General features: G+C 32.4%; 6 protein-coding genes and 1 long non-coding RNA gene across 18 annotated transcripts in view; 3 read left to right on the top strand and 4 right to left on the bottom strand.

Moving 5' to 3' along the window:
• Window positions 1-28,693: 28,693 nt before the first annotated feature.
• LOC139488609 (serine/threonine-protein phosphatase 2A catalytic subunit beta isoform) lies at window positions 28,694-68,217 on the bottom strand. Of its 3 annotated transcripts, none has more exons than XR_011656047.1 (8): window positions 67,760-68,193; window positions 65,709-65,918; window positions 64,853-65,026; window positions 64,066-64,155; window positions 63,319-63,480; window positions 62,778-62,896; window positions 61,263-62,102; window positions 28,694-28,840 (listed from the first exon to the last, which is right to left on the bottom strand). XR_011656047.1 is itself a non-coding variant. In XM_071274334.1 (7 exons), the coding sequence occupies exons 1-7, from the start codon at window positions 67,868-67,870 to the stop codon at window positions 62,030-62,032; spliced, it is 939 nt and encodes a 312-aa protein (XP_071130435.1). In that variant the 5' UTR covers window positions 67,871-68,217; the 3' UTR covers window positions 60,476-62,029. The 3 variants fall into 3 exon arrangements, 1 of the variants encoding a protein (XP_071130435.1); XR_011656046.1 differs by lacking the exon at window positions 28,694-28,840 and adding an exon at window positions 60,476-61,062 and having other exon boundaries at window positions 61,132-62,102; window positions 67,760-68,206; XM_071274334.1 differs by lacking the exon at window positions 28,694-28,840 and having other exon boundaries at window positions 60,476-62,102; window positions 67,760-68,217.
• Window positions 68,218-68,222: 5 nt separating this feature from the next.
• LOC139488608 (small ribosomal subunit protein RACK1) lies at window positions 68,223-77,394 on the top strand. Its single transcript, XM_071274333.1, has 7 exons — window positions 68,223-68,450; window positions 71,447-71,618; window positions 72,096-72,243; window positions 72,834-72,929; window positions 73,180-73,290; window positions 75,993-76,133; window positions 77,156-77,394. Exons 1-7 carry the CDS (start codon window positions 68,342-68,344, stop codon window positions 77,330-77,332), a joined length of 954 nt encoding a protein of 317 aa, XP_071130434.1. The 5' UTR covers window positions 68,223-68,341; the 3' UTR covers window positions 77,333-77,394.
• Window positions 77,395-85,610: 8,216 nt separating this feature from the next.
• LOC139488607 (uncharacterized) lies at window positions 85,611-92,286 on the bottom strand. Its single transcript, XM_071274332.1, has 5 exons — window positions 91,932-92,286; window positions 90,980-91,022; window positions 89,406-89,459; window positions 88,621-88,856; window positions 85,611-86,856 (listed from the first exon to the last, which is right to left on the bottom strand). Exons 1-5 carry the CDS (start codon window positions 91,989-91,991, stop codon window positions 86,827-86,829), a joined length of 423 nt encoding a protein of 140 aa, XP_071130433.1. The 5' UTR covers window positions 91,992-92,286; the 3' UTR covers window positions 85,611-86,826.
• LOC139488605 (kelch-like protein 24) lies at window positions 92,033-96,017 on the top strand. The gene is made up of 2 exons (XM_071274331.1): window positions 92,033-92,101; window positions 93,826-96,017. Exon 2 carries the CDS (start codon window positions 93,836-93,838, stop codon window positions 95,591-95,593), a length of 1,758 nt encoding a protein of 585 aa, XP_071130432.1. The 5' UTR covers window positions 92,033-92,101; window positions 93,826-93,835; the 3' UTR covers window positions 95,594-96,017.
• A 1,892-nt stretch (window positions 96,018-97,909) lies between these two features.
• On the bottom strand, window positions 97,910-101,555 carry LOC139490368 (kelch-like protein 24). The gene is made up of 2 exons (XM_071277178.1): window positions 101,468-101,555; window positions 97,910-100,822 (listed from the first exon to the last, which is right to left on the bottom strand). Exon 2 carries the CDS (start codon window positions 100,820-100,822, stop codon window positions 98,792-98,794), a length of 2,031 nt encoding a protein of 676 aa, XP_071133279.1. The 5' UTR covers window positions 101,468-101,555; the 3' UTR covers window positions 97,910-98,791.
• Window positions 101,556-106,909: 5,354 nt separating this feature from the next.
• Window positions 106,910-107,112, top strand: LOC139489798 (uncharacterized). The gene is made up of 2 exons (XR_011656240.1): window positions 106,910-107,016; window positions 107,061-107,112. It is a non-coding gene; the product is annotated as an uncharacterized lncRNA (long non-coding RNA).
• A 1,163-nt stretch (window positions 107,113-108,275) lies between these two features.
• Window positions 108,276-144,179, bottom strand: part of LOC139489786 (uncharacterized) — a 54,085-nt gene continuing 18,181 nt past the window's right edge. For 2 of the 10 annotated variants that reach the window (XM_071276618.1, XM_071276619.1), the window contains exons 6-22: window positions 141,481-141,547; window positions 140,283-140,326; window positions 139,295-139,361; window positions 138,007-138,184; window positions 134,921-136,053; window positions 133,881-133,956; window positions 132,683-132,834; window positions 130,606-130,659; window positions 129,061-129,114; window positions 126,002-126,454; window positions 120,609-120,641; window positions 119,034-119,081; window positions 118,436-118,483; window positions 117,300-117,332; window positions 116,681-116,728; window positions 115,781-115,828; window positions 108,276-112,621 (exon numbers count right to left, since the gene is read on the bottom strand). In XM_071276618.1, coding sequence (XP_071132719.1) covers window positions 108,414-112,621; window positions 115,781-115,828; window positions 116,681-116,728; window positions 117,300-117,332; window positions 118,436-118,483; window positions 119,034-119,081; window positions 120,609-120,641; window positions 126,002-126,454; window positions 129,061-129,114; window positions 130,606-130,659; window positions 132,683-132,834; window positions 133,881-133,956; window positions 134,921-136,053; window positions 138,007-138,184; window positions 139,295-139,361; window positions 140,283-140,326; window positions 141,481-141,547 — 6,744 coding nt within the window. In that variant the 3' untranslated portion in view covers window positions 108,276-108,413. The remainder of the gene's footprint in view (window positions 112,622-115,780; window positions 115,829-116,680; window positions 116,729-117,299; window positions 117,333-118,435; window positions 118,484-119,033; window positions 119,082-120,608; window positions 120,642-126,001; window positions 126,455-129,060; window positions 129,115-130,605; window positions 130,660-132,682; window positions 132,835-133,880; window positions 133,957-134,920; window positions 136,054-138,006; window positions 138,185-139,294; window positions 139,362-140,282; window positions 140,327-141,480; window positions 141,548-144,179) is intronic. The other 8 variants (XM_071276623.1, XM_071276620.1, XM_071276621.1 and 5 more) reach the window with 8 other exon arrangements.

The following is a 144,179-nucleotide window of genomic DNA, read 5'->3' as shown; positions in this document are numbered from 1 at the left end:
GGTCGGGTTGTTGTCGCTTTGCCACATCCCCCATTTCCATTCTCAATTTCAGTAATACTTCTTAGCAGTCAGGTCTTTAGCTATAGTCATTTAATTTGTACATGGCTTGTATTTATAAATAGTTAACTTAATGTTCTAGTCATTTTTTATTAAACAAAAAGGATATGATAAAGCTGCCTTGTAAATATATTATCTATTTGTTCTTCTTATTATAATTTCAGTTAAGGACGTCCATAGTTTGTAAGTCCTTGGTTGCTGGTACCATAAATATGTCAAATAAAGCTTCCTTTTTTAACTTAACTTCTTTTAATTTTATGTCTTAACACCTCTCTGAAGATAGTTCCAGGGCTAAATCAATTAATTGCATTGTCCATATTCAAGCACTAAACTGACCTTATTCAAACATTTTCTTGTCATTTGAGATAACATTAATATGGCGAAGCGTCAAAAATTGGTAATCGGATGCTGCGTATCACTTAATCGCCCATGGGATGAAATGCAGAATTAACATTAAGTGACCAATGTCCTAATAGGATACGAATTGTTTAACTTAGTCTCTCGGTTTCTTATACAATCAATATTTACTGAATTTCACAACAGGTTTTCATGGACTGTTGTTTGAAGAGAAAGTGTCAAGCGTCTATCTTAAACAAATCCAGAAGATTACTTTAATACTCGATGTTTCTGTTTATTTTGTCCACACAAGTAAAAACGTACCACAATGTTCTGACGCCATTTTTGCTTTTGCATACTTGATAAAAGAGAGACGAAAGATACTAGAGGGACAGTCAAAATCTATATAGTAAAGCACCGAACTGACCTTAATTAATCATTTTCTTGTCATTTTAAGATAAAGATAATATGATGAAGCTTCAAATATTTGTAATCGGAAGCTGCATATCTCGTAATCGTCCATGGGTCGAAATGAAGAATTAGTATCAAGTGACCAGCGTCCTGTTAGGATACGAATTGTTGAACTTAGTCTCTCGGTTTCTTATACAGTCAATAGAGCATTTACTGAATGTCGCAAAAGGTGTGCATGCATCCCACACACGTACAAACGTACCACAATGTTCTGAAGCCATTATTACTTTTACAAACTTGATAACAGTCACGATTTGTATTTCAACTTCCTAGCATAAATCCTTTTGAAGTTTTGTTGTTTGCTGGAAAATATGAAATATCTTACATATTTATAATATAGCTCCAAGGAGAAACGTCTGAAATTTTAAACCGCCAACATACACTACTTTTTACTTCCATTTGAATTTATCACAATGTTTATGTAATCAGAAAATCGTGTTTGACCTTTAATAATCAACTGCCGTTGAGGGTAGCAAAACTTATGATGCAACTTTTCAATAAGGCATATAGAAACAGGAAAGAAATTGTTTTAAATGATTGAATAACATTTGATATGTTGTGACTAGTTCCTTTGGTGTCTGTTTACATAACAAAAGTCTTATATCCACAATAAAACCTTTGGCTCAAGTTCCTGTGTCCTGCAGCATTATGGTTGCAACGAATTAGACAATAATTTCAGATTGACAAAACGCCTAAGCATTATGAGAATAGATTTTATGGTTTTCGAGAGCCTCATCCCATAATGACTTCTTATTATGAATGATAAAAATAGGTGGTTAAATGAGGAGATATTTTTTTACCAAGTAGAGTTCTGACTGAATATTTCAAATCCTGGCTTTCCAATTCAGGTAACACTTCATATAAATACAAATAATTTGCAACACACATAATAACACCCCCGCTTTTTAGTATTCAATCTGATATAAATGGCTTCTGAAAACCAACAAAGACTATAGAATCATTACATATGCTTCATTCTAGATAGGAATCAGTAAGAGCAATGCTATCTTACTTGCCGAGTTCACATTCAATCAAATCTGCATGGAGCTGTAGGCTAATAGCATAAGTATGTACAATTTTAATATTTGTAAATTAGTTGATCAACGAACCTTGATGCCGTTCAATACCACAGAACACAAAAAGCATTGACAAATGTTAGGTGAGGGTAAGGTCTATGGTGGCTCAAAACAGGACAACAAGTGGATTTATACGTATGTCCCAAAAACTTATAGTAACTGCGATTATGTCCTCATAAACATAAGAACTAAATTAAAACTTTCAGAAAAGAGTCACCAAATTTAACCAAAAAAATGTCGTTTTAAATGAAAAAGATATACAAAACACTGATAAAGGTAAAAAGGAAAAAATTAGTCTGCAATATTTTCGAAATTTTCAAAGTTAAGTTTCAATAAAAGATATCTACGTTGCAACATAGGAAAGTCACTTTGATCATCGACACCATATACGTATTGAATTAAAAAGAACTTTAAACTAGAGGCTCTAAAGAGCCTGTGTCGCTCACCTTGGTATATGTGAATATTAAACAAAGGAAGCAGATGGATTCATGACAAAATTGTGTTTTCGTGATGGTGATGTGTTTGTACATCTTACTTTACTGAACATTCTTGCTGCTTACAATTATCTCTATCTATAATGATCTTGGCCCAGTAGTTTCATTGGAAAATGTTAGTAAAAATTTACAAATTTTATGAAAATTGTTAAAAATTGACTATAAAGGACAATAACTCCTTAGGGGGTCAACTGACCATTTTGGTCATGTAAAACTTATTTTTAGGTCTTACTTTGCTGTACATTATTGCTGTTTACAGTTTATCTCTATCTATAATAATATTCAAGATAATAACAAAAAACGTCAAAATTTCCTTAAAATTACCAATTTAGGGGCAGCAACCCAACAACCGGTTGTCGGATCCATCTGAACATTTCAGGGCAGATAGATCTTGACATGATAAACAATTTCACTCCGTCAGATTTGCTCTAAATGCTTTGAGTTTTGAGTTATAAGCCAAAAACTGCATTTTACCCCTATGTTCTATATTTAGCCGTGGCGGCCTTCTTGGTTGGATGGCCGGGTCACCGGACACATTTTTTAAACTACATATCCCAAAGATGATTGTGGCCAAGTTTGGATTAATTTAGCTTAGTAGTTTCAGAGGAGAAGATTTTTGTAAAAGATTACTAAGATTTACGAAAAATGGTTAAAAATTGACTATAAAGGGCAATAACTCCTTAAGGGGTCAACTGACCATTTCGGTCATGTTGACTTATTTGTAAATCTTACTTTGCTGAACATTATTGCTGTTTACAGTTTATCTCTATCTATAATAATATTCAAGATAATAACCAAAAACAGCAAAATTTCCATAAAATTACCAATTCAGGGGCAGCAACCCATCAGCGGGTTGTCCGATTCATCTGAAAATTTCTGGGCAGATAGATCTTGACCTGATAAACAATTTTACCCCTGTCAGATTTGCTCTAAATGCTTTGGTTTTTGAGTTATAAGCCAAAAACTGCATTTTACCCCTATGTTCTATTTTTAGCCATGGCGGCCATCTTGGTTGGTTGGACGAGTCACCGGACACATTTTTTAAACTAGATACCCCAATGATGATTGTGGCCAAGTTTGATTAAATTTGGCCTAGTAGTTTCAGAGGAGAAGATTTTTGTAAAAGTTAACGACGACGGACGCAGGACGACGGACGCCGGACGCAAAGTGATGGGAAAAGCTCACTTGGCCCTTCGGGCCAGGTGAGCTAAAAAAAATACATGTGCTTTTCAACACGTGTTATTGTTTTGAATTTTTTTTAAAGTATCGTTAATAAAATGAATGCTTTATCCTAAAATATTCAAATCTTCAAAAGGGAAATAATTCAACCATCACCACAGATTTGCAGATTGATAGTAATTGAAATAAACGGTTGAATGGAGAAAAGGGAACGTCTCGATACATATTAAGACGATTATTTCAATTAGGCTCTGGTAATAGTTCTGTCAAAGGTTCAATTTACATTGCAAAAAGAAAGATGTATATATAAATGACATGTTGATGTTCTTTTGTTTAACATCTTTTTCTATATCAAACGGAATTGCAGAAAATACTTTACTCTAGTATTCGAAAAACAAATGTGTTTGCACTTATTTACAATTGTCTTGAACTGAAACCAGACTCTTAAACGTGAGAATGCTTACATATATATAAGGAGAAAATACTTTTTCATTGGAACATTTTATTTGCATCAAAATTTTCTATATATCAGTCTCTAACTTACAGCAGCTCCATCATTCCAATTGTCATTGCACTTTTGTCTGAAAATACGCCCACAATCTGTCATTATACGCTGGTAGATGAAGTGTATTTGATATACATTTGTTGTGTAATACAAGCAGAGCGATGAAAATGTCACACTATCGTTTAAGGGTATACAGGAACTGACTGGTACTAAAGAAGGATCTTTACAATTTGCTGATGACCTTTTAATATAATCTGAAAGTAAAGAAGGCCTACAAAATAGTATGAACAACTTAATAAAATATTGTGAAAAGTTTCAATTGACTTTAAATATTAATAAATGTAAAACAATCAGTCTTGCAATATGAAATATTAGTTTTGATATTGTTTGTGTCAGTTTCACTGTTTGGTAAATTGGCCATAGCTCACAAGCAAAGGAGGAATATTGACAATTATACCAGATCTTACAAAACCTTTATCCGCCATAATGGAACCCTTGTCTCCGGTAAACAAACCAGACCACTCAATTTTGTTAATTCCACATATGACATAAACAGCCATTTCCATGTATGACAAATTTTGTAACTGGAATTACATGTAGATCTACGGCAAAGACGGCAGTCTCTTGTTTTTATTTGAGTGCAGTCTGTTATGCCTTTGTTGATGGATACAACAAATTGAAAGTAGGAAACATTTTATCGTCTATATGTTGTTTGTCAGGTCATTAGTTGATGCCTCCTAGAACAAATAACAATAAATTGGCCCAAGTTCCATTCCTCATTTTATTATTTCATACCTCTATTTTGAGTTAAAGCTTCCTATTGACAAGCAATAAACCTCCATTGTTTACCGATGTATGTAACATACAGCATCCCATCAACCAGCAGCAGTAAACCAGTGTACAAATTCAGCCTCCCAGTGACCGGCGGTAGTCCTTTTGTTGAGTGCAAGACCATTCAAAACTGCTAATTGCATTTTCAAAACAAAATGATTTTAATAATTACAGTTTGAAAAATGATTAACTATTTTGAGTATTATTTTAGTTAATATGTAGCTTCTTCTGTATAGTATCTAAGAAGTATTGTGTTAACGAGAAAGAACATTATGTAACTTTTATCATGATACTGAACGGAAATATGAGACTATGTCTGTTTCAATAAAAACACAATAAACACGGCAAAGCTGATTCTAGTAAAGCCCTTCATCAACACCAAATTCTTAAATTTTGATTAGAAAAAAAGGTTTACCTAGTGTGTAATGTAATGATTAACCATTATTTTGAGATATTAAAAACAATGATTGACTTTTGATGTGGTTGCTACTTATGGCTTATGGATTATGAATGGAGTTTTTTTTTCAAAAAGAGCGGGATAAGGAAAAAGATATCACAGAAAAGTTCAAAGCAAAATCCGAGGAAAATTCAAAACGAAAATTTTCTTCTCAAATGACAAAATCAAAAGCTAAACAAAGCAAAAGAATGGATAACACCTGTCATATTCATGAATTGGTACAGGCATTTACTTATGCAGAAAAAAAGTGGATTAAACCGGGTTTCGGGTTTCTAAGCTAGTATAACCTGTCATTTATGTGACAGTAGCATAAAATTCCATTATATTGAAAACGCTGTGTGAACAAAACAAACAGACACACATGAAATTGGTACGAATAGAGAGGTCTGCGTTCTACGTAAAATGTCAATCAATCGACATAAAATCGATTAATGAAAATCTTTAGTAACGTCATTCTGAATAAATAAATAATCTGTCTCAATAAACAGTCCGAATGAAGAAATACAAGTAATATATATCATTTTTATCACGAAACATCTGTTTATATCTCCGGTTGTATCCTAGATGAAACATCGTCATCTGTATTTGACTTATCTATTCTGTAAGTCAATATAAAATCGTTATTTTATGAGAAGCGACACATCAATGTCAGACTATGTCTAGCTTCGATCAAATGTATATTTAAATGAAATATTATACGTTTTGACTTCAAATTAGCTACAATACAAATATTCATGCAACCTGTCAGTCACCGACAATTTATGAGCTCAAAACATTCATTTATTGGTCAGTTATTTAAAGTGCTTCTGCACTTAGTAAGCTACGTCTGGCATAGGCAACAACTAGAAGATGTCCGCAAAGTGTTGAAAAAAAGAGTGTGGACACAGTAATACAGTGGACACAGTTAGTATATACGGTTAATGGTTAAATCTTTTAAAGAGATGAAAATGAGGAACATAATGCTAAATATCCTATTTGGATATCGTGGGCAGTACGTCGGCTTAACATGCGACAAAAAAATTGAGACACGGATCGATGACCGTCTCTGAATTAGGCTACTAGTATTTTCAAAAAACAATTGGCGTTTTGTTTGTGGAAAAAGATTGTTTCAAAGACAAATAAAGTACAAAGCATTTATACATTTATACGTAATATCACATATATTGCTCACTTTGTTTGATTTCAGAGGATTTGCGGCTCAATGAAATCGGTATCTTCCTTTATTATAGATGCTATCAATGTGTTCAGATACAATACCGCTCCTGTACCAGCATTACTGGCGTTAATATGCACAGTTAACGTTAATGTACTATAACCAGAAAATGTCAAAATAGGAGGGGACGTACAATTTCTCAATTACCTTATCCGTGTATTTCTATTGAGATGCGATCCAAAACTAATTGGTTGCAGATATCTAATCCCTCTGTTGAAGATCTCACATATCCAACTTTGAATTTAAGAGGAACCTGTTCCGTTTTCAAATAAAAATCATATAATCTAAATAATTCAGAATTCTTTCATAATGTATTTCAACCATAAACAGTTCAATGCGTATTTGGTAGGTGAGGCACGTGCATTCAAATAACCCTTGTGTCCAAAATCGATTGCTCTTTTATGTTTGTCAATTTGTTCAGCCCACATTTCAAATGGATATCGCGGGGTTTGGTTTAGAATACATCACCCTTTTCCTGATAGAGAGATATCATCTATTCTATGTAACTTCCTTTCAGTTATCTATGAAAGTTCCTCTGTTGTCTTCCAGAAATGTTGAAGAAATTAATCCGTCGGCTTTTTTGCACTAATACTACGTTACTGGAGAAAGGCCTAAATGACTTTCTTATCTAATCGAATATTGATGGTGGTATGTTTCTTGTCTGGTCATCCCAAAGGATGACTGTGGGATAGAAGTATGGTCACTTTTCTTCTTTTTTTCGCTAATCCGACATTCTACATTTGTCCAGGGAAACACATGGCATATTTAAATTCAGTTATAGAAACCACAAAAAAAACTGAATGCTATTGTCATTAATCAAGGATCTGTTCATAAAGCTATATACTTAAGTTAAAACTGACATTACTAAGGGGTGATATAAACACTTAGTATGATATTATCTTATTATTTGCCCAATTTATGTAGAAAAGAAGTTCGTAAAATCCTTTGACAATAATGACAAGGCTAATGATTCTTGAGTCGATCCTTGATAGCATTATTCTGGTAACGATTAATTAGTAGAAACAGTTGATTATGAGTTGTCAGTTTCTAGTAGCTTTTTGTATAAGTACACCTCATTTATATTGTCTAAAGCTCTCACTTTAATACGAATTTGCGAGAACGCAATCCTTTAAATGCACATTAAATATCATTTTTTTTCTATTAATTACGGTATCAGTTTATTTACTATGAGCATTAATAGTAAGATGAATATAAATAATTTCCTATACTTGGGTCGATTTGCCCCGATAAGACCATGTAAAACAATTCAAACGAGAAAACTAACGGCCTTATTTATGTAAAAAAATGTAAATGTAAGGTCGTTTACCCCAACTCTCATTTTTTTCTTCTTCAAAAATGGCCATTAAACATGCCATACATGTTTTCTAAAATTAATAACTAGTTGTGACTGGAAGATACGAATACTACCCTCTTCTTAGAAGGTTTCAAACATACCCATTCTAAATGGCATAATTTCTTGGAACGATAGATATCTTAAATGAAACCTCTGTTTGTCAGCAACTCACAGTTATACACATAGAAAAAATAAAAACTCCGGTTTCAGTTTGGCTTTTTAATTGCGGGCTTTGGTTTTTTTTTTTTTTTTTTTTTTGGGGGGGGGGGGGGGGGGTTCGTATCTTCACAAAATGATGAAAAGTATACTATAAATGAGCAATACTATATACATCGATATAAATGGTATGTTTGTGTCTATCTAATATACAAAGATATGTTTTGTATACTAAATATATAAAATAGAGTCAAATGGAATCGATGATATGCGAGTCAAAAAACAAGGATAATTACAACTGTTGAAAACTGTTATCCAACGAATAATAATGTATTCACAGTAATACTGCTAAATTCAATCATTGTCGTATGAAGTTTTAGTTGTAGTAAGAAAACCAGGACGAGTTCAAAGGGAAATATTTTAAAAGCAGATAAACTGTACGCCTTATAATCGACAAGACTTTATCAGATGACAATACGAACACTAAAAATCAAGATTTAAGGCATAGGTACTTAAATTAAGCCACAGACCTGCGATGTTGTGTTTCTAAGGCGCGATGACAGCAATTGTACGATGGAACAATCATACATATCACTATACATTTTTTTAAGTCATTTGAAAAATAAGCATCCTCTTCATTAATTTCAAATAAAATTAAGAAACAAATTTTCAAGAAAATAAGACTAAAATGTATACGATAATTTGTTGTCATCTATTATAGTTATGGAACTAGATAGAAGGTAATTGAATTGTACAAAATGGTTAATCGGTTGTTTGAAAGCGATTTATTTTAAACATCAAATTAGATTTTAGTTACTCGAATTCTTAATGCTGATTTTCACAAAAGTGATTCATATTTATTAAGAAATATTGATGAACTCAATTAGCTGTTTTTATATACGTTGGTTTACATTTCAATGGATATTTCTGACTGTAATTAGCCTATTTACTAATGTTGGCTCATTAATCGTTATTTATTTTCTTTGTAAAAAGAACTAGATTATATATATATTTATATGGAAACTTCAGCTCAATTTACTATGATAACAAAAATACCAGATGATATGATTAAATTTTAAAGACTTTATTGACAACGTTTCTGGTTCTTGAGTTTCTTTCCCGTTCAGGTTTAGAACATGTACATAGAACGATATTGAATACGTTTGCCAGATATCAACCAAACAACCCTATATAACATAACTGGTATCTTAAGGTTAACATATCGTTTAAAATGATAGGTTCATAATATATACCAGGATAAAAATTATGTACGGAAGACGCACGATTGGTCTACAAAATAGTTGCAGAGCATTGATGTGTATGTCATTGTAAAGCTCATATAAAAAAAATTGCTTTCAATAGAAATTTTTCAAATGATTTAACACGAATAGATTAACTAGTAATGTGTCTGACTCCGACCTTTCACATTAACATATTTCCTTACTTATATTTATCAAAGCAACACTCTAAATCTTTAACACCAAATATGCTTTCTTTGGCACGTTAGTTCCACTTAGCAGTAAAATTTGCAGCAAAACAATATCTACATAAGAGTCTACATGGTCGAAATCGTCAGTTGACTTCTTATTACTTGAACGATAAGCAGGAAGGAAAATAAACTAGAAGGATAACCAGGAAGGAAAAGACTATAACAATAAGCAGGAGGTAAAAAGGGACAAACACATATTATAGTCAAAAGGAAACTTAAAAATAATAAACAGCAAGCGACAAAGACTAACACAGTTTACCATATATGAAAAATACTGGAATAAAAACACTAGCACATCATTACCAACACGTGATAGAAACGAACACATTCAAGGAGGAAAGAGAGTAGACGTGTGAAAGTAGGAAAAATACTATCGCACAATTACCATAAAAGGAAAACGATAAGAAAATCCTTGGCCTTATTTGGCACAGCTGCTTCAGAGAATTTGTTGTTTTTCAATGTCGATTACGTATTTATTCGGCTTTTAAGTTTTCAGATTTGAGCGCCACTTATCAGCCTTAACCAACGTTATTGTTTGGTATCCTTTTGTTTTGTTACCTTGACATTAAGATACCAAAACCGGAATGTTTTATTGTCGTGAGAATGTGTAACTTTTATCAAATAAAAGTGTTCATGGATAAATTAATATAAAAAAAAAGATAAAATGCAAACAACTTTTTTGTCCCCGTGGGTATCACCAGCCCAGTATACGTAGTCAGTGCTTCGGTGTTGACATGAACATCAATTATATGGTCATTTTTATTAATTTACTGTTTTCAAAAGTATGGATTGTTCGAAATACTACTATCACATGTATAGATTACCTTAGCTGTATTTGGCACATTCGAATTTTGGGTCCTCAACGCTCTCAAACTTTATACTTATTTTACTTTTTAACTATTTTGAATTGATCGTCACAGATGAGTCTTATGAAGACGAAACGCGAGTCTGGCGTATCAAACTATTAGCCTGGTACCTTTGATAACTGATTAATTCAAAACAGAAATATGTTCGCACAGATTACTTTAGTAGCTTCTGGCGATGTCCTAATGATGAAAATATGCAAGTTGAAGGTTTTGTTTTCTTTGGGTTTATTTTAATAAAAATGTAAAGCTTGAAAATAAAGAAGCTTTAATTGCCGGGAAGGAAGTCGTAATTTTATTTATGACGCAGTTGAATATCATTGAACGAACATCAAACAATTTCTTGTTTTGGTTCTTGTTTTTATCAAAATGATCTATTTGCGAGATAATTTGAACAGTTGCGTAATTCAAGTACAAAAAGCAAAAACAAATCTAGCTTTATTTTAATAGCTGAAGAAACTGAACGTTTATCTGCAATTTATGTATTGTCTCGTGCAATTATGTTGCATTCGGAGTCGTTTATTTATTGTTTGATTATACTTCATTGTTTAGATGAGAGTGACAAAGATTAATAAAGCTCATCTAGCCAGATGGGTCAATGCAAGCTCTTGCTAATATTAGGCTCTGCAGTTTTTGCAACTGTTCATCAAATTCTCTAAAATTGTAAGATCTAGTTACAGGACTAAATATCACGGAAGTTAATTTACAAAACGATTGCTTAGAATTTCTTGATTCGAGGCAAATCTCATATTTTTGCCTTTTAAACCTTTTTTTAATGGAGAATTTGGCGTAATACATTTAGATCCTGGTATCTATGATGTGTCTGCAAAAACTGACAAAATAGCCGCATTCTGCAAGTATTCTTGATATTCCCAAATGCCTCACACAATAAGATTATTTTTTTTCTATAAGATAAATAAAACAAAGATGTTCAGGTGAAATAAACACCATTTCGGGTAAGGCCTTGACTCATATCTTATTTTGTCAATTTCAACATGATAGTGACATTTCTGCCCAAAAGTGTCTAGATCATATTATCCTCAAAATTGGCCAATAGCAGTATCAAAATGTTTTGGAGATTGGATATGTTTATTGTGTTTGGAATGTAATTCAGGAACATGCCGCAAAGGCTCCCATAGAACCGTATTGTATTTCGTGTGTTCGCATGTGAAAAAAGATTGGAAATAGCACTCTAATAATTAAATGCATCCGTAGTGCTCTCTGGATTTACCTTTCACTTTGATCAGTCAAAGCTAATTACTCCAATTTCTAGTATATAGATTTTTATTACTAAAAATATACGTTGTTGATACCAAGTCAGGAAAAAGTAAAATCACGAAAATACTGAACTCAGAGGAATATCAAATCGGAAAATCCCTAATACCCGATATAATCATAAATATACAGATAATAGCTATTGTTATCTTATAGTTCGTTTCTGTGTGTGTTGCATTTTAGTGTTTCTGTTGTGTCGTTGTTCTCCTCTTATATTTGATGTGTTTCCCTCAGTTTTAGTTTGTAATCCGGATTTGTTTTTTCTCAATCGATTTATGAATTTCGAACAGTGGTATACTAGTGATTACCTTTTTTATTGATGTATAATAGTAAAAGGGCTACCGACTAAGTTTTTACGAGATACACTGTCAAAGTAGTTGTCGAAGTGGACAAAATACAACAAAACGTCGAAATAAGCGTATCGTCATCGCGTTATCTTATTAAAACGGTTATGTTCGACGTTTATCACGTCCAACTAGATGACAAATTGGTTAATACAAAGTCAGTGAATTTAGATTATTGTTAAGCAATGAAGTGGAATTTAATTAATCAAAATATTACATGTATGATTTTGTAAGAAAAAATGTATGTTCTATCAATTGGAGGTTAGATTAATTTAAGACAAAGTAAGAACAATTTTCGCTATTCTACACGCTATCTATATATATGTTCACCTTTTTTTAGAGAATTTAATTGGTAATATTTTATACAATAAACGAATAAATGAATCATTTTTTTCGATTTTCAGTTACAGTTCAACGAGCCAACTTTGTATTCAGTCGCTCCATGTATGCCTAACTTGAAGAGCCATATGATGATTTCTGCACAATATTTGATTCTTTAGACTGGTTGTCAAATCAGAATCTACTCAAAATGGTATTTAAGAATTGAATGCTCTTTTTTGTAAATTTATTGGGGTGTAAAAGCGTTGACCGAAGTACATTTTGTATGAAGCGCGCAAGCGCTTCATACTAAAAATGTGCTTCGGTCAACGCTTTTACAACCCTATAAAGTTACAAAAGAAAGCATTCAATACTTATAATTACATTTTTGCCTATAGGATCATGAAAACACTTTTATCAAGTTTTTATTTCATTTACCTGTGCACTTTATTGTGGGACCTCGTGTCATCATGAATGAAAAGTTGCATTGTGTAATGCAATTGTTGAAGGAATATCACGAGATTGATAGTTAGCCAATCAGAATAACGTATTATAATGAAACATTCATCTAATGTAATTATTAGAGCTTTGTTCTCATAGAGGAAAATCTTCTAATGCTGTTGACCTTTACCCGTCCGTCTATTTATTCATACCTTAGAATGGGTGAATGGATATAAGGGCCATTTCACAAAAGGTCACTCATCAACAAAAGGGTCCATGCTACTCCTAGGTCCGGTGAAGTTTTGTTCCGAATTCAAGACATGTACTTCCACATGGAGGCCCCGTAGAAGTCTTGATAGTGCAGAGGCTATATACTACAAAGAAAATAGCTATAAATGTTGCGTAGACTTTGTTAACCTCTATTATTATGCATGCATTTGCCATGTGAATGCACAAAAACATAGGACACAAAAGGTAATATTAATTATCGAACGACTTTACATTTATCTCTAGATCTAAACTCGGAAAACATGTTGCCAGTGAGCCGAGAAACCGAGACATCGTATGGGTCAATATATTTGTGATGATAAACGTAAAATGAAGTGTCGATTTCATTCCTTCTTTCTAAGAGCTCTCTCGGTGGCATTTTGGTATAAGGGGGCACACCCTATTAATAAAATTTGTAAAGTGTGATCTGTTAACGTCATCAAATGATATCTTACTTGATTAGAATGGGAAAGTGGAAATCAACACGTGTATATGCTGTTTTATGTTGTTTTATTCTCTAGCTAGTCACCACTTCGGTGTTATCATGTATATCTATTGAATAGTCATTTTTATAAATTAACTGTTTGCGTATAGAAGTATGCATTATTCTAAATAATAAGGATGGTTCATAGCCGTAATGGGCACAACCTCTGGAACTTTTGGTCCTGAATGCTCTTTATCTTTGTACTTGTTTTGGGTATCGAACTTTTTTTATCTGAGCGTCACTGGTTAGTCTTGTGTGGACGATAGTTATCAAAGGTACCAGGATTATAATTTAGTACGCCAGACGCGCGTTTCGTCTACATAAGACTCATCAGTGACGCTCATATCAAAATATTTATTAAGCCAAACAAGTAAAAAGTTGAAGAGCATTGAGGATCCAAAATTCCAAAAAGTTGTGCCAAATACGGCTAAGGTAGTCTATGCCTGGGATAAGAAAATCCTTAGTTTTCGAAAAATTCAAAGTTTTGTTAACAGGAAATTTGTAAAAATGACCACATTATTGATATTCATGTCAACACCGAAGTGTTGACTACTGGGCTGGTGATACCCTCGGGGACGAAACGTCCACCAGCAGTGGCATCGACCCAGTGGTGTAAATAGTTATCAAAGGTACCAGGATTATAATTTAGTACGCCAGACGCGCGTTTCGTCTACATAAGACTCATCAGTGACGCTCATATCAAAATATTTATTAAGCCAAACAAGTAAAAAGTTGAAGAGCATTGAGGATCCAAAATTCCAAAAAGTTGTGCCAAATACGGCTAAGGTAGTCTATGCCTGGGATAAGAAAATCCTTAGTTTTCGAAAAATTCAAAGTTTTGTTAACAGGAAATTTGTTAAAAAATACCACATTATTGATATTCATGTCAACACCGAAGTGTTGGCTACTGGGCTGGTGATACCCTCGGGGACGAAACGTCCACCAGCAGTGGCATCGAAACGCGCGTCCGGTGTATTAAATTTTTAACATGGTATCTTTTGTTAGCTACTATTCGTGTGTGTCTCTGTCCTATATGTTCTCCCATTAATTTATATTGTAGTCCTATCATGTAATGTTGTCATTTTAATGTTATATTAAACATTGCCATAAAAGCGGAAGGTTTGCCTAGCCACAAAACCAGGTTCAAGCCACCATTTTTTTCTTCTAAAAATGTCCTGTACCAAGTCAGGAAAATGGCTATTGTTAGATGAAAGTTCGTTTCTGTGTGTGTTACATTTTAATGTTGTGTTTCTGTAGTGTCGTAGTTCTTCTCTTATATTTGATATGTTTCCCTCAGTTTTAGTTTGTAGCACAGATTTGTTTTCTCCTCAATCGATTTATAAATTTCGAACAGCGGTATACTACTGTTGCCTTTATTTATCATATAGATATTGGTAAGACGTCGTCCATCCATTCAATTTCCAAAAATGATATGAAGTTGATCTTCAACTTCGGTAGTATCCTTCTGATCGAGTTCATTAATATATTTTAGATATAAACACTCGTTCGTATTTTGTTTGTTGGATGGTAGAACACCAAATATACATTTGGACGTAAAATGTAAGTACCTTGAAAGATATATATTTTTTTGTCTTTGCGAAAGTTCTGTAAGAATTCTGTTTCAAATGAGGAAAAAACAGCCAAAAGTGGTTCATAGTACGCATAAGATACCGACTTATCATTTCACCAAACTTAACAAATACTAGTAAGTAAAAACTACGGATATTGTTATTACCAATTTTTTAAATTAAGTAATGTCTCTCCCTATACTTAACTGATTTTCTTGTCCGGGTTTGTCTTATGTTTGATCTGTTTTGTTTTATCCCGATATAAGTTACAGGTGTGTTAGATGACAATTACTATATTGCTCCGAACAGAGCTACTTGATGATTTTAATTTTCTATTACGACGAAATACCCACAACATTATAATTTTTTTGGCATCCGTAAGGTATAACAGTTTCCAAATCTTGAAGCCAGTAATCTTCTCTTTCTTGTGTAAGCTATATGGTGTACTCAATATTGCATGCTTTATTGAATGGTAGATTTTTACTTGTAGAAGATATTAAAATTGAGACAAACATTTCTACAGATAGAATTTTATTAGTCACAATATAACAAAACGCCTGCAAAATGACTTTCCAAATTGTGACGACCGTTGAGTATAGAAGTACGGTCTGGATGATGAACGTCTTCTGTTTCTAACCATACGTCATCATTTTCAGTTAACTGTGTAAGGATTGACTCAGTTGTTTTCAAATAGTCACTGTGGTCATGATGAGATATTTGTCCAATGTCTACGCCATTGCGAAGCAATCGAATTATGATTGCGGAACGTGGAGTCGAAGTTATAGTGTATGTAAGAAAATAAATCCCTGTCTTTGGTGCAACGAAATTTCCTTGAAATGCGCTGTATGCATTTCCAGCATTTAATATGACTTCGTCAAAACTTAACTTTACTCCGCTTTGCACATGTGATAACTCGTGGTTTAAAGACGTCATAAATGCAATGGTCGGACAGTAAGATACTGAAATATATGTTCATCATCAATTTTGCATGATTTGTCTAAATTATAGTACATTTATAACAAATCTACTTACAGGGGCACTGACTATGAGATAGACTATGATTTCGTTTGGTTCAATCATTAGTAATAGTGCAATAATGAAAAATAATTCGTTTCTAACAGCCAATTTGGTACAGTTTTGTCAAACTAGGCAAATAATCTTCGATTGTGAATTATTCACTTGCAAGTAAATAATTCGACAATATTAAATCTGTTTTTATGTAATTTTCAATTTAACCGATAAGCTAGAGATTGGTTACACATGCATTAGTCGTGTTCAGCCATTAAATAAACTCATCATAGATACCAGGACTAAATTTTGTATATACGCCAGACGCGCGTTTCGTCTACAAAAGACTCATCAGTGACGCTCGAATCCAAAAAAAATTAAAAGGCAAAAGAAAGTACGAAGTTGAAGAGCATTGAGGACCAACATTCCTAAAAGTTTTGCCAAATCCAGCTAAGATAATCTATGCCTGAGGTAGAAAGTTTTAGTATTTCAAAAAATCTAAATTTTGTAAACAGTTAATTTATAAATATAACCATATCAATGATAATTCATTTCAGCACAAAAAGTGCTGACTTCTGGGCTGGTGATACCCTCGGGGAAATAAATCTCCGCCAGCAGTGGCATAAGAAGACATTGAAATTAAAACAAATGTTAACCATTGTGTTGACTGATTCGATCCACAAAAAAATCATTCTTTTACAGGTAAATGTTGCACTTTGTAAATACAGCTGCTTTTAAAACCACGCCTCTTTTGGGGAGATCTAGAATATTCATAGACAATTAATTTTGTTTTCATACTGGTTCCCAGTTCTGATCTGTATGTTGCATCTCATAGAGACATAACTTGGGAATGTTACCAGTGAAGATACATGTGCATATTGTTTATATTGAAGTCTGTGGTAACCCTTCATTCACTAGTGTTTGTTTAAAATCTGAGAGGTTCAGGGCATATAAACGTTGAAAATATGCCGCACAGCCCTATAGGTTGCACTTTGTAAATACAGCTGTTTCTCAAAACACGCCTCTTTTGGGGAGTAATTGAATATTCATAGAAAATTCATTTTGTTTACATACTGGTTCCCAGTTATGCTCTCTGTGTTCCATATCGCAGAGACAGAACTTGGGAATGTTACCAGTAAATAAACACGTGCATATGGTTTACATTGAAATCTGTGGTAACCTTTCATTCGAGGTAGGGGTAGTTAAGAAAATTAGTGTAAGTTTAAACTCTGAGAAGTTCAGGGCATATAAACGTTGAAAATATGCCGCACAGCCCTATATTTTGACCTTTGAAAAAAATTGTGTTGCATATGAACTTTCAATTCTAGGATAAGATTTTTTTCAAAACTTCATAGTAAAAGTGGTACAGTTTTAGCCGTAAAAGGAGTTCCTATGGGAAATTGCATTGTCAATATTTACAGAAATGCAACCTATATAGGATGAAAAAGGGGAACATTCAGAATTTAACCAAATTTGCTTTATTTCACAGATTTCAAAGAAATTAACTCAAATAAGAAGTTTTATAAATATTTAATGAAGATTGATAGAATCCTGGGCCTTAAATATGATGACTCAGCATAAATTCACAGTTTACAGTATGCATAGTTTACTTAAAGTTCTGGATACAAAATTAAATCATAATATTTGCATATTTGTAAGTTAAATTGTTAAGAAGTGCTTATATTTACTCTTCGCAGTCATTGAAACTCATAGATCCTTCCTGAATATTATTTATGGGGTATTTGTGTCCTTTCGATAACCCAAAAGTAAGCTGCAACACCTAAATCTGCTTTTTTGTCACCACGGCATAATAAATACAAGCTAGAAAAACAAAAATATCTCAAGAAAACTTACAATAGTGTGTTCTATCCTGAATATGTACTAAATATTCCAAATTGCTAGAAACGGCAGAATTATTTAGGAAATTTGAGGCCCTAGGGACAAGAAACATAGAAAATTGCCTACCCCCTGGGTCATAAAACAAATAATTTAACTTGTAAATGCTATGATTTTATGATTTAAAGTTCTTGATATAGAAAACAATAACTATGCTTGGAAGTTATGCAAAAATCAAATGTTAGCAGTCATCTCTACAACATTTTAAGTGAATTTATATCTCAGACTGGTATCTGCATACATACAACTATTGCAAATATGGCTTTGTTTGAACACTTCTAGTATATATAGTAGCTAAATTGTGTCAGATATATGGTTAAAGATTATACTGTTGTGACAAGAATTCTAAATTGACCATTTGAGGCAGAAAATGTGTTCTTTAATTGACAAATAGGCATACAGTAAGATGTGAACTGGAGATAGAGGCTGGATTGGATACTTTATATAATCTTGAATATTGTAATGATTGACTGCTAAACATTACATTTATGATATTCTGATATGCTTTCAATATGTTATCAAAACAGTTTTTAACAGGTTCTAGGCATTTTTTATCAGAAAATATGCAAATAGGGTAAGCTGGCAATAATTAAAGTCTTGTTTTCAAATTCTTTAAAAAATTGAAACAGGGAGGGGTATAAAATGTATAGTAAAGAAAAACTTAGAGTTTACACAGTGATTTCTTTAAGACTATAATTCTGATAAATGAGTATTAATGTGAGAAAAACTGATTTTAGCGAGTTTTCTATTTTGATAAATGTCTGTATAGGTTGCACTTTGTAAATACAGCTGTTTCTCAAAACACGCCTTTTTTGGGGAGTAATTGAATATTCATTGAAAATTCATTTTGTTTACATACTGGTTCCCAGTTATGCTCTCTGTGTTCCATATCGCAGAGACAGAACTTGGGAATGTTACCAGTAAATAAACACGTGCATATTGTTTACATTGAAATCTGTGGTAACCTTTCATTCGAGGTAGGGGTAGTTAAGAAAATTAGTGTAAGTTTAAACTCTGAGAAGTTCAGGGCATATAAACGTTGAAAATATGCCGCACAGCCCTATATTTTGTCCTTTGAAAAAAATTGTGTTGCATATGAACTTTCAATTCTAGGATAAGATTTTTTTCAAAACTTCATAGTAAAAGTGGTACAGTTTTAGCCGTAAAAGGAGTTCCTATGGGAAATTGCATTGTCAATATTTACAGAAATGCAACCTATATTTTGACCTGTGAAAAAAAATGTAGTGAATATGAACTTTCAATTCTTGGATGAGATTATTTTCAAAACTTCATAGTAAAAGTGGTACAGTTTAAGCCGTAAAAGGAGTTCCTATGGGAAATTGCATTGTCAATATTTACAGAGATGCAACCTAAAAACGTTAATTAACTTATTTTTTCAACTTATTACATGAAATCAAACAGACTTATGAATATCCAATTATACGAGGTCGCAATCTATTTCTTTGTATGTTTATGTTTATATCGGGTTATAAGACTGTCGAAAGTATTCGGAGGTCATCTCGATAGGTCATTAGATGGTATCTGGACTTAAACACACACTAAGTTTTGATATACATTTGTGTATCTTATCGAATACATGCTTTGTAATTGTCTATTTTAGACTTCTTGTAATTTGGATATTCGTGTTAGTATGTTATAAATCAGATATGAGAATTTTAGGTCAAATCGTTGAATATGCATTTTACAGCTAGTGCCCCTTTTATTGATAAAGTCATATTCAAAATTGACAAAACTATCGTGTCAGACTTGAAGATATATACTTTTTAATAAACATTAAGACATGTTTTTAAGATAATGGAAACGTCTTAATCATACTTCTTTAAAACTTATCTGCTAGCGATAAAATATAATGTTTGTAGCCATGATCGTTCATTGAGCAAATGCTCTTAAATCTCATACATACTCTATTGATTTTTCATGTCAGAATTTCAATAATGGTTGTTTGCCTTTTTATGTTTCTTCGTTACATATGTGACATGGCTCTGTACTTATACATCCCGTAATTATGTTATTGTAAATTTGTGTATTGTTGTCTTTAATTTTTACTTATATGCTTGGTCTGTATGCCATTTTGTGCATCTTTGTTATATTATATGTTATTCAGGTCTCAGACAGGGTATATACTGTGACATTCCCGGCTTAGAGTTTATATCCCCTGAGCCGAAGGCGAAGGGGATATAAGCCCTAAGCCGGGAATGTCACAGTATATACCCTTTCTGAGACCTGAATTACACATATATTACGGATTACCCCTGACTTAATGTTATTTTCCAGTGCAGGTATTTGTTGACAACACATATATATTGAAAAACCCAACCTGATATGTTCGGCATACGTGAAGGATTTTCTAATTTGCTGTGAACATATTTTTATCGTGTATGTAATAATTTATAATAACACTTTTAACATTAAATTTAAGTATTAAAAGTGTAAAATGCGTGATTTTGTATCAAAAACGTATTATTGACTGAAGCACGTCATTATTTTCCCTCTGTGAGCCTCTGACAGTCTGATAGCTTTTGACTACGTCACATAATAACCGGTGTTATGATGACGTTATTGAGGTTCCAATTGGGGATAAAAACGTCGTATATACCCCGGCAGTTTCCTGAATATATACTGACATCTCTGTGTTGTTATCCAATCACAAACCTCGACACATTTGTAATCCGTAATATATTTCTATGCTGTTTTTTAGTGATTATGATTTTAGCTTTTGATTTGCTATTTGATAAGAGACTTTCCGATTTGAATTTTCCTCGGAGTTCTGTTTTTTTGTGATTTTATCTTTTATGTTATCAATATTAAAATTTGCATTTTTCCGTCTCATTTACTTATACCTTAATGTATTGTGAGAGTACAAGTAAATGTTACCTTTGGCTTATTCCACTTTGAGTAATCTATCTGAAAACATTTGAATTATGCCCTCAGATCAGTTGTATCTGTCTTATTCGCACTGCATGGTCCTGATGCAGACAAACTAACTCAACTGCTCATCTGCATTGAAAATGTTCAGTGGGAAATCAATACAACCAGAGTCTACGTATACTATGACTATGTATATTTAACTTGACGTTTTTATAATTTGCTTCAAAAAAATTGGTTTGTTTTTCTTAATATAACATTTTCGCTACACGATTAAAATGAAATATCATCGATTTAATATTTTCTGTAAATAAACTATAATAAATCGTAAACATCATGTAGCTGGAATGTTTCTTCCCTGACTAGCTATTCATATAAAAATGAGAAGATGTGATATGATTGCCAATGATACAATTCTCTATCAGAGACCACATGACGTAGAAGTTAACAAATATAGAACACCGTTCGGCCTTCAACAATGAGCAATACCTATACCGCATAGTCAGCTATAAAAGGTCCCGAAATTAAAAATGTTTAACAATGAAAACGATAATTTTCAAAAGATACCAGGTATATAATGCATATTGACATATCGGGTCATTATTTTTTTTCAACTTCGTAAATGATATTTCCTTCACTTTATTATTATTATAGCGCCACTGAGTCTTAAATAGTTGAAACAAAAGTGTGTTGAATAGCATTAAAAACCTAATATTTGTGGTGAGATTTAACATTGTCGGACCTACAGCTGGGTATCCTCAGGCCATTTGTCATTTATTTTACGTTGGTATGACATTTCACTGACATGATCAGTTTTGCTAGATTTACTGTCAATAAAACGTTAAAATCTTTAGAAAAACAGCAGAATTTTGACATAATTTTAACTCTTATACGTGTTACAATTTTCCCGATTCGGGCCTAACATGCAAATGATTCCTTCGTTTCACGTAACCTGTGAAGATGATAACCAGACGTTACAATTGATACCTTTAGAGTTACATTTAATAACGTCACCCATTGCATGAAGCAAATTTTATGGGATACGTCAATCGGTTTTTGGCAGACATTTAAGGCATATACATTCAAAATCCCTTGTATATGATGCATTGTTTCATTGAAACCAATTGATTGAAATCATTAAAAAGTAACTAATGATTGTGTCGTAAACAAAACTTTAAACAACAAAATGATAATAAATTTTCACAATTTACAAATGCTGCAGGCTCATTTGTTTTTTCTCGTTATAAGTTTTATCTTAGAAGTTAAAATAGTTATCAAAGGTACCAGGAATATAATTTAGTACGCCAGACCCGCGTTTTGTTTACATAACAGTCAGTGACGCTCATATTAAAATATTTATAAAGCCAAAGTACAAAGTTGAAGAGCATTGAGGATACAAAATTCCAAAAAGTTATGCCAAATACGAAAAACAGTTAGTCATTTAAAAAAACTGAAAGTCTACAAAGTAGTTCTACCTTAGAGTTCAGTGTATTTACGGATGTCTCCAATTTGTTTATTTTAGTCTGCATAGATAAAACTAGACTGTCATACACAGACACTTTTGTCTCCAAATTGTGTATAGTCTGGTCCATCCGTTGAAGAAGGTGATCCACACTGGTGCCGTTCATATTATTAGTAAGCAAACGTTTGTCGTTTGCATCTATTTTCCTACAAAAGAAATTAAAAACTACTCCAAATATCACATATTTGAGGGATGCTTTAGAAAGCATTTTAAATTCAAGATTGAAACAATTTCTTTTTTTTTTTGGAATAGAAAATTGTCATGTGTTTGAGATAAGTCATGATAAAACTGACCGCATTTATATAGATAATATTCACATGTCAATTACGTGTTTATATGTCGAATTATGAACTTGTTTGCCTATTCGTCATAATCCTATTTTGCATGGATGTTTCTCTTCGACTTCCGAGTTCTGAATATCCTCATTGTATCTTCCGCCTTATTTTAACATTCACTTTGTATATAGTTTCTGTTATATACGGAGAACTTAATTAGAAATAATTGTCCGTCAGAAACACAAAGACCAAAGAGACAAGTCAAAGAAAAACTGCCGACATAATTTGGAAAAAGCGAAAACACAAACAAATCTACAAAAAAAGCACAACAAATAAAGCTAAAATATGAAACAACAAGAACCCCACGTAAAACTCCATGTTTTCATATGCTCATAAAGGGTGAGGCTGTAGATATAGTTAACTAAGTTTTTGGAGTTTACGGGATAAAGAATTGCATAATGTATGGTTTATCTACATGAACATGTATCTATTTTAAATTTCGAGACAGAAAATAACCATTTGAAGTCTGGGTAGACATCATCCATGTTTTTGATTTCACTCGGAGGTTAAACGTCACTATTCAGTTCGAAAAAGATTGTCGAAATCGTGATTTAGAGGCTCCGTTCATGTCAACTAAGAGATGATTGCGTTCATAAGAAATTCTCAATATAATTATGCTTTAAATTTTTTTATTACACTTTAGTTTAAACATATTTATTTATTGTGGATTGGGAAACAAGTTTAGAAACTTATATCAATCCCTTTCCACTTTGCGAATGCGAGTACTGCCTTGTAGCGGCATTATCCCACTCTTTTTCGAAATCTACAAGGATGTCTTTAACGTGCAAGAGATTCGGCCATTTATCGTCCCCTTCCGACGGACTATCATCGTTTCCTTAAGGCCATACTCGCAAATGGTGTCAAGGAAGAGCCAAAAATTTAGTTCCTGAAATTTTCATCCCGAACGGTAATCGAACCAGGAACCTTCGTGTTAGTAGTCCGATGCACTAACCACTACACCACGGCTCTCTATTATTTCACTTTATCGGCATCCCAATGGGAACAAACTGTGCTCCTCTACTTGCCGACTTGTTTCTTTATTATTATGAGGCTGACTTCATGCAGGAACTTCTTAGGAAGAAAGATAAGAAGTTAGCAATATCCTTTAACTCTACTTTCCGCTATATAGATGACGTTTTTTCACAAAACAATTCAAAATTTGGTGACTATGTGGAACGCATCTATCCCATCGAATTGGAGATAACGGATACAGATACAGTTAAGTCGGCTTCATATCTTGACTTACATCTAGAAATTGACAATGAGGGTCGGTTGAAAACAAAACTTTACGACAAAAGAGATGATTTCTGCTTTCCAATTGTGAACTTTCCATTTCTAAGTAGCAACATTCCAGCAGCACCTGCATACGGGGTATATATCTCCCAATTGATACGATATTCCCGTGCTTGCATTTCCTATCATGATTTTCTTGATAGAGGGTTACTGCTCACAAGGAAGCTATTAAACCAAGAGTTCCAAATGGTGAAGTTGAAATCATCCCTTCGTAAATTTTACGGACGCCATCACGAGTTGGTTGACCGTTATGGAATAACCGTTTCACAAATGATATCGGATCTGTTCTTTACGTCGTAACTACAATCCCCTTCCCTTTCATGAATGTGACCTACCGAATTAGACTATTTACCGGATTTGTAATCACATCAGCAACACGACGGGTGCCACATGTGGAGCAGGATCTGCTTACCCTTCCGGAGCACCTGAGATCATCCCTAGTTTTTGGTGGGGTTCGTGTTGTTTATTCTTTAGTTTTCTATGTTGTGTCATGTGTACTATTGTTTTTCTGTTTGTCTTTTTCATTTTTAGCCATGGCGTTGTCAGTTTGTTTTACATTTATGAGTTTGACTGTCCCTTTGGTATCTTTCGTCCCTCTTTTATCATTAATGTATCAGTTAAGGCTGCAGAAATCACTAGAAATACTTTCCAACGTTTTCCAATCATTCAAAAACTAGAAAATTAAAGAACAATAGAAACGTCTTCCTCTGTCTCACTTTAGACTTATACCTCGGATTTTATATTAACCCCTTACCAGAATCTATGACAAACATACGATTGTTACTTTGAAATTATAAAGGAGTAGGTCCGGTAAGGACCGATTTTGGCCTCAAATTTCAGGTTTATCTTACGAAAGATTTTGACCACTTTTTAAACACGTAAGTGTCTATTTAATTTGAATCAATTAGTTTATGTGAAAGATTTTAACTGATTTAGTCATTAAAAACGACCCGATTCAAGCTCAAATATGAAAAATCTACCAAATATGCCGAAAAATGTCACTTTTCAGATGGTTTTTGTCAAAAATGAAAGTGGCCGCATCCGTGACCATCCTCAACCTTTATATATGTTATGTATTATCATAAAATACAACTTACATTTCAATATCAAGGATGAACACGAATGCGGCCACTTTCGTTTCACACGAAAACCGTCTAAAATTTAACTAAAATGCTAGAATTGTGAAGATTTCAGTAATTTATCATGACTTAATGGTGCTAGTACCCGATATATGTGCATTGTATTGTCAAAAACAGCCCATATTTATGTAGCAGAAGCATTCTACTGTCCAATAAATAACTAAAAGTTTACATTTTAACAATTTTGTAAAACTGCTATATTTTGGGGCCAAAAAGGGGCCTTACTGGACCTACTCCTTTCCTAAATTAGCAGAAATATATTAACTTCACTTGCATATACATTTTTTTCTATTTTAATTGGTATTCAACATCATGCAATTGTTACTCAAACTTAATAACACGTCAACAGTGTCTGAGCAGAAAGTTAATGAACATGGTTTTATAGAATAACGTCTGGGTCTTTTTCTGAATAAAAGTTCCCCCGAAGATTATAAGATATCACTTTTAAATATTCCGTATCAACTTGTGCAAATAATACATACTGGTCTTGAACTGTATTAAGCTTTTTTTGGCACAACGTTTTGGAATTTTGGGCCATCAATGCTCTTTAACTTTATACTTGTTTGGCCTTTTTGACTACTAGTATTTTGATGTGAGCATCACTGATGAGTCTTATGTAGATGAAACACGCGTCTCGCGTATTAAATTATAAACCTGGTACCTTTGATAGCTATAAGCATGTCGGAATGTATTATTGTATTGTTTATTTGTGTATTTCTCTGTCCTAAATGTTCTTGCAATTATTTGTACTGTAGTCCTGTAAACAACTGATAAAAGCGCGCGAGGTTTTGCTAGCCTAACAACCAGGTTCAACCTACCATTTTTTTTCTTAAAATGTCCTGTACCAAGTCAGGAAAATTGCAGTCGATATCTTATAGTTCGTTTCTGTGTGTTACATTGTAGTTTTTTTTTGTTTTTTTTTTAACTCTAGTGTTTCTGTTGTTTCGTTGTTTTCTTTTACAGTTGATGTGTCCTCGGTTTTGGTTTGTAACCTGGATTTGTTTTCTATCAATCTATTTATAACTTTCTAACAGCGGTATACTACTGTTGCCTTTATTTATCATCTCAATTTAGTGACGGATTTATCGGGGACAGAAGCAGAATGTGCCCCCCTTCCAGGACACAAAACATTTTCTAACATAAATTTATTGCTACTGAATCTGCTTATATACATTTTATCTCAAGCGGAATTTAATCACAGCTTGATTTGACTTCTCATAACGGCTTGTAATTGATCCCATCTTCAAAATGTGTGATTTATGACAACTTATCGATTGGTGTGTAAATACTGACGTCTGTATGTAAAATCTCTTTGCATAACCAATGTAACCTACATGTACATTTTGATTGGAATAGTACGAAAACTTCTTTTGGTTTTTAATTTCTAATTAGAGATAAAAACTTATTAGTAGGTTAAATAATCTGACCAGGAAAGTAACTACCAACTATTTGTTTTTAAAAGAATAGGTACAAATAGATGTTTGTTGTCAAAACTGTTGATTTCAATATATGAAATATATCTTCATAACAAAAGACTCGCTTTTCCTTTTTTTTAACGTTTCTTTTTTCTAGAAACTGTCTTTAATGTGACTTTCTTCAACAACAAAATAATTTTTTTTCAATATCATACAATATTACACTAACTGAATATTGTATATCTTTTTCTCTTATTTTGAAAGGAAACCAACTATTTGATCTTTTTTTACCAATGCGTTTTCAATTTATTTTTGACTTGTGAGTTTGAATGTTCCTATGGTATCTTTCACCTCTCTGTTGCAAAAGGTACAAAAAATGTTGACGGGATACAACATTTTCCGACCAAACTCTTAAACATATTGCGGTTAATTGCTGTTGCTTGAATTGATTATGAAAATTCGGATATTTGTTGTTAATATTTTATTACCGACCATGAACATTTTGCATGGATTTTGCATGGATATTCAGAACGAGGGCAGTATATATTTTGTTATGTTCTGCCAGATAAAAGGTGAGAAATTGAAAAGTGTCAGTCCGTGGTACCTACGGATTCTTTAAAGAGCTCTGGTAAATGTTTTTGAATAATTGTGGGATCTACGGAAGTGTATTTTTTTCAAATATTTCATCCTAGGAGTCTTTGTGAGTCGTTGTATAATAAAATATGATATTTACAAATTGAATTTTTATTAACTACAAAATAACAGAAATCCTGCAAAGTGACTTTCCAAATGATAAGGACCACTCTGTATTCCAGTTGAATCTAGATTCTTTGCGTCATCAGTTTGTAACCATACATCATCATTTTTATTAAGATGTACGAGGACTGACTCTGTTGTTTTAAAAAAAGAGTTGTGGTCAGGGTTAATTAAATGGCCAATGTCCAACCCATTACGGAGCAATCGGATATAAATCCAAGAATGTGCAGTTCCGGTTATGGTGTAGGTGAAAAAATACGTCCCGGTTCTTGGTGCAACGAAATTTCCATGGAATGAGTTGAATGCGTTTCCAGAATTAAGTATGACATTGTCAAATTTTAGTTGAACACCACTTTGAATATGCGTTAAGGTTTTTCTAAGTGTCGCATGAATGCAATAGCTGGACAATCCGATGCTGAAAATAATTGAGAAAACATTTTTAAAACTGTTTTAACTTATTTTGGTTTTTTTATCATTTTTCTCAAAAGTATGAAAAAATACGTCTTGTCTCGTACATTTTATATCACATACATAAGATTCATCTTGACACACACTTCGTGGAAAATCTTCGTCATTATATCACAAAATTTAGTACAGATAAAGTAGTGCAACTAGAAAATGTTTTAAAGTCGGTAGAACCTAGGTGCATAACAATTATGTGCAACTTGAAATTTAGGAAATATAAAAGGTTTTTTGGATTTTTATATGCTTTTTTCGTTTTACCGAAGATTCAAAAATAAAATAAGTTAGGTAAACTTTTTGAGATATTCCAGTCAAGTAATTATTGTATTGCGTTATAAGAAATGCAGTTAAGTGAGTTCGGCCAGAAAGGCCTTTAAGCAAATTTATTTTGATATTAACTTGAAAGTTAATCTGTCAATGCTTCTATTACACTAAAAGGGCTATACTTAAAGGAACCAATTACATATTACATGTGAAATTATTACTTTGTATTGATAGGACCTGTTTTAAGATAACTTTGAAAGAAACGAACTAACTGTTTAAAATGCGGCGGAATGTACCAAGAAGACATCCAAAAGTCTTTATTCGTAGATATAATCACTACGGCATGGAAAAAAACCAAAGGCGACAAAAAACTGACAAATAGGTTCACCAAACACTAAATCCTAAATAACAAATGAACAATATAAACCCAACAACAAAACTAGTTGATATTAGTGAGTTATGTTGATGTTACATGTTAAGGGGGTAGACCTTGGTTCAGGGAGATAACTCTTTAAATCAATTAAGCGTTTGTAAAAGTCAAGTTCATCAATGTAATTTAAGCATTTACCTGAAACAGATTGAAAATAATCTATGTAACCTAGAAGCTTAGAATATATTTTTGAAAATGGTTGACACAAACGTATTGATGATTTTAAGAGTTATTTCCCTTAACCTAGGTCTACCTCCTTAACCTTTTTAATGAAAGGAAGTATTCTACTTTTATTCGATATTCAAACCAATCAGATTATAGTTTGGCTGGGTTTTTTTTTTCGAATAACTTTTCGATCATAGTTAATGTGTTACTATGAATATATAATGATGGACTAAATCTTAACTAGAGATATCCACGGGCAAATACACTCAAACTTTTCATATAGTTCTCTATATTACATTGATCAAAATACAAATGTTACTACTTGTGAAACAGTAATAATGATTTCAATCAAATTGCTAAGATTACGTTATTAAAGTCTTATCTTGTAAATAACATTTTAGTTATAGACTACACATTTAAGTGAGCATAAAGATTTGTTTACCTGATAGGCTTTTAACAATAGATTCCAATTGGCTCAGTTTTGACTGCATAGTTAAAACAACATTGTCATAGGTTGATACTTGTATTTTTAGACTCTGTATAGTCTGGTCCATTTGTCGAAAAATCCACACCAGTAGAGTTCAAACTATTTATTATGAAACGCTTATCTTCTGCATAAACAGAACCACATAAGCAATTAAAAACTAATGCAAACAATAAAAAAAGCATTTTGCTGTAAGAGTCCCGCAATTTCGCAAATAGGACTTTTTGCCGTGATAATTTGATATAAAACTGTAAGGATTGCTGGTACGTGTATGCTAGATATCTAAATTTAGTAGTCATCCAGTTGAGATAAGCGAAGTTTACTTTGTAAGCATAATGCACCTTAGAGATAACCTATTTTGAACATTGTTTCTGTTACAAAGGAAATATGAAACTACGAAAATGACGATTATCAGAGAAGTTTACCGATAAAGAACGTTGATGATTTTTTATCAGCCAAAAAACTAAAGATCTTAACAAGTAAATGTTATAAAAAAGACAGTAAAGGTACCTATATCTGCAAAATTATTTTGTTTTGTTTCGGGGAAGAAGAAAAAAAATAAAGAAAAGTTGCAAGTGCACCGAAAAAAATATCATACCTATATAGTGAATAAGTATTATTTTACGTTGTGAATTAAATTTTCCGTATAATTTCACCAACAAAATTTAAGGACTTTTAACAAATACTTGGTGATTTTTTTTCATATATTGAACAACGTTTTTCTCTTGTGTCTCATCTCTTTTGCACATTTACGCAAATAAAATGTGTTTAAACTTGAAAACGTTTTTCTCTGTAATCCCCTTTTTGATTTTTCGGTAAAAGTCTTAAAGGTTCTTGCAATGTTATAACTATCTTTTAATCATATATTGTAATTACATGTCCGTTTAAACTAGATATAGCAGAAGCTTACTATTGGTTGGTTTACGCTGGTGTTGGTTTTTTTTGTATAACATACATAGTCTACCTTTCAATCTTCACTAGTGTTCTAGAACTTGCTATAATGTTGGTCTGGAATCCAAGTGTCATGTCCGTATAGTCATTGGTGACAAACAGTCCTGCTTCTATTTGCAAATTTTACAGAACCTTGAACTTTCTTTTGCTTATTTGATCCCATACCGAAGCTGCTTTTAATATTCGATTGTAAGTTTCACTATTGTTGTGTAGCTTGTCTATTTATTCTTTTGGTACAATTTTTTAAAATCATTCAAATACAACGACTTGTTGTTTTTTAGCTCACCTGGCCTAAATGGCCAAGTGAGCTTTTCTCATCACTTGGCGTCCGTCGTCCGTCGTCGTCGTCGTCGTCGTCCGTCGTTCGTCGTCGTTAACTTTTACAAAAATCTTCTCCTCTAAAACTACTGGGCCAAATTTAACCAAACTTAGCAACAATCATCATTGGGGTATCTAGTTTAAAAAATGTGTCCGGTGATCCAGCCAACCATCCAAGATGGCCGTTATGGCTAAAAATAGAACATAGGGGTAAAATGTAGATTTTGGCTTATAACTCTGAAACCAAAGCATTCAGAGGAAATCTGACATGGGTTAAATTGTTTATCAGGTCAAGATATATCTGCCCTGAAATTTTCAGACGAATCAGACAACCGGTTGTTGGATTGCTGTCCCTGAATTGGCAATTTTAGGAAATTTTGCCGTTTCTGGTTGTTGTTTTGAATATTATTATAGATAGAGATAAACTGTAAGCAGCAATAATATTCAGCAAAGTAAGACCTACAAATAAGTCAACATGACCAAAATGGTCAATTGACTCCTAAAGGAATTATTGCCCTTTATAGTCATTTTTACCAACTTTTGGTAAATTTTTGTTATCTTTTACAAAAATCTTCTCCTCTGAAACTACTGGGCCAAATTTAACCATACTTGGCCACAACTATCATTGAGTTATTTACTTTAAAAAAATGTGTGAGTTGACCCGGCCAACCAACCAAGATGGCCGCCATGGCTAAAAATAGAACATAGGGGTAAAATGTAGATTTTGGCTTATAACTCAGAAACCGTAGCATTTAGAGGAAATCTGACATGGGGGTTAAATTGTTAATCAAGTCAAGATCTATCTGACCTGAATTTTTCAGATGAATCGGACAACCGGTTGTTGGGTTGCTGCCCCGGAATTTGTAATTTTTGACGAAATTTTCTGTTTTTGGTTATTATCTTGAATATTATTATAGATAGAGATAAACTGTAAACAGCAATAATGTTCTGCAAAGTAAGATCTACAAATAAGTCAACATGACCAAAATGGTCTGTTTGTCCCTTAAGGAGTTATTGCCCTTTACAGTCAATTTTTAACCATTTTCATAAATTTTGTAAATTTTTGTAAATTTTAACAAAATACTTTCCTCTGTAACTACTGGACCAAGTTCATTATAAATAGAGATATTTGTAAGCAGCAAGAATGTTCAGTAAAGTAAGATCTACAAACACATCACCATCACCAAAACACAATTTTGTCATTAGTCCATCTGTGTCTTTTGTTTAATATGCACATAGATCAAGGTGAGCGACACAGGCTCTTAAGAGCCTCTAGTTTCCTTTTGGTGCTATGTTGTCGACATGTACTTTTCATGAAATGCTACTAAATATTGTGACTCCCAGAAACTTTCTGGAGTCTAATATTTCCAATATGTAGCCATGAAACTGGCAGATGGGGTGAATAGCTGACTTGGTTTAATTACTAGTATGTGCCATTCTTATTACTATACATTTACGTAGATTGAAATGTATTTGCCATCTACTTTCCCATTCCTCACGCGCTTTTATCTTCCTCATACAACTGGTTGTCTTATGTTTCATAATGGCACAAAATAAGATGGTTTCGTTAGCAAATAATTTTTTCTCTGAATTTTTGGTTCTCTTTTGGTATATCGTTAATGTGGGCTAGGAACAAGACTGAGACTAGTACCGACCCCTGTTTAATTTTAAAAATCTATGTACTGATTAGTATAATATAATACCTGGTGGTACAATTGAATAAATCTATTGGCTAACAAAAGATCTCTTGGTATGAATGAATTAATGCGGATATTTTGAACAACCTCGACAAATTGTACCTTCCATTAGATAATAGGGTTATCAAACAGACTGTACAAATTGTCGTTTTCTACAGTCTAAATTGAATCTGGTTTGTATAATTCAACAGTCAAGACCCTTACGAGTCGGGGAATTCAAAAGTGGATCCCTGCTAACTATTATTCACCCAAGGCTAAAACCTTAAAAGAAATAACCCTTATCACGGTTGCCATTCCTGATATCAGTAATTGTATATTTTAATTTTATTATTAGTGTTATGATTATTATAATTATCAACCATCATTAAATCATGGCTAACATTTAGTAAAAGCACATGGTATGGTTGAAATTAAGCATATGCCCCTACTTAAATGGCCGTAACTATTTTATCGTACCAATCAAATACTGGCATTCAATTTGAACTATCGAAATCCGATATGCAAGTAGGACGGGATTGAAACAACGTCAAAATGAGTAGTGTGTATGGTCATCTGGGACATAGATAATGATGAATGTGCTATATTTCACCGCATCAAATATGCCATATATACATTTGCTAGAATTTTGCTACATTGAAACGGAAACATTTAATCATTTAACTTCAGATCGTTACAGAAAAAAAAAGGGCATTATTTTTATAGCGGAGCTGCTTACCTTCAATTTAAACTACATTTTACGAATACAGAGACGACAAATCATTAAAAAAGGTTCCTTGGCTTTCACTAGAATATCGAATGTATGTTGAACAAAAATGTCTACCAAACAAAATGAAAATTTTGTCTAATTGATGAGTCTATCATTTTGATGTTGTAAGTTTTATAAAACTATTTAACCAAATTTAGTAGAGATTTTATTATTGTATTGATTTTCCTATAAGAGTTTTTCCGGTAAGACTGAACAATTAACGTTCAACACTTTTTCTAAACATTCAAATCACATCTTAGATACAGTACAATCATTATCTCTAAAAGAAATAAAAAGAAATGTTTCAATTAATAATCAATTTTCTAAAAGGTTAGTGTTTGGCGAAAATATTAAATGATAAGAAATAAATATATTGTTAGGTTCTGCCAAATGAAAGTTGAGACTATTGAGCTGGCGCTGGAAATGAAGTTATATTGGGTAGAGTCCGTATATGATACCTACGGACTCTTTAAAGAGATATGTAAATGGTTTTGATTACAGGATCTACGGAAGTCTGAATTATTAACGCATTCCATCACACAGGTCTTTTGGAATCATCACATTATGAAAAAGAATATCTATGACTTGAAATTACAATATAACAGAAATCCTGCAAAGTGACTTTTAGGATGATTGGTACCACCCATTATAGATGTTGTATCTGGACTCAGCGCGTCGTTTGTTTCTAACCATACATCATCAATTTTATTCAGATGAACGAGGACTGACTCTGTTGTTTTTAAATAAGAATCGTGGTCTGTGTTAATTAAATGACCAATGTCTAAATTATTACGGGGCAATCGAATTCGGATCCAAGAATGTTCAGTTGACGTTATGGTATAGGTGCAAAAATACGTCCCTGCTTTTGGTGCAATGAAATTTCCATGGAATGAGTTGTATGCGTTTCAAGAATTAAGTTTGACGTTGTCAAACTTAAACTGAACAACACTTTGAATATGCATCAAGTTATGGGCAAGAGACGTCATGAACGCGATAGCTGGACAATCAGATGCTGAAAATAAATGTGATAAAAATTATAAAACTGTTTGGTAGATCCTGTTTTCTGAAACATATGTATGAACAATTACGTCTTGTGTCGTTCATTTTGTATGAAAAACATTAGTTTAATCATAACAAACACATCATGAAAAATTATCATGTTTATACAAATTTAGTTCAGACAAACCAGTGTAAAACGAACATGTTCTTAAGCCGGCAAGACATAAGTGCATAATATTTATATACATTTAGTAATTCAGAAAATAAAAGATTTCTTGGATTTTTATATGCTTTTTTGTTTTTCTACAGAAGATGCAAATATAAACTAAGTGGATTAAAATCTTTAATATTCCTCTCAAGTAATAATTGCATTACTTTGTGATATGGACAATAGAAAGAACAGATAATTTCAACAGTGTTGTTAAGAATACAGTAAAATGATTTCGGTCAACGATTTTACTTATTTTATTAAGAATGAAAGTAAAACATGCTCTTAATAATGGATCATCCTATTGTTAAAAAAGATTTTTCGTGAATAAAGTACAGTCAGGGCTTAACTTTGTCAAAATTATCTCCCCATCATGCCAAGTAATTTTTATAATCGTAAAAATGGAAGCTATTGTAGTGATGGCGCGCTGTCAATTTTGCTCTTTAAAATTGATAAATTTATCCACAAAGTATACACACGATCCTTAATTCTTAGTTTTATTTTAAAGACAAATGTACCTACTAGCTATTGAGCATCATGCTATGTTCTTTTATTGTCAACTTTTAACTATTTCTTAGCGGTTATGAGGGGAAATTTTTGAAAGTTCTAAAATATTTTTAAAAATTCTTATTTAAAAATATTTCGTGGAATGGCGGATTAAAATAATTCAGAGATTGAAAGCTTAGAAACCTAGATAATACACAAAATAAATGAAGTTTCGTTTAAGCTATGCACCAGAACATTTTGTCGTCAAGTACTTATAGTATACACATTGTTATTCGAACACGCCTACTCTGTTGTATTGATACATTAAAAATGTATTTAAATGACCTATATATTTCATCTACAGCCTAAATTTATAAAAAGAAATGATAGTAACTGAAGAGGGATGATGTATCCAATTTTTTCTTTCATTCGTTTTAAAGGCAGAATAGTTAACTTGAACACGCCTGAACCTAAAAAGGTGTACTCGAGTTTCTTTTATCCTGAAATTGTTTTCTCAAGCAACCCTCAGCGTATTTCAAGAAATGAAAAAGCTTTAACTGTTTATGTGGTATTAAACACTGGAAAGATGAGCTGAACATAGTCATAAAACTTTGAATTATTTATTGAGGCTACAAAATCTATATAGCGGAAAGTGAAGTTATGTTGACGTTAGATTTGAAACTTTTAAATTATACAAATGTATGAGGTTTTTTAAGTAATCTTCTTAAAAACCAACCATACGTTTAATGTGTTATTACTAATGTTATTTCAACTGATCGGGCGGAGTTAACGTTTCAATTTGCATAAGGACAGTTTATTCGAAGATGTTTGTGACAAGGATGATTGCAATTATATTTTTGTTACTGAGTTATAATCACTCATCAGTGTCACCAAACAGATATTCAGAAAAGAACTAGTGTACGATAAAGGATGAAATAGTTTTAAAATATAGCATTAAATGTGCAAGAGTTTTTTTAAGTATCGGTTATTGTTTTATTCTGTTTGAATTTTTTTCTTATTGTGAGACCTATTTTAAACGAGTTTTATAAAATGTATGTATATAAAAAAAAAATGAAATACTAGACCCTATATGTCCTAGCTAAAATATGATCAATTCCATTTCCAACTTATCCCCGTACATCCCCCTAAATTCATTCAGAATATAATGAAGAGGAAAAAGTATTTCAAAACGTTATAAAATAATGACATATGCATATTTTGTAACTGATGTCGACATGGTTTTACTTTCAAATTCACAAATTCCCAAATGTGACAAATTTTACATGTTTTTAAACTTTGCTTTACAAGAAAACTAACGGCTGTCTATCGTTTTTTTTTTATTATTATTATTTTGCGAACACACATGTGCTAAAAAACAATTTACATATTTTAATTAGATCACTGAATGGCAATATCTGGACACTTCATTTATGAGTTTACATGCCAGCTCCTTTGTTCTAACAGATCTCCCCAGTTTGAGTTTCTTTGTTTTGCATGCTTTCCTTTGTTCTATAACATTTTGGCGGGAATGTCAAATCTTCTATAAAACTTATGTTTAATTATACCATGAATATACAAATAATACTTCGATGATTATACGGAAAAGACTATCTATCAAATTTACATACAAAAAATCCAGTATATATGCTGGGATTCGAACTCAAAACCTTTAGCATATCAACCCACGTCATACACAACTACACCAGGACGACTGGATATCAACTATCTGTAATTTAACATACTTAAAGGAAGCAAGACATTTTTTTTATAAGTGGGGCGAGTTGGCAGATCTTTATTCAGTGGGGTTTAAACCCTTTTCGTTAATAAGTGAGTTGTCAGACTGATCGTTCAATTTTATTTTACACTTTTTTCAAAAGTGGGGCGAGTCGGTAAACAAGAGGGGCGATCTAGTGTGTGCTGATTGGCCAGTGGGGCGAGTTAAATTGTTTCATATCTACTCATTGTGTTCGGGGTCATAAAGGGTATATCTTATATAGTAATATATAAAGTATATTATAGTGGTTGTGTGGCGTTCTAAACTAAATTTTATGAATTGTGAATGGTTTTTGGTTTAATCTAACAGCTGGGATGTAAAATAGTTATCCCATTCGGACTTGGTGTTTCTGTGTGAGATCACCCTCTGGCCTCCGGCAATCGGGTTGATCTTACACTGACACACCGCGTCCTCGTGGGATAATTATTACTTATTCTAAAACTCCTGTCTATTGATGGACTGGTCTATGATGAGCGAACTACTTAAACTCCGCCAAGTCAAGTGAAATAAATCGAGTAGTACTATGGATACATAATAATGGACTAGATCTTTACTTAAGATATTCATAGGCTAGTACAGGTAGTTCTTTTAAACTGCATTTTCCAAAAAACAAATAAGTAACTACAAGCTAAAAGTATTTGAATTAATTTACTGAGATTATGTTTAGTTTTATCTTGTAAGGAACATTTTAAAAATAGGTAAATATGTTAGATATAGACTACGCATTTACGTTGACATGAAGATTGTTTTACTTGAAAGCCGTTTTACAGTGGACTTTAATAAGTTAACTTTCGACTGCTTTGTTTTTAGACTTTGTATCGTCTGTTCCATTTGTTGAAAACGTAAATCCACATTAGTGTTAAAACTATTCAGTATAAAACGCCTATTGTCTGTATAAAATGAACCATAGAAGCAATTAAAAACTGATGCAAACAAAACATGTTTAAATGGATTCCCGAAATGCATTTCACAGCAAAGGACAAAAGATGCCGCAAATATTATCATTTTCCTTGATACTTACATAGAACAGTTCGTGTTGTTTATTCTTTAGTTTTCTATGTTGTGTCGTGTGTGCTGTTGTTTGTTTGTCTTTTTCATTTTTAGCCATGGCGTTGTCAGTTTGTTTTAGATTTATGAGTTTGACTGTCCCTTTGGTATCTTTCGTCCCTCTTTTAAGAACTCCGTGTAAGTGTAAAGTAGATATCTATATCTATATATTTAGTTGTCATGCAGTTAAGATAAGCTAAGATAAATTTGAACGCAATACGTGCATACTAGATGAATTTCTTATGAATAACAGAATAATGTCTGAGAAAACAATAACAAAAGTGAGGATTAGCAGAGAAGAAACGTGGATTTTTCTATCAACCGTTAAACTTAAGAGAACAATTTCTGCAGAAATTTCGTGTTTGGTCTCGAAAAAAATATGCTAATGATATTTGCACGGAAAAAAAACATGTACCTTCAAATAAATATCATGCTTTTAAAGTTAATGAACATTTTTTAAATGTACATTGTGAAATGAATTTTCTATAGAATTTTAACAAGATGTTCAAATTTAAAATGAAGAAATACTTGTATTGAAAACCTTTTTTGTCTGTATTTCTCTTTTAATAGAAGATACTTTCATGTATTTAGTGAAGTCGATCAGAAGAATTTACAATCGCTTCTAGTACTTTTTTTTTATAAGCTATCAGTTTAGTTAGTTAACTGCGAGTACCTGCAGATCTGTACTACGTATTTCTGTTAGATTTTTTTGTACATTATATAGATGTATGGAGTTCATCCCTTTTCAACTGTTTTTTTTTATAGTTTGTTCGTACGTCGTAAAGGTTAAAAGAAGGGTTTGGCGCAACATTCTGTATGTGTTTATCACCAGCCAGAAGCTAGTGATTCAGTTTTTTTCAATTTTTTGCTGTATACCATATTTGTATCCGCTTATTGTTTGTATTTAAATCAGGCTGTTAATTTTCTCGTTTGACTTGTTTTTAATTGATTACCAAAGGAAGTTACAATAGTTTATAAAGCGGAAAAGGGAGTAAAAGGAAGATGTTAATATAAAAAAGAAGATGTGGTATGATTGCCAATGAGACTGTCCACAAGAGACCAAAATGACACAAAAATTAACAACTATAGGTCACCGTACGGCCTTCAACAATGAGCAAAGCCCATACCGCAAAGTCAGCCATAAAAGGTCCCGATATAACAATGTAAAACAATTCAAACGAGAAAACTAACGGCCTTATTTATTTATAAAAACAAATGAACCAAAAACAAATATGTAATACATAAACAAACGACAACCACTGAATTACAGGCACCTGACTTAGGACAGGCACATACATAAATAATGTGGCGGGGTTAAACATGTTAGCGGGATCCCTTAGTCTGATCTTTGGAAGCTTCTGCTTGAACCGACAATAAGTTACTTTAACCTTTAAAAATAGTAAATGTTGTAAGCATCGTATTGAGAACAATATATATTTTAAGTAATTATACCACACGGTTACATAAAATCAACAGTACTAGAAACTGGTAAGATCCTAAATTTAATCATGAATATATATATATATATATTCTTAAAAGGTCAATTCAAGTATGCAAATACAGGGATGACAAGTCACCCAAAATAGAATCCACTTGGTTCCTACTGGAATATTGACAGTCTGTTAAAAACAAAATTGTCGGCTGAAGATAAAAAAAATACATGTCATCAACCAAACAGTCAATCATTTTGATATTTTAATTTTAGACCAACAATGTAAAATGTTAGGATGCAACGGTTCTTCGCTCTCTTTGCGTATAATAGCTTGCACCCACTTTATTAGAACCTTTGAGGATAGTTGGCGAATCATTCCACATGACATACAATGTATATCAATATTAACTAAAATGGATAAAAAGAAAGTAAACAATTAATGCTTAGAATTTGATATAAAACAAAACGGCCTATTCGATTTAAACTTTCATTTCGATACTTCTGTGTATCTTAAGAGCATACGATAAAGTTTTGATCCCATTTTTAAAGTTTGATGAAAATAAGCATATAGGCTATTTTTACCTGAATAAATCAAATGTGTAATAAAATATATACCTGCATATGCTACTTTTTGAATAAAATGAGGTCGAAATTTCAGATATTTGCACAAAATTGGGATTTGTTATCTTATTTTTCCTTTCGATAGAACTACATAACTTTTTTTATTTTAAAAGATAAACACAAGATGGTTTTTTTCTTAAATATCTATAAGTTCTGCTTAATAAAAAAAAGTCCTTAAAGTCATATGAAAAGAGTGACTGGTGAAAAATAATGTTTATCCAATTCTTGAACCATTGCATGTATATATCATAAACTTAGTCTTCTGTGCACGATTTTATCATTTTTTAACACAAAACTATCGTTTAATCGTTTTTCTCTATCACTGTTATGAAGTAAAAATATGACAGCTCATTAATTGTCGTGTTTTGAAGCCGTAGTTTATTGATTGTCACTTTATAGTAAACAATTAACAAAGAAGCATGGGTATTGAGTACGTGTATAACATGTACAATCAGATAATAGTTTATTTCAGTGACAGATCCATGCGTATTGCGATCACCAGATTTTTACGGGAAGAGTCACGCAAGGTCACTTTGAATGCAGAAATATGTCGGCGAATAGCTTACTGGAAGCAAGCAATTATTTTTTTTTATCTTCTTCTAAATGTGGACAAATTAAAGAATTTTCTCTCTAAAAAAAAAGTATATGTACATAGTTTAATAATGACAACTATCCATTTTGTTATAAAAAGCATATGCATTATATTTTTTTTTTAATTTGAGGTTTCATATGAAATTGAAATTTATGCATTTTTTTTTTACAAATAACTCATATCTATCAAATATTTATGAATGTAGAAAAACACGTCATTTTTTGCTGTATAAATCATCAAATTTAAAAAAAAATTGCATCATTGACACTTTCTTGAAAATTGGTACAAATAATCTTTATACGTTATCAAAATGTCCTTTTCAAAAAGTGATGTTCATGAACTCGTTTTCGAATTAAATCAGTTTGAATGATACAAATCAGTCGAAAAATGCCTCTCTTCCCGTTAAGTCATAGTTTGACGTCGCTAAAATAACATTTTACGTTAGCAATTAACGTCATTACCTTCCATGTAACTGTATCGTATGCCCTTAAAGCAGGAGACACTTCATCGTTCGCGACGTACCCGAACTAGCTCCTTTTCATGCGACTCCCTCGTGTTTTTGTTTGTTACCTTGAATTGTCTCTTTGTTATGGATTTCCGAGATTTAAACATCTGTAAACTACTATTGCCTCAATTTGAACATTCTTAACAGTAAAACAAATTGTATAACATAATAACAGTATGGTGATGATCCCAGTCCTTATTAATCTTCATGTTAATTAATGGGTTTGTTATTATTGTATTTTTAGGCAGTTTGTAGTCCGTGACTCTTTCACTTAGTCTCTTTTTCAGATGGTGTTTCTAAGCGCAACTGCATATGCTATATTTTCATACAATAAACGTCGATGAGAAAACATCCTGGTTTATAACTATAAAATGTGATGCAGTGAATGGTTTTATAACGAATCTCCTTTGTTTTTTTTCAATGTCAATTTTACTGTCTTCACTGATATAAAGTGTGTGCTTGGGGACCAACTGTTGCGTAATAAAAAGGTTCTGTGATATGTTGTTGCTCCATTTTTAGGTAAATGAGTACAAATATTGGGTTTTTTTTCAAAACAAAATAAATTTTTAATTCATTGTATATAAAACAAGAAGAATGTTATAACAATTTATACTCTGCAAATAGAAACCCTAGCACTTCAGTTACCCACAGCCCAAGATGGCGGACTCTAAACTCGTTGATATTTTATTCATACAAAATGTACCTTTTGCGAAGTTTTTCATGTAGAATGTAAATATTTATAGGATTATTGAATAAAGAAATGACTAACAATTACCATAAATTTGTTAATATAGAGTTCACTAAAGCGCAAGGTCAACTTTAAAAAATGCATAAGATGTCCGTAACTTTTTGATCGAAACTAAGCAGACTGTCCGTAACTTTATTTTTAGATGTGGGTAACTTTTGATTTAAAATTTTAAAAATTATAATTTCAACAATTAGAAAACAATTAACATCATATTTGTTTATACTACTCATTCACCACCAAATGTGATTTTATTAACTCATCATACTTACACCACAGAAGTTTTATGTGGGGTTTGTGGTACTCCATCCTGGTTATGGTTTGAACTTTTATTTACTGATGTGCGTCTTATCGACGTTTTTCGCTTGTCAGACCAAGGCTTTTCCATACTGTTTAATGTTTTGAGTTTAATTATATGTTTGCGTTTTACCTTCACCTCTGTTTCTTTCTATGTGTATTTTGATGAATACTCTTTGACGTTGCTCGGTATTTATACATCCCACCAGTTAGTTATAGTGTTATGATTATTTGAATATGTTTCCTAGTATGTTTTTTTTTCTCTCTTTGTATGTTATCAGGGGTTGTTAGACTATTGAATTACCCTGTTGTCCTACGTAGTTATTTATATTTTTATATACTATGTCGAATTGTTACACTATGTTGACTGCTCTTTTCCTTTTATTGTCACTGACTTTGACCTATTGTGTCTTTTAGTTTTATTCAGTTTAATGAGATTTAATGCAACTTGCATACAAATGAAATATGCAGCTAGCTGTAAAACTAGGTTTATTCATTTATACAAGTTTTCCCATTTATTTTACTGTCAATGCTGATGGGATTTGTTTTTGTGGGGATGAGAGAAAAGAGTTTTTGGCTTTTTCAAAAAGACGGGAAAAGTTTGTGCACTTAAGTCTCGTATAGTCTATCAACTGCATGCCTGGGCAATTTGGGTTCCCCTCCAAAACCCGGATTCACGCTACCTTTGTCGTTGCTGGCAGAAAATCAGTAAGTGTATACATGCTACATGTATGTGTAAAAAATACTTGTGTAGTCTATATGTTCAAAAATAAAAACGAACAATGATGTTTCAACAGTTTATCTGCTATGATCGGAAACAACCCTCCGAACTAGGCGATTCGAGCACCCCGACGTTATACAAAATGAGACCCGAGTTTTGCGGATTTATCGTGATTTTTTCATATTTTCCCCAATTTTGTCTTCAATCGATACAATGAATTATATCATACCAGACATCTACTTCGTTTTGTGAATATGTATTCGATGTAATCTCTATCATCAGTTTAAACATTACATCCGCTTATGTCGATTCTTTGAAAGTTACGGACATCTCTATTGGTATGATGAAAAAAAGTTACGGACAAGTTGTTTTGAAGTTACGGACAGCCTAAGTGTTTTTACAAAATCGTGCTGTGATCGTTTATTTTGTAGAATTTAATCACCTTTCCAGTTTAGGGGTTTCCCTAAACGATTAATACAACTTTTAAATTCAGTTGTTTAATTGATGCATTCGTGGTATTGTTATTCTATAGAAGAAAAGTATCTAACCGACGCAAGGCGGCTCCATCTTGGGCTGTGAGTAACTTAAGTTACCCACAGCCGTTTAAGCACAGTGACTAGTATTGATATTTTCCCCTTTCAAACTGTGATATTTATGTTCATGCATTTTAAGCTCAGATAACATGGGTAATAAAAGTCAATCTGGAAATACCACAGTATTAACGTCAAAATGTCATAATAAATACAATGTTTTACCAGATAACCTGTTGTTGAAAATTATCGCTCTCATATTTAAGTTATAGAAAAAAGAAAAAAAAGAAAATTACGCAACAGTGTGTTTGATGGAGTACGCTTTTTTATTATCATTAATTATATTTCATTGGAATCATAAAAAGTGAAAACAATATTTTGCATCCTGAAATAAAGGGTTCAATTACTTGCAATTTTTATTGGAGGTTAAAATTAATTTTAATAGATTTCAAATAGCTGCAAATAAACTCATCATAGATACTAGGATCGAAATTTTATAATTGCGCCAGACGATCGTTTTGTCTACAAAAGACTTATATGTGACTTACATCGAATTTCTATTTGTTTTAACTGACTATAAGTAACTGTCTATTTGTGACACCAGGTACTGTCTGGTGAATTTTTCCTTGTACACATTTGAAAAATATTTTATCAAGAGAAAAAAAGAGCGATGCCTTTAGATACAGAGATTGAGGGTTCGAATCCCGCTGGTACCATATATGGATTTTCACAATATGGTGCTGCGAGCAATTACTACTTGCTCAAACAGTTTAATATGGTCATGGTGGTTGACCGGTCGATCATAGGATGACCGTGACATATCTAGGTGAAACTCAGGAACTAGCCAGAGGATTTCCGAGTAGATGTCTCGGGGTTGTACAGTAGTGAACCTGTGAGTTGCTCGGATGGATGGTACGCAGCCAGAAAAATGAAAAAGAGGAAGAGTGAAGCAGACTTGAAGATATAAAGGTAGTCCAACTAGTTGAGTTAGGGAAGATCTTCTTTGGCTCATTTGGTTACAGTGCTATGGACAATCCCGTTATGGAAGTAACAGATTACCATGCAGAAATTATATTAATTATAAGCATACTAGTATCTGAACTTATACATTGCATTTCTATGTGTTTGTAACTTACTGTATGTAACTGTCTGCTTGTGACACCAGTTACTGTATGGTGAATGTTTCATTGTACATATTTGAATACAATTGTATCAAGAGAAAAGGAGTGTTGCCTTTAAATCCCCAGATTGAGGGTTCGAATCCCGCTGGTACCATCAATGGATTTTCACAAGACTTTTCGGCGGATATTAATTATCTAAAAAAAAAAGCATGGATTTGAATAAACAAAGTACCACATGTTTGTGTGTGTCATGACATATAGAAACATATATTTGAAAGTAACGACGTCACTGAACACATATCTGATAAAAGACCACAGAATTTGATTGAGGCTAGGTGTATTTGTTCTTCTAAGTCAGAACTATTCCTGCCTCAAGGCGACATTGATATTTACAAAAGTTGTCAGACTTAACAGGACGCATAAAAGAATAAAAACTTACATTTCAAAATAAAAACCCATTATTTGAGCATTTTAACAGAATTTTGTGTCAAATAAACTCATCATAGATACTAAATGAGCTCTTAATCAGACCAATTACTACATTACAAATGTATTTCCCGTTCTAATTCTCCATGATTGACATGTAGTCGACAAACTTCAGTATGAACAAATACTGTTTGATTACCTTGACGTGCTTTTTTTTTTATTAAACTTGATATCCATTAGCTCTCATTATAGACATCAGCAACTGTGCAAGAAAAGCGGATAAATGTGATTTACCTCCAACCAGCCTTTTAAAATATTTAACAATCCATTATTTATTTATGTTGATTTCTGTTTTCCTTCGTGTGCGATTTATATAAATTCAAATCATTATTATTTTGTGCAGTATATATGTGTTTACTCCATTTCGGTTGCATGCATTTGATGCTGATTAATTGATTTACTTGTATGGTATGGTTGCATGTATCACTATCATTGTAAAATAATCAAACCCTTCTGTTAATGTATCTATTTTCAAATAATAAATCGTTATATGTTATCCCACTCTACCCCTTCCCACCCACATTCCTTTTCCGATTTAAAAAAAAAACTAAAAACCTGAAAAATACGGATTATAAAGGCGTTTTCCAATGCAGGTATATATTACCTCACATAAATCCCAGAACAACAACGTTTTTGTGTGTTTATCATATTAATATATAAAATCCTTAAGAGCGATTATGTATTGGCAATTCACTAAGAAACCAAATATGAACTTTCACGACACTTCTAAGAGAAATCCCTAATAACTACCTCTTTGTTCGTTTTGAAGGTAAACCATAGATGAGAAACTGGATCTTTTGTCACTGTACTGGATATCAAAATTTTATATCTGATCTTACACATGTTACAAACAATGTTAAGTTCACGCATCGTTGTAAATATAACGGAAGTTGATGACACTGTCGTACAAAGTGAGAGATTAAGCGCTATAAAACCAGGTTCAATCCACCATTTTCTATATTTGAAAATGCCTGTACCAAGTCAGGAATACGACAGTTGTTGTCCATTTGGTTGTGATGTGTTTTGTCATTTGATTTTGCCATATGATTAGGGACTTTCTGATTTTATTTTCCTTGGAGCTCAGTATTTTTGAGATTTTATTTTTTATTGCTGGTTCTGTCAAGTTCTAAGTGAAAAATGATTTCAAACTTTTAATATCTATTTGATCTGCAATCAAATCCGGGCTTCAGAATAAATATGAAACTACCTACCGTAGGAATATCGTTCACAAATGAAGAGCGATAAGTAGTATTAACTGCACCTGAGATCACTTAGGTTTGGTTTTTGGAGGGTATGTTTTGTGTTGCTTAGACTGTTTATATGTTAATTATATGTTGTAATGTGTTGTTTTTTCGGAGTTAGTTTGAATCCAGCAGTCATTTTATGTACTTATGATTTTTAGGGATGAATTTCCGAATTTGTATCATAGGTGAAAACTGTTTTTAATAATAAAGATGTTGAGAATGTTCGTGTTATGGTATTTCTCTTTCTTAAACAAATCAAAAAAGTAGCAAATAAGAGCTGTTAAGCAGGTGCGTCCATTAATCATTTACAAATGCGGTCATGCCCGGACCTCTGTATTGTATTACGTGTCTGAAGTACCACGCTGACCGCTAAAAAAAGTGTGGTCACTACATAGCTTGGGCTCCATATGCTCAATTTTACGAAGCAAACTGTCTTTCTTAAAAAACAATCTTTTCAGATCATATGATTTATCGCTTATCCGTTTCTGTCATGAGGAAACCGGATATATTTCCTACCAGGCTTTCATCAACGACGATCAATCAATAATATTTTCTCCTCAGCTCTCTTGTCTTGTAAAAAGACAAAACGATCGGTCTTACAAAATGAAGACGTTATTCCTCAAAGATTTCTTATTTCTATTGTTTATATGGCTATATTTGTAGAATAATTTTGAGCTAAGGAAAGAGTATTTCGGCATTTTTGCTTATATTCCACAATACATTACCAACTTGGAGCAAGTTACTTTTGATGTTACAAATTAGGAAAACAATTACAAGTTGGTGAGCTCTTTAGTTCAGTAATTTGAATATCCAGTGTAATGTATAGGTAGGATCAACCTAACAATATTCATCTACATGTTCAATGATGTTGTCCTGGAAGTAGGCATGTGTATATTGAACAAGTAGCTTCAATATGATAACACATCAATTACCTAAACTATGGATATAAATATTGAATTTGAAACTATATTTAAAAGCGTTCTCTATGATAATTCATAATAAAGCTAACATGAATACCAACCTATGAAAACAATACAACAGACCCTCGATCTACCTACTAACAAGGCGCACAATTAGTGGTGTAATTGACATTGGCCTTCTATTGTAATGATTAAAGATGTTCGTGTGACCGGTCATATGGGAAGGAAAAAAAATAATTGATTCATTGTGATCTTTCGAAGCTTTCTGTGCTTTTAAATTTCCTAACAATTTTTAAATTGTTCAAATTTTCTGCAAATCGTTCCAATGTTCTACTATAAATATAAACCTCGTTTTTCTCAGAAATGATCATGCATGTTTTCCCTTTCTCCTTTCAAAATACCATAAATGCTTGTAAAATGCAACAAGTTTTCCAGTGAGCCCTAAGTATAACCAATATATCCGTATTGATAAAAGTATCATTTATATTTCAATACATAAGAGACAGTGTCGTAATGGAACTCAGTTATATTGAAAATTACTACTTATGCAACTGATTTACAGAGTATTTACTGTCTATTACGTCTAGGGGGAATTGTGAGAAGAGGTGATGATGTAGTTCCCAAGTAGATGAAGCAATAATAGCATAATGAAGATATACGTGTCAATGGGACTATCAATCTGATGGAATACTTAATTTGTATGTCGTGGAATTTATGACGAATGTGGGTTGTAGTTATAAAAAGACTTAATCAAGTAATGTCGAAGGACAAAACACATTAAATAAATGTATACGGCCTATTTTATGAAATGTTGTATTAGAGGAAATTCGAAAACTTCTTCAACAAATTACACCACGTCTATTTGATTACACCAATGCTATTTTGATTTTTTTTCACAAAATTTATAAATCGTCGATGGTCTTTTACCTGATTTCCCGATTTGGGATATTTTAGATAAGAAAAGGTCAAACAGTAGTTTACTGATGTAGGAACAAGTGAATATCTCCACCCCACTAAAAGTATAAAGTAAACAGGAAGTTGTTGAGTGATAAATCTGAAAACGCATCACACTGTATAGCTGACACATAAAAACCTTGATACCAAATTTCAGAAATCCTTGTAATGTTGTTCATGAGAAAGATGCGACGATATATATTCATGGGACGGACGGAAGGACTGACATATTGACTGGTGAAATGACGGACTGACGGATGGGCGGACAGAGGTTAAACAGAATATCCCCATTTTTAAGGGTGCATATAAAAATTATTTTCATATTCCTGAAGGTAAATGACCCCTTATGTAGGCATTTGTATCAGGAAATATTCAAAGTGCAGCAGTATCAATGACCACAGTTAATTTACATCATTCCTGACTTCGTACGGGCAATCTCTTAAGTAGAAAATGGTGGGTTTAACCTGGAGTTATAGCTAGGTATACCTCTGATTTGTATGGCAGTCGCATAAAATTCCATGATATTGACAACGATGTGTGAACAAAACAAATAGACATTAAAGGTAAAAATGTCAACAATAGGGGTATGGCAGTCAACATTGTGTCATAATCATAATTACTATGAAAATAAACAAACATTTAACAAAGAAGCACAAAAACAACCTTCAAAATCCCAAAACCTCATGCTTAATCATTTCAGTCAAGCACACCCTAAAAGGTGTTCATTTTTTTAACTTTATTTGAACTAATTATTTATTTATTTCATTTTATTGAAATCATTGCTAGAACTGCATTCAATAATCCTCTATCAATTTAACACCTACGTGTCTAATATAGGAGTACAATGGGAAAGGCTGTGCTCTTTTTGGTAAAATTTTGGTATGTTTAGCGTTTAAAAAAAAAAAAGGCTTCTTAGTCCTATACGTGCGTTATTTCAGTGTCTCAATATTTGTTTTGTGTGATTTCTATTTCCTGCCTCTTTTTTGTCATTGTGTCTTAATACAACAAGATGTGTTATAGAGAATCAAACCTTTTATGTTTCTATGTATTGTCGTTTGTTTTTCGTTTTCTGTTGATTCGTTGGTTTCCTCTTATAGTTGATGTGTTTCTATCGGTCTTAGTTTTTAACCCGGATTTGCTTTATCTCAATCGATTTTGACATTGATTCATTACAGAATTCATATTCGTCCTGAAATGCACCAAAATGATAAAAAAAAATACATAAAAGTTATTTTGAATGGATAATGAATATATATCCGACTCTTATTTTTATCTTGTTCATTACTAAATATAAAAACATCTAATAGTAAAGCACTAATCCACCTCTCCTTTGATTGGTTTCTTGTGTTGTCAGTCTATGTTGGTGTTTTAATTGTACCCCTGATATCTTATTTTTATATAACAGTGAGTCCGTTCAATTTTAATTGGAATAATACCGATAATGTTCGCAAGTAACTTCAAACTTGTTTATTCCTCATTCTGAGAAAGACATTTAACCTCAGGAGAAATAGATTCACGGTTATAAAACTTGGCCACGCAAAGATTTTAATTCCAGTTACGACTCCCAAAAGAGTATCGTTAGATGATAAAAGTAGTAAATAAGCAAATAGAAAAATAACAATAAATGTTGGTAATAGAATATAGTGTGCAAAAGAAATCACGTATTAGGATTATGTAAATATATATTTCAATGTCTATCATGAACATTTGATACCACTAGAAATCAATTCAGTAGGTCCTGAAGGTCATTCTAATGTTTTATGCTTATACGTAAAAAATAAGAGACAATCTTTTGTAAAGACAGCCGTTAAAAAATGAAAGAGGAAAAGTTAATGGGAAATTATTTTGATGTTTGATATAAATAGGATGCATGAGTGTTTGTTTGTCGATTATTTTTTTCATTGAATTGCCGTCACATAAGCCTACATCCCACATCTCATTACGTTCATATGACAACCAAACCGATTTTTACATTAAGTACAATTTGATTCAGTTAGAATAATCTGTCCTTGTCCTTGGCTGTTGTTTTTTTTTTTTTTTTTTATCATTTATTGATTTTTACACGATCTATGAATAAACTCTTCATAGATACCAGGAATAAGAAGTCAAATTCAAAAATATGGTTCTTACACTCATAATGAAAAAAATACCACGCATTTTAGATTGCAAGGCACGTGCTTTGTCTACAGTAGACTAATCGGTGACCTTGGAATCATAACAGGTTAAAGGTCAAATCAAATAAGAAAAATCAAATTGAAGAGCACTAAAACCCAACATTTCATCAACATTGTGCAGAATTTGAATCAGATCATTTAACATTCTAAAGATGTGTCTGACTACCAGCCAAGTATATAGTCATCACTTCTGGATTGACATTAGTTATTATTGATAGGGTAAAAATATAAATTACTGCTTACATAACACAGAGGATGTTTTACCCAAGGAAAACATAACCATAGCTGTTTTTTTGGCAAAACCTTTAGGAATTTATCGTCCTCAGTAATCTTCAACTCGTTCTTTATTTGGCCTTTTAACTTTTTTAATTAGTGCTTTACTGACGCGTTTATTGTCATACATACAACCGTAGGCCTTTTTCGTGAAATCATATTAAAACAGGAGATCTATCCATGTTTCACACAAGAATTCGGTGTCTCAAATGTTTGTTTCAATTGAAAAAAAAAAGGAATGACTATGATATAAATACCATACAAAGGGTAAAATAATATACAACAAAATGTGGTTCTTAGCAGTTCTACTGTTTCCTGAAATCGACCTAAAATCTTTAATTTACTAAGGAAAATTATTAAGTTTGGTGGACACGGTTTGTTTTAACACGCAGTCGGCATTTCTAAATGAATCAACTACGAAACACATTTCGCCAAAGGTTTTTCTCAAACAGAAACTTTTCAAGTAGAATTGAAAGACATAATGCCTTAAATAAAATTGAGAATGGAAATGAGGAATGTGTCAAAGAGACAACAACCCGACCAAAGAGCAGAAAAGAGTCTACGTTGATCGTATATATCGTATTTCACTTGAAATAAAGCCTATCCCAAATTCAGCAAGCGTCAATTTATATCTTGACATACACATGAGGATTGGTTGAGAACAATTTTGACATTTTATATTCTAATGTAGCAACATTCCAACAGCTTCTGGATTTGGAGTATGTATACCTAAGATGTTAACATATAAAATTGATAATTGAAATGGGGAATGTGCCAAAGATACAACAACCCGACCATAAAAAAAAACAACAGCAGAAGGTCACCAACAGGTCTTCAATTTAGCGAGAAATTCCCGCACCGGAGGCGTCCTTCAGCTGGCCCCTAAACAAATATATACTAGTTCAATGATAATGAACGCCATACTAATTTCCAAATTGTACACAAGAAACTAAAATTAAAATAAAACAAGACTAACAAAGACCCGAGGCTCCTGACTTTGGACAGGCGCAAAAATGCGGCGGGGTTAAACATGTTTGTGAGATCTCAACCCTCCCCCTATACCTCTAGCCAATGTAGAAAAGTAATATGTATGCCACGGATAACGTTTTTTTTTAGGAATTGTTAAATACTTATTGATACCAAGAAAGCGTTTGAAACAAGGGCTCCTAAAACTTAACTTAAAGTTGAAATCATGTCTTTAATAGTGTGATGGACTGTATCAATATTTCGTTGAAGATAAAAGATAATATCTTTTATGACAACCTTGAAAGCGACATCACCATTTTTTTAATATTCTTGTGCAAGACGATGGTTGTCTAAAGTATAGTTGAACTGCTAACACTTCGATCCTACCCTAGCTTTGGTTTATTTTAGCTCATGTTTCTGAAGCTTTAATCTATTGTGAAGTTTTACTTGACTGTTTAATTGATCAGATGTTGCACAATTGTTGTAATTAAGAATGACTTCTAATGACACTTTTACGACGGTGTTTCAGTCTTTACAATATACAACGATGTGGTGAACAATAGATTTATCACATAATGCCGAGTTAAGATGAACAAGCCTTAGGTTGTTTACTGTGAAACGTTTGGGAAATTTGAGAATATACATTTATGAATTGCATTGATTAAACTTGATTAAACACGAAAACGTTCTTTTCAACTCTCTTACTAAGGTTTCGGATTTTTTAAATTATAATTATCTATGTTATTCATGTATGTGATTTATCATTGCCACTGTTTTGGTACGAGTGCCACTTGTGACTCTTATGTAGACGAAACGCTAGTGTTCGTACCAAATTATAAGTCTTGTATCTATTATATTCTCACGATCGCAAGATTGATTTTTCTTTTGATCAGTGTGTGATGCTTTACGTCAACTAAAATGAAGTTTCTGGTTCCTTTTTGGGTATAAGGAAATTCAAATGGCGTATAATATTATGATCGGAAAAGTATGTCTTAAAAAAAAGTACCCATCAAACCACGTGGCCTACTTCATCAAAGAGTAATTGCTGTGTTTAACCTTCTCAAAGTAAAGTTGGGGAGGATTGTTTTTAAGTACACTTATATATGTATGATTCCATTGACGTCAAATATTCGTGTTTAATATTGTACGATAAAATATCTTATTGGTAAAGTTAATGTGATTGAGCAAGTGAAATGTGTTTTTAATGAAAATTATCTGAAAAAAAACTAAAACATTTTATTCCACCAAAGGACACCAAATAAAAGATGCGTCCCTTCTAACACTAACAGAGTCACATGAAAGTTTCAATATAACATTACTTGTGACTGTACTGAGGAAATGGTAGTTATTTGATCTGGTAACAGGATATATGTTTATATCCTATGTTTATATCCTATCTAATACGATTTTTCTTTTGTATAGACTAGTTTCCTTAATGAAGTCTTTTTCATCGAAATACACATTTTTTAATTAATCTTTGCGTATTTTCAATATCCAGTGATAACATCAAAATGCAATGGTTGATTGTTTAACAGCTTCAAGATAAATTCACTTATCGATAAAAGTTCAAATGAAATTTTTGTGCTGTTTATTTGAACGGACACAGTCATATTTGTGTTGCTTCTTAATGTCTTAGTTTAAATTTTGATCTCCGTTAATCCGATCCTGCTGTCAAGTAATATATCCCATTCAAACAATCTTTCTTACAATAAATAGAGATTATGTTGTTTTCGCCAGCTTCTTCTTCTTCTTTCGTAAATCCCTCCAATATTGGAGCACTTGGAAATAAATCCAATATATATTAATTTCCTTAATTTCGCCATTAATAAAATCTTTAGGTTGTGACAATTGTGGAATTTGTTCTCGTCCTTTGACATTTTATTGATGTTTCATACTATTCATAATCTGTTATTGTTTGTTCTAGAAAATGTTGATTGTTTTACACTTGGGTAGAGTTAAATGACAAGTAACTAATTTAGATAAAAATCAGACCAATTAGTTTAGTAATAGGTTTCTTGAATTAGGTAAATATTTAGTTCCTGGAATTCCTGTCAGACATGATGATACCAGATGATAATATAAATTCCTTAAACATGTCGCATGTATAGATGCCAGGTCAATAGCAGCACTATACAGCAAAGATAACAATGTTAATATGACATACGTTTCTTGATATATCTTTATCAGTAAGACTAGTAATTACATAGCATTAACGGTACCAATTTTACTGCTGATTCCTATAATACTGATATGTCTAATGTAGACGAAACACGCGTTTGGTTTACAAAATTTAAGCCTGTTATCTATGATGAGTTTATATAATGATGATCGATGCCAAAATATTGAAAAATCCGAAACATAACTTATGTAATTAGGGACTTTCCGATTAGATTTTCCTCTAAGTTCAGTATTTTTGTGGTTTTACTTTTTACGTATAAACAGCTGGTTAAACCAAATAGGACCCAAAATGATACAAACCTCGACAGGGAATCAGAGCTATGCATAATGGAGATACATTCTTGATTTTAAAATACTTTCAAAGTTTTATTACAGCAAATTTAAACAAAACAATATCCGTACTAGCCACTGGGGTGATGATAAACTGAAAGTTGAATATGTACGGGTCCTTGTCATATACTAAGGAATGTTATTTCGTAAATAGATATTGCATATTTCCAGAAAATCAAAATGCAGTTCAGTGGTGAATGTTTCTGTTGAAGTCAGGTCGATACAAATTCTACTTTTACAATTTTCTTGTGGTAAAATTGTGCATCAAAGAACGTCTTAAACCAAAACATATTTTTTTCAAGAGTGGAAATTACTTGTACAGTAGTGAAGCATTTTCGAAAAATGGAACGTATACCCAAATGTTGGCAGATGTCTATTTAGTAAACATTAATATATCATTACAATGCAAAGAAATATTTACTTCAATTAATGTCAATTGAAAAATCTTCCAATTGGGAAACCTGGGTTTGCAACTTTGAAATTTCCATCAAAGATGAGAAAACTTGATCTCATCCCTTTTTTTTTGCTAGTTTCGTAATGCTAAACCTTAGTTTCCTGTAGTGTTTGTCCCTGCTCCTAACAATATAAGGTTTTTGTTTGTAAACCATATTATGTATTGCTGCGTGTGTCAAATGTTATATCAAAGCTCTTTCTATATTGCTACATTTTATGTAATAATCAATCGAGAACTACTTCGCATTGTTTGGATGTATCAGTCAATTGTGTTGTATGTCTGTGATGTGTGTTTACACAGTCATGGAATCTTGGTCCCATTTATGTTGTTACAAAACTTTGAAGTTTTCAAAAAACTAAGGATTTTCTTATCCCAGGAATAGATTACCTTAGCCGTATTTGGCACAACTTTTTGGAATTTTGGATCCTCAATGCTCTTCAAGTATTTACTTTGTTTGGCTTTATAACTATTTTGATCTGATCTTTACTGATGAGTCTTGTGTAGACTAAACGCGCGTCTGACGTACTAAATTATAACCCTGGTACCTTTGATAACTACAGTTAACTCTCGTTGTCTCGAACTCGGTTGACTCGAAATTTCGGATGAGTCGAAGTTTTCACGTGGTCCCGAACTTTATTCCATACAAAAGTATGTAATCCGACTCCTGATGAGTCGAAATTGGATGAGTCGAAATTTCGGTTGAGTCGAACTATATTTACGGTCCCAAGATAAAGAAAAGCATTCAAAATTCATTTTTTATCTCGAACTAAATACACATATGTCAAAACATGACCTCCGGGATTTAAATGGATTGAAGAGTTAATCTGACAATACACGTGTAATTAGATTTCCGGTCACTGACCACTGTATTGATTTATGACATGCTATTTCCATGAGTGTTTACCTAAGATTATCTTTTCTAGAATTTTTATAAATAATTAGTAATACATTGTTAATGTTTATGAAAAAGTATTTAAAATGTTTACAAAACAATTTAATTTTTGATTTACACTGATGCGCTTGGGTGTGTATAAAGTGAGGAGTATGGCTTCCGTTGATGATCACATAAAAACTACTCAAACGGCGTCTTTAATCTTGTTATATTTTCTTTTGAACAGAAGTAGTGAGATAAAACAAAATGAATAGAAATTTTCTTAAATCTCTTGTATCCGAGAATAAACAATTTTGTCAGCTATAACCGACCTGAATAACGAAACTATCGATTGGAAATTACAAAAAAAAAAATGTACTCTCTTGGAAAAGCCATAGGATTTTGATTTAATTGAAACAATTGAATAAGTAAAAATAATGTCATTATAATAATAAAAGACTGTGACATACAAATACATCGATCTGAATACTAGAATATCGATCCCCTTGCCATATTTACCCGGATTTATTTTAGCTTCATCAAGCTATGCAAGAATTGTGTCCCTTAGATTGTCGAACTTCCGGTGTTCGTTTGAGTCGAACTACGTGTATCTCGAAATATTTCTCTGGTCCGGCTGACTTCGACATAACGAGAGTCGACTGTATTATTGTCACATTAACCTAATTATGTCTATTTTGTTGCTCACAAAATTGTGTAAAAAACGCAAGAATTCTTCGTTCTATCCTTTTGACACACCAAATAAAAAGAGGTTACTTTATGGGTTTTTCGTTGTTTTTTATTCTTATTTGTATGATGAAGCGGGACAATCGATTTTCAATTACTGGTATACTACTGTTGCCTCTTATTTAAAGTTAAAAACAGATGAGAACAAGCAATTCTATTGTATTTCATGAAAATAGTTGTCCACATAGATATACATGTCTTGTTTGCATTTTTTTTTATTTTGTATAAAAGTACTTATTCAAACTGGAATATCCAATCATCAAAATATGCATTTCAACTATTAAAAAATGATGCTACTCAGTTGAACCCTAAGAAATGCCACTTTTCCGGTAATTGTGAGCAACAGTGTTCAATCAAAGTCGTACTGTAGGAAAACTGGTTAATATAAGTTTTTGGTGATAAGAGCAAGAACTCTAGAGAATCGCGAAAAGATGAAGATAAACACACCTTACATAAAGTCAACAACTGTATAAAATTTGGTTGCACTAGAGAGTAGGAGAACAAGTGATTATTATAAGTAGTTTACAAATTTCTTGATTTTGACGATTAAATTTTAGTTCCTCTTGGAAAACTAATCTGATATTAAAACAAATGCACAACTTTTTGTTTTCCTTTCATGCGTTCATTCGTAAGCATACCTTCAGAACAAACTGGGCCTTGATACAAACTGTTGACGAAATGTTAGCTTTGGTGTTAAAAGTTCATTAACTCTAGGATGATCAATACGAATATCTTGGGAGACGATCGGCATATACAATATCCAAATGATGGCCAACCTACAATTGATTGGAAATCGAAATTTAATTGGTTTTGCGTTTAATTGAAGGAATTTCAAACTGGTGCTCACAAGAAATCATTGACTGTGAAAGTCCAATAACTGTAGAATAATAGTTACATGTCCAGGAATAGTTAATATGCACGTCGCCATGTGAAGAGTAAAATTTCACATTAGTATGCAGTTAAAGATTACCCAACAATAGAATGATACAACAAATACAATGCTAGTAAATAACAAAACGTATATACAATCCGCGAAAAAAATAGCAATATCCTACGGATGTCTTATTCGAGTCGCAACCTTGTCCAATCTAAAGAATATCCGCATATCCGCGGCCCTACTTATGCAAATAAAGGCAACATATACAAAACGATTCAATTCTCACAGGGCAATGTTTCGTCGCTCAAATAAATGCCACCCCAAAATCCATGTTGGAACGTAAATAAACTCATCATAGATACCAGGACTAAATTTTATACATGTATATACGTCAGATGCGCGTTTCGTGTACAGTGACTTGGAATCTAGAATACTAGTTTATCTACTGTTTACTTATAAGTGAAAAACATAGATGCTGTTACAAAATTTTATAACTAAACCACCAACAGCATAATTCTCAAACTGAAAATGTGCATTCTGTCAAAATATCACTAGTCACTTTCATCTTACAAAGATATATGGCAGATGTTATCTAATAGTTCGTTTCTATGTATGTTGAATTGTCGTTAGTTTTTGTTCCACCTCAATGTTTCTGTTGTTTCGTTGTTTTCCTCTTATAGTTGATGTGCTTCCTTCGGTTTTAGTTTGTAAATAGTTATCAAAGGTACCAGGATTATAATGTAATACGCCAGACGCGCGTTTCGTCTACATAAGACTCATCAGTGACGCTCAAATCAAAATATTTATAAATTCAAACAAGTACAATGTTGAAGAGCATTGAGGACCCAAAATGCCAAAATGTTGTGTCAAATACGGCTTCGGTTATCTATTCCTGAGATAAAAAAATCCTTAGTTTTTTCCAAAAATTGTAAGTTTTGTAACAGGAAATTTATAAAAATTACCATATAATTGATATTCAGGTCAACACCGAAGTGCTGACTACTGGGCTGGTGATACCCTCGGGACGAAACGTCCACCAGCAGTGACATCGACCCAGTGGTGTAAATAGTACCAAAGGTACCAGGATTTGTTTTCTCTAAATCAATGAACAGCGGTATACTTCTGTTGCCTTTTATTAAATTTTCAAAAAAATGAGTTTTTTTAATGGAACATTGACCCTCTTCAAAAAATTCAACCCACATTTTTTTTTAAAAAGTTGTGCATACCTCTTGAACAATAAATGTCAAATTTGTTAAAACTAGACTTCCTCGTAGTCTATGGTCCCTCGTGTGTATATTTGTTAGAAATCGAAGACTGTCAAATAACAATTTGATAATAGAATTACCTTGAAATAAACAAAAAATCTGTACCAATAAGAAAATTCACCTCTCAAATCGAACTTGACCTTATTGTATGGTAAAGTTGGACTACTACAAAATACGTGGAGTAACACTCAAGTGGATACAAGACTTTCTAAGCAAGAGAACACAAGCCGTATTACTGGAAGGGCATAAATCCGACCCCCTATACGTCATCTCAGGGGTGCCTCAGGGGACAGTCATTGGACCCCTATTAATCCTGGCTTATATTAACGACCTGCCACAATCAACAACTTCTGATGCAAGGTTATTTGCAAACGATTGCCTAGTTTATAGGAAGATAAAGAACGTTAATGATAGCGAGACATTACAGGAAGACCTTAACAAACTCCAAGACTGGGAGTCACGATGGCAGATGAATTTCCATCCCGAGAAGAGCATCGTGATACGGATAACCAACAAAAGAAACCCACTGATAAGGAACTACCAACTACATGACCACACCCTAGATGCAGTTGAGCATAGGAAATACCTTGGAGTCACAATAAATCACGACCTACAGTGCAAGACTCACATCAACCAGACGGTAGGCAAAGCATCAAGGACACTATGCTTCCTGAGAAGGAACCTAGGACGATGTAAACCAGAAGTCAAAGTTAATGCCTACATCACTATGGTCAGACCACGCTTGAATACGCTTCCTCCGTATTAGACCCTTACCAACAAAACCTTGAAAAAGACCTAGAACAAGTACAGAGAAGGGCAGCTAGGTTCGTGTTCAATGAATACCAAGACGTATCCCCAGGTTGTGTCAGCTCTTAAATGGAGAGACTAAGATGGGAGCCCCTTAAAGATCGCCGCTGCAAAGACCGCCTCACTATTGTCGACAAGATCCACAATAAATTGGTAGATATTGACCCCTCTAACTATTACAAAACCGGAGATTCACGGACCAGAGGCCACCGCATACACCAACAGCGTACTCTAAAAGACCAGTACAGGTACTCCTTCTTCCCAAGATCAACCAGGGAATGGAACACACTACCAGAATAAGCCACAACAGCAGCTACACTAGAAGAGTTTAAGGCCAGCCTTACCATTCTGCCAGAGGCCTTGACAGGAGCTTCTCACACCCAGAACTCCGTAGCTTAAAGTGAGAGACGAATATGTTCAAACCTTTTGTTTCAAATATAAATTTTTACTTCTGTTCTCTGTGAACAACAAAATTATTTATTTTGTAAAAATATTTCCGTATTCGGTCATTACTGTATACATTACAACGAAATTATTTTCATTTACCCTTGTCCATTATTTTATGAGGCTGCATTTTGACCAAGTTTATAGTTGTCTTTCTGATATTGATAACATCTTACCCCTTATTTTATTGTTTTGTATTAACACTGCATCATAGATGAAATTTATTCGTTCAGTGTATGTTCACCGTTTTTTTTTTTAATGTCTTGATTGAGTTAAGTCATATTTTATAGTGAGTTTTTGTATGTAGTGATGTTACACTATTGTTTCAGGTAAGGGTGAAGGTTGGTGCCCATTAAGTTTGAACCCTCTGCATATGTGTGTCCTATATGTCCATAGTCAGAAACCTTATGTTCGGTAATGAATTCACACTTTTGTAAAGTTAATTATTTATAAATGACCATATAATTAACATTTGTGTCTACACCAAAGTGCTGACTACTGGGCTGGTGATACCCTCAGGGACATAAATCATTCAGATACATTGTTGATAGATAACTTGTTTGTTCATTTGAGCTTTTCCACTAGTATAGTCTATAATGATAGCTATGTGACTTCCAGTTGCAAATTAAATGCAACGAGTATGAACCCTAATTTTTTACTTCACAAACACGGTGTACTGGACTTTAAAAATATAATTATATATACAAACATGTGACATTACCGACCACTAGCTGACCATTTTTTTGCTCTTTTAAAAATCCTTTAAGCCATATATTTAGCGTGGACACAGCAAATCCCAGTATCAGAAAAGGCTTTGATTTGACCTGACCTGGGACTAAACCCACTTCTGCATCTTCAATTTCACCAAGATAAATGTTGTATTTTCCGACACTAAATGTGTTCTCAATTAGTCAACTCACCTTAAAATGATTTTTTTTTACCTAGGATAAAGAAAAAATTATTTGCTAGTCATTATGTTACTTTGGTTTTGACACGTTTTTTCATGAAAGAGTTTAAAATATATTTCTTCTAGATTTAATGTGTTGTTGTGTCAATGCTATATACCAATTTGGCAAATATCTGTCAAATACGAAAATTTGATTATCATAATATTTCAAATAATTTAATACCTTGAATGCCAACAGCAAAATTAGAGAAATGAAATGAAATTCCATGCAAAAAGAAGAACATTCAGAATAATGGCCCTATATCAATTAATCTTTGTTAGAGGACTGGATCGTAACCTTTGCCTGGGAAATATGATATTGTTTACATGTAAACCATTTCCATGGCAGGGAAAAACTTAATTTTCTCTTCATAATTTACAATAAAACCTCAATAATTCTTTTCCTCTAATTTCCCTCAATATTACTTATGCTCAAGTCCAACCACTGTTTAGCTGTTACCGGACAAGTCTGCCAATGTTACTGTCGAAACCTTACTGTATAAATAACAATAAGCAAAGCTAATATATTCAATATTTATTTTCTGAGTTATTTATAATACATTAAGTCTTTTGCCTGTTTTCCATTTCCATCTGGCAATCAAAAAATAACTTTTTACTTCAACACAATAATTGGCTTGGGACAAATAAAGCCTTTCTGACCTATCTTGTTCATAAAAACAAATCTTTCAAATAAATAGAGCATTATATAAAATCAAATTTGTTCTAAAGCATTCTGCAACATTCATTTTAAATTTAATACTGATTCAAAACAAGCTGTTGGATCTTATTGAACATGGATAATTTTCCTAATAAAATTTCTTCTTCCACCATTACACAATTTTGTTAAAATGTTTTGAATCAGTATTATAATTTATTCTGGCTACACAAATAATTAGCAATGTCAGTAATAGGCATATTTGGAAACAGCAAACAAATGTACAAATCACGAACATTAAGAAAAAAAATCAATATGACAGATGTGAAATTTAAGAAAATTTGAAAAAAAAAAAAATATTTTTTTTATTAGACATTTAAGGTGGTACCCAACACTTTGACTGAAATTAATTTGGCTCGTTTAATTTTCATAAAATTTTGTCAAAATATTTACTTTGACCCTTTAACAAAAATATAAAAGTTTTAAAAAATATGAACCAACCGTTTTGTCAGAAAAATTACACTGGTTATATAGCAGTTTGACAAACATCAATTTTGATCATTGAGAAGCTTAATATTCCTTTTACAACACAACGTAATTAAAACGTTTAGCTGACTTTACAGAGTTATCTCCCTGTAGTGTTAGGTACCACCTTAAATGTTGATTACCAGGAATTCATTTCATTAAGCATATAAAATTGATATATTTGCAGTTATAAAAGATAGGTACTTAGAATGCTCTATGAAATGTTAACCAGCATAATAGCAAGGAGAAAGTTGGATTGTATTTGAATACTTGCTGATATCAATATATTTTTTTACTGCTGCAATTCCACTGAAACATTTACTCAAATTTGCAACTGTAAAATGTGACATGCATGTGCAAGTACTAAAATCAAACATATACCTCTCATTGAAATGCAATGTCAAATTATTTACGCTATTAATTATTGGGTTCTTCTATGAAGAAATGTTAGTGGAAGAAATGAATGCATAATTATGTTCTTCTTATGTGATATGCTCGACAGGTAACATAAGAAATACCTGGGAGTCTATGTCACTCATTCTTTACAAAAATATAAAATTATGAACACTACAATTTGACACAAAATCACAAGTTTCTGCTATTATTTTTTTTGAGAATTTTTCTAAAACAATTTACATGAATGACATTGCACATTTGTAAATTAACATTTAAAAAGAATGAATTCACAAGTTTCAGACACAACTCTGCCTGGAAAAACAACATTAAAATTGAACATTTAAACATACTGATTGCAGAAAAAAAAATACCCCTCAGTCCAATGTGCATTACAAAATGCTGGGCTATAATTTCTAAACACAATATCAAGGCTAGGAGAGAGATGTGTAATGGTGGAGGCACCATGTCCGTCCAGAGATAGCACTAAAGATGAAAAGTTTACAAGAAGTAGTCAGGTGTTCTCCTAGTCACATGAGGTTCTCCTCTTCTTGGAGCGGGATCAAATTGTAAACTGTAAAAAGAGAAAAACATCAAGATAAATTTTGCTTTCAATAATAAATTACTTTTATATAAAACCTACTTCAATTGACAAATCAATCAAAAGATGATATCATTTAAGATTGATACATGACTTGTTAATCAATAACATGTGATTTTAATATCAGTTGAAGAATATTTGGGATTGCATGTGAATATCTATTTTTGGAAAGAGCCACTTTTTCGTAACTGCTCTTTCAGGCTTGTTAAAACTGTGACCCAAGGATATGGAGTAATAAATTAGATCTCATTTTCATACAGTTTTTCAACTCATTTGTACTTTAATGTGTGTCTTGAGGTGTCCAAATTTTCAGAAAACAATCGCTTATGTTTTCCCAGTTCTCTTAACATTAGAATTAGATAGTTTCAGAAAATTTAGACACATGTTGCTGAATATGTATATGTTTACATCCACTTCGTTTTAAACTTTGGTGGATAGTTGTCACATTGGAAATCCTACCATATTTCTTTATTTTAATAATGTATGTTTTTTTTCTTCAACAAAGTAATTCCCAACCAACCCATAAAATATTTTTAATAATACAATAATAGGCTGAAAGAAGTAGACTGGGTATCTTTGAGGGGTCACTTCTGACCCCTTACCTTTCACTGTGTACCTAATATTTATATTTCTTAGAGCTATACATACAATGAATATTTAAGGGCATCATCTAATTCCATTATTGCTGCTTGGTTTCCACATCTGTAGCAGTAATTCGGTGCACTAAATATAGTAACGACATTCCTATCATGACACCAGTTGTAGCCCTACAATAAAGCAAAATGAATACAGGAGTTAAAACAAATATTCTGTATGTGCATTGTGGTATTATAACAAAACTAAAAAATATTTTCAGCAATTTGTAAACATGTGAAATGTGTTTATTTATCATGTCTTCCATGTTGAAAACAAACATAGAATATTATACAATAGAATGATTAAAGTCATTCTTTAAAAAGCTACAGTATTTTCAGCTATTTCATATCACATCTTTATTCAGATCAAATCCAGCAAATGTTATGCAATTTATTAAGAATGTACATGTAGTCTCAGATAATAAAATGACAAAATGATGAGTTTTTTTATGCAACCTCATACTATAGTTGAATGACATCAAAGGAAGGCAATTGTGTGTTTTATTTCACTGGAAAATCAAGGTAAATATTCTTTCATTATCTATTCTACTTACCTCCATGACAAGCTGATGTGCTCTGGATACCAGAGTTAAATTGTTACTATGATTAAATGTCTCCGATATATCATGACCAAATGTGTAACCAGCACCTCGAGGAGATATACCCCAGCCTCCTCTATCATCTGGATCTGACCATAGCAAATCACACATGGGACCCTATAAATACATTGGAAAAATGTCATATTGTTATTACAAATCTTTAAAACCTAACCCCTACATGATGTTAAGTAGCTATGTACAGTGAATTTTGCCTGTAAAAAATCCTCTTATAAGTATTAATTAGTTCAATAATTATAATCTGATACAAGAGTTTCAGAGTAGACTGGTTTCCTGTTTATCATGGTTTACAAGAGTCCACTTATCAAAGACATTTTCTGTGTAAAATGTATTTTTGAAATTTGTTGAGATCTTTAAGCTAATGGGTTCAGCAATGGGAAAAATACTGGAATGATGGTCCTATTCAGAAGGAGTATTTCTAATTAGAAAGAACATTGGCTTTTAAATTGGATTCCATGGTACATGTATACTGTAAACAAGCCATTATTTTTTTTTACATTATCAGACATACAATGAATTTTAATACAAGACTTGGAGGAATGTATTTTATATTCTTAATAAGGAATTGCCAATCTAATTACATATTAATCTAGTTACATTGGACATGGCACTTTATATTCTAATCAATCTGTGATATGGCAAAATAAAATAAGATACAAGTTTAAATGTATCAAGCATGCTTACCTCGTGTGGAACTTCTTGTAATCTATCTAATGCTCGTATATGATCTAATGTGTCTATTGAAGGTGATAACCCACCATGTAAACAGAATATCTGAAAGATAAAAGTATTCAGTATTATCTTCTTGTCAATAGGTACTTATTTCAAAGTATTTTTTCCATTTTCCATCCTTTTTTTAAGAACTGTCAAATTGAACTATTAAAAATTATAGATTCACTAACAAAGTCAAATTCCTACTAATCAATTTTCCAACAAAACATATCTGAACTCGATTCTGTATCTGCATCACCTACTTGCATATCTATTCTGCATCACCTACATGCATATCTATTGTTTAAACATAATGACCTCTGGATGTCTTGTTTTGTAACCATTGGGTTGCTGTCTTATTCATGTCTACTCCCATATTCTTTTTATTCATATGATAATTGATCTACTGTTGCAATGAATCTCATTTAATACAAAAATATGTTTTTCAAACAATTGAAACTTTTCCGCAATCACATACACTTTGCCATTTTACAGAATTATTGTAGACTGTACTGTAAATTCAGAAATCATTCCAATGTTTTTATTTTTGCCAAAAATGTGACAGGGACCTGGGTTATAATGTCAATAATTTTAACTTGCATTCTTAATTTTTTTATAGGAATTACACAGAATTGCTCAATATCACAAAAATGTAAATCACATTTTGGTCTAAAATAACAAAATCGCAATACTTTCTGAATTTACAGTACATGTATACTACATGTATTTCTACACAAGAAGTGGAAGGCTCTAAACTTACTTGTCCATCTACTAAAGCTGTAAGTGGTAAATAGTCAAATAAATCTGTGAAATATTTCCATACTGTAGCGTTACCATACTTTCTCAAGCACTCATCGTAAAAGCCATATACTTGTGTAATTTGTCTACTTTCATGATTTCCTCTTAGAATTGTAATTCTGTCTTTCCATCGAACCTTTAACAAAATCATATCTCATGTTTAAAAAAAATGAGGCAAAAATATGTGTTAGTTGTGTAGTTTGAATACTTTCTTTACTCTTTATATTCAAATTACTACTTCTTGACTTAAATCATAGAAACTTGATAAATGTGAACCTGTCACTTTATTTAATTTCTACAATTAACTATACCATGTATACTGGCTATCAGTAAGGATTAATTGGATAATTTTTAGTGAAAGTCTCATAAATTGCAAAGCACATGGAGTAGACATTGCTTTTTAAATCATAGAGGATGCAAGTTTTATGAATGAAAGATAATCAAATAAATATTTTCCAACTGTTCATTTTGAATCAAGCTGCACTTTTTAATTGTTGCTTTTAACATTAGCCAAAATGTAGTTTTGTTTAGGCCACAATTAAAAATATTTTGGTTTGCCCAAACCCTACCCAAAGGTTGAGACAGTGGGTAGGTAGGTAGGCATTTTCTTTTTTTTTTTCAAAAAGAGAAATTGAAGTATCGGGTGTTTATTAGTCTTTATGCCTATCTGATAAAAAAAAAAACTTCTTCAAATTAGGACAATAAAAGAATTTGAGTAGGCAACTTTTTTCTGGGTAGGTAGCGTTTGGGCAAACAAATCTATTCTTTTTTATGGCCTTAACAAAGACAAAATGTGTAAATAAATGTACTATACATACTTTCAAAGCTACTAAAAGTGTTACTGTTTCTACTGAGTAATATCCTCTGTCTACATAGTCTCCCATGAACAAGTAGTTAGTGTCTGGTGATTTTCCACCAATTCTGAACAATTCCATCAAGTCATGGAACTGGCCATGGACATCCCCGCACACAGTAACTGGACATTTAACTTCCTGAACATTTGATTCCTTGGACAATATTTCTTTAGCCTGAAAAAAATTAATTGTTTATTAGTATTAAATAAATTAAAGAGTGCCTCAAAATGCATTTTTATTTAAAATTCACATTATAAGCCTCATTTGTTTCAGGTTAAAGAAGTCCCAGCATTTAATATAAATGCATGTCAATAGCCAGAAAATAAGAACTGAACAGTGAATATCATAATCAAACAATTAATCATACATTAGGAGAATAAATACAAGTCCTACAAAACTGAGGTGTTGTATATACATGATATAGCTCATCAGTTCAATTATAAGACCAAACAAAATAAAATAGTGTATGTATATTAACTGTCACCTGCTTAAAACAGGGACTTATGCAAGAGATCAAATTACAATTAACTACATGTATTATATATTTTCTGTTAGCTGCCATTTGCTGAAGTTGTTTCTGATATATGTTTTAACATGGTTTTACACAACATTTATTGATGATTTTTGGTTGCAAACAAGAATGTGTCCAAAGTACACGAATGCCCCACTCGCATTATCATTTTCTATGTTCAATGGACCGTGAAATCGGGTAAAAAATCTAATTTGGCCTTAGAAGTAAATTGATCAACCAAAAGGGAACATGTGTACTAAGTTTCAAGTTGATTGGACTTTAATTTCATTGAAAACTACCTTGACCAAAAACTTTAACCTGAAACTCACACTTTTAATTTCTATGTTCAGTGGACCATGAAAATGGAGTCAAAAGATTAATTTTTTTTTTTTAAATAAGAAAGATCATATCATAAGGAACATGTGTACAAAGTTTCAAGTTGATTACACTTTAGCTTCTTCAAAAACTACCTTGACCAAAAACTTTAACCTGAAATGGGACAGACGGACGAACAGACGGAAGGACGCACAGACCAGAAAAAATAATGCCCCTCTACTATCGTAGGTGGGGCATAAAAAAGAACATATATAGCTGTCAAGAATAATACTTCTGAAAATATTTTCATTACTACATCTTCTTTACTATTCATGCTATTTGGCATAATTTCCAAGCTTAAAAGTTATCCAAAGCTAGAATGAACATTTTCTGTGTGTGACAACACACAACTGAACACTACCTTATAAGAAGAGTTAATAAGCCTGATCAGTGCTACATAAATGCTCCATCAACTTTTATCTTTGAAGCCTGCAGCAGGATTATGTTTTCAGATGTCAACAACCTAGAACATCCTTCGCTGCCCTTTTGACATATCTTTAAATGAAATTCTTGTGCGTTTGATTTAAAAACTGAAAACTTAGATTTTAAATTGGGGAAAGGAGGTTAGTGTTTGTGTTTAAGTTTCTTTAATCAAATACACTGCTTGAGGTATTTACAATTAGTTACATCTATAATACCAATGATTCATTCTCAAAGCTGGGGATAAAACATGTAAAAATATCCTTGAATTTCATTTAATGTGATGAACACAACATTTTAGTTCAATTGGTCCATCTTACTGTAACTTGTGTAAGTCAAATAGTGTATTTAACAAGACTTGAGGTATACTTCTTGTGCTACCAGAGTTATCAATAAATGGTTTGTGGCATGTTGACTAAAACACATTCAGGATGCTGGATTGAAACCTTTGAAAACCTTTTAACTGTGCTAGGCTGTTTTATGAAATGTGATTAGATACGATATCAGTACACCTGAGCAAAGAAAACTTTGGTTGCCATATACAATTTTACGAAAAATTGGTTTCGTAAAAATGTGTTGCCATGCGAGTTTGATGCAACAGTTATACAGTCATTTATAGGCCGACACATGCTTTATGCAGTTATGACATTAAAGTCACTATGTCTGTAAGTATTTTTAAAGGGAAAACAGTTGATGAAAGTGTATATACCTTTTCACACAATGTTTTGACTTGATTTTCGGTCAGTTGTTTGCAATCATAAAGTTGTTCAATCCATGTATCGAGTTCTTTTGCTGTTGCATGATCGTCAACGTAACTCATTTTGAAAAGATATGTTTACATGTATTAAACTTGACAAATGTATACAAAAATGCGTTATTTATCTCTTATTTGGTGTTATTTTCAAGTCTCAGCACATCGAGGCGCCGACAAAATGGCTGTGTCTTCCTTCTCGAGTGACGTCACTTTCATAAATAATTGTTAACGAATGAAAATTTTTATTTATATAAGATAAATAAAAATGACGAATTACTAAATTAAGAACTAATCGTGATGTTAATCATTATTTATCTTAAATGATTCAAAATTTTAATGCAAATATAAACTGGATTCTGAGTCACTCTGCTGGTGTCCTTATTCCGTTTGGTGACATCTATCGGAATTTTTCTAAACCAAGCGAGTTAACTACAGACTTCCTTTTCCGGTTTGCCCGTCTTAGTTCATGGCGAACTAAATAAGTTATATCGAATCTGCGCCAATCATAGTTGAATTTTCATTAAAAACAAGAAAACGATGGCGGAGCAAATGACGCTTAGAGGGACCCTCCAAGGGCATGGAGGATGGGTGACACAGATTGCCACAACTCCCCAATATCCTGATATGGTGTTGTCATCTTCTCGGGGTAAAATATTCTGAATAGATCTCATTTTTTGTATAACCTGCATGTTTTGCACATATTATCAATGTATTCGATCTTCAAGACGATGCACATACTCTATCTTTTTATTGCAACGTTGTCTTTTTTGTCATACTGTGTAAATTTGTTTACATGTACATTTTTCATCTTCAATGTTGAAATGCCGGTAGACCTATTGGCAGAAGATCGAATTAAAAGCCGCAGTTTGGAGAGAATATCATTTCTGATTGCAATCTGCATTTAAGTAAAGTTCGTAGGCGCTTTTTCTCAAGTGGAACATTCGAAAATACAGGGACTGAGCATGAACATGTACAGTCATGACAGTATGGTATATTCATCAATGGGCTGATGGATCATAGTATAATGTAGATGTACAATTGTTCCCTAGAACGGAATCTGTGACATATGATCAATTCATACAGAACATGTAAATATACCAGCTGTCTGCACCAAAATCGTTATTTATCACTAGTTCAAGAATATTAGAAAAAAATGTATGTGTCGTAACAATGTTTTGCAAACATGTACTACTCTGGTGCAAATATAGTCCTAATAATTGTGACGTCTTGAAATTTTATTTATTGAAGACATGTTTTTTGGTAAGACTGTGTGATGGAATTTCTCTCAAACTTTAGACCCAAGTTAACAATAAAACGCTTCTACAGTGGTGTCTGCATGGCCAGTGATACTGTGCATTATCTGATTTCGTCATATCAACAAAGTAACACAAATAAAATCGTTCTTGTTATTGTTTTAGCCTTCAGAAGGGATTAAAAAAAAAATTATAAGTTCAAGAGGTTAATAACTGCAAACCCGTGATTTACAATATTTGACTAATTTCCATTAAAAAAAATTACATCATCAGATAAAATTTGTTTTATTTAAGTCAAAATTTTATTAGTTTGAAATAATTTTTGCTCTGCATCCTTGGAAGTGTGTTTGGTTCAAATTCAGCTATATTTTGGAGTAGAAAGTCTTTCCTTTATTCAAAATAACATATTTTTGGAAGGCATGTGCGAAATCCCCAGACATTGGAGGAAATCTCAGAACAGGGGTTTCCCTAATTTTGGACACGCATTACACAAAATCTTGGGTGAAACCATACAAACAGAAGATTTTATAAAATAAAAGTATGTTATGAATGTGTTCACCCAATATTATCCATTTATTGGTTTTATCAGTTGAATGAAATGAAGTCATAAGTCTTAGGTGCATGGATACACCGGACTGCGCCGTAAGCTAATTTCCCTATGTATATAATTAGAAGAGTACTATAAAATATTTATTTGCACCAAACTCAGAATAATATATGACGCACAATCTTTTCGGGATGTTTGATTTATATTTAAATTCATGTCCATCAAAATTTAGAGTTTGGAAAACAAATATATTATTTTATACTCCTAAAATGAATTTCAAAGTGTCTATATAGAAGAAATCAGTAAAACGTTTTTAAAAGTCTTACTAAAAAAAATAAGTTGGGCATATATGACATCCCATGCCAGAAAGGCTACAAAGCAAAAAATAAAATATATTTCAAGACATCATAATTATTTTGACTAATGGTGAAGACTGCACTACAGGTATAAAGTGTCAATATAAACAATTTTGTAATAAAAAGGAAAAGTATTGAAATTAGTTTATAATTAATTAGGTCAGTATGTCTGATTATTTTTTATGCCCCACCTACGATAGTAGAGGGGCATTATGTTTTCTGATCTGTGCGTCCGTTCGTCTGTCTGTTCGTTCGTTCGTCCGTCTGTCCCGCTTCAGGTTAAAGTTTTTGGTCAAGGTAGTTTTTGATGAAGTTGAAGTCCAATCAACTTGAAACTTAGTATACATGTGCCCTATGATATGATCTTTCTAATTTAAATGCCCAATTATAGTTTTGGCCCCAATTTTACGGTTCACTGAACATAGAAAATGATAGTGCAAATTTCAGGTTAAAGTTTTTGGTCAAGGTAGTTTTTGATGAAGTTGAAGTCCAATCGTTAAAGTTTTTGGTCAAGGTAGTTTTTGATGAAGTTGAAGTCCAATAGTTGAAGTCCAATCAACTTGAAACTTAGTATACATGTGCCCTATGATATGATCTTTCTAATTTAAATGCCAAATTATAGTTTTGACCCCAATTTTATGGTTCACTGAACATAGAAAATGATAGTGCAAATTTCAGGTTAAAGTTTTTGGTCAAGGTAGTTTTTGATAAAGTAGAAGTCCACAATCAACTTGAAACTTAGTATACATGTTCCCTTTGATTAGATCATTCTAATTTTAATGCCAAATTAGAGAATTTATTCCAATTTCACGGTCCACTAAGGCCAAAAAAAAAAGATATGTGTTTCCGGTAACATCATTTTAAAAAATAGGGTAGGTAGGTCGGAATTCTTTTTTTTTTTCTTTTTTTTTTTTTTTTTGACATCGTAAATGAAATCCGGAAAATTATCATGTTTTTTTCCAAGTTCGGATCCGTAATTAGTTTCAAAAACCGGAAGTGTGCCATTTGCAATGTTTTTGAAGCACCTGCTGTGCAAATTTCTTGGATTTTAACCTATTTGGAATACCTTTTGACATTAATAAAATGTTTTACTGGCTTTCTATGACTGGCTTTCTATGCAAGAGGAAGCAAGAGAGAAAAAATATTATGTCATCTATCAGAAGCCTGTGTCAAAAACAGGGTCGGTTGATAAATTTTTTTTTTTTTTTTTGGAAGATCCAATAAAAAAGTTAGGGTCGGGGCTAAAAAACAGGGTCGGTCGGGTTACCGGAAACACTGATCTTTTTTTTCTCGGCCTAAACATAGAAAATGATAGTGCGAGTGGGGCATCCGTGTACTGTGGACACATTCTTGTTTATTATTTATTTGAGAATAGAACTGTGAACGTTTGTATAAAGGTTGACAACAAATTATAGGGCAGGATATATGTATTATATATGTAGCCAGTCATTGTCTTCTTTTGAATTTCAACAATTCTTATTTTCAGACAAGACCTTGATTATGTGGAAATTGACCAGAGACGAGACAAATTATGGTTTACCACTCAGATGTTTAAGAGGTCATGGTCACTTTGTATCAGATGTAGTCATGTCATCTGATGGCCAGTTTGCTTTGTCTGGATCATGGGACAAGACTCTACGTTTGTGGGATCTTGGAGCGTAAGGCTTTTTGATTATCTGATTAAATGTTCTTTCAAAGTTTTCATAAAATTGACTTGACAAAGCTTAAGTAGTACAATAAGAAACTAAATGAACAAAAATGCCATAAATGTCAAATTACCTCTAATGCATAACATCTTTTACTGCATCTACTGTAAATTCAGAAACTATTGGTGCATTTATTATTGCGTTTTTGTTATTTTAGACTTAAAATGCGATTTTAATTTTTAAGGTTTTGAGAAAAATTCGGTTTAATTCATATCAAATATTTCAAATGCGAGTTAAAATTATTGCGTTTAAAATGTGTTGCATTTTCCCCATTATTAAAAACCTTGCATTAATTTCTGAATTGGAAACTTTTTTTGTGTGTGTAGTGTGAACACATTGTTAATATTTGAGTTTGATATCATTCCCATACTACATACAATGTACAGGTAAAAATGATGTAGCATTAATTTTCACTATGGTACTTTTTAGAGGAACAACAACCCGTTTGTTTGACAACCACGACAAAGATGTCCTCAGTGTAGCTTTCTCTGCTGACAACAGACAGATTGTTTCTGGATCCAGAGACAAATCTATCAAACTGTGGAATACCCTTGGTGTCTGTAAATACACCATTCAGGTACTTAACACAATAATTACTTTGTACACGCACACAGCATTCAATAATCTGATATTGAAGTCTATGATATAATTGACACATTCAGATGTTATTTTTGCATGAAAGGTACAATGTAATATTCAGAGTTTCAAGTGTGATATTTATAGGCCAAAAGGATTTGTACTCAGACTCTAAAAACAACAAAACAAAATTCTGGATATGGTGTTTCAAGCCAAAATGTTGTACTCTTAGTAATGTGTAATTTTATGATGGAGTGAAGTTATGTCTAAATTTGTAGTGAATTCTCTCATCAGTCCTCTTGTTCTGTTTTACCAATGATTATGAAATATACATGTATTAGCTATTGATCAACATGAAACTACTCAAATTATGAGGTAAAACAAGCAACCCTGCAGTAATGTTCTCTTGACTTACAAATTTCTTAAAATGAGGCCTTGGTGCTGCCAACTCTGTTACTCAAGCCCTAAATTGACTTGATGCCAAAACCTATAGTATCTAATGAAATCGTAACATAATGGCCTGATTTATAAATGTTTATATTTTAAAATGGCTGATATATGAAATAATCTTTTAAATTTACTAATCTACAGGATGAAGGCCATAGTGATTGGGTATCCTGTGTTAGATTTTCACCAAATACTGCCAATCCAATTATTGTTTCATGTGGATGGGACAAACATGTTAAGGTAAGAATTCCATTCATTAATTAAGTTGAAGTTTCAAATAAATCTTAAATATTGATCACAGACTTTTCATAAAAGCTTTGGTTTCAAATTCATTTTTATTTTGTTTTCAAAAATTTATAGATTGCTACCAATTTCAATTGTGTTTGACCTTTTGAAAACATAGAAATACAGGGACATATTATGTTTTCTTTATTCCAGACAACTGATCTTAGTATTACACTACAGTAATGTTGGTTTTTTTGTATTACAGGTTTGGAATTTGACTAACTGTAAACTAAAAACCAACCATATTGGACATACTGGTTACCTTAATACTGTTACTGTTTCTCCTGATGGCTCTCTGTGTGCATCTGGTGGAAAGGTTTGTATGACATTGTGAATGAATTTTAAAAAACACTGACCTGACTCCAAGGGGTTGTATTTTTCACAAATGTGCTATCAATTTTGCGAACTTAGGTCAACTTCCACATAAATAAATCAGGAATAATTGAAATTTTCATACTTATAATTAAGATATCATATAGTGTTATGAGATACAGATACTTTTGATTGTGTTACCAATGATTATTACATTACATGTATTAGCTATTGATTTTCATGAAACTATTAATTTATATGAGGTAACATGTTTAAGTAACCGCTAGATGACATTATGTTCAAGAAAATAAGCATGTAGATTTCAATTTTTTTCTTAAAACACAAGCCTCACCGAAAGAGATTGTAGCAAGCAACAGTGTTTACACACTAAAATAAAGTTCAGAATAATTTCCATGTCTGTGTACATTTGCACAGATGAGTTAAAAAATGTTGGGCGTCATACAAGTTTTGAAAAACAAAAAGTTTTTTTTACTAATTAGCCTGGCTAAAGTGGTCTAGGTTATAGGCTGTATATACCACTTCAATATAATCATTAACACAGTTTGGCAAATGAACTTTTACTTCTCTGATATTGTTTCATTCATTAGATAATCATGCTAACATGAAATTGAAAATGGTTGAAACCTACAAAATAAAAATAAACTACACATTTAATTTTAAAACAATAAAGGTTGTAAAGTGGAGTACACTGATAGTTGAAAGCCCAAATTAGTCAAGAGCATGTACAGAACAAAAACACTTCAGAATGTATAAAGATATTATGATACCCGAGGATTATATTTTTTCACAATCAATTGAAATATAATGAAAAAATCCTGCAAATATGAGGGTATCTGTGAAAACTTAAGATAAAAATGGATGCAAAAATTGTAATAGTTTGCACTTTACCAGACAATTTCTAATACCAAGTGTTCTCCCTGTGAAAGAACAAAATGGAGTCCTTTAATTTGATAAAAATATTAGTTAGGTTGCAAAGGTGAATTTTGCATCACAGAGCTAAAAAAAAATCTATAGGAGAAATTGCATTTAATCTACATGTATCATAAACATTACATAATCAAGTCTTGCTTAAATTATTTAGCAAATTCCTGATCTGAAAAAGGGTTAAAATTCCAAACATTGAATAGAAATAAAGAATACTTTAAATCTAACATATTTATTGTAAAATGTAAAATTTTTACCAGACAATTTCTAATACCAAGTGTTCTCCCTATGAAAGAACAAAATGGAGTCCTTTAATTTGATAAAAATATTGAGTTGGGTTGCAAAGGTGAATTTTGCATCACAGCTAAAAAAAAATCTATAGGAGAAATTGCATTTAATCTACATGTATCATAAACATTACATAATCAAGTCTTGCTTAAATTATTTAGCAAATTCCTGATCTGAAAAAGGGTTAAAATTCAAAACATTGAATAGAAATAAAGAATACTTTAAATCTAACATATTTATTGTAAAATGTAAAATTGGGTGCACTGTCAGTTGATCTAATACATTTGATTTAATAGAGTAACGGAACACTTTAGGCCATTGTTGGTATACTATATAAAGTTATCATGTGATGCCCAATGATTATACTTTTTCACAATCATTTGAAAATCATGAAAAAATCCTGCAAATATGAGGGCACTTCGGTTAGCTGATAAGAAAATAAAAATATATCATTACTCTGAAAACAAGGGGAAAAAAATCATGTTTTCAACTAGCTGTTTTAGAGTTGCTTAATTTAGAACTTTAGAATTTGGACAAAACACAAACAGTCTTTTCGTATCATACCATGACTAAGTTATATCAAGTTTAATATTATAAGTGCTTACCTGCATAAAGATTATTTTGCTAAGGTGATCACCTAGTTCAACTTGTTAGGGAATTTATATTTTACAATGGACACAATCCCCATTTGTTCGGACTCCCATAAGGCCAAAAAAAAATATGTCTGTTTCCTGCCTCCAAGGCAAATAAATCAGGGTTGGTAGGTCGGGATTTTTTTTTTTTTTTTGCAGGTGGTTAAATGTCATGTTTGGTTAGGGTCCTGTACCTCAAAATGATTTAATCCCTTTAAAGAAGCTTTAATTGAATAATCCTCCCAGTGCTGACATTTTTAAAACCTTAATTGTAGCACATTTGTGCTGTGAGCAGCCATTTTGATTGTTTGGGCATAGTAAAATACGGATCTGGATCGGACCGGAACCAATTTTTTTCCGGATTTGAATAAAAAGATCTAGGGTTGGGGGGTTTAAGTCAGGGTCGGTCGGGAAACAGGAAACAGACATATATTTTTTTTTGGCCTAAACAAGAATGAAAATGTATTAATTTTGTCTTGAACATCAAGAGATTTTAAACTACCAATTGGTGTAAAACCTGCTATAAACTATATATCAGTTGAAAGCATAAATGTGCATAGAGTTAGGTATGCAAAACACTTTTAGGGGTTTATACAAAGTATTAAATTATTTTTTGTTGCCCAATGATTATATTTTTTCACAATTATTTGAAAAATCATGAAAAAATCCTGCAAATATGAGGGCAACTTTAGAAGCTTAAGATACAAATGGATATGAAAATTAGAATAGTCCCACTAAACTATTCTAAAGTTTTTAAATAGAAACCAACCTATTTCTGATATTTGATAAATTGATTTCATGTTGGAAGAAAAATCTAATTGTACATATTGATGTATTGTAGGACGGACAAGCTATGTTATGGGATCTGAATGAAGGCAAACACTTGTACACATTAGACGGTGGTGATGTTATTAATGCATTGACCTTTAGTCCAAACAGATATTGGCTCTGTGCTGCTACCGGTCCAAGTATCAAAATATGGGTAGGTATATTAATTCAATGATTTATAATCTTGACACATTTTGAAATATGTAAATAAAGATGATTAAATAATGAGACCGCAAGCAACAAGACAAGTGAAAAACTTGAAAACAGATATATCTAAATAGAAAATGAATCAGCATTTAAAAAAAAGTTTGAAGTTAACTTTACTTAGTGATATATTAGTTAAACTAAATTTCCAAAACTGGTGAGTCCACAGATGCATCAAGATTAAAATATTTTATAAACTGAACACAGTAAAACACAAATATCATCATTTTATAGGAAAAGTTTAAAAATTATCTTAATTAAATGTTATTTCATTGCTCTGTAAGGAAATGGAGACTAAAATATTACATTATCTTGCAATAAAATATTTTCTTCTTGCTGTTGGACTCGTCATGGCTAAAAATGATGAGTCCCTGGACTCGCCTTCAAAAATCCTAAGCAAGAACCCTAACATCTAAGTTAAGTGAAGTTAACTTAAGCTGATTTGATATATTGGAGCACCCAATTATTATAGATTTTCACATATTTTTTGACAGCAATGAAAAAATCCTGCAAATATGAGGGTGTCTGATTTAAACCTTTCTTGTATGAACTTCTTCTTAACTATAAATATAAATGAGTAGATGTGTTATGGTTGCTAATTGGACAAGTACATGTAGAAACCACCAGTGACCAATTAAAAATGCTGTTAGCAACTAAAGGGCAACATACTGACTACAGCAATGAGCAAAAACCAATAGAATATAGTAAGCTGTAAAAGACCAGCTGGCATAACAAAATGTTAAACAAATGAAGAAAAAAAAAATTGATGTAAAATTTTCAGCCAGAAATTACGAGAAATTTCATACGCATTTGTTACAAAAAAAGAAAAATGAATGTCGCAAAAAATACATTTACAAGGGTTTTTTTTAATTATCAAGGATATAAGTAAACTTCTATGATAAATTTACAAAACTAGAGTACTAAAAAGATATTTTCTTTTTCATCGTATTAATGATTATATTTTGTTTACAGGATCTTGAAGGAAAGATCGTTGTTGATGAGCTCAGACAAGAAGTCATTTCAGCAAGCTCCAAAGCACAAGCTCCACAGTGTATATCTTTAGCATGGTCATCAGACGGACAAACCCTATTTGCTGGTTACACAGACAATCTGATCCGTGTCTGGCAGGTGTCTATGGCTGCAAGATAAATTAAATGACATTGATTCATGGAGATAGTGCTGTGAAATAAAAAAAAACTTACTAAAGAAAATATCTTGTTCAACCTTTCTGCATTTACCATGAATAGTATTGGTCTTCCAGAACACAAAATGTTGCCAAGACAGCTTTTTTCTAGCTTATGTTCTTAAATAGCCTGATGAGCTTAAGCCATCACTGGGTGTCCATCTGTTGTATACTTTTTCTAAGGTCTTCTCAGAAACTATTTCACCCATACAAAGAAAACTTTAGTGGTCCTTCTGGTGTCTTGATCATACATTGCAGCCATGACTATATATATTGGGGTAATATGCAAGTCTGATATCTTGAAACCATTATAGAATCTAGATACATCTGGCAGGGGTAAAAATGTAAAGGATGTGTCAAGATCTTGCTTTTCAATTGTACCTACATTTTGAGATGGCTCTTTGGGAGGAGTTGTTGTCCTTACATGACAATATTCTACAAATTTTCATATTATAAACTGATGCAAAAATCAGGATATTTGTGTGAATTATGGTCAGTGACTGCCAACAGATTTTAAAACTATGATTGACAGAAACTACACAACAAAACAAGATCTCCAAAAATATAAAAACAACTGGAACCATTTATCAACCACTTGGACTTAAAATTGCCACTTTTGGCAAAAGTTTGTTTTGTCTTTAACCATAAAATCTATAAATACAGAAGGACAAAACATATCTTGCATTAGATATTGATGCCATATGTTTATTACATTGTATGTATACAAAAGATGTGGTATGATTGCCAATGAGACAAGAGACCAAATTTTATTCATAGTTCAGCAATTGTTTGCAAAAAGTATAATAATAAAAAAGTGGTACTCGGGGCATTTTTTTTGCTGCTGTGTCAACAATGTACTGTGGATTCCAATTTGTGGGTTTCATAGGTACAAGTGATCCCCAATTTCAAATGTTCAACAAATTACAAATTTTTAAAAGGCTTTGTATGCTGAGATTGGCATAACCACAAATCAAATATCCATGAAAATGCAAGTGTTTCTCGATCCAAGAAAAATAAATAAATCCACAGTATTTGTGTGAAATTGGGTCAGTTTATGATGATATAATGGAGATTTTTGTGCGGCTTATTTTGATCTAATATTAATTGAACCAAACCAGAATATTGACAGCAAAATATTATTTCATGATGCCCCTTTTATCAATGTTTGAAATGACAAAATTTATGATTTCGTGAACTTCCAGGCTATTTACGGTTTTAAAGTTCAACAGTTGTAGTATATGAAAATTGCTTAAAGGGGAGACATAGCCTGGTGTAAACAGTTTTTGTTGGATCAACTTTTTCGCTTATGAAGTTGAATATCACTCGGGTATATTGGTTTGTCTAGATTGTCTAACAGGATTCACCAATCGTCATTCAAGTATTGAGATGTAGGTCTCTACTTTGATGAATTGGTTGTTAACTTAACTGGTACGTTTATATATGACCTTGCCCTCATTTTCAAGGGTGACAAGTTTTATATATGACCTCAAAAAAAAATTTGGGATCGAATAATGGTATGATGGTGTCGTCCAAAGACGCATTGGTTTCTAGACAATAGCTTTAGCTTAAGCCAATAGATTTTTATAAAATTTTGTCAGAAGGTTCAATACCACAAAAGGAAAGTTTGGATGAAGGTCCCAACAGTTAAGGAATTGGGGGCCCAAAACAAGCATTTTGCTTGTTTCAGGATAATAACTTGTGTACAAGTGTTTCAATTACTCTGACGGTTTGTATTCATTTTGGGAGTTATTTGGCCAAACTTTAGAAATTAAGGGCCAAAAACAAGCATTTTTCTTGTTTCCAGGCAATAACTTGTTTGTAATTGTATTGATATCAGAAATTGTACCACAATATTTCATATAACACAGGGGATTAAGTTTTTGGTTAATTGCCCAAAGAATGTAGGAGTTTGGGGGTGTGGGGGCCAAAAAGAAGCATGTTTCTCAGTTCCAGACAATAACTTGTGTTTAAGTGTATGGATCTCTCAGAAATTCTACTACAAAGGAAAGGATGGGATTTTTGTTTAAGGATTATTGATCCAAGGTGGGTTTCGATAAGTTTGAGGGGGTGTTTACAATTTTTTTAAGGGATCATTCCGGTTTTTTTTTAAATTTAAACAGTATTGTGATAAAGATTTGTTAGATCTTTGACCACATTTATTTTGTTACAAAAACCTATATTATGTACAAAATTTGATCACAATCCAAATTAAGACTTTTATCAAGCTTGAATATTGTGACCAAATTTGCCCCATCTGTTCAGGGTTCGACCACTGCGGTCGTATAAAGCTGCGCCCTGCGGAGCACCTGGTTGTGTCCAGGTATGTTTCCCTGATCCTGTAATCATTAAGTCAACAATATTTGGTAAATGTAAGGGGTTCATTACAATCTTGCAAGGTTTATCATTGAAAGACAATTTGATATCCAGACAAAAAACTTTTAAGTGATTTGATCTCTGAATTTTTACCAGAAGAACGATTCCATACAACAAAACAAAGTTTGAGGTTATGGTACCAATAGTTGAGGAATGTGAGGACAAACTTTTCCAACTGTACCGGGTTCGATTTCGGTGGTGGTATCATAGGCGGATCCAAGGGGGTGGGGGGGGGGGGACCGCCCCCCCCCCCTTTTTCGTGGGAAAAATTTGGTTGATTATATAGGGAATCATTGAAGCATGACTGGAGCGGGCCCCCCCCTTAGGAAAAGTTCTGGATCCGCCACTGTGGTATGAGGCTGGACTGGACAACACCTTTTATTATTTTCTCAAGAACTATTATATGGAATCCAACTTTGTTTGGTGTATGGTGCACGTTCGTGTGGTAGATTCATCTAACCATGACCTCCTTTGTTCATTTGTTGATACCCGGACTAGTAGGTTTACACATCTACATCAGGTTTATGGAAAGATTTAAGGTTTGCTTGATTTGACAGTTTTTGTGTTTTGGTCTCCTTTCTCATATTATATAAGCAACTGGTCAACATTATGTGAGTGTATTATGCCTAGCTGGTATCATCTGTCATTCACCTTTTCTCGAGGTTCATTTGGTCTATGCAAAGTTTCAATAATGAGGTTCTCTTCTGATATACTTTGAAGCTAATAAAGTGTAAATGTCTATCTTGAAGTTTTCTTATGATCGTAACCTCATTTACATGGTTAAATCGATCTGTTTCGTTGATACTAAAAGCAAGTAGGTCCAGTATATTTGATACATGGAATAAATGTAATGTGTGTATGTTTATCTGACCTTGACTTCATTTACATGGTTCATTGGTCAATATAAAGTTTTCATCGTTTGGTCTATTTCTAGTATACCATAAGCAATAGGTCAACTTTGATTGATGTATGGAATGATTGTAATGTGAACATGTATTGCTAGCTTGGTTTGTCTGAACATGACCTCATTCTTTTGGATGTGATACATGTAGTGAAACTTTAAATTTAGGCCGCTATTAATATAAAATCAATGGTAAGTAAAGCAGCCAGCAATTTAACATTTACTTTCTACTTGCTGAAATTTTGACATTTTAGATATACTGAATGAACTTGATTTTTTTTCTGTATATTTTACCCACACCTGAAACAGTATTACGCATTTAATATCGGTTCAACGCTTAAGGTCGATAAGTTGTAACATTTGTAGATTAACAAACTTCAGATTTTTAGGAGGATTCATGTTGCTCAGTCTTAAGTTTTTGTCGAGCCTCCGAGTTTTGGTGATCTGGCGGCAACGCCACCGGTATTAACCAACTTCCTCAAATCTTTACATATTAGAAGGTGGAAGACCTGGATGATCCGGGATGTTTCACTTTTTTTTTTTTTAATAGATAAACCATGTTACGAAGTTTCTGTCTATCACATGTCCATTGTTCTTGACCTTATTTTCATTGTTCAGTGACTAGTTGAAAAAAGTTTTTATTGTAATATTATTTCTCTTTTATTATGAGTAAATAGGATAACTATATTTGGTATGTGCGTAGTAGACTGCATACCTTGCAAGGTCTTGAAGCCTGTCAAACAAGGTTAAGTTTTGTCGGTCAAGTCCATATCTCAGACACTTTAAGCAATATGTCTAGTATATTACATTTTGATGTATGGCCCGATTTTATAAGGTGTACATTTCCAACTGGCAGGTGTCATCTGACCCTGACCTCATTTTCATGGTACAGTTGTTAGTTATGTTTTTGAGTTTTTGGTCTTTTTTTCAAATACGATATACAATGGATCAACTATATTTGGTGTATGGAAATATATTATGATGTACATGACTCCCAGGTTTTATTTTTCTTTGACCTCATTTTCATGGTTCATTCATCGATTGATCAGTGTTTTAAAAGTTTTTGGGTATTGGTCTGTTTTATTTAAACTATAAGCAACAGGTCAACTATATTTGTTGTATTGAAGGGGTGTAGGCTGTACATGTCTGCATGGTATGAGGGGGGCAATAGGGAGTCCATTAACATGTTAACAACAACTCGATTTTGGTTTTTCAGTTACCATTAACATTAAATGAAAACATGCTGATTGACAGGGGCGTAGCTAGAAAGAAACGATGTTGAAGCAACTACTGCCGAGCGGAGCGAGGCGAACAAAATTTGGGACCCTATATTATGCAGATTTTTTTTTTTTTTTCGGTTTTCGGTCATATGACGGTTAAAAGAGGAGCTATATGTAGATAAAAATTTATTAATGTAAAACTATTAATAAATCTTCTGAATATAGTAATACATAAACAACACATATTTGTGATACAGAATTTACTTAAAATTGTCCAAAATCTGCTCTTCGGGTCTGGGCAGAAACAAACTTCTCTATTACTTTGTCAACACTCGCACTGAAATCCCGATGAATATGCAGTAATGCTATGTATCTTTCGTTGTTCATTGTTGATCGTACATTTGTTTTCAATTACATACGTAGTACCGTGACTGATAGATCTCAGGGCCATCATGGCATGGTAGCGCTCGTGAGATGTTATAAACCAGCGTTCGTGTTCGGCATCGAGCGACCTCCCAATTGAATTCGTCAAAATTACATGCTAGGTCAGTTTCGTATGTTTCAGACAATATTGAGATTTGTTCGTTTGTGATATTTCCTACAACACGATGAAGCAGATAGAGCGCAAAGAAGCGATTTTCTGATAACTTGACGCGACTCCACTCTCCAGTTGCCTTATCATATGGTCTATGAACGCAAAAAATAATGAGACTTTCCAATACTGTTTTGGCGTGGTTGCAGGGTGATTGGCTCCGGTAGTCTGTCAACCACATCGCCTCGGCATATTTTCAACGATATCGAAGGGATCTGACAATTCTAATGTCGATTGGTACATCTCATTCCAAACTGATGAACTGTTCACTGTAAAATGTGCTCCAAAACTACATATCTTAGCGGACTGAGTATTACAAATTCAAAAGTAAAAATCTTGTAAAAAATACAAATAACCTTCCGATTTTGTCATAATCTCCAATTTTTTTTTAATTTTGAAACCAAATGTCGTTATTTAATGATATTTCATCAATTAAAAAAAGTGACAACATAGGTGTTTCCTTTAACATTCAATTTATAAATTTTTATTTTGCGATTTCTTTTTTTTGCATGCCGAATCAATGTGCACGCAACTTCGGAGCTACGATCTTCAAGTTTTCTGAATGAACAGCTTCATCAACACTTGTAACTAGGTTGTCAAACTAATATCCGGGATAGACGGAAAGACACCAACAGTCTCCGATTCCGATTGACCAACTCATCTCTCTCTCTTCTGCTTTTTTTATTTTTTTATTTTTTTTATTTGTGATAACGACGTGGATGCACGTGCTGTCGTGCCTCCGGGTAGCTACGCCCCTGATTGATAACAGTTAACACAGTGACAGTGGGTTGGAATTTATCTCAGATTAGAGTTAACACCTTAAAAAAGGCCAAAACAGGTTAACATAAAAAGGTATTGCCCCCCTCTAGTATGGTTCATCTGACCTGAACCTCATTTTCATGGTTCATTCAATGGTTGTTATTGTTTAGTTTTCTTGTTTAAGTCTGCTTCTTAGAATCTATAAACAATATGTCAACTATATTTAGTGTATTGAATGATCATATGGTGTACATGTATTTCTCAATTTGTTTATATGACCTTGACCTCATTTTCTTGGATCATGTTAAGTTAATGTACAGGCCCGTAGCCAGGAATTTCCAAGGGGGGTTATTTGGCCTCAAAATCTCGACTTTAACAGTCACAATTCGAACAGAACGTTGACTTTAACAGTCATTATTTGTTTTCAAAGGGGTGTTCGTCCGAACCCCCCCTGGCTACGGGTATGATGTAATAGTTGTAGTAAAGCTTTATATTTAGGAATATCAACATAACTAGAACACACCCGCGAAATCGCGGGCATTTAGAGCGTATTTGAAAGGATGTAAAGTGTTGTAGGAAGAATTTTGTAAAAGATTTAATAACTTGAGAATTTCAGGAAAAGTATCAAAAGTCATAGGTACTTGGGGACAGGAAAATGTTTTTTTTTAACCCTCCTCCTTTATTCCCAAAATTCACATTTTTTGTTTTCTATTAATTTCATTGTGAACATACATTTAGTGCACATGTATTATGAACATTCCAGTCAGGAGCCTGTAATTCAGTGGTTCAGTGATATTTGTTTTTCGTTCATTTTTTGTACATAAATAAGGCTGTTAGTTTTCTCATTTGAATTGTTTTAAATTGTCATTCCGGGGCCTTTTATATCAGACTATGAAGTATCGGCTTTTGCTTATTGTTGAAGGCCGTTAGGTGACCTTTAAATTTCGGTGTCATTTTGGTCTCTTGTGGAGAGCTGTCTCATTGGCATTCATACCTCATCTTCTTTTTTTTATGTAAAACATTTAGTGACTTGAGTATTTCAGAAAAGGTATCAAAAGTCATAGGTAATTTGGGACAGGATAATTGTTTTTCTAGCCCGGCTCCTCCTTTTTCCACAAAAAAATCCTTTTGTTTTGTTTGTTCTCTATTAATTTTAATGACACATGAATAATCTTAGCGCTTATCTGTATATTATGAACATTCATTAAAAGGGGGGGGGGGGGGTCGGGGCAGAGGCGGATTTGGGGGCGCCCCCCTTTTCTGGAAAATAATTGGTTGCTTATATAGGGAATCACTGAAGCATGACCGGAGCGGGCTCCTCTTAGGCAGTCAACGGGCCCCTGAGTATGAAAATTTCTGGATCCGCCACTGCGTAGGGGCCCTGATCCCAATATCCCGGGCTTGAAAACATGAAATCCCGAGGTTATGAATTTATTATACAAATTAAATATCTCGACATCCCGAAATTCGAAAAAAGAAATCCCGGATCCCGAAATGGTCAATCCTGAAATTTCGATCTTAAAAACACCCGTTCCAGACGTCCCGAAAGTGTATTTTCTTTTTACAGTCAATTCTCAGTTTAATAATTGATCCACAGCGGTCATTAATATATTATTCAGACCCTCTCTATTAAATAAACCCTGTGACTGCCGTGCCGTGGATAGTAAACTTGAAAATGATATCAGACAAAAAATACACTTTATTCGTAGTATATGTATTTGTTTCAAAGTAAAAAGAAAAACCCAAATCGGAGGTCTAATCTGACTTAAATTTCGTCCAATGACGGATATAAGACAGAAAATACACTGTATTCGTAGTATTAATGTATGTTCAAAGTATACAGAAAAACGCAAACCGGAAGTCTAATCTGACTTAAAATTTCGCCCAATGACGGAAACATATCCGGACGTCTTTTTTCTCGTTTTTCACCCAAAAATAACTCAATCTGAATAATCATATGAATGGATGACAAATACGATTATGCACTGTACCCATAGGACACAGAGGCATGATGATTAATTTATTGTGGAAAGAAGAGAAGCGACACCAAAAATTAGGTCTTCTCATTTAATAGTATAATTTATTGTGGAAAGAAGAGAAGCGACACCAAAAATTAGGTCTTCTCATTTAATAGTATAGATATCATTGGTTTGTAAAGAAGGCAAGACATTTCAACATGTGCATTCCTCTCTATTTTGTGTTTTGTGTACAATTGTTTGTCTGTCTGTATTTTCTCTTTTTTAGCCATGGCATTGTCAGTTTATTAGTTTGGATGTCCTCTGGTATCTTCCATCTCTCGTTACAGTTACTTTTTCTGGTTCAGTATATAATGTAATAACATGCTTGTTGCCTTTAAATTTCACATATCTTACTTTGGTAAAAGAGATAAATCAAGGAAGTAAAATGTACAAATATTTATTTCATTAACAAACAACATTTTGATAAATTACCCTTAAAACTATGGATTTAATATCTTTGTCAAATACAGATTTCTGTTTAACTTTATGCAGGCAAAAGCAAAGAAAAGCATAAAATATGTTGATTATCAAACTTAGGAATGCAAAATTGGTAATAGTTATCTTTAACATTGACATCTTATTTCAAATACTTCATACTTCAACAAAAGAAAGTTATTATCTTAAAAAAGATGCCCTGATATGCAAAAATAAAATAAAATTAACATATTAAAGTACTGATGTTCATCTATTTAGCATCTGATACTGCTGTTTTGAAATCTGATAATGATAATTTATTGAAACTTCGTTATTACTCTCATAAAACACAGTCTTTTACAAATACTCATTAAAAAAAATAAGGTTTTATAACCTTTTGGAAAAACTCTTAAGACTATTATCCTGTTTAAATATATATGATATAGTGAGTAATACATGGTTAAATTTGCATTGCATATACTTGGAACTCAATCAGTCTGGAGACCTGATATTATTCGTTTGGTTTGATGGAGCATGCAAAACAGATTTTGACATGTATTTGGTCACTGTGAAACAATGACTAAGATCCATATGTACACAAATGAAATTTCAATAAATTAAAAATCACTATGAAGCTTATTTAGTTAATCATCAAGATTTACAAATAAAACTTTTAAAAATCATTAACATGTTCAAGATTATATAAAATGAAAAAAAATACGAAAGTGGAGAATTTTTGTGATTTTTGTTTCTTAATCTGCTGATTTATTCTTTTCATACATTATACATTTAAGTACTGTATGCACAAGATACATTGTTCTGTTAACAATAAATGTAGCAAAAAAAATGGTTTTGAAAAAAATCAATTGATTGATACTTAATATCTATAAAAGGCAAGAAAATAAAAAAATAAAAAAAAAATAATACAATGAATTTTAAATTGTATTTCTGTTTCATATAATTTCAATGATAAGCTCACTGCATTATTCTATAAAAAATAACTTAACAAACAAAATCTGAATAACATATTTTATAATGTACAAAATATGAGTTAAAATAATTAGTAATAATGTACAATCTTTTGAATGTCCTCCATTTTGATTCACTGCGCCTTTAATAGCAATTCTAAATTCTCAAATTACTGGTCAATTGCTGTTCCATGATCTTCTATACTGTTCACTGCTCATTGCTGGTAAGGGGGTGGTGCTTGTTTCTGTAAAAAATAAATGAATCAATAACAAATTTGACTTTATTAATGAAGATCTGGATGGGATTTACAGGAAATCAAGGTATTGTACAACCCAAGTCCTCTTTGACAGAACCGAGAATAATGGGTCTGTCAACACTACAGAAAATTGCACCCAAAAAAATAAATTAACAATATAGAAAAGTGGGGTTCTAAAATATAAATTAAGAATAATGTGCAAAAGATATAAAACTACATAATTAAAGGACTCTTTTATCCAATTTGAAAAAGGAATCAGCATAAAAACAAAATAAAAGCTTTTTAAGAAACACAAATCACTGTTAAAACAAAGATCATAATCACAGCACTATAATATATAGAGGGTATCCTCAAGACAATAACGGTAATAAACAGCTGCGCCATGAGCGCATGATACGCCCGACGTCTTATGTGGAAGTCTTATGCAATAATCATAAATAGTTTATGAGAAAGTTTTAAGCAATAACCATATATTGTTTTAGAGACACGGCGGGACATGTGAAACCCCCCACCCTGTTTTTTTTTTTACAAAAACTAAATATTACCAAAATAAAATTTTGAATCAAAACCAAAAAGTATACAGATCTTTAGATTAATATATCAAAGAAGTGTGTAAAGTTTTAAGCAATAATCATAACTTATTTTTGAGATACGGCGCGACATGTAAAAAAACCTCCCCTGTTTTACAAAATACTCAATAACTCATAAATAAAATTTTGAATAATCACCAAAAAGTATACAGATCTTTAGATTATTAGAACAAAGAAGTGTGTAAAGTTTTAAGCAATAATCATAAATCGTTTTTGAGATACGGCACAACATGTAAAAAAAAAAACTCCCCCTTTTTTACAAAATACTAATAACTCAAAAATGAAATTTTGAATCATCACCAAAAAGTATACAGATATTGAGATTAATATAACAAAGACATGTGTAAAGTTTTAAGCAATAATCATAAATAGTTTTTGAGATATGGCGCGACATGTAAAAAAACCTCCCCCTTTTTAACAAAATACTCAAGAACTCAAAATTGAAATTTTGAATCATCACCAAAAAGTATACAGATATTGAGATTAATATAACTGAGAAGTGTTTAAAGTTTTAAGTCATAATCAAGAATCGTTTTTGAGATACAGTGCGACATGTGAAAAAAACACCCCCCTGTTTTAGTTATAAAGTGCCGTAACTCAAAAAGTTTAAATCTTATTTTCACCAAAAAGTATACAGATCATTTGACCATCATAAGAAACAACTATGTTCATGAAATTTGGATAAGTCATTCTCAAGTTACGGTGCGACATGTTTACGCCGGACAGACGGACAGACGGACGGACACCGGACATTTGTATACCATAATACGTCCCGACGGGCGTATTAAAATTCTTGTTAAATGATGTTAACAGTAATTTTTGCTGCATGACTATAAAATGTGCACTTTCTTTTAGACGATAAAAAAAATGACTGATTTTGACATATCACGTTAACTTTCCAAAAATAATGGTAGCAATAATTATTTTGAGACCTCTGAAGAATCACAGTATAATTTTAACCAATTGACGTTAACAGTAGCCTAAAATGACTTTTTGATGTCTGAAGGTAAACAGCATTCCTACCCTCTTATAAAAAAAATAATGTTGGTTAACAAACAAAAAAATATGAATGCAGTTTCACCCTTTTTTTTAATATTTAACAAGACAGCGAAAATACAATTGCCCCAGTTATCAGATTATACAGATATCAAAAATATTTTACCGGAATCTCTGTTTGTTGATATTGCGGTGGCATAGGGGCTGTCGGTGGTTGATAATATCTTGGTGTCTGAACATGTGTATACTGTTGTTGGCTTTGATTAGTGATAATTGTGTTGTAGCCACCAGTAGGTACTTGTGCAATTCTAACGTAACGAGCTCTTGCCATTCTTCTGCGTCGGATACAAACCACACAGCTAACAATCAGTAAAAATACCACTACCCATATACACCAGAACCCTGAAACAAACAAAAATAATTACAGTATTGCAACTTTGCAAGGAATATGCATTTTTGTAATATGTTATAAGAAAATGATGGGGTACCACTAGTTAAGCAGGAATTGTTGATCCTTCAAGAGAAAGTTTTGTGGACCACTCTTTCTTTCTTTTTTTATTTTTTATTCTTTAGGCCATGATGATATTTTATAATACTCTTTGGTATATCTAATCCATATTTTCTTTTTGTACAAGAAAAATGAAAATATAAAAATAATAATGGTGCCTACATTGAATATAGTACTCAATAATTTAGAACATGCCACATATAACTCTAATATTTATTTACTAAAAAACCTGCAAATATTATAAAGTAAGTATAATGTACTATTTGATTTTAGGATCTGTATTGACAAATAGATATAGGTAGATGTGGTATGAGTGCCAATGAGACAGCTCTCAATCCAAATAACAATTTATAAAAGTAAACCATCATAGGTCAAGGTACAGCCTTCAACATGGAGCCTATACATATATAGAAGGTTTATGACTATTATATACTAATACTTACACCAAACTTGATAAACACTGTAATTTTGACAACACCACCCGTCACAGCAATAATCTGAAATAATACAGAACTCCGTTGCATATTTTCGTAACTACATGTATCAGAATTTATGGTTGCAATACTGTAAACTCAGAAATTACTGCATACAAATATTATTGCAATGTTTGTAGAATAATTATTATGATTGCAGGAAAACATGCATACATTACAATTATATATTTATTGATATCAGAATGTGAAATCTTTATTATTGTGATACTCACTAATTATTAAAGTGCATTATTCTCATTAAAAATTTGTAAGGGTTCCATGGAACCCGGTGTCTTGCCTACTTTTGCTGTAAATCGCAGGCTCAACAAAAGTGAGGAAAAAAATCAATAAAAATATTCCTCTTGATACTATCTTTTGATTGTAAGAAGCTTCTGTCCAAGTTTGGTAAAAATCCAGGATAGTTTTTGAATCTAATAAATGTTTTAAAAACTTTAACCACAAAGGAAATGTAATGTTTCCCCGCAGAAAAACTAAGTCCATTTAAAAGTAAAATACGGAAAAAATGGATTTATTTTTTTACAAAATTTACTACTGCATACTATCTTATGAACGTAAACAAGCTTCTGTCTAAGTTTGGTACAAACCCAGGATAGTTTAAGAAAGTTATTAAAATTTAAAAAACTTTAACCACAGAGTGAATGTTATGTTTCCCCGCAGAAAAACTAAGTCTATTTATAAGTAAAATACGGAAAAAATGGAATTTTATTTTTACAAAATTTACTTCTGGATACTATCTTATGATCATAAACAAGCTTCTTTCCAAGCTTGGTAGAAATCCAGTATAGTTTAAGAAAGTTATTAAAATTTCAAAAACTTTAACCACAGAGTGAATATTTGTGGACGCCGCCGCCAACGGAATGTAGGATCGCTTAGTCTCGCTTTTTTTACTAAAGTTGAAGGCCCGACAATAAAAACCTAGCAATTAGTTCTGAATTTTCAGTATTAAGATTGGTTGTTTCTTGCATTTGTGCAACATATATGTATATACATGTATTTAATAAAACATACAAATGATACCCAACTAGTTCTTTAAGAAAGAAAGAACACAAGGAAAATTACATGACATGTACATGTATAGAAGGTAACAATCTTTCCTATTATATGATACTAAACTCAAATTCCAAATGAGAAGGGAAAAGGTAGACAGTCCAGTGGCTGATCCAGAATTTTTCATAAGTGGGGGCCCACTGACTGCCTAAGAGGGGGCCCGCTTCCCTCACTCTTCAGTGATATTCCCTATATAACCAATATACCCCCCCCCCTAAATCTGCCTTCTGGACACTAAAATGAGGGAAGGTACATAAATTATAGAATAGAATATTATTATTCACCAAATTAAATATTATTTAAGCTTTTTCAGATTTCATCAGAGACCTATATATTTCATATATGTCTCTGATCATGCTGATTGCATACACAAATTATATACACATGTACGTACATGTGTATTATAAAATAGTCTAGAACAGGACATCTGACCCTTCCCAGGTTAAAAATAGGTCCTTAAGTTTATAAGTACTTACAGTCATCATCATAGCATGCTTCTTTTGGACAGTATGTTACACCCTAAATATAAACAAAGTTCTAACATATAATTATAATCAAAGTCTGTAAGTTATAGCAGGACATCAAAATTAGCGAAATAGAAATATCTTAAAAAGCAAAATTGTTTTTTTTTTTAAAGTATGAAAGATAAACATGATTAATAAGTGTAGTTCATGTACATGTATGCAGGTGTATATATTATAAACATAATTGTCTTAGAAGAGTGTTATGCAGAGGTCATTTAGGAGTTATGATTTTTTTATATTAAATTTAAAAGGGAGTATCAGTTAATACCCGCCATGTAGATATTTTTTTAAATGTATTATCTTTTAAATTTCAGAGGGAAAAGTTAAAATCCTAATTTAAATTATAAAATTAGCTTAGAACAACCTGTTAACAATCCTAGATAAACTTTTGACTAAGTTATCAAAAATAAACAATGTCATAATTTGTGTAATTAAGTTAACAGATAAACCTATAAACTTTTGACTAAGTTATCAAAAATAAACAATGTCATAATTTGTGTCATTTTAGTTAACAGATAAATACATGTGTTTGTAATAATTAATGTACTTTTTGTGGCAAAGTTCTGTTGATTTAACATTAAAAACACCAACACTTAATATAAGTTCTCAAAAGTAAACAATGTCATAATTTGTGTAATTTAGTAAATAAATGTGTATCTATTTTTGTAATAATTGATTTACTGTTAAAGTTCTGTTGATGTAACTTTAAAAAGACACTATTATTAATGTTGTTGTCTCATGTGTAGTTTTCATTTCGACAAATTAATCAGTCTTTTTCATAAATGTACATGTAATTATGTAAACATAAACATCATAATAATTATTGACAAACAAGTTTCTGAGTTCCTCGAGTAACAACTGCAGACATTAAACGAAAACATGAACTGTTTCATATTTTTATTACCTGAACAAATTTTGTCATTAAAGACAAACAAATTGCTTTTAAAATCCATAAGACCTCCATTTCTACTGATTTCCGTTTCTCAAATGTAATCCGGAAGGCATATGATGGTCACATGATAGCTCAAATGACAATTTATCTCCCTTTGAAATGTGAGTCAACCGCTCCTCAATGTAAGTATTTGTATTAATGATGTTAATCTTTCTGACACATACAAATTATATAAACTCAATTTATGTCATTTAAGAAATTATATATTAATCATTAACTTAAAGGTGTGCTGAGGAGAGGCGATATTCAAGCTTTAAAAAAGTCACAGTATACATGTAACATGTGTAACCAACGTAAACAATACAGTGTATTGACAATGATAACTGTTTAGTATTATATAATGTCAAACATGCATAGAACAAGGATTTTGAATATCAAAAACGGATTTATATAGTACAATTCCTTCCATATAGTAATGCAAAGACGTTTACATGGTATAACTAACAATGAAAACAATTAATGTATAGCCTGAGTGTATAGCAGTTTGATTTAATTTAAATTGTTGTAGACATAACTATCGGAGACATCTGTTATGAATACATTATATTATAATTGTGAACATATTTATACTGTTTTACTTACACCATGAACATACATCTATATATAGTATGGCTTTTTTTGTATATATCTCTGCATCAAGTATCTGTATATGTATTTGGTGATAAGCTAGATTACTTAGCTATCTGAGTTAGCCATGGTTAGATCTGGAACTAGAATACGGTCCTGTTATTTGGGACCTATTCACTACTTGTGAAATAGAAAAGATAGAAAGCATACAGAAAAGAGGTGCACGTTTCATACTGCACGACTACAAATCTAGAGAAACAGGATGCGTAACAAATATGCATCCAAAGCTAAAACCTAGGCTAGAATTACCACCTCTTCAAGAACGGAGGAGACATCAAAGGCTGACTATGTTCTACACAAACATCGAAGAGGACACGAATTGACCCGAAATAGCAGACCATTTAAAATTATAGACATTAGAAATTAAGAACTCCTTTTTTTCCTAATACGATAGTGCAGTGAAACCATCTGCTTTTGTTGAGTTATAATATTGAACGTTAACTATTGGCATAAACTGAACATGGTAAAACTGAGTGTTTGAGAAGGAGCTATTGCTATATATCTAGCCAACCAGTAACTGGGACGCTTTCACGATTTATAAATTTCTCACTTAGATTGGAAAGCAGCGTTGGAAATATACCGACCCTTTTCGTCATCATAGTCACAATCATCATCACATCGATCGTTGTCAATGTATTTATCGTTCACTAATATATGGTCACGATAATGAGACCGAAACGACAAAACATTATTTGATTACACCATGTACACTATTAAAATTAATGTCACAAAAATACTGAACTCCGAGGAAAACTCAAAACGGAAAGTCCTAAAGGATCCTAAATCAAATAGCAAAATCAAAAAGCTCTAACACATCAAACGAATGGACAACAAATGTCATATTCCTGACTTGGTTCATGCATCAACTAATTTTGTTTCACGTGACTGATCCCGTGTTTTAAAACCCTTGTTCACCGATCTTCAGTCACAAAATCCGTACTTACTAGAGCAGCCAGGTTCATAGACAACATTTGAATATTGCCAGTGCACTATGCATTTGCTTAAGCACACAGATCATGCATTTCTTACATGTCCCCCTATTTTCTCTCAAAATGGACAATCGTTTTCACGTGCTCGTGCAACTGAAATTAAAAAATGATGAAAGAGTTGTAGGGAGCGGTCCTTTCCACTCCATGATGTTTTTTCTTCATTATTAGCTATATAGATTACCAGTTCACGATGTATAACAACATATATGCTAAAGTTTTTTTTTCTTCAGATTTTTCATAATGAATGACAACAATGGAATGAGCTGGACAGACGACAGTTGTGAAGCATGGCGGGTACGATATCATAAAGAAATATGTCATGGCCTTGCACAGGCACTAAGTAATGAAGAGTTTACTGACATTAAAATTATAATTGATGATAAAACATTTAACTGTCATCGTATAGTCTTGTCAATTATGTCACCGTATTTTAGTGCAATGTTCGCTTCTGGCATGAAGGAATGTCAAGATGGCATCGTTCACCTTCAAAATGTTGAAAGTGAGGCATTCGAGAAGATCCTGAAATTTATCTACGGTGGACAGGATTTTATAGACACAGAAAATGTTGATTCCCTTCTGCAAGCGGCAGTGATGCTACAAATAAAATGTCTGCAAGAAAGATGTGAGGAATATATGGTGGGGAAACTTGATCCTGAAAATTCTTTAGGTGCCTGGAAGTTAGCCCAAGGTCATGGCTGTCTGTGTCTTGCAGAGAGGGCTTTCCAGTTCATATTGTATTATTTTGAACAAATATGTAAAACTGAAGATTTTTTGGCTATTGATTGTGACGAATTATTGCAAATAATAGATAATAACAATTTGAACATTAAAAGTGAAGAGCTAGTATGCGAAGCTGTTATGAAGTGGGTGCATTTTAATGTTGATAACAGAATAAAAGACCTTCCCAGAATTTTTGAAAAACTGCGTCTCCCTCTTATACAACCGGAATATTTAATTGATGTGCTCGAGCAGGATAAGTTGATTAGACACGACCAATCCTGTCGGGATGTTTTAGAAGAAGCCAAACGATACCACTTGTTGCCCGCCAGAAGACAGGAGTTTGTTTCGCCTCGAATGAGCTTTCGGAATTTCGGCGACTTTGAGGAGGTAGTGGTTTGTGTCGGCGGTACAGACGACAATTCCAAAACAACACAACGCGTGATATGTTACAGTGAAAAGAGAAGTAAATGGTTCTCGTTGGCATCTATGCCGCATGATCCGGGTGTAGAATTTGCAACTTGTTCATATGGCAATGCTATTTATATTTCGGGTGGTAGCACAAAAATGAATGCAATGCTCTGCTATATAAGTACTCAAAACAAATGGGTATACTGCGAACCTATGCTGCTTGGACGCCGACGCCATGCCATGGTAGCAGTTGGGGAACATGTTTACGTATTGGGAGGGTTTGATGACAATAATGACGATGACTTCCGAACTTTAATGAGTATTGAACAATATAGCATAGCAACTGGAAGTTGGGAAGACGCCGGGTATCTTTCGGTGGCTGTGCGTTCTGCGTCCGTTGCGGTAGATAGAGAGAAAATATATTTGTTTGGAGGCGTTACACGTGAAGATTTTGATACGAAAATTGTTCAATGCTTTGATACTAGACTAAAAACGTGCAATATAGTGTGTGAACTTCCCGTATACTGTAGGTTATCGTCTGCAATATCACATGACCATAACATTTATCTCGTCTGCCCAGATGGAGATGTTATTGTATTTTCAGCAGATGGAACAACGGAAGAAAAGGGAAAAATACCCGGATTCGACCGCTATAGCTTTGGTGCAGTGTTAAAGAATAATTCAATTATCGTCCTTGGTGGTATGGACTCTGACCATTCATATGGGGACTGTATTACCTTTGATCTTCTAACATCAACCTCATCAATATCAGCAGATGTCCTACCACAAAAAGCTTCGGGTATCGGCTGCGTGAAAACTGTAATTAATAAGAAATATCTCGAAACGTTATCTCGAAGTAAACACAATTGAATTTAGAGAAAACCGGAAGACAAAATAACCCTGGAAATATTACTATAACATTAATAACATTTCAAGTCAGTAGTCTATTGTGACTTTTGCACATATCAACCGCGTGGTCGTTCTAATTCAATTTTTCTTCCTGGATATAATTATGTTAACCAAAATATGACTTTTCTTAACATTTACTAGGTTTGTAAGCTGCTTTGTTTTTGAGAATACTTTGTATCTTCATAAGACAATCTCGAAAATCCTCATGCTTCAATAACAATGGAATTCCTCTCTACATTGCAGTTCATCCTATGTTCTGACCAAAGTGCAATCTCATCAAATAACTCTCCGTCTGGTCAGAAATTTGACTATATTACCGTAGAAAAACAACAGTCAAGTCACCAATGTAAGAAGGGCTTTGCGAAAGGAAAAAAATGTATGCCTGCATAATTGTTTTGCTAATGCCAGATTATCATCGTTAGCCAAGGGGTACAATCCACTCCCCTCCTCCCCAGGAGCCTCTGAAGAGAGGAGTGAATCGCAATCCTTGGCTAGCGAAGATCATGCGAGATTTAGTTTGACAATACCGCCACAAACAATAAAAATATCAATTGGTCTGAATGGTCTTCTAGTACGGTTTTCGACTCAAAAACGAGAAGTTGTTGTGTCAAACGAAAAACATTCTAAATCTCAATTCTGGTTCTTAAGCAAGAATACGTCCTGTATAGAAAAAGAAGACTTTTATTTTAGAGTAAAAAATTATGATTGTGGGGAAACATGTCTGCGTTGTGACTATTTTCAGCTCGTATTTAATCTTGACAAGAAAATTTGTGTTTGTAGCGAGATACATTTATGTAAAATGTGGCAACAGATACTAGAGGAACATTCAAACTCGTAGATCGAAAATAAACTGACAACGCCATAGCTAAAAAAGAAAAAAAGACAAAACAGACGAACAAAATCTGTGGTTGCTCCGGAAGGGTTAGCGGATCCTGTTCCACACGTGGCACCCGTCGTGTTGCTCATGTTATTATTCGTGAAAAGTGTAAGAGATTGTAGCTACGACATAATGAACATCTGTGAAACGGATTTTCCGTAACGGCCAACCAAGTCGTGACGGCGTCAGTAAAATTTACGAAAGGATGATTTCAACTTCACCTTTTGGAACTCTTGGTTTAATAGTTTTCTTGTGAGTAGGAATCATGATTTAAAATACAAGCCCGTGAATATTGTATCAATTTTATCAGTAAGCAAAGCCGGGCTTCCAAGTTATTGGGAACCAGCCTATCTATAGGTGGCTCCGTATGCAGGCGCTGTTGGGATGTTGCTACATAGAAATTGGAAGTTCACAATTGGGAAACTGAAATCATCTCTTTTGTCGTAAAGTTTTATGTTCAACCGATCCTCAATGTCATTTTTTAGATGTAAGTCAAGATATGAGACAGACTTTACTATCTGTTGTATCCTTAATCTCTATTTCGATAGGATAGATCGATGCGTTCAATTTGTCTTTTAGTTTGGAATTGAGAATACTTGTGTAAAGGGTAGAAAAGTTAAATATTTTAATAATATTGCAAGATAAAAGAGTTTTAGATTGCATATGTACTCTAAATGATATTTGGATTTTTTAAGTATCCACATTTGATTCAAGCCACCTATAGAATAGGCAGTTTCACAATAACTGTAAAGCCCGACCTTGATTACTGATAAAATTGATGTTAATAAATACGAAAGAGGTTTTGAGGAGTAATTGGAAGACCTAGTAATATATATATCGTTGTTAGTAGGGACACTTGTGTAGTTAAGGTTAATTTCCAATACAATGATGGAAGTTCTTCATCTTCGATTGACAATTTCTTTTGGTGTTATATCTCCGTGTATATATCGTTATATCTTATAGTTTGAGAATAAAGATTACATATCTAAATTTAGACAAATTATAAAATTCTCTTGAGAAAAAAGTATATGTACATAAGTTTTATGATTACTGTGACGTAGTCTTCCTTGAAATACGGGTGTTCAGTATTGTCTTTGCATTGTGTTTTGTCTAGTGATGTCTTGATCTGATGACCAAACGTGGTATTTCTCTGTTATCATTATTACCCTATTGTAGTTACGGGAACATAAAGGGAATACCACCTTATACACGCCATTGGTGTCAACTTTTTGGAGAAGAAACCAGTCTTCCATGATTATTGTTTTAACCTTTGCCTCACGTAACCTTAATGTATGTATACACAGTCTTGTGTTGTTTATACCAAATTGTGTATTTGATTATACGTTTTATTACTCCTGTAAAAAATAAAATCTTATAAAAATACAAATGAAAACGTCAAATTTATAACAATGTGTTTAAATTGTATTTGAGCACAGAGAAATCTTATAAAAATACAGATGAAAAGTTCATATATTCATCACAATATGTTTAAATTGTATTTATGCATAGAAATAACAGTAGAACATAAATAATTGAGTACAATATAAATAACGATTTTTTTTTTACTCTATTGTTATAGCATATATAAAGTGTTTCGTATTAGCTATAGTCAGCGTTCAATTAGAACTTTTCTCAATTTCTATAGAGCCAGAAATATCAAAAGCTTCTATCATCCTATGCATATGGAATTCTATGTTCTTGGGAACATGCAATATTGCAAGTCATCAGCGATAAGAATTAAGACCAAGGACCTTTTACAGCAAACTTTAGTGAAAGGATAAGAAGTAGATTCAAAATAAATAAACACTCGGAAATCCCTTTCAACAATCTTTATATTTGCCTATAAACTAGTTCGTGTACATTGCCCTGGAGTACAATTCTAAATTGTGGTTCGGCGGTTTGAAAGAACAGATGAATTTCTTCGCTTTATTTCGACTGTTGCACGAAGTCATACACTTTAAACTATAATTCGTACTTTCACAATTTGTGAGCTAAGTTACGTAAAAAACGATTCTTCGCATCTATATATGTATTATTCCGGTTTAAAGTAACGAAGGGGGATACCAAATGAACATTCAAACGCGTACAAGTCAAAGACACTCTGCCAAACGTCATGGTAAAACAGTGCAAAGGACACAGAGTTTACGAAATACAAAATTTAACTCTCAAAGAGTGAACAACACACATTAAACAAAACAAACGGGATGATATCAGGTGCTAATAAGTCCTGCTCCACATGTAAAAGTAAGTAATTTGTCTTCATTGTTCTTCGGCCCGTCATGTCAATCTTTGTACAAATTTTCCGGTATAAGTAAAGATTTGCGAATGTTGTGGCTTATCATGAAATACTGGTTTGATTCCTTTTTAGCAGGTACTTTCATGTTCCTATTAGTCATAGAAGCAGTTTTAGACACGACATCAAACGCCCTTGCTTCAGTTGACTCCATGCGATCCGAGCTTCCACCTATTACAAACACTTTACCATTATAAAATGCTGTACCAAATCCAAACATTGTTTGTTTGTGCACTGAACCTAAAACAACCGGATCTTTACCATGTTCATATAAAACCACATCTCCTTTTGGACCAACAATATATGCTACATCTTCATTCATTACTAGTCCACTAAAACTGCACATTATTGGTAACTTTGAAAACGAGGTGCACGAGTTGGTTGTTAAATCGTACATCTGAATAGCAGAGACAAATTCACCAAAAGACTTATTACCTCCAAATACTATAATGCTTTCATTAAATATTGCACATGAAGGATTGGATACAGCAATGCTGAGCGAACCAATTCGATTCCATGACTTATCCGTTATATTGTATTTGTCTACATATGGCCATACCACGATTCTATCCTGACTTCCGCCCAGCATATACAGATCATCATTCTTAATGACCATGGCATGATCTGCGCGTCCATATTTAAACTCAATTGGACCTAATTTTTGCCATTTATTTGAAGTAAAATTGAATCGATGGAAAGCTGTTGGATTTCCACTACCTCCGCATATATAAATGTCACTGTCGTTGGAACATGCGCCATACGAACCTCCGGTCGAATGAGTTGGTAACCCCGGCAACTGGTACCAATAGTTGTTTACAAAACTAAAGCATGCTAAGTGAAGTCCTGGTATATAACTAGAGGACCACATAACAACCATGACATCTTCTGTTTCAAATGTTCTGGTACGTTCTTCTTTACTTATCTTGTTTTGTATTACATCATTGATATACTGAACACAGTTTTTGTCTTTCTTGACTATAGGGTTTTCCAAAGTTTCTTCTAATGCACTTTCTAAAACTAATGAAAGTCTAACATTTTTCATAAGATCAGTAATTTCGACTTTATCTTTCTGCTGTTTAATCCATAAAAGTACAAATTTTAAGATCACATATTCATTCTCTGCATTTATCTGGTCATTTTGCAAAATTCTATTTATCATACTTTTCGTTAGTGTTAGGAATTCTTTGTTTTTTGATACAGAACTAAAATGGCGACACACAAAGCTTATCCCTTTACAAACTAGATAATCAGACCCGACTGTGTCGCCGAGTTGAACCACGTCAATGCAATTGTCAATTTCAATATGGCGTACCATAAAACGCTCACATTGAGCTTGAAGTAAAGGAATCTGTAAGTAAGATGAGGTAGACATCAAATCCTGGACATTCTGTATTGTAACAGCAATTTCACCAGTATACATAAAGTCGAGAATCTTACTGAACGTCTTTTTATCTACATCATGAATTGTGACTTCCTCCTGATGTAACTCGCTGAGCTCCGAAGAAAACATGGCGTCAAAATATGCAGAGAAAGTCGCTAAAATAACCTTATGACAGCAAAATCTTTGTTTTTGCACGAGCAGAAATATATCAGATAAACTCTCGTTTATTCTGGAATTTGCTAAAGTGTTACCAAAGGTCAAATTTCTCTGCTTAACAAATTCTTCGTGTAAACAACTTTGTTTTCTTGAGCCTTTTGTCAGATGAGGAATTGGCAACCCAAACATTTTTGCTGCTGAGATAAAAGTTTCATTTAAATCCTGAGGTTTTATTGTAGGTTTATAGAGCATTGATAGAAAATACGCTACATTATTGAGACATGTTTCTTTATTCAAAGAATTTTTGAAGGATGTTGCTGTTGTTCCTGGTTTTTGAAAAAGTTTACATAAACTGGAAAAAAGGATTTGATGACACTGGATACTTCCATCTTTGGCATTTATAGTAAAATCAAGATATCGCTCTAAAGTCCAGTATTTTTCCAAGTTCCGAAGAATACTTAAAACATGCGCTTCAGATACCATCTGAAAAATAAAGCTTGAAAGTAAAATCACATGATGACGAGTATTTTAATAAATCGGATGAGGTCTGAATTGAAAAGATATGTAAAAGGCAAATTCAAATGCCGGTATACCAGATATATTTATCATGTTAACAATTAAGAATAAGTATGGCTTTTCTGCAAAATCAGAACAGCCAACATAAATATCTTCCGTTTTTTTTTTAATGAAAATTAGCTTTTTGTCTAATAGGTCTAATAGGTGTTTTTTGCTCTCCCCCCCCCCCCCCCCCCCCCCAAAAAAAAATACCCTCTGTATCATACTGAAAAGCTTTGGATGTCAGAAAGATATTTGCAGTTATTCCAGACATAAATGACAAAATAGTTTTTTTAGTTAGTAGTATAAATATGCCTGTTAAGTAGCGATCCGTAGCATATCAATGCTGGTGCATATAAGTCATGATATTAAATCATGAGCGCTTGATATTTGCAAATTTAGTTTTCTACAATATTATCTTTTTTAGTCGAGTTAATGTTTAAAGGGAAATAACCTACCTCATGTACCTTTGTAAATGCAACCGTATTTTAAGCATTACATTGTATGTGATTTACAATATATTTCGTTAGAAAATTAAACTTCATTTCCACTTCTCCAGAAATTAATACTTACCTTTAAATTAGAACAGATTTTCGTCTTTGTGAAGCAAGTTAACACCTTCACAACATAAAAGATCTTTTTGTTTACGCTGTTGTGAGGATGAAAGGGAAATAATGCAATTCAATTCGTGGCGCGAAATATGAATCGGTTTTTATGGAATCGATCAGCATCTTAAATTTTATTTATATTTTGTGGTCCAGTGAAATATTAAGGCAAAACTGTATTGCAAAAAAAGAAATCCTGGCGTGTTAAACAGTACAAAAAACAAACCATATTCATAACATAAAAACAATATGCATTATATCTATTTTTAGTTCACGGGCCTAAATCCCTTGGATAGCGAAGATGTATAAACTGTGTCAAAGTAGTCTCGGATTCAGAAACTAACCCGACTAATCACTAGATCCTGAAATGAGGTCATATTCAGGTGATATACGGCAGATGGGGCGGGCTCATTTCCCCGAATACCATTTTCCACCTAGCTACATCTAACATCTTAACTTTGTTTACCCTGTATCCAGATCCTAAGCAATGCCTGTTCTATCAGTTGTGGGAGGTCATGGGTTCAAACATCTGTCAAAGATAGTTCGAATTTCCTGTATCTCTCCTAAGCGGCATTGATATAGGGGTCATCATAATAGTCAACCATTTTCCAAAGTGTGCACTGTAAAGATCTGTAAAGAGACCACTGTTTCAGACCCAACCCAATCTTAAAATGCCTCCATCAACCATTTTCAAATGTCAAGATCAGAATGAATCATCTTGTTGCTACACAGTCATACCAATATCGAGTTGTATTCGACCCTACAAAAAGTGTTTATTTAGAGGCTTGTCGAGTTTAATATCGGCATTTGCAATATTTTTCAAAATAGCCTCCCTTTAATTTATTTTTAAATTTCTGCTATGACATTGAGGATTTATTTACTAATTGGAATTTATTCTTTGATATATACGACGAGCGTATCATGCGCTTACGGCGCAGCTCTTTATTATTGTCATGTTTTCGCTGATCCTTACATGCATTTGTTTTGGTAATTTTGTAAAAGTAAAAAAAATATGGTTTATTTTGTTTGTAACATTTTTTTCATATAGAGCAAAGAATAATAAGCCTGTAGAACTTAGAAATACCAAACATCATTGACCTACCACCTGTAGTTCCCCATAAACTAGACCTAATAACATACTAATACAATGTTGACGCCGCAGCCGACGCCGGAAACAGCATACCTATGTCTCGCTTTTTGGCTCCTTCAAGGAAAGACAAAAATCATACAAGTCTAACAAAGGCAAGACTAACGTTAAATTAAGAGTTAAGAGCTAGATTATTCAAGTTTAAATATGTGGTCCTTTTAATTTACAGTGCATATCTTTAGACCGAATATGTACTTTCCATATGAAAGGGTGCCATATGTGCAGCAGGGTATGATTTACCATTCTCACACTCGGATTTCGGTGGTGTTTGTGATGTACTGTGGATAGTTTACTTTGTAGTATGTTAAAGTCCGTTTTCCTAGACGTTTGATTGTCCCTCAAGTGTCATGCCTCCGTTTTTATCGCACAGACCATATCATTTCAAATTGGTTGGCTCCAAAATAATGATATCCTACCGAAAGCCCACCCATCAAATGAGATTGGAGCACGAAAATCAGATCTTTGTGCAGACAATTGGGCATTAATTTTCTTTGCACATCGAAACATTTATTTAAGTAGAAACCCAAATTGTTTTAGGTGACGGACACAAAACTCAATGGTGCTTTTAGTATGTCTCCCATTCGGCGAACTATGTCTAACATTGACAGGGAGTTTACGTTTTAGTAGTATTTATTCCGGTGCTGCTTTTCATACTATTTTGTACTAGCTATATTTTATTTCGCTTTTTGGGTGTTGGTACCATGGAAAATGACATTGACCCTAAAAGTCAAACAATTGATGTTTTTATGTTATAAAAATCCATGTTTATTATGTTTGTAACAGCTAAATCGTTTCAATGCTATCAAGAATTTTCCCTTGCAAAAATTCATGAGGACCTCAACTTTTTCATCTCATGGGTCACTTTTTTCGTGCTTAATATGACATATTATAATTTTTTTCCTCGGACTTTTTGTTTTTTAGTAAGATAATGTGTTTGTTCAATTCTGTCCTTTACTGGAATTACTTTTTAAGATAAACAGGAGACAAGTTTTAGTCAACTATAACAGTAATACCAATTTTTCCTACTAATTCTGCAGAAACATACTTTTGTTTTCTTCAAGAAATTTAAAACTGTGCAAAAAAACTTTGAATCTTAGCCTCAGTTTCATTATACATTTTACTCGAGAACTTCCCAACTTTCCCTGCTTTTCTGTATGATCTTCGCCCTAAACATGCATGAAATATTTGCAACTGGACGTTATGCAGCCAACCAATCAATCAATCAAATATTTTTATATAGATTAGACAGTTGGTTTTCCCGTTTGAATAGTTTTACACTAGTAATTTTAGGGGGCCCTTTATAGCTTGCTTTTCGATGTGAGCCAATGCTCCATGTTGAAGGCCGTACCTTGACCTATAAAGGTTTATTTTTATAAATTGTTACTTGGATGGAGAGTTGTCTCATTGGCACTCATACCACATCTTCCTATATCTACGATCTGTTGTTCTAACTTTCATTTTAAACTTTGCATTTATTGTATGTCTTCATGATGTCAACTTTCAGTTTGAAAAGTTTGATTTTTTTTATGATAATACTATAGTTTTGATAGGGGTCCTTCATTTTTGCATACTCCAAATATATAGGAAAATGTATTTGTATTTTTCATATTTATGCCTATTATCCTCTATTCTTTATGTTTTAACACACCATTAAGTTCATCAATCTCTTGTTCTTTTATTCAAATACATTCTTACATACATAAAATACAAAATAGCAGTCAACTTATACAATGTTAAATTAAAACAAGTATACACAGTTTAACAGGAAGGAATAAATTCCCTTGACAACTCATTCAAGGTCATGTATTCATATTTTACTGTGTAAAATCAACTTTGATATGATAAAATGACATTGAAAAACAACAGAGAAAAAATGGTAACATATGATACAAAAAACTTGCATGTAAAATTATTTATCTTTTTAGACATCAAAGTTAAAAAGGTCTACAATCAAATGAAAACCAAAATGACATTGAAATACAACAGAGAAAAAATGGTAACATATGATACAAACAACTTGTATGAAAAATTATTTATCTTTTTAGACATCAAAGTTAAAAAGGTCTACAATCAAATGAAAACCAAAATGACATTGAAATACAACAGAGAAAAAATGGTAACATAGAATACAAAAAACTTATATGTAAAATTATTTATCTTTTTAGACAACAAGGTAAAAAAGGTCAACAATCAAATGAAAACCAAGAACCAAATATAAATATGTCATCATATTGTCAGTAAGGGAGCTAGAATGAACAATTTTGCCCTGCATTTTTTTTAAGTTGTAATCTCGGTTTTGCATAATTATTTTTCACTCTATTAGCTCCTGTCTTTTTTTATTAGTTTATCCTGACTTTTTTAAAATATAAATTGTCATTCTGCCTTTTTTTTTTACACCTCCCTAAAAATAAAATGGTAGCTCCCTAATCTCAAACTATAAAATCTTTATGATTTCAACACCTAATGTAAATACAGATATATGAATGGTTCATTGAAAAAAAATTTATATCCTTTTATAAATTCTGCTATAGATTAACTTAATTAGAGACTCTAAAAAGCCAGTGGTGTTGCTCACATAGATCAATGTATATCTTCAACAGTAGGCTGGAATAGATTTCATGACAAAAATCCCTTTCAGTTGATCTGATATTATTTTAGTTTACAATTTCTCTTCATCTTCTTTAGTTTTTGCCCAAAATACAAGAGGGTAAAAAAAAGTCATCATTCAAGGTATGCTGGAATAGATTTCATGACAAAAATCCCTTTCAGTTGATCTGATATTATTTTAGTTTACAATTTCTCTCCATCTTCTTTAGTTTTTGCCCAAAATACAAGAGGGTAAAAAAAAAGTCATCATTCAAGGTAGGCTGGAATAGATTTCATGACAAAAATCCCTTTCAGTTGATCTGATATTATTTTAGTTTACAATTTCTCTCCATCTTCTTTAGTTTTTGCCCAAAATACAAGAGGGTAAAAAAAAAGTCATCATTCAAGGTAGGCTGGAATAGATTTCATGACAAAAATCCCTTTCAGTTGATCTGATATTATTTTAGTTTACAATTTCTCTCCATCTTCTTAAAGTTTTTGCCCAAAATACAAGAAGGTAAAAAAAAAGTCATCATTCAAGGTAGGCTGGAATAGATTTCATGACAAAAATCCCTTTCAGTTGATCTGATATTATTTTAGTTTACAATTTCTCTCCATCTTCTTTAGTTTTGCCCAAAATACAAGAAGGTAAAAAAAAAGTCATCATTCAAGGGTACTCGCTCCTATCATGAGTCTACACACTTTTGTCTTGTTATTTTAACTTTTAAATTTCTATTAATCTATTTTTTTTAGTAAAAATCGTCTGTAAAGGGCAATAACTCTATAGGAAGGTGACTTATAATTTCAGACTAATGACTTTTTTGTGGATTTTGTCTTGTGGATCATTCTTGTAATTATGAGTATATCTCTATCTATTATAGTTGTCTAGAAAATAAGAAAAAAAAATGAGAAAAGGGTAAAATTATCATTTAAGGGCAGTAACTCCAATAAAGAGTCATGTAATAGTTTTGACTTAAAAATGGACAATAGAGTGGAGCTCAATAATCTATACACATTTGCCCACATCAGATTTTATCTATTTATTGTGGTTAAGTAGAGAAGACTTGTCCATAAACCTTGGCTAGCAAAGATGGGTCATTAGACACATCCTTTGAACAAGATACCCCAATGATGATTATGTAAATTAGTTAAATCTGGGAACAATATGTCAGTATATATTTTCCTGGTTAAATTTGGCCTAGTTATTTCAGAGAAGAAGATATTTGTAAAAGTTAAGGTAAATTAGGGGTATAGAAAAAAAATGACAGAATTCTCTTATTCCTTGCTTAAAAAAAAAATGATAAAAATTGTGGGTCACTGCACTATTTCCAAGGTAGTTGAGTCGTTCAAAATTTCCAAAATTTGCTTTGATTGTTCATGAAAAAACACATTTTTGTGCATACAAAGACATCAATGAGACAGAATTTTGAAATAAAATAGAAGATAGGTTTTAAAATTTATTTTAAGAAAATAAAAAAATAAAAATGTTTTCTTGCAAAAAGTAAAAAGGAAAATTTCCCTATATAATCAGCATAAATTTTGTACTAAAAGATTTATTTGAAAAATTAATTCTATAAGCACACATATTTGTTACTGGTATTAGATAAAACATTTTCGAGAATGCAATGCATAACTAAGGTTTTTTTTATATAAATGAACAGTGTTTTAAACCAGATTTGGGCAAAGAGCTAGACAGATTATTTACTGTGGTTGTACAATTCAAGGTGGCCTTATAACCCTGAACTACCTTAGCCGACTGTGCAAGAGCTGAATAGCCAGTCAATGTCGTTAAAACATCCATTTGTTGTAACTACCTTAGCCAGTCAAGGTTGTTAAAAACATCCATTTGTTGTAACTACCTTAGCCAGTCAAGGTCGTTACAGTGACTTGACTGTAAGTGTTGCTATCCACCAATTGCAATTCATTCAAACATTTGACCAAATTGCAATTTGTTTTATTAAACCAAATTGTTCAACTGGTCAGAAATTTGCTGAAAACTGCTGTAGAAAACCACAGTCAAGTCGTGAAAGTGCAAGGTGATAAAATAAAACATTCTTACAATCTATATTCTTTTGAATAAAAAATTTTTGAAACCAAAAAAGATTATCTCCCCTTCCTACAAACATATTGCAATTTCACAAACATTTTACTGAATATGAAATGTTTTTATTCACATAATGTGTGATTCTTATGAATATAAAATCCTTTTCGAAAGAAAAACTAGTATATAAAAGCTTAGTTTGGACATTTTTATAGCAATTCAAAATAAAACATTTTACCTTTAGTATGGTAATGGCTATAATATAACTATACAGATTGATAGACAAATTTAGTAATAACATCATTAAGGTTGAGTTAAAGCTTTGGGTTAGGTGAATAATTTTTTTTACAGGTAGCATCAAGGTAGATTTAAATCTAACAATACCAACTGGTCAATTTAAATGTCCCTATTGTATTGTCAATTTTAAAAACAGGTTGAGCTATAGGTAAACTTTTACAGTAACACCTATAAGCAACTCACTATAATAAACAAAAATATAAAAATTTCAAAAATTTTGAACCAACCGTTTTGTCAGAAAAATTACACTGGTTATAAAGCACTTTGACAAAAACCAATTTTGATCATTGAGAAGCTTAATATTCCTTTTACAACATAATGTAATTAAAACATTTAGCTGACTTTACAGAGTTATCTCCCTGTAGTGTTAGGTACTACCTTAATGCAAGTTTTATGGTGATTTAAACTCATTTTAGATGCCATTGTGGATTACAAAAGAGAAGATGAATGAAATGACAAAAAGATCAATACACACCTCTGCTTTCAAAAATTTAAGTATAATAAGTTATTCCCTAAATAGAATGAGAAACACACGATAAAATCACATTTAAAAAAATCTAACATTAATTGCTCTTTTCTATGACTAATGTTAGCATAATAATGGTTCAATTGCACAAACATTAAAATAAATATAGCTTGGTATACGCTTCTAACATTAAGTACATATCAGACACCAATGCAGTAATTTAAAAGGGGGGGGGGGGGGTATTCCAACCCTGGAACACCATGAAACATTCACATCATTTTTTTCTTCATTAAACAAAAGTTTTTTTTCCATCCCCTTAACAACTCCCTGGATCACTAATGCACAAAAACAACACCCAGCAATAGTATAAAGCTGAATTAATGATTGTATTTCATATGTGATACAAGTGCAGATTTCATATAACACCTGAAATTACAAATGTCACACTGAAAAGGCTTATAATTTTCATGAACGATCTTTACATGGTTTTTAAGCAGGTAATTGTAATAGAATTTCTTATTACATATTTCACATTGGAAAGATTTTTCAGAATGTTTCAGTTTCATGTGTATATCTAACACAGGTTTACTTGCATATAATCTGCCACAGATTTTGCATGGTATAGCAATCTTTTCACTTGAATGTTTCAAACTAAAATGTCTTTTTATTGCACCATTGGTAGATAAAATCAACCCACATATTAAGCATTTATACCCGGATGTTTCGGACTTGAGCACATATTTTTTCCTTAAATGTTTTTGCCTATGCCTTTTCAAATCATCAGGTCTACGAAACTTCTCTCCACAATCTTCACACATAAACTCTTTTTCTTGATGAACCAGTAAATGTAACCTCATACACTTTCTCATCACAATTTTACCACATTGCTCACAAGCAACATTTTCCCTCAACTTGGAAATATGTTTGTCCTCGATTAAATGTTCCTTGAAATTGTGTCTTCTCAAACTTCTCGAAGTCGAATACTTCTTGTCACAAACAAAACAGGTATGTTTAGGTTTCTCTTTTTCACATACTTGCAAATGTCCCTTCATTTGGTGTCTTTCTAATGTTTTTTTATGCTTAAACTGCATGTTACATATATTACAGCCAAAAGTTTCCCTTTCATGTTCATTTGCAATATGCTTCCTCAGCATAATATAGTAAGTGAACTTTTCTTGACAAACCTCACATTTGTACCTATCTTTGTGTTTTTCCTGATATTTCTTCCTTTGCTTTTTAGCATCTGCTAATCTTTGTTCAATGCTCTTTTTTTTACGGCGACATTGTCTATATTTTGTTTTTTTACGATAAATGCTCAAGGCATCCACGAGAGGGTGAACAGTCTTTACATGAAGTTGTAATTGTTCTAAAGTGTTGATTGTAATGTTACATAAATAACAATGAAAAATACCGGTTTTTGTTGACCTATGCTTTTTTTCCACATGTCTCCAGGTCAAACTTTCAAAATGAAAAATTTTTCCACAGTAAAAACAGTTTTTACCTTCGCATTCCCTGCAGTTTTCACAAGAAAGACAAGCTTTTCTAGTACAAGTTTGATTATGAATGTTTTCTTTGCAGAAGTTTTTTATATATGAACATTGTGGACATTTTTGCAACTTGATGCTTTCTTCTCCAACTAGTTCTTCTTTTATTTTCTTATTTTCTTTCCTATTCATATAACTTTCTTCTTTTTCTTTCTTGCATTCATGATTGTCAGCAAAAAATGCCTGTTGGCAAAAACGACAGTACTTTGTGTCTTTTTGGTGTTTTTTATAAAAATGTTCATAAAGACTTTGATTAGATGTCCCAAAAAAAATCCTAGAGCAAACTGGACAGTTTTTTTTGACAAATTGTTCCCTTTTCATTTTGACAAATTGTACCCTATTGGAATTTTCAAAACAAGAAAATAGTTTTTTCTTTTTCTTTGTCAAAATTTCGTTTAATATCTCTTTTTTTTGTTCATCAGTCTTTTTTATAAATAGTCTTTTTCCGACCTTATCTAACTTCTCCTCTGCAAGCTGTCGTAGAGTCTTTGCTGACATTCTTAGCCATGGCAAGGTTATCATTTCAACTCCTCTTCTGCTATATTTGTCGTAAGTTTCCAAACAAGGACATGCAGTAATTTCAGTCAAAATGTTCTCCTTCAACTTTGTTTTCAATTTTTCACAAAAATGATCGCCCATTTCTTCAGTTGAATTAAAATCCATCTTACAATATATGCACTCTGCTCTTGTTGTATGCACATCATAGATGTGATTGTTTAATTGAGAAAGAGAAATTAACCCTATTTTGCATGTTCTGCAATAACATGGTAAACGTAAATCTTTAGTTTTAGTCTCTTCTAATGTCATGGGATTGTCTTTAACAAAAACATACCATTGATTGCCATGCCCTCTGACTTTTTCTAATATTTTATCTTCTGACCCAAAATGTAAAACTATTTGACTCATAGGATTAATTTTCATTTGTAAAATCACTCTAGCACATTCATGATTACACATACATAAGTGATTTGTAAAATATGTATGACAAATCACACATTGTCTCTGTGTGTGTACAAACCAAGCATGTGCATTTAACTTCTTAAGAGAAGTAAACAATACTTTGCATGGGCTGCAGAAACAATTGACATGTGTTGTTTTTATCTGATCTTTAACTAATGAATCTTGAAGTTGAATCTCATTATTTTGGGTATGACTTTCAAAATTTTCAAGAACAGTGTTACTTCTAAAAACAATATCTGCTTCAGTGTTTCTATTAGCGACAATCTCTGCTTCAGCGTCGCTATAAGTGACAATATCTGCTTCAGTTTTAATTCTAGTGACCATCTCAGCTTCATTGTTACAATTAGTGATCATCTCTGCTTCAGTGTTACTATTAGTGACAATCTCTGCTTCAGTGTTACTATAATTGATCATCTCTGCTTCAGTTTTTATTCTAGTGACCATCTCAGCTTCAGTGTTACTATTAGCGACAATCTCTGTTTCAGTGTTACTATCAGTGTTAATCTCTGCTTCAGTGTTACCATCAATGACCATCTCCGCTTCAGTGTTATTATTAGTGACCATCACTGCTTCAGTGTTACTATAAGTGACCATCTCTGCTTCAGTTTTACTATCAGCAACCATCACTGCTTCAGTGTTACTATTAGCAACCATCACTGCTTCAGTGTTACTATTAGCAACCATCACTGCTTCAGTGTTACTATTAGTGAGCATCACTGCTTCAGTGTTACTATTAGTGACCATCTCTGCTTCTGATTTAATTCTAGTAACCATCTCTGCCTCAGTGTTACTATTAGCAACCATCAATGCTTCAGTGTTACTATTAGTGATCATCTCTGTTTCAGTGTTACTATTAGCGACCATCAATGCTTCAGTGTTACTATTAGTTACAATCTCTGCCTCAGTGTTAATTCTAGTGACAGCCTCTGCTTCATTGTTAATTCTTCTGACAATATATGTTTCTTTTTCACTTTCGCTATCTGTTAGAGTGTAACTACTCATGAATAATTCACTTGGAGTTTTCACAATCTTGGTTGCACTGTCTTTTGTGTTTACTCTCTTTTTCTTTCCTGCTAAATAATGTGTACCATTGTCACCTCCTGCTAGATAATGTGTACCATTGTCACCTCCTGCTAAATAATGTGTACCATTGTCACCTCCTGCTAGATAATGTGTACCATTGTCACCTCCTGCTAGATAATGTGTACCATTGTCACCTCCTGCTAGATAATGTGTACCATTGTCACCTCCTGCTAGATAATGTGTACCATTGTCACCTCCTGCTAGATAATGTGTACCATTGTCACCTCCTGCTAGATAATGTGTACCATTGTCACCTCCTGCTAGATAATGTGTACCATTGCCACCTCCTGCTAGATAATGTGTACCATTGCCACTTCCTGCTAGACAATGTGTACGATTGCCACCTTCTGCAAGATATTGTTTACCATTGCCACCTTCTGCTAGATAACATGTACCATTGCTACCTTCTGCTAAATAATGTGTATTGTCATTTTCTGCTAATTTATGTGTACAGTTGTCACCTTCAGCCTCATAATTATTACTAATTATACCATTGTTTGTATCACTACTTCCTTTAACTTTTTGAACATTTAGCTTTTTCCGCTTTGCTAGTTTTTGTAATAAAGGTACATCCATCTTATAACAAAATGCAAACTTATCCATCTTATAGCTATAATTTAATTTTTTCAATCTTTCACAAACATGGTCTCTAAATTCTCTTTTACGAAAAAAGTCTTTTTTACAAAAAATGCATTGTTTTTGCTCCCCGTGGAGTAGGATCACATGATGATTAAATTGAAGGAGAGATGTATAGGTCTTATCACAAGTTTCACAAAAACATATGATACTGTCGGTTGCACTTATCCAATTATCAATCCTACTTAGGCACACATGACAATCAAGTTGAGACATTACGTGGCCACAGTCGGTCCTTTTTTCAGGAAGTTCCATGTCATGATGTTGAAGTAGACTATCAAGATGCCAAAATTGTTTTGGACATATCCTACAAGCAAGCATCCCTGAGGCCAATACAGGAATGGAATCAGTAATGGTAAGACCTAATGAAAAATAAATGAAACAAATAAGATACTTAATTTTTGTCAGTTTTATTTATTTAATGTGTTTTGTATATATTTTTAACATTAAGATATTTTTTTTTATATTCATTTTTTCTCAAATTGTTTATCATAATTTATTGAAAGATACATTAGGCCACGCCAAATTAATACCTTATCGTCGGATTCCCACTGGTTGAGAAAGGTTGACCAGAAGAGAAAAAAATGAAGAATGTGTCCCCATGGACACAGATGATACCCCCGCTTGCATACAACATCAGTGTTCCAGCTAGGATTTCAAAGGGCAGGGTGCCAATCCTGAAAAAGGGCATTTAACGCGTGATATGATATTATGAAAAGGGCATGTTTTATTAAAGATATAAATCAAACATTGTGTTTATTCGTTGAAATCACTGGTTATACAAGAACTACATCATTAGCCCATATAGAACTCTATCTTTCTACTTTTTAGGCTGAAAAACTTGTCAAGCAGCTTGTCACACACGTTTTTAAATCATTGGTTGGCCCAGTTAAGCTTTATATGCAGCATGTTTTGAAAGGTGTCCTGCTTCATTCTGTTTCTATGGTCTGACACACTTTACCAGTTTCACCTTTCTTCCTCTGATGTGCTTAATGGCAATACAGCACAAAACAGCTGTGGTCAGTAAATGTTAGGATATAGCAACAGTGAAAATTTGTATTAAAAATAAAGAAAACAGAAAAAGATGACCAAGGCACCCTACCAGCACTGCTACTAATAGCATCTTTAACTTTTCCCATAACTCAAAATACCTAAACATATATATTCTTAAGCAAGAAGTATGTACACATATTTTAGAATATGTTAAGTGGGTTACTCAATGCTTGGAAAAAAATTAGATTGAGTATCTTTCTTTATACAGGTGTGCTCCTTCTTTGGAGGATTATAAACATTGAGAAGAAGATATGTAAATAAGTGTGAAAGTACTTTTATTCGTGGGGCACCAATTTTCGTGGTTTTCATGGATGACTTTATCCACGATTTTAAGTGTCCAACGAAATAAAACAACCATTGTCCAAATCAAGACATGGAAAGATCCCCATGAAGGTTTGACTACTGAAATGATCTAGAGAATATATTGGATAACCTCGAATCTGAGAATACTTTAATAGACAATAACAATCAAAACCAAGGAGTAATGAAAGACTCACAAAACCAAAGGACATTTACATCAACAGTTATAAATAATAATTAAGAAACAACAGGAACTCCACTAAAAACCTGGAGTGAAATCAAATAGCAGTCACAGAACTACAACTGCATGCAGGATTAATATACCCATGTTATCTTTAATAACCTAAACTGAACAACTTTTGATCTTTTTATTCTCATAGAAATATTTTTTTTCGATGAAAGTCAGATGTCCGGTATTGATATGCTTGTATGATAAAGTGTTCATTTTATATCCTCATAGTTCTCGTACATATGGGAAATAATCATTTAATGCTGGGCTTGATTTTGATAAGAATTATTTGACAATTCAAATACGTTTATAGCATTTGTTTATGTTACTGTTTTCTTTAGATGACATGTTTATGGCCTAATTAACACCTTTGATGGTCCTTAATCAGTTGATCACTTAACCTTGGGTTAATAAGTGTTGTCACAACGATTTACACGGGTCAATGTTTACTTTGAAATTTCCTTCAATCCAGACTAGTTGTAACCTTCTTTTCTAAAGGCTTTAATTTTTCGTGTTTTTTTTTTAGAGAACTCACGAACATCTTAATATTGCTCAAACCACGAATATTGATACCGACGAATTAAAGTACTTTCACAGTATGATCAACAATATGGTGGCCGATTTTGTTATTTTCGTATAAAAAATAAGGGCAGTCAATGACAAAGGTCTGAATTTGCTATTTATTTCACGAAGAACAAGTAAAACAAAGTCTTCCACGAGTTGTTTGTGGATTTCAACTTTCTGGCATTACGTTTTCTCCATGAAACTACGGTAAACATTGCAAATTGTGCCCAAGTTGTTGTATGGATATTTCCTCACAGATAATCTGCTGACTGACTGATTCTATTTGAATGAATTAATGTTGAAGATCATTAATGACCCATCTGATAAACAGATTACCTTTAACAACAGATTATGACATCAGTTGTAACCGTTGATTAGCTTGGGATCGTAAACAAAGTCATAAACTTTTCGCCAGGTTAAATTTAGTAATTAGCGGATCTTATCAATTAGAACAAAATAATATACAATCGATCTTCAAAATAGGCAGGGCGCCCTGGAAACTAAAAAAGGCACAGGGCAGCATTTGGGAAAGGGCGGGCGCTGCGCCCTCTGAAAATGGCCTAGCTAGAACACTGAACATCATAAAGGGACATTACTGAGAACAAAAACCCATATTGCACTTGATTTGAGTTTTGTGGTCATAAGTAATGTGTATAAGTTTCATAATGTTTGGCTGAGGCAAACTTAAGGTTATAAGCATTGTGTACAAGTTTCATAACATTTGGTTGAGGCAACATGTTAGAGAACGGAAATTAAACATTTTTTATTTTTTTCCATTTATAAAGGGGCATAACTCGAAAATGGTTACAGTGACCCCAAGTAAAATTCAAATTAATCTGTATTTTGTGGTAATAGTATAGTTATTGTGCATAAGTTTCATAATAATTGGTTGAGGCAAACTTAAAGTTTGAGAACAGAAACTAAAAACTTAGCAATTTTTCCATTTATAAAGGAGCATAACTCTAGAACCATTTAAGTGATGCTACCGAAATTCTAACTTGATCTGTGTTTTGGGGTCATAGGCAATTGTGTATAAGTTTCATAACATTTGATTTAGGCAAACTTGAGTGAGAGAACAGAAACTAAATTTTTAGCAATTTTTCAATTTATAGAGAAGCATTACTCTTAAACTGTTATACTGACGGTACCAAAATTCCAACTTGATCTGTGTTTTGTGGTAATAAGCATTGTGTATAAGTTTCATAACATTTGGTTTGGAAACCAATTTTAGGACGTACATACAGATGGAAAAGGGTAAAACTTAATCCCCAGTTGGGGCATTAAAACAATAAGTCTGAACATCTGACACAAATTCCTAAACCTGACCTAAGTATATCCTTAAAGTTAATTTGTGTTGTATTTATAAGGAACTTACTTCTTATTTTGAATGGAACCCCAACAAATGTATCGAATTTCTTTTGTCCTACAATATAAAAACAACATGAAATAATTTTTTGCATAGCTCTGATAATATTTCATTTCAAAGTGTTTCTAATTCATCAGAAACTAAGGTCCTTCTATTTATTAGCTGATTGGCAATCATACCATATGTCCTTTTTTATATGTTGTGTACAAGTTAACATTTTGTACAAATCATGATTAAAAAGTGCTTAGGTACAAATTTCAATTTGTACAAAATTTGACTAAAATTCACATAAATAATTTGTACAATACTTTATAGTAGGGAGTTTGTTATAAAATAGCATTGATACACACTATAGAATTATTCAATGATTTCACAATGAACCTTAATTAAAAATTATTAAAATAGTTTGGTATCATTTGTTTGATCATGTGCATGAATTATGGTATCGAAATTGCACAAAATCTTTTGCTTTCTAAATACATTTACATTTAAAAGTGCTGCACCCTCTTTGCATCAAATGTGATAGAATATTTGGTGGTTGAATCTGTTTCACTAATGATTTTTAGACAATATACAGACAATTTTTATCTTTCTATTAGAATGATCTACAGAAAATTGTGTTCCTTCAGTTTGTCATCATCAGACATGGTGGCCTATTTTCATGACTTAACAATAGAAAATTCAAAGGAATGCAAGAAAATTTGATGTCATAATTGCATTTTACATCTAATACATAATCATATATCATTTTGAAGGATCTTCAATGTTTGAAGGATCTTCAATGTTTGAAGGAAAACAATCAATTTTCTACGATGTTTTTTTTTAGAAGCATGAAAAGATCATCGCCACATATTATATACTTTTAAATGTGTGAGATCTCATACAGTAGTTTTTTAAAATATTATTTACCTCCAGTTTTCGATAAATCTTCTGCTGTGTTCATTATTTGACATATTACTATAAAAAAAAAGTAAAAGAAACCATAAGACAACACATATAATGATTTCTGGTTAATACAGAGCTCGAAATGTATGCATTGTACAGAGTTTTGTATATTGTTGAACTGAATTTTGACATCTAAATGTCTTTGCTAGCAGTGTCAAAATTTATTTTTCCCCTGGAAAATTTATTATAAACAATGTCATAATATCTGTTTCTGTTGGAACAATGTTGTATGCACTTTATTACATGGAAAAATATTTCAAAATATTTCTTTTACTCAGAAATTGTATTATGAAGGATCCATTAATTCCCCAAAACAGTACCAACTATTGTTTGTCTTTTTCCAGAATATGAACATAATATTTGCCATAATGATTGAAAGCTTGCTTTCTGTCTCAATGTTAAATTATGCATTCTTATTTATACTTTAGTTTCAATAATACAGGTCCTTCAAAAAAGCCAAACTATTAAAAACAAATATTTGAAACACATATCTGTCATTCTAAACATGATTTTGATACATTTTAAAAATAAAATGTGTTCAGCTCTGCAAATAGAACAATTATATCTTTATAACTATATTTACCTGCTATTGCTTGTTTTTTCGTCAGACCAAATTCTATATAAAAAAAAAAATAGAAGAAAAGATATGAAAACAAATATGATAATTTCTGGTCAATATATATACTTTATATATGTAAGTCTGAACAAATGACAACTCTACAACAGATCTATCCATTGGATCACCAGTGTAAGTGACACACAGCTGAAATACATATATTATATACATAAGGGAGTTCGCTTCTCAGTTTCAAAGTAATTAACTTTTCAAAACACTAGTTTATATAGATAGGGGGTTATTAAAGGAATCCAAAGAGCAAAAAAAATATATAGGTCGCTGTGCTTGTTTTCGAGATATATGCCATTGAAATTTTGGCGGGAAAATATTCTCTCTTGACTTTTCATAGCTTTATCATTGACAAGTTAAAGTTCTCAAAAACTGTTAAAAAGTAATTAAAATTTTATAAGACTTTTACAGATTGCTTATCATTATACATGTAAAAGATTTATAGAAAGAAAAATGGGGGTCACCGGGCAAATTTTTTCCAGGCATTCAAATGGATAAAACCAGAGGATTCCGAAAATCTGTCAAAAAATCCAAAACATGACAAGCCAGCTTCCATAATTACTGTTGATATTAACGTAACAAAGTTAAATCTGCAAAAAATTATACCAAAGGATGGATCTATCGCAGAGTTGTCCTTTAACCCTGTCTTTCATAAGGACGCCTTTTGATGCCTGTGTAGTGCCTCAGTTGAAATGTCTTACCTAAGAAAAAACTTTATCGGACATAATCAAATTTGTATCTAATATAAAAAGGATATTCATAAGAAAATCTGACTGGAATTTCGTTGATGAAATATTCGTTTTCACAATGCATTAATACTTTAAACCTGAAGATTTTTTTTATTGAAAAATTCCTATGTCAATCAAGTATGGAAAAATATAAATCAATGGAGGAAAGGGTTAAGACAGTTATTTAGCAAACCTGCAATCAATTCCATCTTCATGCCTAATATATCATGTTACAACTCTAGATTCTACTGACGTGGAACGGTAACACTAGGCCACTGAAAGTTGAATCATTAGTTCAATGTAGGTTTTTAAATGTGTGAGATCTTCTATTATAACCATGAAATAGTTTTTTATAGACATAGTTACCTTTAGTTTCTGGTAAAACTTCTGCTGTTTTCTGTATAACATTTGTTACTAGGAAAAAAAGTAAAAGAAAGCATAAGCATAATGGCTGTATAAATTACATCTTGCATATTTGTATAAAATAGATTGTACGACTACATCATTTGTAATATGATATTTGGTGGTGAAATCTGTTTCTCTAATGACAAAATATAGACAATTTCAATCCTTCTATTAGAATGATCTACAGAAAGTTGTGTTCCTTCAATATGACATCACCAGACATGGTGGCCTATTTTCATGACATCACAATAGAAAATTCAGAGGAATGCAGACATTTGATGACATTATTGAATTTTGACATCTAATACATAGTCATATATCATTTTGAAGGATGTTCAATGTGCAATGGAAAATAATCAATTTTCTACAATGTTTTTTTTTAAAGGCATGAAACGATCATCTGACACAACAATTTGTATGTTTTTAAATGTGTGTGATCTGTTTTTATAACCATACATTATATAAGGTTTGGCTGTAAACTGCTCTTTTGTCAGGTTGTTTTCTCTTTGAAACTTTCCCATTTCCATTCTCAATTTCATTTTTTTAAAGTTATATTTACCTTTAGTTTCTGGTAAAATGTCTGCTGGTTTCTGTATAAGATTTGTAACTATGGAAAAAAGAATTTAGAGAAAGGATAAAACAACAAATATGATGATTTCTGGTCAATACAGAGCTTGAAATGTATGCATTGTATAGAGTTTTGTTTATTGTTGAAATCTGTATGTTGATCCATAAATGTCTTTGCTTGCAGTGCCAACGTATATTTGTTCCCCTGGAAACTTTGTATATAAACAATGTCATAATATCTGTTTCTATTGGAACAAATATTCCATACCCTTTATTCCCTAAGGAACAAATACTGTAATATTTGTTCAATGGGTAAAAAATTACTGAATATTTTTATATTGGAACTTCTTTTATGAAGGATCTATTAATTCTTCCACAATTGTTTCTGTGAAGAATAGGAATACATTTTGTAGAACAGTATGGCAAAAAAATAATCGATTCCTGCATAATGATTTTAAGAAGAACAGGAGTAAAACAGTATGACAGATACATAATTAATATTTCAACAATTGATTTTGTGATGAATAGGAATAGAAAAGTATGGCAAACAAGTGAAACTGCGAGCTACTGCTCACTGATGATACCCCCGCCGCAAGTGGATAATATTAATAGTGTAAAAATATGGAAGTGTTCGGTAAACAGGAAGTTGTCGAGTGATGAATCTGAAAACGCATCACACGGTATAGCTGACTTATAAAAATCCTGAAACCAAATTTCAGAAATCCTTGTATTGTAGTTCCTGAGAAAAATGTGACGAAAATTTTTAACTTGGTTATCATGTGTAAAATCATACAAGTGTTCGGTAAACAGGAAGTTGTCGAGTGATGAATCTGAAAAAGCATCACACGGTATACCTGACTTATATAAATCCTGAAACCAAATTTCAGAAATCCTTGTATTGTAGTTCCTGAGAAAATGTGACGAAAATTTTCAACTTGGCTATCATGTGTAAAATCATACAAGTGTTCGGTAAACAGGAAGTTGTCGAGTGATGAATCTGAAAACGCATCACACGGTATAGCTGACTTATATAAATCCTGAAACCAAATTTCAGAAATCCTTGTATTGTAGTTCCTGAGAAAAATGTGACGAAAATTTTCAACTTGGCTATCATGTGTAAAATCAGACAAGTGTTCGGTAAACAGGAAGTTGTCAAGTGATGAATCTGAAAACGCATCACACGGTATGGCTGACATATATAAATGTTGATACCAAATTACAGAAAGGGTGGATGTGTAGTTCCTGAGAAAAATGTGACGAAAGTTTCATGGGACAGACTGACTGACGGACGGACGGACTGACAGACAGAGGTAAAACAGTATACCCCCCCTTTTTTAAAGCGGGGGTATAAAAAATACTCAATTCCTACACTATGTTTTTCTAGGAAAAACAGAAGTAGAACAGTTTGGTAGAAACATAATTAATTCTTCAACAATGGTTTTTGTTTAGAACAGGAATAGAAAAGTGCAGCATTTGTTTTTCAGAGGAATAGTATATCAGAAAAATAATTAAAATGTATTCAGCTCTGCTAATAGTAAAACAATTATATCTTTATAATTATATTTACCTTCTACTGCTGGTCTTTTCATCAGACTAAATTCTAAGTGAAAAAAAAAATAGAAGAAGAGATATGAAAACCAATACAATAATTTTCAGTCAATTACATATATAATTCATATGTAAGTCTAAACTAATGACAACTCAACTACAGATCCATCCATTGGATCACCAGTGAAGGTGATACACAGCTTAATACATAAATATATTTCATTTCATTTGAAATTGGGTCTTTCCTGTTTGCTATTCATAGTAAAAATATATAGATGGGAACTAGTTAACTAGTTCTGCAACAGTACATAATATTTATAAAGTTTGATTTTAGGTGCATATAAAGGCACGAGAATTGTTTTGGCTGTTTTTTATGAGTAGGTTTTTATGATACTACATAAAGTTTGACATTTAAATGTATTAGTGTTGAAGGTGAGCGCAGTTACGTCGAATTAAATTAGTTACATTCGTATATATATGTAGATGCTGCTATGTTTATGACATGTTTAGTCACTATAGTATATATTCTTTAAATTGAATAAACTCTGTGCTATAAATAAAATGATATAGTGTATTGCAAGAGAAAATAATATGTTACTGTAAGCAACTAAATATTATTGCTAACAGAACCATCTTTTGTATTTATAGTAAATTTGTTCTTGTTCTGAATATGCATACAATATTTTCATTTTGGTTTTAATGTCTCAATGGTGAATTCTACATTTTCATTTAATATTCATATATTAAACAACCTTATCATTTCTATTTGACAGTTCTTGTCCATTCGTTTTTGATGCGTTTTGTTATTTGATTTTGCCATGTGATTATGGACTTTCCGAATTGATTTTCCTCTGAGTTCAGTATTTTTGTGATTTTACTTTTTATCAAGGTCAACCTATATCAAAAATGCAAGCATACATTTGGCATTTCAAAAAACTAAAACAAATAGATATCAGAATGCAAGTTCATATATATATTACAAGTATTATGATAATCATCAAGTTGCATTATTTGCATTAATAAAACCTGTCAATAATTTCTCAATTTACAGTATATTATGAAAATTGACCATATATTTTGTCATAAATCCATTGTAATCTTCAATGATATGAGTAAGGTATAAATAATATCTTTCTGAAGTGCAGGATCAGATCAGTGTAACAGGTTTTATGTTTTAAATGTGTCAGCACTGCTATGAGCAAGGTATAAATAATATAATTCTGAAGTGCAGGATCAGAGCAGTGTTACAGGTTTTATGTTTTAAATGTGTGGGCACTGCTATGAGCAAGGTATAAATAATATCTTTCTGAAGTGCGGGATCAGAGTGCTGACATCTTCCATTTAAAAGTGCACCAACAACTACCTTGAAAATGATTTTTTTTTGTTAACTTTTTTAACTTTTGTTTTTGACAAATTAGTAGAAAATAAGGTACACTATCAAAATATGCAAAAAGAAAATTTATTCCCACAATAATAATCTTTTATTTAACAAATTAAAAAAATTGTTCCTAAAGTCATTTTTGACAGACATTTTGACAGAATTTATGACATTAGCAACAAATATAAATGAACATTTATGCCATTAAACTCTGATAGTTTTGCTTAAAGTTGAGTAAAGTTGTTTTTACTTCTATAGATAAGCTATATAACAATCCATCATAAATAGAGATTTTGGTACAAGAGAAAAAGATTGATTTTTGTATATTGCTAATGTCATTTTTTGACTGACAAATGCAGTGTTAATGTCAGCATTTGACGGACAAAAAGTTGCTAACATAAAATATTGACGGAATATTTTTTGCTAACTTAAAGTACTGACAGAACAATATTCAATAACATAAAATGTTGACGGATTGAAATTTGCTATCATAATATGTTACGGAATGCTCTTTGTTAACATAAAAGAGGTATAAAATGCTATTCGCAAGCATAAAATTCACAGCCGAAATGTCAAAAAGAAGGTTATGCTGAGGCGTAAAGCAATTAGCAACCAAACAATAGGAAGACAATCTCATACAACAACAAACAATTGACACTCAATACTAAAGAACTAAAGACAAAGACCCTGTAAAAATTGGGTGGCTTCAGATGAAGTCCATTTTTTTGGAACATATTTTTTTGTTCTTTATATCAAGAAATAAAATAACTTAATTTGCTAAGTACCGTATTAAAGAAGTTTTTGCAACTCATTTCACAAAAAATCTTACTTGAAAAAGTACTTCTAAATCGTTAACTTTTCAGTATAACTGAAAATCTATTTTAGTCGTAAAACTTTTGTGAAAAGAGCAACTGGTCTGAAAAAGCTTGTTAAATGTTACAGTCAAATCTTCCTCACAATCACTGGTTACTAAAAAGTTTTTAGCCTATAACATGTATAATACATATATTTAAAAAAAAATTCAGAACAAGATCTACTCAGTTTGCATTGAATCCAATTTAATGATATCATTATAACAAAAATTATTGACAGAAATTTGTTTTCTTCATTGTCCATGTAGTTAGTCAAAGATCTTCTGAGGCCCATTCTAAAAACTTCACCTGTAAAGAAAAAAAATTATTGACTAAAATCATTTGCATTTATAACTCTATATTTATATAAATTAATATCATTGATTAACGCAATATATAATTTGTCACTTGTTTTATAATTATCTAAACAGGAAGTAACATAGAAGCAATATACAATTTACTTACTATCTCACCTTATTTGCTATATATAGATAAAGCTAGCATTAGAACTATGGTTGCTACATGTACAACATTGGTTAAGTTAATATCCCAAGTCAGAAGCCTTTGTTAGTCTTGTATTATTTTAACTTTTAGTTTCTTGTGTATAATTTGGAGTTTAGTATGGTGTTCATTATCACTGAACCAGTATATATTTGTTTAGGGGCCAGCTTAAGGGTGCCTCCGGGTGCGAGAATTTCTCGTTGCATTGAAGACCTGTTGGTGACCTTCTGCTGTTGTCTGCTCTATGGTCGGGTTGTTGTCTCTTTGGCACATTCCCCATTTCCATTCTCAATTTTATGTATAGTTATGTGCTACTCTACTGATTAATCAATGATTTTGTAAACATATAGACAAAACATAAAGACTGATTAATCAATGATTTTGTAAACATATAGACAAAACATAAAGACTGATTAATCAATGATTTTGTAAACATATAGACAAAACATAAAGACTGATTAATCAATGATTTTGTAAACATATAGACAAAACATAAAGACTGATTAATCAATGATTTTGTAAACATATAGACAAAACATAAAGACTGATTAATCAATGATTTTGTAAACATATAGACAAAACTCGTCTTTTGTGTACCTGTTTTTTGTAAATTTGTTCTAATACAACAGTTTCTCGTGTTGACATGCATTTGTATCCTCCGTATTAAAAAAAGAGATATAGGGGTATGATAGCCAATGAGACAACTATCCACAAGAGTTCAAATCAGTGAAAATTGGCAATTATAGGTCAATGTACAGCCTTCAACAATGATAAAACCCCATACAGTATACTCAGTTATTGTGGATTCATTTATTTTTCGTGGATACCAAATTTCATGGTTTAACAAAAGTCTACATACAACCTTATAGAAAGTTTGTGACGCGGTTAACATTTAAATTTGTTTTTTACTTAGATACCCTCAAAATTTGGTATCCCATGAATAATAATGCATCCACAGTAGTCATCTTCTATAAAAAGCCCCATTTGGTTTTGTTGTTGGGTTGCTGTCTCATTGAAGTTTACAAAATGTACCCTACATCCGTTTTTCTTCCTAGTTAAATATGTATATCTAACCTCAGAATTCAAGACTTATATCAAGCAATGGTTTGCCTTCAGTATCCTCCAGATGGTCCAGGATTTCAGCCACTCCAACATTCCAGTTTTCTTCAGATTCTGACTCAGAGTCCATCACAACATCAATTTCCCGAATTGAGTTACCACAAAATGATTTGGTCTCGACAAATTTCTATCAAAATTGCAGCCATGTATGTGAGACCACATAATACAGATTTCATTCTCAAGACAAACGCTAATATCTCTTGGGAAAATGAAGCGGTTCAGATCTTCTCGAACCATTCCACTACCATAGAGGGAATACACTGATCTGACTTTTGATTTTAAAACAGATGCCAAACAAAACATCTGCCAAATCCCCATGTATCTGCCAGGTTTTACTATTTCCATGAGTTCTTTGCAATATATTCTTCTTTCAACTGCTGGTGTTAAGACTGGGGATGGATCAAATTCATCAGAGTACTGAGCATACAAAGATGTATGGTTTTTGCCAGATAATTGCCCGGAACCCTTGCTTAACAAGAATGTGTCCATAGTACACGTTTGCCCCACTCGCTCTATCATTTTCTATGTTCAGGGGACCGTGAAATTGGGGTCAAAACTTTAATTTGGAATTAAAATTAGAAAGATCATATCATAGGAAACATGTGTATTAAGTTTCAAGTTGATGTAACTTTAACTTCATCAAAAACTACCTTGACCAAAAACTTAAACCTGAGCTTCACACTATCATTTTCTATGTTGAGTGGACCATGAAATTGGGGTCAAAACTATAATTTGGCATTTAAATTAGAAAGATCATATCATGGGGAACATGTGTACTAAGTTTCAAGTTGATTGGACTTCAACTTCATAGCTGGAGTGTCCTATTGTAGTTATTACATATTGAACATTCAACATTAATACACTGGAACTTATGAAAGTGCTCGTTGTCAGATTTGCTGCATAAAAGTACATGTATATCCAAAATATCCTTTTCACCTGTTTTCTTTTTGCTGGAATCTTTCACAGTCCTGCTAAATACCAAAAGTTTGTATCTGATGTTGACAGTATACGTACATTTTTAGGTCTTAGGCTAACAGGCTTTGCATGATTTTCTGCCAGGTACCGTATTTTAAATGAGCTGCTTTCACGGAAATTTGCATACCATACCCAGGGCAATCTTTGGTAGCAAATTTTTTTTTGAGGTAGTATCCTTGCGATATCTTCTCTTTTGTAAAAGTTCTGTTTGCGCTCTTTACCCACTATGGTACCATTTCTTTTCCCCAACTTTGAAATAACTCTAGTAACTGTTCTTTTATTAAGTTTCAATGTTCTACTCAAAAATCGTTTGCTTTCATCAACAAGGGACTTAGCAATTGTTTAAAGGGCAGTTTTGCCCTCTGAAGATCTATTGAGGTCTGTAGGGATGCCATTCAATCTAATTCTACTAGTTTTGATTCCAATTTTTTCCATCAATCTCCTCTTCCCTTGGAGTGGTGTTTTGCACAAAATTCTTTACAATTTTGGCAAATTTTATTGGTGTTCTGGGCAATGCAGTTCTTACCTTTGTAGTTACGTTCCATTCTGTTTGTTTTGAACTGAATGCATTAATACTAGCTTGCTTACCTCTTTTATTGATCTTGGAATCAGCATCTTCCCCTTTATGTTTTCTTTTTACAGCTTTCCTTTCTCTGTCTTTTTTTCGTATCCAATCTAATCTTTTTTTATCACGATTGTATTGCTGTCGACTTTTTATTGCATTTCTGGTTTGTGTATCTGCAACTTTCTTTTTTTTCCATGGTTTCCAGTTTATATTCTCTGATTTCTTTCTTTCAATGTAATTAGTTTGCCTTTGCCTTTGTTGTTCTAATTGTCGATGTTTTTGTTTTTTTGCTTCATCAGATGGTTGTTTTTTCTTCAATTCTTTTTTTAGATTTTCTCTAGTTTTTTTGGCTCTTTGGCGTTGTTTTTCAAGATAATTTAAATATTTTAGAGGATTTTCTTCTTTCAGTTTTAGTCTATATTGCGCAGATTTACCTTTAACTTTCACAAGATCCCCCATGTCAATTAAAGAAGTACCTAAAAATATATATATATACAGGTGTAGAATGTTGCCATTGTTGGTCTCTGCTCTAGAGTTGTCTAATTGGCAATCATACCACATCTTATGTTTGTATATGAGTAGAAGGTGGTGTTTCATCTCACCATCAAGCAAATAAAACTTTATTTTTTTTTAGGCATTATGGAACCCAACATTTTACTTAAGTATTCTTAATTGCCTTGAAGACTCAGGGGTGGGTCCAGCCATTTAAAAAAGGGGAGATTCAAACCACATGTATGTCCCCATTCAAATGCATTGATCATCAAACAAAGGGGTTCAACTCCCACTGGATCTGCCACTGAGGCTTGATACTTTTTTTTAGCATATTTAATTCTGGTTCCCCTCCCCATGTTTCTGTTGAACGGTATCTAACTGTGCAGGGTATTTAAATTATTATTAATTATTGAACACATTCCATTTACTTTTAGATTGCCTGAAGTTCAATAAAATTTGTCAAATGAGAATATCGTTTTGACCATTTATTTCTGTTAGTCTGTTAGAAAAATGGCTGTCTGTCATATTAAAATGATAGCAAAAGAATTTCTGTCAAATTCTGACGAATGAACGAGTAATGTCCGTCAAAATATGACAATCGCCAAAAAACATCTGTCAAAATTTGACGATCACAAAATAAAGATCTGTCAAAATTTGCCGATCGCAAAATTAAGATCTGTCAAAATTTGCCGATCGCAATCACAAATCATTCCCCATGTGCTTCCAAGGCGATTTAAGCACGTTTATTTCTTAAAAATGTATACAGCATGGTATGTGTAAAATTATCGGTTACAGGAATTGTTAGAAATGATATTTTTAATAACATGTTTCAATCGTCATTATTTGCTAACGTCAAAAAATATTGACAGACAGATGAAAAATAAAAAGTTTACTGCTTACCTGTTGATGTTGACAATCACCGCCCATGAATTTCGTTGTGTGACGTATTTTTGAAGCGCCTCAAGCGGCAATTGTTTTATTATTGCACTGAATGATACCGAAAGTCAAAGTTGAACATTGCTAACGTCAGTCCTTAACTTTGACAGAAAAGACGATCGCAAAATTATTTATGTTGATATACTGCCAACAAAAATATATGGTTCAACTGATGCGTATTTATAGTCTTTGTGGTCGTTTATTTTTGAAACAGGAATCAGCAGGAATAGTTATTTATAAATAGCCAACTTTTCATGTGTGTTTAAAAAAGATTGCTAACGTCAAAATTGCTGACAGAACGGTTGTTTTGAAAAGATGGATTTTCAAATAAAAAAATTGACATATTCATGACACGTGATTCCAAGGGGGGGGGGGGGGGGAGGTAGCTTCCTATTATTGGGTATACGGGGATGTGCCAAAAATATGGGTCATAATTTTTTCGAGATTTTATATAAAAATGACCCTCCTTTTTAATGACATCCTATATTAAAATGCATTTACGTTTGATAACTGTATATTGATTTGGGGTATGATCTACACACCAATCCAACAATCCATGCGTATATATAACAATAAAATATATGTGCACCAAACGATGTCAATTCATATATAAAAACTTAAGGGTAGCTGGTATATTTATGAATTAATAGTGATGATGAGTTAGTGCTTATATATATAAATATTGTATATAAGTATAGGTCATTCTTTCTTAAATATTTATATAACTATAGGTACTGAATTTCAGTGAATTTTATATTAAAATGGGTACGTTTTTTGAGACAAAAATGGCACACCACTACCAAAAAAAAAAATCGAATTTACTCCCCCCCCCCCCCCCCCCCCCCCCCCCGTGATTCATGATCATCCAGTGATTAAAAAGAACCATTATTGATTGGTTGACATGTGAAGAAATATACTGTAACCATGAATAGTCGTAATTTTAATAGGTTACAGACAGTTGTTAACCTCAAAAACGACCTCATAAATTACGGTAGCGCAATTCCGTCAAAGTTGTTGCGAATTCAACATAATTTTATCTAATAAATTGTAAATAATTACTATTTTAAAGTAATTTTTTATTGTTCAATATGTCACACACAAATCCCCAAACACTCTGGGAATGTTTATTGGAATTGTAATTAGTTTATTCCAGTCCATTTAGATATTTGATGGACACTGGTGCACTTTTAAATGGAAGATGTCTCGTATAAATAATATCTTTGTGAAGTGCAGGATCAGAGCAGTGTTATAAGTTTTATGTTTTTAAATGTGTGGGCACTGCTATAAGCAAGGTATACATAATATCTTTCTGAAATGCAGGATCAGGGCAGTGTTACGGGTTATATGTTTTAAATGTGTCAGCACTGCTATGAGCAAGGTATACATAATATCTTTCTGAAGTGCAGGATCAGAGCAGTGTTACGGGTTATATGTTTTAAATGTGTCAGCACTGCTATGAGCAAGGTATACATAATATCTTTCTGAAGTGCAGGATCAGAGCAGTGTTACGGGTTATATGTTTTAAATGTGTCAGGACTGCTATGAGCAAGGTATACATAATATCTTTCTGAAGTGCAGGATCAGAGCAGTGTTACAGGTTATATGTTTTAAATGTGTCAGGACAGTATCTTCACTTTTCTATGATTATATTTACCTTCAGATTCTAAATGTGTATCTTTTCTTTTTCTTTTCTTATGATTTAGCATATCTGATTTAAAAAAGCAAAAAAGAAGATTATTATAGTATGTTTATTTCTTGGTAATTTGTAGATTGACATATCGTATAGACATTTATTATAAAATATTGTTTTTTACTTCTTACTTTGTGCTTGTTTAAAAAGGGGAATGCTGATTGCGTAAGTCTATATATAACAGCACATGTTTTACGTAATAAACTTTTTTCTTGGTATCATTATTTAAAATTCATATATCAGAACAAAATCTGTATTAGCATTTGCTAATAATTACGTACATTAAAGCAAATAAGTTCAAAGGGGCCCAACTCCTAGAAAAACTAGATGCGCCAACAAAAATATATGGTTCAACTGATGTGTATTTAAAGTCTTTGTGGTCGTTTATTTTTGAAACAGAAATCAGCAGGAATAGTTATATTTATAAATAGCCAACTTTTCACGTGTGTTTAAAAAAGATTGCTAACGTCAAAAATGCTGACAGAACGGTTGTTTTGAAAAGATCGATTTTCACATAAAAAAATTGACATATTTATGATCATCCAGTGATTAAAAAGAACCATTATTGATTGGTTGACATGTGAAGAAATATACTGTAACCATGAATAGTCGTAATTTTAATAGGTTACAGACAGTTGTTGACCTCAAATACGTCCTCACAAATTACGGTAGCGCAATTCCGTCAAAGTTGTTGCGAATTCAACATAATTTTATCTAATAAATTGTAAATAATTACTCATATTCTTTTTGAAGTTATTTTTTATTGTTCAATATGTCACACACAAATCCCCAAACATTCTGGGAATGTTTATTGGAATTGTAATTAGTTTATTCCAGCCCATTTAGATATTTGACGGACACTGGTGCACTTTTAAATGGAAGATGTCTCGTATAAATAAAATCTTTGTGCAGTGCAGGATCAGAGCAGTGTTATAAGTTTTATGTTTTAAATGTGTCAGCACTGCTATGAGCAAGGTATACATAATATCTTTCTGAAATGCAGGATCAGGGCAGTGTTACGGGTTATATGTTTTAAATGTGTCAGCACTGCTATGAGCAAGGTATACATAATATCTTTCTGAAATGCAGGATCAGGGCAGTGTTACGGGTTATATGTTTTAAATGTGTCAGCACTGCTATGAGCAAGGTATACATAATATCTTTCTGAAGTGCAGGATCAGAGCAGTGTTACGGGTTATATTTTTTAAATGTGTCAGCACTGCTATGAGCAAGGTATACATAATATCTTTCTGAAATGCAGGATCAGGGCAGTGTTACGGGTTATATGTTTTAAATGTGTCAGCACTGCTATGAGCAAGGTATACATAATATCTTTCTGAAGTGGAGGATCAGAGCAGTGTTACGGGTTATATTTTTTAAATGTGTCAGCACTGCTATGACCAAGGTATACATAATATCTTTTTGAAGTGCAGGATCAGAGCAGTGTTACGGGTTATATGTTTTAAATGTGTCAGGACAGTATCTTCACTTTTCTATGATTATATTTACCTTCAGATTCTGAATGTGTATCTTTTCTTTTTCTTTTCTTATGATTTAGCATATCTGATTTAAAAAAGCAAAAAAGAAGATTATTATAGTATGTTTATTTCTTGGTAATTTGTAGATTGACATATCGTATAGACATTTACTATAAAATATTGTTTTTTACTTCTTACTTTGTGCTTGTTTAAAAAGGGGAATGCTGATTGCGTAAGTCTATATATAACAGCACATGTTTTACCTGATAAATTTTTTTCTTGGTATCATAATTTAAAATTCATATATCAGAACAAAATCTGTATTAGCATTTGCTAATAATTATGTACATAAAAGCAAATAAGTTCAAAGGGGCCCCAACTCCTAGAAAAACTAGATGCGTCAAAGCAACACGAATGGCCCCGTCTCAAAAAGTTGAAAAATCTGCAATTATAATAACACATGTGGATACAAACATTATGGTATTGTCTTACATATCATAAACCAGCTCAACATCTAGAGGTGTATAGAAAAAAAATTAATATAACTGTGATTTTTAACAATTTTCAAAGTTGTTAACCCTTAATTTTAACAAAAATTAGCGTAGCAAAATGAAACTTCAACTTGATCTGTAAGTCATCATGGTTAGCTCACATACCCAAATTACATCATGGGTAACTCACATACCAAAAATCAGCCCAATATCTAAAGGTATTTAGAAAAAAACTCTGCATAATGGTATGTTGTGGAATGACGTAATTACAGAATTTCGGAATTTCGGACAAGGGTAAAACTGTATGGCCATTAAAAATGAATCGTAATTTCTTGTCGATATGCACATCTACATATTATGTCCTTATTATCTAAAAAGGTTTTGTGAAATTCTGTTGTGTGGTTTCAGAGGAGTTGCGATGAAAAACTGTTGCAGTAGTACATTAAAGCAAATAAGTTCAAAGGGGCGTAACTCCTAGAAAAAATATTGAATTGTAATTTCCTATCAATTTGCACATCTACATATTATGTCCTTATTATCTAAAAAGGTTTCATGAAATTCTGTTGTGTGGTTTGAGAGGAGTTGCGATGACAAGAAACAGGACTGATGGACTGACGAACGGACTGGGACAGATTGACAAGTCAAAAACATTATACCCTCCGCAACTTCGTTGCATGGGGTATAAAATGCTTCCTTGACTATATACCTGCATTTATCTATATTTACCTGTAAAATGACGCAAATGAAAAGTTTTATTAATGGCACAAATAAAATGCAAATACATGCAATTGATTATAATTGCTAACAAAAATGACTGTTAGAAAAACAATGACACAAATTTTGACAATGGTGTGGATCATTTGATGAATGCGGAAGATAATTTAACAATGGTAGGGATCCTTAATTTGATGGTGGCAGAAGATATCTAAAAGATGGTGGTGCACCATCATAAAACAGGTCATGGAGACCCCTGGTTTAATTCAAGAGTAATTAATTGTCCAGACAGGCATTTAGGGGAGTAAAAGTTATACTTCATATATTAATTTAATTGTCCATTGTGAATGACATTTATATTTAATCTCGCTATGTTCATTTGACAAAGATCTGCACTTTAAACAATTAAATTTTCTCAAATACATTTAATATCAAAATATAAAATATTGCATTTTTTGAATGGATTCTATTAATATTCTTTTATCATCAAAAAGACTAAGTTTTCAACAGTTTTGATACCAAAAGTAAGTGATAAAAAAGTTTCTACCACTCCTGACACTGAAAAGTCCTCATGAATGTAAATCAGGAAAAGTGCTTCCAAGGAATATAATTTATAAAGTAGTTTTCAAAGTTGTCTAAAAAATATTGTGTTCAATATTTATTTCTGTAAAAAAATCGCAACAATTAATAAATGAAACTTAATAAAAAGTTTATACCAAAAAAACTTCTTTATTCAATCAATGTTAAACATTACATTTGTGTTAATTTTCTTTAAAACTGAAACCAGAAACAACAAATTGCAATCATTTTTCTTCCAATATTTATGATTATGTGATTACTTGGACACCCCATGGGGGCCTCTCAACACCATACCGTCTGCAGAAATGTAAATAAAGACCATACCTGGCAATACTGTGACTTCTGTTAATTTGTTTGTCTGAGTTGTATTTTGCATAGTCTGGTGTTGATCCCTTTCATTAACTGATTTTAAAGGCAATGATACAAAATTATTGTGCAGACTTTGGATCTGTCCTCCAGCTATCTGATTTGGTTGTCTGTAATAAAGATGGGTTTTGTCTGCAACACTTTGGTAGGTTTAATTTATTTTACTGTTCTTTTGCTTACTACTGTTTGTAGTGAAGAAATTTCTCCCCAGTGCTTGTTTTGACAGAATGAAAGTATTTTATATTGCAGATATAAAGCCTACTAAGGCTATCTGGTGTTCAGTAGTTGTCGTTTGTAACAGTGAGATGTGGTTCATAAGTGTTCCTCTTTTATTATATGGATTAGACTGTTCTTCCAATTTGAATGGTTTTACACCAGTCATTTTTTTTGGCCCTTTATAGCTTGCTGTTCGGTGTGAGCCGAGGCTCTGTGTTGAAGACCGTACTTTGACCTATAATGGTTTACTTTTATAAATTGTGGCTTGGATGGAGAGTTGTGTCATTGGCACTCATACCACATCTTCTATATATCTATCATATGAAGAATGCTACTAACATTCAGGAAGCTCTGTTTTGTAGTTCCTTTGAGAACTTTGAAGAGAAATTTGTGGTATGTATGGATAGAAGTAAATCTGTATCCCCCCTCTTTTCCCTAATGAGTGGGAATATTATAATTTTGATAACAATGTGTTATGATGGCTGGTTCATGTGGTTTTTAACCAATAAAGGATCATAGATTTATTCTTACAAGGAAAAAAAGAATGATAATTAAATATAATAAGAAAATATTTTAATGATTTTTGTGGAGACTTGACATTTCTTTCAAACATTACACAGTACTGTTGAAAATTTTATGATCTATTTTATAATTTTGTAAATTTCATGCAAAACTGATTTGAATACCTGCAAATAAAATTTAATGTAAAATGTATTGGATCTAAACACAGGTGTTAAATTGGGCTTCCTCTATAATGCTTTACTTTTCTTATTATAAAAGTGCTATAGATTTGATTGACATCTTCATAGATCATGATAATTTTCGTCACATAAACTGATGATTGCAGTACCTTTCTTTTACATAACTTTGTAAGTTACTATTATTGCCTCAATGTGTATTGTAAGTTACTTTTTGCATATGATATCATTAAAGTGCATACCTCAGACAGAGTTTTAATTGCACTTTACCATCTTTCATTTCTAATACTGGTGTTATCATCTGACTTAATGCAGCACCTAAAAGAAAAAGTTAAAATCTTTAAATAAACCATCCCATTACTTAAATTAAATGGATAACTGGAGATAGTTGTAATTGTAATTGCCATTTTCATTTTGTTAAGTATGCCTGAATATTTGTAAATTAATAATATTTTGTTTAGACTAATACTTTTTTTTACCTTTTAAACTAACAAGTGGTAAGTCTTAATTCAAAACCATATACTAGAAGAATGACAAGAATTACTCCCATGGAACTGATGGCCGAGTTTATACTTCTACGAATAACTAGATATGACTCATTTACAGTAGTAACATGATGGGTGTTATCAGTGGTGAGGAACTGCAGACCTTTACAGTGTACTGTGCATTTATTATTGCGATTTTATCATTTTAGACTAAAATATGATTTTAATTTTTGCGATATGTAGAAAAATCCTATTTAATTCAAATAAGATTTGAAATGCAAGTTAAAATTATAGCGATTATTACCCTGTCGCAGTTTTCACAATAATAAAAACATCGCAATAATTTCTGAATTAAAAGTACTAAATTCACCTGTGAATTTGATAAAATTTGGATACTAGACCATTAAACTGTAAGTGTTGCTGTCCTATTTTGCATTTGCAGTCTAATAAAATCATATTTAAGTAAGTTTGTAACAAGAATCATATCTATATGTATCTATGTATACTCTGTTTGTTTTTATAGGTTTCATGCATATGTTGTTCAGGCTTTGATTTTCTGATTGGTGTTTTGTGAATTGCTACTTGAAATAGGTTTATTTAACTGATTTTTATAGTTTGGATTATGTTGTACTGTTACACCACTGTCCCAGGTTAAGAGTGGCTTTGGTGCCAGCAAACCTGTTTAACCTGGCCACATTCTTTAAGTGCCTGTCCAAACTGTTTTTCCGTTTTTATAGCACATAATTCTCTATCCAGTAAACCCCAGATCATCATATAAGAAATCATAATATAAAAACCTTGTAAAAGTTGCTGTGAATTGTTGACATTGGTCTGTTCCATTATTCCTTGCATCTGCAATGTATTTTGTTGTTGCACAAATTTGACTATACTAACTGGCTGATTGTTGATATTTTGGTAGTTAGCAGTACCAGTTGGTTTGGCTAATCCCTGCGATACATGTCTAAATTGAAACCCAACGTTGTTTTCACTCGTTGTGCCAAACTGGACATTTTCATCTATAGGTACCGATATTCTCTCATTTTTAACTGGTCCACCGGAAAAGTGTATATTTTCAGAGGCATCTGTACTCTCAGTTTTCACTGGTCCAGCAGAAAAGTGGATATTTTCAGACGCAACTGTACTCTCAACTTTTACTTGTGCTAAACTGGAAGTGGCCATGTTTTCCTCAACTGGATTTGCTCTACTAGTAATTAGATGTTGAGGCATACATGATTGTTGTGAATTATTTTCTGCCAAGGAAGTAAAATGCGTTTCTGACGGTCCATAGGACTGTCCATGTAAAAATGTATTCGATGCATTCAGGTGTGACGCAGTGGAATAAACCGTTGACATTGGTGATGTATTCTGATCTGCACCTTGTGGATTATATATAAACAACTTATGTGGTATGCCATTTATCATTACTATAGAAGGTTCTGTTGAAAGTCCTGGAACATGTGGAACAGTATCTAAAGTATTGGGAGCATTATTCAAGGTATATCTAGGGACAGTACCCTGAGTCGGATTCTGAGGAAGATGGTTTAAAACATCAGAATTTCCAGGCATGACAGAGGGTTTGAATTCTGTTGGAACTGAATTCTCAATATTGAAATGAGGAAGAACATTTTGATTTAAAATATCAGAATTTCCAGGTGTGATAGAGGGTTTAAATTCTGTTGGAACTGAATTATTAAATTCAGAATGAGGAAGAACATTTTCAGATGTAAAATCCTCTTGTGGTGATACTGCAGTCCTGCCATCATTGTTAGCTAGCAATAATCTTGGCACTGGAGATTCTTTTGAAACAACTGGCACTTTTTGAGACTGAAGTCCAGGTTCTTGGTGCATAACATTGACAACGTTCGTAACTCTTTCAGCTGTATTCAGGTAAGACGCAATGGAAGTCAGTTTTTCTCTTGGTTCTGTTGACCTAAATATAAAATTGAAATACTGTAAATTCAGAAATTATTGCAATGTTTTTATTAATGTGAATAATGCGACTCAGTGAGTATCACAATAATAAGAACTCACATTTTGATAACTAAACATGAGATCTGTATATAATTTTTTTCTTAAATTGCAATAATTAAAATTGCATTCTTGTCCATTTTTGAATAATCGCAATAATATATGCACGCAATAATTTCAGAATTTACAGTAAAGCTGAGTTAATACATTATTACAACTTGTGCTTAATTCTACAAAATAATCGCAACAATCTAATATATTAGTTAAATTGTTCTAAAAGTAAAAATTTTACATAGATGTAATTTAATGACATGTAATTTGACGATTTAAAAGCAGAGGGCTATGGAGAACTATAGAAACATTTAAATATATACTTAGGTCAGGTTTAGGAATTAGTGTCAGATGTTTGGACTTCTTGTTTTTTTCCCTGTGAATAGGGTAAAATATTTACCCCATATATATCACCCATTTTTCTTTTCATATAAGACTTCAATAGCTCATATAAGATCATTTACGAAATTAAGCAGATTATAAATTTCTATTATATTGATTTGAGACCAAAATACTACATACAAATATAAAGGAGTATGTCCTATTCAGCCTGCCCACTATTTGTAACAAATCTCATATCTAGAAAATGATTTCTGTAACCTATAGCTCTTCTGAATTGTAGCATCAATTCTAAATTCTAGATTTTTTTAAATTTCACTTAAGGAGGCTCGAGGGTATAAAAATTTCAGAAAAAAATCAAACATTTGTTTTTCATTACAAATTTTATTTATTTCCTTTTGTAGTTGTTACTTTATCATATGGTACAACAATCATTCAAAACAATCAATTCGAGTTGGCCCCAGATGACTTTCAAAATGTATTCATCTGTTGTTATTTATGTATTATTGTCATTTTGTTTATTTTCTTTAGTTACATCTTCTGACATCAGACTCGGACTTCTCTTGAATTGAATTTTAAATGTGCGTATTGTTATGCATTTACTTTTCTACATTGGCTAGAGGTATAGGGGGAGGGTTGAGATCTCATAAACATGTTTAACCCCGCCACATTTTTGCGCCTGTCCCAAGTCAGGAGCCTCTGGCCTTTGTAAGTCTTGTATTTTTTTAATTTTAGTTTCTTGTGTACAATTCGGAAATTAGTATGGCGTTCATTATCACTGAACTAGTATATATTTGTTTAGGGGCCAGCTGCAGGACACCTCCAGGTGCGGGAATGTCTCGCTACATTGAAGACCTGTTAGTGACCTTCTGCTGTTGTTTTTTCTATGGTCGGGCTGTTGTCTCTTTGACACATTCCCCATTTCCATTCTCAATTTTATCATTGAAAAAGTTCCAAATTATCTCCCTTTGGTGGAAAAATGCCATTTGTTGGCTCTAAAATTGAAATATCTTTTTCAACTCTCGGTGACCTATCTTTTTTAATAAAATTTCCATATAAGCTGTACTTAAACTAAATTATTGTAAAATTTTAGCGATTTCTGTAATAAATTTCTTCTTTTTATTTCGATATTACCTTTATTTCTCCTATTACTTCAACAGAAAAAACCCGCCTTTACAAAAATGTATGCTTCTTTCGAAGGCAGATTGTGAGCGCAAATGAACAGTGACCCCACTTTTTTATTTTATTTTTCTATTAACTATAAGATAAAGTTCATTTATAGAAAAATATAGAGAAATCCTATATAAATGATTTAGACCTGCGAACCCCCTTAAGTACATACTTATAGGATAAAATTATTCTGACTTACAGCATCCATTCTAAATTCTAGATTTTTTCAATTTCACTTAAGTACATCCTCATAAGATATAATGGTTAATAAAAGTATATCTAGTTCTAGCTTTCATATTTTTGTTATCATTCATTTCTTATCTTTTTTTATTTTTAATGATGAATTATTCCATACCTCACGGAATCTTGTCCATCTCTTGATATATCTTGATGTGGTGTATCCAACAGACCGTGAAATTTAGACTTTGGTAAAGCCAGATTTTCTTTTGAATTAATGCTCTGTTGAGCTGACGGTATTTTTTCTTGTGCTGTTGATGAATTCTTTGACTCAGCATGCCTTGCTTCTATAAGCACTGCCAATATAGAATTCAAATAATGTTTAAATATTGCATTTTAAATTGTAATTTCTTTCAATATTTCACTTTTATATTAGGTTGTAAGCAAATGGCATCATAAAGTTACCTTTTAACCTTTGAAAAAATAATAATAAACAAGTACTGTAAATTCAGATACAATGTATTACTGCAAGGTTTTTATTAGGGTAAATAATGTGACTGTGAGTGTGGCAATAATATGAACTTCCATTCTACTTATAAGAGACTGCACATATTTTTGAGTTCAATACTGTGGATCCATTTATTTTCGTGGGTACCAATTTTTGTGGTTTTAGGAAAACTTGCATATTCATGTATATCTTATTTCATGGTTTTGTCAAAGTTCGCCTACATTCCTTAAGAAAAATTGAAATTCGTTGATCATTTAAACTCATGGTTCCCTTGTTCCCAAGAAATCCACGAAAATTGGTATCCAACGAATATTAATGAATCCACAATAATAAAAATTTCATGGAAAACACCTCCACTTGTCAATATAATCTATAGTTATTTATTTATTTATGTTTTGCTTTATACTTTTAAAGTTCTTTTCTATTGGTGACCATAGCATTTTTATGTAGGAATGTTGAGTGGTAGAAATAGTATAAAGCTTCCTAACTGATGATACTTTATAAACACAATGCTGCTTTACCTAAGAAGGAATATCAACAAGAATGTGTCCCCAGTAAACAGATGCCCCATCCGCACTATCATTTTCTATGTTTTCTGGACCGTGAAAATGGGGAAAATCTTTAATTTGGTATTAAAATTAGAAAGATCATATCATAGGGAACATGTGTACTAAGTTTCAAGTTAATTGGACTTCAACTTCATCAAAAACTACCTCGATCAAAATCTTTAACCTGGGACAAACAGATGAACTGATGAAAAAATGGTACGACGAACGAATGGACGGACAGAAGGACTAACAGACAAACGCACAGACCAGAAAACATAATGCCCATAAATGGGGCATAAAAACAGATCAAGGTGCATTAAAATGTCAACTTAATTTGATTGAAAGACATGAACTTGTACTTTTTCTTTTTGTGTGATTTCCAAAGTGTTTTGGGTAAATAATTCACTTACTTTTCTGCAGTATCTTAGATGCACTATATCCATCATTTAACATACCATTGAGAGTAGAATTACTAGCCTGTTATAAACAATAGGTGTATATGAATAATAATGTTTGATGCATCAATGCTAATGTAGTTGGTAAGAGATATCATTTTACCAAAAGTTCATTAAAAACCAAAGAAGGTTATAAATTTTAGTTAGCCAGTATGAGTGGGTGTGAAATACTTCATTCTACAAGTTACAAATGAATTCTGGTCGTCTCCAAAATTGCTTTTTCTTTTTTCTTCCGAAATCATAGTGCTGTTCTTGAAAGCAGTAAACACTTAGACATTGAAAACATGTGGCTTATATTTGACAGTCAGAATCAATCTGACATTCTGCACTGAAAGCCATACAGGCTACTAACTACCTAAATATTACGGCAGGTTCTATTTTGAACTGTTTTACATTTGTCATTTCAGGGCCTACTATAATATACTATGTGATATGGGCTTGGCTCATTGCTGAAGGCCCTACAGTGACCTATAGTTGTTAATTTCTATTTTGGTCTGTCTCATTGGCAATCATACCACATATTCTTTTTTATATTAGAACTAATAAAATACTTTGTTGAGTGCCGCCTGATATGACCGCAGTGTTCAAACCCTGAAAAGTTTGGGCAAATTTGGTCTGACACAATATTCAAGCTTAATACTGTCTGAATTTGGATTGTGATAAAATTTTTGACATAATAAAAGTTTTTGACACAAAATAAATGTGGTCAAAGATCTTACAAATCTATTGCCAATACTGTGCAATTGAAGATTTCTTTTTGAAACTTTTCAAAAATCGAAAATTTTAAAAATTTTGAAAAAAAATTACGAATCCCTTAAAAGAATTGTAAACAAAAAATCCCCTCAACTTATTGAAACTCCCCTTAAACCCCAAAATCAATCCCAGCCTTTCCTTTGTAGTATGCAACCTTGTAGTACAATTTTAGAGAAATCCATACACTTACTGTTGATGAATTCTTTGACTCACCATGCCTTGCTTCTGTAAGCACTGCCAATATAGAATTCAAATAATGTTACAATATTGCATTTTAAATGGTAATTTCTTTCAATTTCTTTCAATATTTCACTTTTATATCAGGTTGTAAGTAAATGGCATCATAAAGTTACCTTTTAACCTTTGAAAATATAATAATAAACAAGTACTGTAAATTCAGATACAATGTATTATTGCAAGGTTTTTATTAGGGTAAATAATGTGACTGTGAGTGTGGCAATAATATGAACTTCCATTCTACTTAATATATGATATCATATTTTTAAGTTCAATACTGTGGATTCATTTATTTTCATGGGTACCAATTTTTGGGTTTTAGGAAAACTTGCATATTCATGTATATCTTATTTCGTGGTTTTGTCAAAGTTCGCTTACATTACTTAAGAAAAATTGAAATTCGTTGATCATTTAAATTCGTGGTTCCCTTGTCCCCAAGAAATTCACAAAAATTGGTATCCAACGAATATAAATGAATCCACAATAATAAAAATTTCATGGAAAACACCTCCTCTTTTCAAAATAATCTATAGTAATTTATTTTTTTATGTTTTGCTTTATACTTTTAAAGTTCTTTTCTATTGGTGACCATGACATTTTTATGTAGGAATGTTGAGTGGTAGAAATAGTATAAAGCTTCCTAACTGATGATACTTTATAAACACAATGCTGCTTTACCTAAGAAGGAATATTAACAAGAATGTGTCCCCAGTAAACAGATGCCCCATCCGCACTATCATTTTATATGTTTACTGGACCATGAAAATGGGGAAAATCTCTAATTTGGTATTGAAATTAGAAAGATCATATCATAGGGAACATGTGTACTAAGTTTCAAGTTAATTGGACTTCAACTTCATCAAAAACTACCTCGACCAAAAACTTTAACCTGGGACAAACAGACACCTGGATGAACTGATGAACAAACGGACGGACAAACGAATAAACAGACGAACGGACGGACTAACAGACAAATGAACGGACGAATGAACAGACAAATACACAGACCAGAAAACATAATGCTCATAAATGGGGCATAAAAACAGATCAAGGTGCATTAAAATGACCACTTAATTTGATTGAAAGACATGAACTTGTACTTTTTCTTTTTGTGTGATTTCCAAAGTGTTTTAGGTAAATTATTCACTTACTTTTCTGCAGTATCTTAGATGCACTATATCCATCATTTAACATACCATTGAGAGTAGAATTACTAGCCTGTTATAAACAATAGGTGTATATGAATAATAATGTTTGATGCATCAATGCTAATGTAGTTGGTAAGAGATATCATTTTACCTAAAGTTCATTAAAAACCAAGGAAGGTTATTTTAGTTAGCCAGTATGAGTGGGTGTAAAATGCTTCATTCTACAAGTTACAGATGAATTCTGGTCTCCAAAATTGCTTTTTCTTTTTTCTTCCGAAATCATAGTGCTGTTCTTGAAAGCACTAAACACTTAGACATTGAAAACATGTGTGTTATATTCGACAGTCAGAATCAATCTGACATTCTGCACTAAAAGCCATACAGGCTACTAACTACCTAAATATTTCTATTTTGAACTGTTTTACATTTGTCATTTCAGGGCCTACTATAATATACTAAGTGATATGGGATTGGCTCATTGCTGAAGGCCCTACAGTGGCCTATAGTTGTTCATTTCTGTTTTGGTCTGTCTCATTGGCAATCATACCACATATTCTTTTTTATATAAGAACTAATAAAATACTTCGCTGAGTGCAGCCTGAAATGACTGCAGTGTTCAAACCCTGAAAAGTTGGGGCAAATTTGGTCTGACACAATATTCAAGCTTACCCAAGAGAAAACGAAAACGGGATCCAATGGGATCCCACTGCAATCCCGGTGAAATTGTCGGGATAAGCCGGGATAAGCATCTGGCATCGAGATCCCATTCGGGATAAATATCTGAAACTGGGATCCCATTCGGGATAACTGTCTGAAACTGGGATCCCATTCGGGATAACTGTCTGATGCCGGGATTTCAGTCTAGATGAAACGGGATAAATATCAGACACTGGGATCCCAATCGGGGTAACTGTATGAAGCTGGGATCCCAATCGGAACTGTTTAAAGCCAGGATCCCAATCGGGATAACTGTTTGAAGCTGGGATCCCAGTCTAGTTAAAACGGGAAATTGCATGAACCATAATTATGTTGTTGAAAATATGTAAGTGTTTCTTTTGTGTATACATATGTCTCTGATGACATCAAGTACAGGTAATTGGTGTTAATCAACAATGTGTATGACACCAAAGCTGTCAGGTGAAGCCAATCACTTTTAAGTGTCACTTAATATTCAGTTTGACAGATGTTTATAAGTCAGAAAAATGCCGAGATTTTCGCGTTAAAAATGGCAAGGCGTCCGAGAAATGTCAACGGGTATTTTGCCAGACAAGCTTGGACCTGGGCGTTTCTGATATTCCCCAAGTTCCCATAAGTGTGTTTCTATTAGTTGTCGTCCGGCATCAATGATAAGATAATGATCGACATCGTAAAACGTTGGTTTCTCAACTTATGTAAAATGTAAAAAAAATCATCACCGCGTGCTTTGTTTTCAATTGTTCAGAACAGTTCGAATTCGACCCTAGAAAATACTGTCCTAAATAATGCGGCCTCTAACTTATCCGAGTGCACCATGTGCCGATTAATAAAGTATTTTTTTCTTATATTTAGTAAAAACTGGCCAATAAATAATACTTTTAAGCGATACCCTTAATTTATTTATAATACCGTTACGGAAAAGATCAACTTCTGGCCGATATAATCTGGGGCAAGATTGTCACCTCGACGTTAGTGTACTGGTAAAAACGTCATCAAAATATGATTACGCTGATTATGGAGGACCAACGATGCAGATGTTTTCAGATAAGTGCATTAATAATTTAATTTAACATGTGTATATGTGTATATAATGATTATAAAAATAATTTATTGAGGAACTATGATTTTTATGGTTTTTATTTGAGTAAAATCAACATCAGAAAGTCTGAAAGCATAAACTGAAAATATATTTATTTTTAACATACATACAATGAATAAACTTGTTGTCACATAACAGGCATAACTAGTAGGTATGTAAAAATTTAATTCAGTTGTGTGTATGTTTATTTGGTGAAAATAAGTCGCTAGTTATTTATCTTCAGGGGATGAAAAAAGGGGGAGGGTAATTAATTTGCCAAAAAAATTAAAATAGCCTTCCAAGACTTCATAATTATTTGGACTAGCTTCCAATCTACTGTATAAACATGCAATAATATTTCTATTAAATTTGTTGCTTCAAAACGTATTGAACAAATGATTCTTTGTGGATTTTTTTGATACTTATAGGGGATTTAATGATATTTTTAAATGGAGCTGCCAACGGAACAGATTGCATGCAGATATTTCAGTTACCATAATTTACTCAGCAATACTAGTTGGAAGTACAGAGACAGCAAATTAATTAACAGAAAGGAGAACATGACATGTATCCTTTTGCATAAATAACCCAGGAATCCCAGTGGCAGTGCAATTTGAATTGGTGCATGTATACCTGCTGGGATTTATTTTTGGGATCCCGCTTTTTTCCCGGGAATCCCAGTATATTCCAATCAAAATCCCAGTATATTTCCACTAGGATTTACATCGGGATCCCGCTTCTTTTATGGGAATCCCGAAATTTTATCCCAGTACATTTCAGCGGGATCCTGCTTTTTTTGCGGGAATCCCGAAATTTTATCCCAGTGGGATCCCAATTGAAATCCCACAATATCCCAGTGGGATCCCAGTATATTTCAACCGGGATTCACATCGGAATTCCCGGATTTTAGGGGGGATTCCTGAAATTT

The sequence above is a fragment of the Mytilus edulis genome, chromosome 9 (assembly GCF_963676685.1).
Source record: "Mytilus edulis chromosome 9, xbMytEdul2.2, whole genome shotgun sequence".
NCBI classification, from domain to species: domain Eukaryota; kingdom Metazoa; phylum Mollusca; class Bivalvia; order Mytilida; family Mytilidae; genus Mytilus; species Mytilus edulis.
This window is presented reverse-complemented; position numbering and strand designations above follow the sequence as displayed.

Bases quoted from the DNA above. Each gene is read 5' to 3' on its own strand.
- LOC139488609 (XM_071274334.1), bottom strand. From the start codon at position 67,870: ATGAGTTACGTTGACGATCATGCAACAGCAAAAGAACTCGATACATGG. The intron at 64,156-64,852 runs GTAAGTTTAGAG...TTTATCTTTCAG, and splicing joins CAGCTTTAGTAGATGGACAA to ATATTCTGTTTACATGGTGG. The intron at 62,103-62,777 runs GTATGTATAGCT...CTCTTTTTACAG, and splicing joins GATGCCCTTAAATATTCATT to TTTACAATTTGATCCCGCTC.
- LOC139488605 (XM_071274331.1), top strand. From the start codon at position 93,836: ATGAATGACAACAATGGAATGAGCTGGACAGACGACAGTTGTGAAGCA.
- LOC139490368 (XM_071277178.1), bottom strand. From the start codon at position 100,822: ATGGTATCTGAAGCGCATGTTTTAAGTATTCTTCGGAACTTGGAAAAA.
- LOC139488607 (XM_071274332.1), bottom strand. From the start codon at position 91,991: ATGGAGGTCTTATGGATTTTAAAAGCAATTTGTTTGTCTTTAATGACA. The intron at 89,460-90,979 runs GTAAGTACTTAT...GTATTATTTCAG, and splicing joins AGCATGCTATGATGATGACT to ATTATTGCTGTGACGGGTGG. The intron at 86,857-88,620 runs GTAAAATATTTT...TATTTTTTACAG, and splicing joins ATCAACAAACAGAGATTCCG to AAACAAGCACCACCCCCTTA.
- LOC139488608 (XM_071274333.1), top strand. From the start codon at position 68,342: ATGGCGGAGCAAATGACGCTTAGAGGGACCCTCCAAGGGCATGGAGGA. The intron at 72,930-73,179 runs GTAAGAATTCCA...TTTGTATTACAG, and splicing joins GATGGGACAAACATGTTAAG to GTTTGGAATTTGACTAACTG. The intron at 76,134-77,155 runs GTAGGTATATTA...TTTTGTTTACAG, and splicing joins GTCCAAGTATCAAAATATGG to GATCTTGAAGGAAAGATCGT.